Source organism: Coenobita brevimanus, chromosome 25, assembly GCF_032717465.1.
Source record: "Coenobita brevimanus isolate Jiangsu-jjx chromosome 25, ASM3271746v2, whole genome shotgun sequence".
NCBI lineage: Eukaryota > Metazoa > Arthropoda > Malacostraca > Decapoda > Coenobitidae > Coenobita > Coenobita brevimanus.
The window spans coordinates 5024978-5169156 of record NC_136978.1 but is presented as its reverse complement, the minus strand read 5'-3'; the positions used below and the strand labels follow the sequence as shown (position 1 = coordinate 5169156).

General features: G+C 41.0%; 3 protein-coding genes across 9 annotated transcripts; 1 reads left to right on the top strand and 2 right to left on the bottom strand.

The window, feature by feature from the left end:
- Nucleotides 1-21182: 21182 nt before the first annotated feature.
- LOC145393756 (uncharacterized) lies at nt 21183-34911 on the bottom strand. 2 transcript variants are annotated; one of them, XM_080267802.1, is made up of 6 exons: nt 34708-34911; nt 32803-32932; nt 29821-29915; nt 27955-28191; nt 24221-24359; nt 21907-21939 (listed from the first exon to the last, which is right to left on the bottom strand). In XM_080267802.1, exons 1-5 carry the CDS (start codon nt 34909-34911, stop codon nt 24267-24269), a joined length of 759 nt encoding a protein of 252 aa, XP_080123928.1. In that variant the 3' UTR covers nt 21907-21939; nt 24221-24266. The 2 variants fall into 2 exon arrangements, with proteins under 2 accessions (XP_080123929.1, XP_080123928.1); XM_080267803.1 differs by lacking the exon at nt 24221-24359 and having other exon boundaries at nt 21183-21939; nt 34708-34909.
- A 13944-nt stretch (nt 34912-48855) lies between these two features.
- Nucleotides 48856-53818, top strand: LOC145393686 (uncharacterized). The gene is made up of 5 exons (XM_080267734.1): nt 48856-48928; nt 51056-51270; nt 51666-51801; nt 52046-52188; nt 53606-53818. The coding sequence occupies exons 1-5, from the start codon at nt 48856-48858 to the stop codon at nt 53816-53818; spliced, it is 780 nt and encodes a 259-aa protein (XP_080123860.1).
- Nucleotides 53819-73906: 20088 nt separating this feature from the next.
- Scamp (secretory carrier membrane protein) lies at nt 73907-130381 on the bottom strand. Of its 6 annotated transcripts, XR_013896258.1 has the most exons (11): nt 130259-130381; nt 127138-127236; nt 123141-123302; nt 109000-109081; nt 104602-104730; nt 103962-104118; nt 101867-101968; nt 100379-100511; nt 78859-79035; nt 78074-78154; nt 73907-75402 (listed from the first exon to the last, which is right to left on the bottom strand). XR_013896258.1 is itself a non-coding variant. In XM_080267892.1 (10 exons), exons 1-9 carry the CDS (start codon nt 130298-130300, stop codon nt 78868-78870), a joined length of 1074 nt encoding a protein of 357 aa, XP_080124018.1. In that variant the 5' UTR covers nt 130301-130381; the 3' UTR covers nt 73907-78154; nt 78859-78867. The 6 variants fall into 6 exon arrangements, 5 of the variants coding, with proteins under 5 accessions (XP_080124018.1, XP_080124019.1, XP_080124020.1 ...); XM_080267892.1 differs by having other exon boundaries at nt 73907-78154; XM_080267893.1 differs by lacking the exon at nt 78074-78154.
- Between the last annotated feature and the right edge of the window lie 13798 nt (nt 130382-144179).

Sequence of the window (144179 nt, the reverse complement as noted above, 5' to 3'; positions counted from 1 at the left end):
AGTACATAATCAATGACAGTCGTCTAAAACGGCCAAAACATACAAAATTTGCACTCAAAACACTAACATCGCCACGGCTTCTAGGGACGCGGCGTAACACCAATCCTCGCCTGGCTACGTCAACACGAACTCCAAATCTCTATACCTCATACTTCTCTTGGTTCCAAGTACTTCATCTCAATATGATCACCACATTTCACTAAATACTCATGTTTCACAACTGCCTAAGTACAAAAAAAAAAAAAAAAAAAAAAAAAAAAAAAAAAATTAAATACCGAAGGATCTACTTTCACTGGCGGATGAACAAAGGTAATCCTGAGGCGGCGTTATCCCGGTGTCGTATGCACGGAGTGACTTATCCTGGGAGTTATCTGCATGTTATCTCATGCATTGTGCCATTTATCAACAACATTTTATGAAATATATGTGTCAGGGAAATAGCTGGATGTCTTATCGACCTAAAGGCAACTATTGGTCGATATATATATATATATATATATATATATATATATATATATATATATATATATATATATATATATATATATATATATATGCTTATGTTTGTTGCAGGCAGATTGTGAAATCAGTCATTTCGTAAATTAAGGTTAGTTTAGTAGGTTTAATTAGGTTAGGCTGATCTAAGATAAGGTTAGGTTAGGTTTGATTAATTTAGGCTAAACAGAGTAGGGAACGGTAACTTCCTGCATAAAGTCACTCCGTATGCACGACACCGGTAACAAAATTTTAGGACTTTAATAGCTAAACCAATTTTCTGCATGACGAAAAAGTGGAAATTAACTAATATCAACAATACATTTTAAGCGTAACATTTCTCGGCATTACACCACAAGGAGTAAATGTGGACTCAGCTGGATTGGTTATTCTTCACTATTACATTACCTAAGTGTTCCCCCTGAGTGTTTTTCATTGTTTATTGTTTTATAACCTACATTTCTCTAATATAGTTTACACTGGCTGTATGTGGTGTTGCAGGTGGCTATAAACAAAATTTAAGGCTGGTTTTTACCTTGGGTAAGGTAAAAGAATGGGAATATTTTGTCCTTTCACACAACCATCAAGTCTGGGTATTTCATTTTGCCTGCTGATATATCTCACAGTGCACATTTACTCTCTATGAAATACGGTTACAAAATAATATTAATTTCCAATAAAATATTACCTGCAGAAGTAGGCCATAGACATAGTTTTGGTTCAGGTGATGCATAATGATGACACCATGTTCTAACACACGGAGAAGAGTTGTGGTGTGATTTCTAATATCCAATTATGTAACTGGCTGATAAACATACAGGCCAAACTACTTCATGTAAATGAATATGGCATCCTGCATATCCAAAACGAAACACCATCTTGGGTGATGTTTTAAAAATATCAATGTTGTTAATACTCACTCACACAAGGCTGGACACAAGCTCTGATGAAACCACACACCACCTATTTCACACCATCCCGTCCTCTGCGTTGACACTAGTCAGCCTCACAGGGCGCCTGGGGCTGGAGACTGCAGTGGACGGTTAGAATTCACAACCTCTGATGCAGATCGCCCTCATAGTTCTGTTATTATAATAAGGTACATTAGATACTATAATTTACAAAAACTTGTGCTATTATATCCTATTACAGCCTACTCTCAAGTTCCAGAGAAAAAGGCACCGACGTTCATCCAACACTTATTGTTGGAGTATTAATATTGATCAGAAATTTTGCAAAATCACACTTTAGTGATTTTTGAAGCAATAAGCTATTGCATTCTTTTTTACTAAATATAATCTACATTAATGTTGGGCCCCAGTGCTGTAAAAAGGCATAGGAATGTTATTTTACAGGATGTCGTCGGCAGGTAAAATTTTACGTTGCTGTGTCGTTTCATTTATTAATTTTTGCACAAGATCCCAGTACGTGCACAGAGTAAATCATATTAAATCTGCACCATGAATGTTATCAATGAAAACATGCTGGATAAATAGATATTTTATTACGAATTTAGATTTTGTTCTTTTACTTGACACCACAGTTATGTACAAATAATTTACACTGTTCAGCAGAAAAGCTACCGGTACAGGTATTTTAATATTCTCGATGCAAACTATAGGCTACCGATAATGCAACGTGCAAGTGAATGTCAAGAACAATTCGTAAAGTATCACGAATACGGGCCTCTTCCGTCGAAAGAACACTCGAGCTGAATTTAATAGTGGTATTATACCCTATTTGACTGATCTGTGCAGCTTAGATGTATAGGGCGAGTAGGGTGTGTGTGACTCGCAGCTGCTAATTGGCCGCCGATGATGTAAATTTACAGTTCTTCTTATTTTAGCACATATTTATATTTGTCAATTGCCTGCAATAGAATCAGCCAGTTTAAAATAAGGAATAATTTCCGAAGCTAAAGAGGTCAAAATTAGCTTTAAAAGTTTAGTTATAAAAAAAATGAAGTTGATTATAAAGTTTTATAAAACAATGAGTAACGTTTGAAGTAAATAATCTATCCACAGTGTACTGTACTGTACACCTACGTCCGCATGTTGCACTGCATCCACCCATGGTGTACACCTACGTCCGTATGTTGCACTACAATACATGCCTGCAATTACTTCAATGACATCATCGGCGGCCAATCAGCAGCCACGAATCAAACACACCCTACTTGCCCCATACATCTCAGATGCACAGGTCAAACAAACGATAGTAACAGATTGGCTGCAATTTATGTCCTGGACTGACCCATACTGAAGAGCTTCACCCCCTTTAATCCAGTGACGTAATTTTTCAGTTAATACTTAATAAAGTTGGTTTGTTTTCACCGGACATAAACTGTGCCACTCCATAAGTAACTGCATGAAATTCGATACCAGTAAGTCTTGGTTATGAGCTTGGAAATAATTCCCCTTGGTTACTAGACAAACTAGAAAGCACTCAGAGCGCATACCTCTACCAATGCTATTGCAGGATCCGGATCCGCCCCAAATTTTAATAAATTTTTTCATGGCCCATGGCCCACTCTTCAACAAAAGTTCATTGAAATTCATTAGAACTTTTGGAGATACCGTGTGGACAAACTAACAAACTGGTTAATACATATCCTCCTCCAACTTCGTTGGCGGAGGTAAAAATCAATCCTTTTGTCTGACCGCACTTGGTCATCAAACTGGATACTTCCATTTCTTTACGAAAGTGTTTCGTCACCACATTTTTAAGCCGTTTCGTAACCCTGATCTCACCAATTTCGTCACCAAGTTCTGCCTGTTTCGTCACAAAGACCCTCCCGTTTCGTCTCTCTCTCTCTCTCTCTCTCTCTCTCGAAACACACACACACACACACACACACACACACACACACACACACACACACGTGTTAAATAAGTAACCCAAGACAGTGGTCAGGATGTCCTACTGAAGAAGGGGTTGAACTACTACTGAGCAATCAAGATGGTGGAAGTTATCATGTCACACTTTACTAAGCAACGACGATTTTTAAATGAACCGTATTAATATTAGTGATAAACTCCAGCCACATACATTACAACACAAATACTGAGTTGGTGTTAACTTGAAAAAAAAAAAAAAAAAAAAATCATACTTACCTCGCCTCCATCGTCCGCAAGCACATCCTCCCCCTCTCAAGTCTAGCTGGTAACTGAGATGACCGTTGCGGGATTCAGGGATTCAAATGATTCGAAGAGGGTGAACTTGGCTGTGGAGATTTCGAATGGCTCCATACGAAGGCCCGTACTGATCCTTTGGCTGAAGTTAGGTTCTGTAAGGTAACGAAAATAATATTAATAGTCCGTTGTAGTTTAAGCTGCGATATAATAAAAAAAATTCTGTATTCTAGGCCAGAAATTTAATCATGACAGCCTTTAGAACATTTTTGGCGGTCTAGGCTTCTCCCGAGCGTGTACAAGTGTCTAAACAAGGGAAGTGGATATGTCGGAGTTGGAGGGCGAATTTAGCTGTGTGGCTTTTCGAATGGCGGGGGGGGGGGGGGAGGGAGGGAGGGAGGGAGGGAGGGAGGGAGAGAGAGAGAGAGAGAGAGAGAGAGAGAGAGAGAGAGAGAGAGATCCTTCCCGTGTCTCTCGCTCACCAAAAACACATCTTAGTTATGCGTATGAAAAAGCATCATGACTTTTGTTTCCTAAATTTGAGTAGGCTGGCCAAGGACAGGGAATTGCAGAAACTTCCCATGTGACTAGATCTTTCTCCACACGAAAATATAAGTAACAGAGAGGAAACACACACACACACACACACACACACACCGCTCGCTGGTGCAGTGGTAACGTTCTCGCTTGCCAACTGGTAGACGGGAGTTCGCGCCTCGCTCAGGCTGCGACAAATTTCACTGACGAAGTGGGTGGTTACTGTCCTCCTAGAGCAAGGGGACGGGTGTGTGCGTGTGTGAAGGTCACAGCCTTGCCCTTAGATCGGACTATATGAGCTCTCAGCTCCCTTCCGGGAGGGTAAAAGCTATCACGACCATCAAGTGATCCTGACCGACCCGGTGAATTACACACACACACACACACACACGGCCTTCCTGAGTACAGAACCCGCCTATTTGAAAACCACGCACTCCGATAACACAAGTCCCCTTTTACGTCCATTCCCGTCTCTATTACACACCCTGCAGGCACCAGGCCCTTGGGAAGCGGCAGGGAGAAATGGGAACGAGATAGGGAGAGGAAAAGTGTGCTGGGAAGGTGGTAGGGAGAGGCAGGGGAGGGGCTGGGTGAACTGGAAAGGTGGTAGAGAGGGGCAGGGATGGGGCAGGGTGAACTGGGAAGCAGACAGGGAGATTCAGGGAAGGGGCTGGGTGAGCTGAGAAGGTGGTAGAGAGAGGCAGGGGAGGGGCTGGGTGAACTGGGAAGGTGGTAGAGAGAGGCAGGAATGGGACAGGGTGAACTGGGACGGTGGGAGGGAGAAGCGGGGAAGGAGTAGAATGTGCTGGGAAGAGGATATGAAGCGCTAGGATGTGGCGGTGTGAAAGGGAAGAGGATAGGAAGGGATAAGGTGCGTTTGGAAGAACATTAAAATATGCAGGTTAAGTTAGAAAAGCGTCAGAGGAGTTGGGATGGGAAGAGAAAGGGGTTGGACGGGTTATAATGTAACAGGAAGCGGCAAGGAAGGCTGGAGAGAGGCAGTTGGACTAGGAAGGGGATGGAAAGGAATAGGGTTGGTTTTGATGGAGGCGTAAAGGGGTCTGGAGGGCTGGGATAGGCTAGAATCGGCAGGGAAGAGGAGGAATGGAGTGGGAAACGATAGGGTGGACATGGATGAAAACTGAATGGGACAGGGTGGGTCAAGAAGGAATAAGGAACGATTGGGCGACCTAGGAAGGGTCTGTAAGGGGCAGAATGGATCTGAGAAGAATACGGTACGCTTGGACGGAGACTGAAAGGGTTAGGATGGGTTATGAACAGTTTATCTGAGTGGAAAGAAGAGTAAAGGAGGGGAAAAAAGCTTCTGAAAGAAGAAGAGAGAGCTGGGATGGTGATAGGAGGACAGAAGAGAGAGGGTAAGCTAGAAATGGGCATGGTTGGTTTGAGCATTTATGTGGATAGGCAGTATAAGGTTAAGTGGTGTACAACAGGAAAGAGGTAATATTTTGACTGGGGAGGAAATGTTTGGGACCATGTACTTTTATCTTAATATATAAAAGCAAAATATGAAATGAAACAAAAATAAAATTAAAAGGGAGTAATACACTGGAGACATCCAGTCCAAGACAACAAGTCTTCTAAAGGAGATAAAGAAGGAAGACTTCCTGCAGTGTTTCAGGCAGCGGTAGGAACAGTGGAACAAGTGTGTGTGTGTGAGCAGGAGGGAAGTACTTTGAAGGGAATGTCTAATGTATGCACCTGTTCAATAAAATACTGTTATTCAAACATTCACCAAACTTCTTGATCTCTCCTCTTGTATATGTATACTGTATATACATGTACAGTAAAAGCTCATATATACTGTACATGTATACACAGTAAAAGCTCGATTAACCGTTATGCATGGGGATTCTTCCATTCCGGATATGGAATTTTCCGGATAACCGAATGTTTCATTTCATAACGACTCCCTTTCATCGTGCAACTCAGTTTCAGGAACAACCAGGAGTCACAAGGTGCCAAGTCAGGTGAAAAAGGTGGATGCAGCACGGGCAGAATGTTTTTCCCACCACAAATGTCTGGATACTGCAGCTGCTCAAACAGCAACATTTCCTCAAATGCACCAGATGCGGCAGACATGATTTAACTCTACGTCTTGCCGCAGCACAATGGCCTGTGCCGTTGTGGTGTCCAGTGGCCGGTGGCGACTAGGAAGGTGGACAACATAACAACCACGAACAACCCTCACATACTTTAAAGTATGTCTGTTTAGCTGTACCATTCACCAAACTTTTTGATCAAACCTCATGTGTATGGTTGTTGACTTTATACACGGGCTTTAGTCGCCCATGTAGAGTACAAGTCTCACGTGTGGGGATGCTCCCCACATACAGCTCTTCCCAACAAGGTGGAGCCAAAGGCTTTTCATCATAGCAACTCCCCCCATCTTACTGGCTCCCTTCAACCCTTGTCTCTTCGCTGCACTGTTGCATCTTTATCTCTTTTCTATCCCTACTTCAATGGTCATTGATCCTCTGAACTGTCTCTGTGTATCCCTCCACCACTATGGCAGGAGCGTCGCACCCGTTTAGCAACAAACTCTCATCCCTTTTCTGTCCAACTCTCTAATGTAAAAGTTCACCGTTACTCACAGTCCTTCACGTATGCAACAGGTCAAATCTGGAGCTGCCTCCCTCTGTGTGTATTCCGTACTGCCTATGATCTCCAGTCTTTCAAATGCAGTGTGTCCTGGCATCTCGAAATTAAATGAACGGATCTTGAATTTGGCTCTGTTGTCTTGTTATTTTTTTTTTTTCTAGGAGGGACCAATATGTGGCTCCTGGACTTTGGTTTCTTCTTTCTTGCATTTATTAAAAAAAAAAAAAATCAGCTGAGGGTAAATGTGAAGTGGGAAATAAATGGGCCAAATGGTTGAGTGATTTGCTGATCTATTAAAATAAATTTTATATTATCGGTATTCTTGCTGCTACCTGATGATTTTTTTTTCCCAGTTTAAGGCAGTAACAATGAGTGGTTAATCTTCTGAATATGGTGATTCATTTTACACTTGCTGCTAGGGTTATTTATTTATTCTTACAGCCTGAGTACCCCAATAATGCAGGATTAATGAAAGGATATATGTTACCCTCCAGTTAGTCTCCTATCTATCTATCTATCTATTACCAGATACCTCAATCCCATATGGGGTGGCCACAAACAAATTGCCTCCACGTCACCCTGTCCCCCGCCATTTCACTGCCTTGCTCCCAATTCACACACCCCTCTCTCATATACCTCTCCCCTCCATCCCATCCTTGGCCTTCCCCTCCCTCTCTCCCCCTCCCCCTCTCTCACATAGCCTACACTCTCCTTGTCAGTCTCTCACGCTCCATCCTCTCCACATGGCCAAACCACCTAAATGTGTTTCTCATAACACTTCCTGTCACATCCACATCCACACCAAAACACTCCTTCACTTCCTCATTTGTCAGTCTGTCTCTCCATGTGCCTCCACAGGCTCCTCTCAAATAACTCATTTCCACTGCTCTCACTCATGACTTGTGTCCCTACAACAACGTCCAAGCTTCAGAGTTGGTATCACAATACCATCATGTAATAACTTTTTCACTTCCACGCTCACTTCCCTGCCTCTTATCACTGCCTTCAAGGAACCAGCAACCTTTCTTCCTTGTTGTACCCTTTCAAGCACTTCACCTTCCAAACTTCCATCCTTACTCATCATCACACTACCCAAGTACTTAAACGTACTCACATTTTCCATTTCCTCATCATCCAGCCTCACTGTATATTCACTGACTTCACTTCTCTCGAAGACCAAAACTTACTCTTCCCTACATTCACCTTTAGATTCCGTTTCTTACACGCTCTCCCAAACTCGTCCACCAAGCCTTGCAGCTCCCCTTCGTCTTCACTTAACAACACAGTATCATCTGCAAACAGCAGTGCAGAGAGTTTCTAAACACTGCCCTCTCTCATTAGGGCCACTCCAACATCCACTGCCCTACCTTGTATATATCTCTTTTATAACCCCATCCATATACAGACTGAACAACCATGGAGACATGACACATCCCTGTTTCAACCCAACCTTCAAATAGAAAAACTCACTCAGTTCACTATCCACATGCACTGCAGCCTTAGCACCCTCATACATACTCTTCACAGCATTCAACAACTTCCCATCTACTCCATATATTCTTAATACTTTCCACAATCCTTGTCTACCCACCCTGTCATATGCTTTCTCCAAATCCATGTAGGCCGCACACAACTTCTTTCCCTTCTCTAGAAACTTTTCCACTGAAGATCTAAGAATGAATATCTGATCTACACAACCTCTTCCCTTCCTAAAGCCTCCCTGTTCTTCTCCAACTAATTCCTCCGTTATTTCCCAAACTCTGTCAATAAGTATCCTACCGTATACTAGAGTCAAATGCCCCTATGATTACCACACATTTCTTTTTCCCCTTTCTCTTTGTACAGGGGAATAATTATTTCTGATTTCCAATCCTCTGGGACTCTGCCTACCTCCCAGGCCAATCTACACATTTTTCACATCCATTCTACTACTATCTCTCCCCCATGCTTCAGCATTTCACCACACACTCCATCAATTCCTGGGGCTTTCCCCATTTTGACTTTCTTCATTGCTTCCACAACTTCCATCCTGCTGATTTCTTCCTGTCTTCTCACCTCCCTCCTTCTCCCAGCCACTTATACTCGCGTTACTTTCAGTCTCTATGTTCAACAATTCATTAAAGTGTTCTCTTCATCTGCTCATTTTTTCTCCCTTCTCAACTAGTAATCTACCATTTTTATCTTTTACTCCCCTACTAACTTCATTGCCACCCTGTCTGACTCCCTTTACCTCTCTCCAGAACATTTTCTTATATTCCCTCCACTTGACACTCAATTTCCTTCCAAATTCCTCATCCACTCTCTTCTTACTCTCTCTTTCTAATCTTTTCACCTCTCTCTTCCTTTTTACATATAACTCTCTCTTCTGTCTCTCAACTTCCACGCCCTATTATATGCTCTTTTCTTTTGTGCCACAGCCTGTCTCACCTCTTCATTCCATCATTTTTTTTTTTTTTTTTTTTTTTTTTATGCGAGGAAGAAGGAACCAAAGGCCATGAGCCCGCAGTAACAGTTCCCTCCAAGAGAAAAACAAAATACAATAGAGAGCCAAATTCAAGATCCGATCATTTTGAGATGCCTGGACACACTACGTTTGAAAGACTGGAGATCATAGGCAGGAGGAAATACAGACAGAGGGAGACAGTTCCAGAGCTGACCTGTTGCATAAATGAAAGACTGGGAGTAACGGTTAACTCTTGCATTAGAGAGTTGGACAGAAAAGGGATGAGAGTTTGCTGCCAGACGGGTGCTACGCGCCCGTCGTAGAGGTGGAGGAATGCAAGCAGACAGTTCAGAGGAGCAGTGACCATTAAAGTAGCGATAGAAAAGAGATAAAGATGCAACAGTGCGGCGAAGAGACAGAGGTTGAAGGGAGTCAGTAAGAGGAGGAGAGTTAATGAGACGAAAAGCCTTTGACTCCACCCTATTGAGAAGAGCTGTATGTGGGGAGCCTCCCCACACATGAGAGTTGTACTCCACACAGGGGCGGATCAAACCCTGTATAGAGTCAACAATTGTGCAGGGGTAAAGAAAGAGCGGAGTCGGCTTAGCACACCCAATCTCTTGGAAGCAGATTTTACAAGAGATGTAATATGATCTTTCCAAGATAAGTCCCGAGTAAATGAAACCCCAAGCATGTTCAAGGATGATGCAGGATTAATCTGAATATTATTAAACATTAGTGGGTATACCTGTGGAAGATTTTGTCGGGTTGATAGGTGTAAGAACTGAGTCTTAGATGCATTAAAGACAACCATATTATTTTTACCCCAGTCAGAGATATGAGCCAAGTCAGACATTAGGTGTGCCACAGCCTCATCCCTTGTTTCTTGAAGTAACTGTTGAGATGGGCGTTGCGGGAACCGAATGGAAAGATGAAGGGTGGAGTCATCAGCGTATGAGTGGATAGGGTTAGATGTACAGCTTAGAAGATCATTGATGAATAAAAGGAAGAGAGTTGGTGATAGGACAGAGCCCTGAGGAACACCACTGTTGATAGATCTAGGAGAAGAACGAAGGCCGTCTACGACAGCGGCTATAGAACGACCAGAAAGGAAGCTAGCGATGAAGGCACAGATAGAAGGATAGAAACCGTAGGAGGGCAGTTTGGAAATTAAAGATTTATGCCAGACTCGATCGAAAGCCTTTGAGATGTCAAGTGCAATGGCAAAGCTTTCGCCAAAGTCCCGAAAGGAGGATGACCAGGAGTCTGAAAGGTAGGTGAGAAGATCGGCCAGTGGAGCGTCCCTGACGGAACCCATACTGACGATCGGAAAGAAGGTTGTGATAGGAAAGATGCCTTAAAATTTTTTTATTAAGAATTGACTCGAAAACTTTTGAAATACAGGACGTTAAAGCAATTGGACGATAGTTGGAGGGTTGGGAGTGGTCACCCTTCTTTGGGACTGGCTGAATGAGAGCAAACTTCCAGCAAGAAGGAAAGGTACAAGTTGACAGACAAAGGCGAAATAGTTTGCCTAGGCAGGGTGTAAGCACAGAAGCACAGTTTTTGAGAACAACAGGAGGGACTCCATCAGGCCCATATGCCTTGTTAGTACTGAGGCCAGTAATGGCAGAAAATACATCAACTGAAGAAATTTTAATGTCAGCCATGAGGAAGTCAGAGGGGGGAAGTGATGGAGGAACAGCAACGGAATCGTCTAAGGTGGAATTGGAGGAGAAAGTCTGTGCGAAGAGATCTGCTTTATCAGTAGAAGAAATAGCTACAGAACCATCAGAGTAGAAAAGAGGAGGGAAGGATGATGAGGTAAAGTTGTTAGAAAGATTTTTGGCAAGGTGCCAGAAGGAGCGAGAAGAATTCGAGTTGGAGAGTTGAGAGCATTTAGTATGGATGAAATTATTTTTAGTAGAGCGAAGAACAGACTTAGCACGATTCCGGGCAGAAACGTAAAGATTATGTGATTCAGGGGTGGGTTGGCTCCGGTACCTTTTGTAGGCCTTCTCCTTGTTGCGGACAGCATTAGAACAAGCGTGATTAAACCAAGGCTTTCTTGCGTTAGTCAAAGGATATGAGAAAGGAATGTATGCTTCCATGCCCGAGAGAATAACCTCCGTAATGCGCAAGGCACACTCAGATGGCTCCACGGCCATGGAAGCAATAATCATTCCAGGGAAAATCAAAGAAGTACTGCCTGAGGGCCTCCCCAGTCCGCAGCTCCAAAATGCCAGAGACGACGTTTCCCTGGAGGGTCCGCAGGCCGTACTGGAGCGATAGGACAGGTTAAGGTAATAAGGTTGTGATCGGAGGAGCCCAACGGAGAGAAAAGATTAACAGAGTAAGCAGAAGGATTAGTTGTGAGGAAGAGGTCAAGTATGTTGGAGCTCTCTCCAAGGCGGTCAGGGATACGGGTAGGGTGCTGTACAAGCTGCTCTAGGTCATTAAGGATAGAAAAGATGTAGGCTTGTTCACCAGGTGGATCCGTGAAAGGAGAGGAGAGCCAAAGGTGGTGGTGAACATTGAAATCTCCAAGAATGGAGATTTCAGAGAAAGGAGAAATGGACAGAATGTGTTCCATCGTAGAAGTAAGATAGTCGAAGAATTTTTGATAGTCATGCTGTTCCTTGCTGATATAAAATTATCGTGATCATATTTTTTAAAATGTCACCGCATTGAAGGGTAGTAATTAATCCTGGCAGCATTACACCCAAAGCCATTACCATCAAAGAGCAAAAACAAAGATCTAAACTTCTGAAGCACATTACAACATTTACTTCCTGTATCTATTTTTTTTTTTCTTCTGCCACCAAGGAATTTCCACTCAGACTCAGGGCAGTTCTAGTTAGTTGTAATGAGGTTATGGTTACATCTAACACCAGTAAGGAAAAAAAAAAATAAATAAAGCTGTTTGGAAAAAAAAAAAAAAAAAAAAAAAAGCCATCAGGGTGAAGAAATATTTTAAGTCTACCAAATGGGAGCGACCTTTCCACATTGTCTAAGGAAATTAATCTTTTACAGGTTTCTTATACAGCTACTAAGCCTATTTATAACCTTACCTCTGAAAGCTATACATGAGGATTTAGAACGTGTAAATATTTTGCCAACGTCAACCAATAGCTGGCCATATTTAACGATCCTAACACGCACTTTTTCATCTGAGAGCTGGCTGTGAAATGCAAGTGAGGTTAGGTTTGGTTAAATCATTAAATTTCCCATAGCTTTGGCATGGGATACACTGATGCATCCAGTTGGAGCGATGGTTGGCAAACAACATGGCCAGATGGAGAGACTGTCGGTACACACTGTTGTGGACGACCTAGCTTCTTCCTTCAATACCCCAAAACAGGTATATACATATATTTTTTTTTCCAATCACTATTGAACAGTTAACTGTTACAAATGTACCAAAATTAACCCTTTCGTTTCTGAACAGCGCAGACTGCGTCCAACCGCAGCCAAGTACTCACGGCTGGCTCGGCCTTAGCCGAGTGCTGGGAGAATCCCCCACTGTTCCCGCGCTCACGGTACTTCTTGAACATTTTAACCTCACACCCTTAGTTTTACTTCTATCTCCGTGATTTTTTTTCCTCGTAATCACAAATAGTTATACTGTACTTGCTTATGGTGTTGATGGAAATGTTTGGCGAATATAAATTATGTGCTAACTTACGATGTTTTCTCTTTCCTTCATGTTTTCTCATAGAAATATATGTTTTACGTAATTGTTACTAAGAAAGAGGTTTAGGAAATTTCATTAGCTACATTTTGGTATATAAACATTTACTGTAGGACAATTTAGGTCAGTTTTATGTACCGCAAAAGGAAATTAATTTACGATCGCGCTGCAGTGTAGGAACGGTTTCGCTGTTATTTTTTCCCCTGCCTTTATTTATGCCTCCATCTGCCTGATTTTTTATTCACATAATCTCAAATAGTTATACTTGCTTATGGTGTTGATAAAAACATTCAGTGATAATACAAATTATGCGCTAATTTATGATGTTTTTTTCTTTCCTTCTTGTTTCCTCAAAGAAATATGTATTTTATTGTAACTGTTACTGAGAAAGAGTTTTAGGAAATTTCAGTGGCTATATTCTGATACATAAACATTTACTGTAGGACAATTCGGGTCAGTTTTACGTACCGCAAAAGGTAATTATCTTATGATCACGCTGCAGTGCGGAAGCGGTGATTCACACAGCCAAAGTTGTTGCTACATTATTTCTTTCCCTGCCTTTATTTATGCCTCTATCTGCCTGATTTTTTATTCATGTAATCTCGAATAGTTGTACTTGCTCATGGTGTTGATAAAAACGTTCGGTGAATATAAATTATGCGCTAATTTAAAATGTTTTTTTCTTTCCATCAAGGGGCGATTTTGTTGGACGCAGCTTGCATCGGCCAGTAACAAGCAGGTGTGATTAGGTTCGATGCAGCTTGTGTCGTCCAGTAATAAGCGGGTGACTTTTGCACCGCTACCCTAAGTATCAAAAGGGTTAACTACCATCAGATCGTGAGTATGATAAAATATAGTTAGAATCGTTGAGCCCGTTTGGTAAAGAATTACCTGAAGTTGTAATTACTGACAGTTGATCAGGTTCCTAATTTTACAATACAGTACTGTATACAGCCAACCCCTAATAACTTAAGAGGTAATGACTACCAGTACATTTACGAGTATATGACCTGCCTACTTTCCTTGACAGCTATATGAAACCTTTTGGGAATCAAATCTAATTTACAATGTGCATGGCCATCACTTTTTTTCAGGTCAGAGGTAATGAACATATAACAAACAATACCGAAACTGAATAAAACTGCCTGCTAGTATCCTGAGAAATTACCGGACGGAAAATTCAATACAAAAATCGTTCAACTACGAGAAAATTTAACCCACTCCGTCCCCCCTACCTTCATCCCAATCCCTCTCTCTTCTCCTTTCCCTCATTTTCCCCTTCATATCTCCACACATCCCTCAAATCTTCATAATCCCCTACATTTAAGCAAAACATCTAACACGCACTTACCATTGTGAATATCTGTGATTTCCTCCGCCACTTCTTTGAAAACCCCCTTTGTTATGGACTAGAGACGACATAATGGCGTCGTAGGTACGAGTTCTGTAATAGGATTGATATTATTAATTGTTGAAAACTTTGTTTTATTTCTCTAAGTTATAGTATCCGTTAAATTATCTGGTCAACCCGTAAGAATTTTGCGGCAAAAAGTATACCTCCGTCAAAAAGTATTGATATTATAACATAACTAAAGCTACAACACGAACCGGACTTGAGGTCCACACAAACGTTTCCCTAAACCCTCGAAAATTTCTTTGAATGACATTCAGATGAGGCATTTGCCTATCTTTTGCCAGACGCCTTAATCCTGAAAAGGGTGGCCACAAACAAATCGCATCCATGAAGCATTTGACGTTTTATGTAAAGTGTTACTTTGATATGCCGCCATATTAGAGAAAAATACTCCGCATATGTAAGGAGCAACTTAACGCAGTTCTCTTTCTCTCCCTCTCGCCTCAAATTTAATATAGGGACTGAATACTGCCTAGTGGTGTAACCCGGCATAAATCACTCCCTGCATACGACACCGATAACTAACGTCAAAGGTTTCGGCCCTCCCAGGGTAGGGACAAGTTTACGGGGATTAAAGACTAAACCCCTTAATACTAACTTTTTTTTTTTTTTCTATTCCTGCCTCTACTATTCCGATTACTTTTCATGTTGGCAGGGTTAATACTAACTCCCACTCTGCTGCAGGACTGCAGGCTGAAGGCCCCTTTATTCATTCTCCCAATGAGAAAATGGGAATTAAATGGACGTGTCAGTGTCATTGCATGCCGTCCCTGTAACATTTTTCCAGCAACTCAATTACCAAAACTGCATTAAATGGTCTAAATGGTAGTGTAACGTCTGTGGGGAAAAATATGCCAATCGGGCGAGGAAACCATTATACTCTAGTATGAGGCCGTATTCATAATGGACTCGAAATCGAGGTCGAGATCATAAATTTTTGCTTTGTCATATTTTTCACTTAATACTCGGGTCCCCCGGATTCATCAAGTTGTGATAAAGGTCATATTTCTGAAGGAAAAAAAAGGTCCATATTATCGGTTGTTAAGGCTTCCTAACATCTTAACGGGATAGTCTTGTTCAGGAATGTGTGGAGTGCGGAAGGTGGTCTTGTGAAAGATGTGGGGTAAAGGTGCACAATTTGCTCTTAGATGGTATGGGCATTTGCAGAGAATGGGTGAATAGATTGAACAGGGTATATCCGAGCGATTTTGAAAGCGGGAGGCGGGGCGGTAGCCCGGGAGAGGGTAAATGTGTAACAGCTATACGAGCTAGAGGATGAGGAACTGACAAGCCCGTGCGGAGAGCGAGACGAGGGTCTGGCACTATTTTCCGAGTCGTCAGACTGACTGCCAAATGTGATTCCCCCCCACCCCTTCCCAGGTGGAGCCAGGATTCCTGGAACCGAATCCAGATCTACCTCGATTGCTAATTAACACTTCCTTGACTCGCTGCCCACCTATGCACCAAATTTCAATGAAATCAGATAACTTTTTGAGTTCTTGTACAAACACAGACGAATTAATACATACCGTAACCTACCAACTCCGTTGGTGGAAGTAAGAGACGTGCTAGGAAGCCTCCTTAACAAAAGTGAATATGGGAAGATTATGGAACACTCTTCCTGCAAAGTAGAGCTTGGTTACGCTGAAAATTATCGCGCAACTGATTTGTTTTTGCAGGAGAGAAATCTCTAGCTCATCTTGTAAAAACAAATTGTTACGACAGAGAACTGATGGCTATGTTCTAACCGAAACTAACCAGTTTAGCCTGCGAGACGTTTGGTAGCTTTAAGTGAAGATATCCATAGCCTATAGTTTATGAATGCGGTCCCACGAATCTACCCTACCTCCATGTGAATCATAATACGTCCTTGGTCAGAAGCCTCAGGTGAATTTGGAGATTACATAACACCATGTCCTTAGTGATTTATTTGGTACAGTACTGTACCTCAATATCCATTACAAAGCTCTGCATCATTTGTCATTTACATTTTTGAAGGCTTTTCGGTTTTTTGACATACTGATGACAGCTGCAATATTGACTGCCGGCCGTGCCGATGTGTCACCAAGTAGTGGCTATGCATTTTAAGGTTGTATGCCATTGAATAAAGTAAATGAGGTGCCCACCATCCACTAAATGTACTGCTACCTTCAGGTGACTAGACCAAGTCACATACAAACTGGTTTCCTGTAACCTAGGAAGCCATTTACTAATCTGGTGCCCATACAACCATATGAATGTCTGGTAGTCAGTGGAGCAAGAACACTAACTGGATCAAATGGATGTGCTGTGCATTCTTTAGCAAGCCTCGAAGGGGGGGAGAGTTGGATTGCAAATGAAGAGCTGAGAGGAAGGATGGAACTTGAATGTATTAGTGATGTGATGAGACAGGGTACATTGAGATGGCCTGGGCATATGGAGACAGAGAATGGCAACTGGGTGTGGAAAGTGAGAGGTATGAACACTGAGGGAAGACTTGCTAAGAAAAAAGAAAAAAAGGGGGGCGGGAAACCATAGTGTGACCTCCAGGATATGGAACTGAACAGGGACTGGTAGAGATCAAGCAGCATGGACAGCCATCATGAGGTGGTCAAGACTGATGCATACATGCTAGCAAGCTGTCACACATACATATGCAAACGAAATTATGAAATTATTTCCTAATCAGGCAACAATAAGGCACAGACAGCCCTAGTCAGTATGTTTTTGCCTGAGGGAACTAGGCTAATCTCCATCCATCCATCATCCAATCCTACATTGCCCCACGAGGAGTGTAGGAGCCCGGGGCTAGGGTCCCGACATTTAAGATGAGAGTGACCAGTCTCACTCATCCCTGAGTGGCATTACATGAGCAATCAACCCCAACCACCCCTTGGATATAAACCTTCACCGGCTCAATCTGACTGGAGCGCAATAATTACCCACTAAACCACCAGGTGCCAAAATTTGGTTATATGGTTACCACCCAGCATAGTAAATGGTTTCCTGGTGCACAGGAAACCATTTGGTTTGTCACTCAGTGCAGAGCCACCCACAGGCTAAAGGAAGTGGAAAGAATGAAGGAAAGAAAGACAGAAGAGGGAGTGTAAATCACCCATAGGCAGCCACAACTTGAATACTAAGCCATGGCAGCATAAAATTCAATATGCCTACTGTACTTATGATACATGAATGAGTCTCCTTGGTTACTTGTCAAACTGTACACTTATCAACTGAACTATATATAAAAAAAAAAGGGGGGGGTGCAGGGTTAACACAATGCAAAAGTATGTTTCGATTTACTCATATTATACAAAACAATTAACATTAAACATCAAATTTTATATCCTTATCAAAATGCAAGAAAATATATAATCTAACACTACATACGGTATGTATACTAATCCAAGACTGAAATGGGCATATGTTTCCCAGTCTGTCATAAATTTCAATGGAAGATGGTCTCAGAATGTACTCTGTATATAGCATTTGTGCATCAATATACAGTATTACCCTACAATATGGTATGCATTCTTAAGGCTGCTGGAGAGGGACACTTTCAAGAGGCGCCTCAGATAAACTGAGCAACATAGCTGCCCGGGTATACAAACCTTCCTCAATTCCTGCCTTATCTCCCATACAGCGAACGGATGACTGCAGGAGAGGAGAAGCTTCAGCTTGCCTCCACCATGTTTATGGCTGGCCGAGCCTTGGATCAAAACAACAAGTAGGTACTGTTCACACTGTATACGAATACAGCACTGTTCCAGTCTAAACACCATTACTATGCTGGTACTATACACAACTATTAATTAACAGAAACAGCATGAAAGCTCGCTAAAATATGCATCACCATCTAACCCATTTAAGACTGTTTTGAATACTTTCATGAAGGAAATTCATGCTGGCATGAAAATAAGACTCCAACAAATGTACAGTACTCCAAAAACCTTGTACTTTACATGCACTGAAATTATAGCTACTGTTGTAAAATACTGGCATATGGACATATAAGTTTACCAGACTTGTGATATTCTGTGTTGTAAAAACATACAGAACTTACCTGAAGTCTATACACTAAATGTATCAAACCATAATGTTAAATATCTTGTACTCTAAACTGAATTTACTTTTGTGGTGACACAGCAAATTGCACATAAATATTCTCTATATCACATTTCTATGATATTAACTGCAAAATTATCATGTATTTCCAAGTGTAATATTAAAGCAATGACACTTACAAAAAAAAATTAAAAAAAAAAAAAAATCATGATAATTGAAATCTGTTATTTCAAAGACAATGCAATAGTACTCTGAAATCAACTACAAAAACCTTGAACTCTAAATATACACACAAAACTATACACATTCATTAATGTCCTGTGCTATTACTTTTGCTGTCAGGAAAAAATAAATAAATAAAATGAAGTACATTAAGGAATGCTGAAAGGAAGACACAAATGTACAAAAATAAAGAATAAAGCATTAAGTACTGAATAAAACAGAGCAATAAAGAACTGGATGATGAATGGATTAAAACATAGACCTCTGCATGTACAGGTTTGAACAGAGATTTTTTTTTTTTCCACACTATCATATTTAATCACCCTTGCTTTCAGCACTACCAGGAAAAATACACTGTATGTGAGCTTAATATAATTCACATAATGCACTGCCATTGCCAGCAAGGGGAAGTTTCCTGTGCTACATTACCCCCACTCACCGAAAAAAAGTAAAAAATACCTACCCTTCAGTTTTATTATGTATATTTTTTATTTTGTTCCTATCTCATTTTTTTCAGCTTAGACTTTTTGAACTGGAGAGGTTATAGCCTTTGCTTATCAATCTCCAGCTTAGGTGCTCTCCTTAGCTCATTTAATTAATTCAATAGCAGCAAGAACAAAAACAAGGTATAAAATGTACAGTATCATACTGAAAGGGTCAATCTACTTCTGCAAATGCTCATACACCTGCAAGGAATGAAAGTTTGGCTGAAGAAGAAATGCACTGGAAGATAGTGATGCAACAACAGGTAGCAGTCTGAACAGGGAGTGGTTAATTCTGACTATCACTCTTCCTCTGAGGAGGTCTGGTCCTGCAGTGGACCATATATGGACAGACTGAGATACAGGCAGCTCATGAAAAAATGTGATTTGTACATTTTGAAATAAACTTTACTGCAATTACTAACAGTTTCTTCAATCATCATTGCATATACATACTGCAGTTGTTATGTATATCCTTAATTTAAACTTGGGTTATCATTGACAGCAAAGATGATGTCATATTCTAATCCCCTTACCATTTACTCAACGGGTCATTTTGCTGATATACCACTATCAAGAGTTCCTGTAGTTAGTGTACAATAATATTGGTATGGTACTTAATACTCTCACTGCAGTTGGTGAACCTGGATATTTTAATCAGCCTGACTAAAGCTGATTTGGTCAACTAAGAGCTTGCAATAAAAATCTTAATAAATTATCCTTCATGATTTTTCTCTGCTGTTGCTAATGGCGGGCACAGGTAGAGATGTACCAATACCAAAATTTTGACCGATACTGATAAACGACACCACAAAATTGGACTGATACCGATACCAGGTAGGGAGGGTGGTGCCTGCCGTCTGAGGGCTGTGGTAGGGCCCTCGGCCGCTGATGCGAGGCTACCAACCTGTCTCGCACAAGTCCATGGTGGCAGATCTGACTCATTACCAAAGAATGTACTGTACACTGTATTACTACACACCATGTACTCAAAATAATATGATACTAAATAATTGGATATTACCAATAATTTATTTTTCATCCCTATAAAACATCCACATTCTGTTTAACAAAATAACTTCCAGCGAGTGATATGCTACGCACTAAATTCCTTTTAAGTATTGGTAGTATCAGCAGAAAATCAGCCGATACCGATAATCTAAAAATGGGCCAATACTTATACATCGGTACATCTCTAGGCACAGGAGTTTTATTTTGGCTGCCACAAGATAATTAAGTTTCATCACGAGAAGTCCTAAGCCAAAGTGATAATACTGTTGTTAGTGGGGCAGAAATGGGTCAAGAGGGGAGAGGGGGGGGGGTTACCAGGTAAATCTTGTTGACCAGATCCACTAGCAAGTTTACCGGTAAGGGTCAACTCTTCAATCTGTAACTATTCACTCACAGTGTTCTTGTGAATACAGAGGATCTACTGTAAATTAGGCATAAGAAACATACCAGAAATCTATCTACTGTACAGTATATATCTATTTACAGCCAGATGCCACACTTCCGTAAGGGGTGGCTGTTTGGTTCAAGAGTTAGTTGTTTGGGGGGAAGGGGCACTAACCCTTTGCTAACTCACTTGCTGACATGTAGGGAACACATATGGGTTGGTTACCCGGTTACCACCTGGCATTGTACATGGTTTCCTGGCATACAGGAACCCATTAGACTTGTCACTCAATGTAAAGCCACCTGGAAAAAAAAAAAAAAAAAGGAAAATGGGAGAGGAAAGATAGGAGAAATAGGAGGAGAGGAGGGTAGATACACAAAAAGAATGACAAAGGTGAAGGAATAAGTTGGCAGCATTACATCAAGTGAGTGGATGATGGTTGCCACCACCAACCACTAATACCACCTACCACACTTGGTTATAAGAAAAAATTATAACTTCCCAAAAATTCACTACACTGTTCATAAGCTTCTGATCACCGAAATCATGATCAAACTGATTAACAGTTATCACATGCATTAGTGGACGGAACACACATCACAGACGAAGGAATGTTTGGCATAAAGTTGGCCACCATCAACTAACTTAGAAAGAGAATGTACATATTCCTAGAGCCATTTTCTTCTAAGAGATTAATTTATTCAGCCAAGATTCAAACACTAAAAGAGTTAAAAACTACCTTGAATAAACTATTAACTGCAACAGTTTAACTTAGTTATTTTATCTTTGTTAACATCATATAGTTCTGTGTGACTGAGAGAGAGTCTAGCAATCCAAGGAATAATCCAAGATGCAACAGCACAACCTCTACATGAGATACCGTAAAATGGACGGAAGTTCACCTGGTAATGTTAAATCTACTTTCCCTATTTTTCACTATTTTCCCTTGTCTACAATATCTTACTGAGAACTCAGGTTTTAAAAGTATCATAAACAGTTCAACAGAAAAAAAAAAAAAAAAATCATACAATGTACATTAGAGTTTCCCTATTAACCTTCACTCCAGCGATGTACTCTTTAGTTTATTCTTGCCATCTTCAGATGATTATAATCAACTCAGGGGAGATCTGAAATGGATGGATTAGCTATAGCCTTCATTAATCCATTCACTACTGCAAATGCTCTCCAAAGCTACATACAATCATCTGGAGGAAGAAAGAACATACACTAGGCTAAAAAGAAGTCACCAGATTCAAAGGGATAAACTGAAAACTGCAACCTTTCACAACAGAGAAGTCATCAAAACCCAGTAATTAATAATACTGTGAAATAAATGGTAATTATAAGATCTATGAATCCAAATGACGGGACCAAATGCAGCTCAAGGGATCATTCTGGTAGAAAAGTCTGAGCGGGCACCAGGAGTAGTAGGGCGGGAGGCCGTGAAGGAGCTCATTGTTTCCATCTGGAAATATAAACAAGCAAATGAACAAAACATATCACAGAAATGGAACCTGCTCCCCCCCCCCCTTACTTTCTTGCCAGTACTGTACTGTATATCTATTTTATTTACAAAAAATCTGCCTATTAAAGACTACTACCTACAAAGTTGATTTGCCAGTTTCCTCTTAGCTACAATACCAAGTGTATGGACAAATTTGTGAAACACATTCCGAACGAATAATAACTAACTGTCTCAGCTAAAACTTTTATATATATATATATATACAGTATATATATATATATATATATATATATATATATATATATATATATATATACAGTATATATATATATATATATACTGTATAAACTGTAGTCATGTGATTAACTGGATTTTGCTGGAAAAGAAAATGCAGTAGTGGCAGAGCAACCCCTACTCTGTCTGGCCATACAGACCCATCAATCACAGGCAAGCAGCTGCCCCTGCAGGGCCATCCCATGCAATGAACCAATGTTCCTTGCAGTAGATGGTGCCTCAAGGTGCAAGTGAAGTGTAGAGGTTGATTCCTGGATGGATGCTACATTTGTCTCAACTACCAGTCAACGGGTCACCAAAGTTGGCTCAACATCACCCTGCTATTTGGTTATATGAGTACCACCAAGTGATGTAAACATCTTCCAGGGTTACAGGAAACCACTGCGCTTGTCATCCAGTCTGGAACCTCCTAAAGCGGAAATCCATCCATCCATCATCCAATCTTATGTTGCCCCATGAGAAGCGTTGGGGCCCGGGGCTAGGCAAGTTGGACCTGACATTTAAGAGTGACCAGCCTCACTCATCCCTGAGTGGCATCACATGAGCAATAAACCCTAACCACCCCTTGGATATAAACCTTCACCGGCGCAATCCGCTTGGAGCGCAGTAATTACCCACTAAACCACCAGGCGCCAAAATTTGGTTATGTGGTTACCACCCAGCATAGTAAATTAATAATAATAATAAATGACAGGAAGGACAGGAGAAACAGGAAAATGGGGCACAATTAGAAAAAGAACAGTAAAAGTGAAGGATGATGTGGGCAGTACTACATCATGTGAGCATATGAGAATTGCAGTCTCTTCAAAACTGGATACAACTGTCTGTATGGCATGGACAAAAGATCCAAGAGTTTAGAGATCTATGCACTGGAGCTTCGCACCTTATGTAAAGCTGCTGACAAAGCACTTACATAAGGTGATGCATCCAAGGTGGAGCAGGTCTGGTGTCCACCTGGGAGACAAATGTCCTCATTTTTCCTTGCCACTCCAAGGGAAGGACCTGGGTCCAACCCTGGCAAGATGCTTTCTACCACAAGGAAGCACAGACTCTCTACACAGTATATGTGCTGTACAGCAGCATACATGTGGGATGGCCTCACAGCAGTTGCTCCCTTGTGGTCAACAGGTCTGCTTGACTAGACAAACCAGGGTTAAGCAACATCAACAACAACCCAATGCAAATGAGGAAACCGAGAATAATGATGATACAGCACATCTTAGATAAAAAAATACTACATATACAGCATATAAAATGGAATTCATTCAGCAGCACATTAATCCAACAGCAAACACATACTCACTAGATTATACAATAGTGAAACTGCTGCCTCGTATATATCTTGGTATAAAATCTGAACTTATAACTGAAAAGTATTTTAATGTAGTTTACATATGTAAATTAACAAGAAAAATATTAGACACTATTCTGAGTTTAAATAGCTTTTCTTCTTTTTTTTTAACCACATATTATGTTACTAATCAACAATGTTACTTCATCAATTTCATTATCCCAAGATACAGTCCTTTAAAATTTGTGTACTACTAACCGGTTTATTCATTATGCTATTATGTCCGTGAAGCTGTATGAAGACAGATTACCTTACCCTGTCATGAAAGTTAACCATTCCTGACCTTTAATTATTAGTTGTAACATAAAACTAGATACCTATTCTCAATGAAATATGTAGAAAACTATGCTGTAACCAAACAAATTACTTACTGTGATAATTTCATTTGGTCTACTGGTATTTCCTTATACAAAGCATCTAAGTGTTCATTTTAAAAATGTTAAAAATATAGGTACTATACTACTACTTATAATATAGCATCAATGCCCCTTAAGGCTAAACTGGAAATTGCATTATAAAGAAGACTACCTTGAACTATTTACGGTTATTCAAGTGGGAATACAAATACACTGTCTGACTTACCAGGTTTCACAAACCAAAATCCATAACTTTAACATTATATTATTCTGCTATAACCTTTGGCACCTATACCTATTCAAGGAGAACCGATGATCTGCAGATTCTACACTTTATAATCCATCTGAGTAGATATTGTGGACTGTGCACCAGGAGTGGTAGGGCAAGAACTGAAACCCATCGTGCTCATAGTCTCAATCTGCAACAAACACAAGTGCATAGGAGAGTTTACACCCAGGCCATTTAAGTAAACACGGCTGGGTCAAAACATCTGTCCAACTGAGATGGCATAAAGCAAAATTTTTAAACACCCTGAGTACAAGCATCCGCTATGCTAAATAAAAGTGTTGTGGTTGCCAGAATATAATTAAGATATCTCATGCTCAAGGGTTCATTACAGTATAAAGGAAAACAATAGCATACTGATCCATCAACTTCAACGGCAAAATACTCATACTAATTCCAAAGGATAACTTAAAAGTACACACACACACACATATATATATCATCTAATCCTATGTTGCCTCATGAGAAGCATAGGAGCCCAGGGCTAGGCAAGTTGGTCCTGACATTTGAGAAGAGAGTGACCAGCCTCACTCATCCCTACATCGCATTATATGAGCAATAAACCCAAACTCTGGAACTGTCTCCCTCTGTCTGTATTTCCTGCTTCCTATGATCTCCAGTCTTTCAAACACAGTGTGTCCAGGCATCTCAAAATGATCAGATCTTGAATTTGGCTCCCTTTGTATTGTTTTTTAAGGAATAGTTTGCAAGCACCTGGCCTTTAGTTCCTTCATCCTTGCATTAAAAAAAAAAAATAAATAAAAATAATGGATATAAACCTACACAGACTCAATCCAGCTGGAGCGACTTCTTTACCCACTAAACCACCAGGTGCCATAGTTTGGTTATATGGTTACCACCCAGCGTAGTAAATGGTCTCCTCGTGTACAGGAAACCATTTGGCTTGTCACTCAGTGTAGAGTCACCCACAGGTGGAAAGAAAAGGAAAGAATGAAGGCAGGAAAGACTGAAGAAGGAGTGTAAAGTCACACGTAGGCAGAAGGATGAAGAACAGTGAAGAAAAGAAAGAGAGGAAGATGGAAGGAAAGAAGGATGGAGGAGAGGAAAGGGCAGACACCCGAGAGCAGCACTTCATCAAGTGGATGGTGAGTGCCCCCACGATAGTGGTAGGTGGGAGTGCTCACCATCCACTCACTCGATGTACTGCTGCTCTCGGGTGATTGCCCTTTCCTCTCTTCCTTCCTTCTAACTTTCCTTCCTCTGCTGTCTTTCTTTCCTTCATTCTTTCCTCTTCCTTCTGTCTATGGGCAACTACACTGAGTGACAAGCCAAATGGTTTCCTGTACACCAGGAAACCATTTACTATGCTGGGTGGTAACCATATAACCAAACTATGGTGCCTGGTGGTTTAGTAGGTAATTAAGGCACTCTAGCCGGATTAAGTCTACAGTATGTAGGTTTATATCCAAGGGGGGGGGGTATTGCTCACGTAACGTCACTCTGGGATGAGTGAGGCTGGTTGCTCTCATCTAAAATGTCAGGACTAATTCGCCCAGCCTTGGGCTCCTACGCTCCTCATGGGGCAACACTGGGTTGGATATACAGATGATGATGATATATATATATATATATATATATATATATATATATATGATGTGGCCCCAGAATCATTTGAACATGAACCCAGTAGACTGGAGGCTGAAACTGTCCTCCTGCAATTTACTATCCTCCTTCTTGGGGATACAACGATAACTGAGGGATGTCTGTATATTAGCACCACCATGTCAAGGCACCCTTCTCCAAAATTATGTATAAGATACTGGTTAGAAACAATCTTCTTAGAAGAGCTATGTCATACTATTAATCTGAGCTCTTAAATGTGATACTATAGATACAATACAGTAGTCTGTAACTTTTCACAAACTGCGTTTAAGAGCATGAGTACTTTATGAGCCATATAAAAGCAAGAGAATAATACACATAATCTCAGTTGGACAATAATGAGAAAGGAGAGACATCAGAACTAATACAATAGGGTGACTACATGGCTTCAAGGTGCTGTAAAGAACCCTCAAATACTTGAGAAAATATTCATACAAGATAAACAATTAACATTCACAACAGTGAGACCAACATGCTCAAAGCTGGGGAATATATGCCGGTGACATTCCACAAGAACATGCAAGAAAATAAGAGATGAAGACTGATCATTACATACCAGTGATGGTGTATAACATAAGATAAATGTATGGTCATGCTATATATGACAGTATTGTACTTTATCCCTTCACTCCTTTCTTTCACACAAACAGCTTCATAACTATAAGCAGAAGTTGGTAATTTAAGTCCCTTAGTGGATTCTACACTTTCTAACTAAACAACTCCTATTCCAGAATATTATTTACCTCTCAAAGCCATCTGTCAACTGTCACCATTGGTCTTAATTCCCAAACTTCCACAGGCTAACTGTATAGTACAGCTCCTACTATATGCCTTTAAAAGTCATTAAATTTCCTCAAATACTTCATTCACCACTCTACTTCTGTACTTCACATTATTCTCTCTGAGTACTTTACAATGCGCCTTTTAAACCAGTGACTTCATGTTCACTCCCTTTAACCACTATGAGCCGGGAAGTGCCATATGCCACAGCAAAATGGGTAGACAGGGAATACCGGGTGTCGGGAGGAGCCGATAGTGTATTTCCACCATTGTTTGAACTGGCTGCCATTGGTCTCAGCACCAAAGGGTAGGGAGAGACTCCCACCACCTCACACAAGCATACCTCAGTCTTCTCTATGACCTTGCCAGGTGAAGAATGATGATTTCTGAAACTTCTTGTCCGATTCTGTTCCCACCTCACACAGACCCCTTATTCATCCACTCTTGCCAAGTCTCTTTCCAAGGATACTAGGAAAGGGATCAGTGATAGTGCCATAGGGTGTTCCTTGGACACCACTGTGTCTAGTTTATCTAGTAGTGGAGAAGTTACCATGTTGAGAGCAAACCCAAAGTTGGAGCCGCACGCACATGCACCAATATCACCCTGCTTCGAGCGCCAAAAGTTACTCATCTTCTTCACGTCCTTACTCATTGACGCAACCACCTGCAGACCTGGGGATGCTTACACTCGCAGGAAGAAGATTTGGTGAGTAATACAGTCTTTCACTAGTTTCCCTAACTGCTATACTTTCACAGATATGAAGGTTTGAAAACAGGCTATTTTTGGAAATACCCCCAAAGTGAGATGGCAGCCGCACCAAAACAATGCCGGTGCGTATAGGTCAAACAGCATAAGATTAATTTCACCAGCATTTACCTTCAACTTTTCCTTCTGAACACATCACCAATCTTATCTACCACATTTAAACATATTTCTCACATCCCAGCAATAACAGAGCATCAGCCTCATACAGGAAGTCCTCTCACAAATGAAGTTCATCTATTACAGCTGAAGTTATACAAAGGAGTGAAGGGACAGATGATTCGATCAAAACATTCTGACTGCCCCTGAGATAAGCATTACGTAGGCTACACAAGCATTTTCTTTGCTGAAGGAATGCTACATACATTTACAACAGTTCTCTCTACTCTATCATAGCTCAATACTCTGATACATTCTATTTCAGCACCACTACTGTATTTCTGAATAGCTAATAGTGACCTTAATATCATCTACAGTGCACAGAATAACAAAGAGGGTCTAAGCTCATCACAAACAAAAGGCAGTTTCTCCATATGCAAACATCCAATGACCTTTAACCCACCTTGACTCTGGCAACATCTTCTAGTCTGGTAACCTCACACAGCTCATGGTAAAAAGAGTGGACAACCAACCAAGCATACACATTGCCCAAAATGAAGAGAATCCATAGGAGACACATGACGATGTGGTACGCAAAGACCATGTCATTAACCACAGACGCATATATGATGATCAAGGCACGGTATGCAGTGAAGAGAGCCATCACCCAGATCCATGGCTCCAGGCGCATCTCAATCTCCTGCAATTAAAAGAAGAGGAAAATGACATGACATACAAGCTGGCATCAGTGGTTCCTTCTTCCTTGCATCTTACATTTATATATATATATATATATATATATATATATAAACTACTTATATAGGAAAAAAAAAAAAAAGACTATCAGTATACAACATACTGAGAAAATCTGTTCTGTACTACTGTAAACTGTGAACTAGACAGCAAAAACAAAATTTGAATTATGTGAGTTATAAGTAGGAATTGCAGCAAAGTGCACATCACCAATACAAGGTCTATTTACTTACATACCAGTGCTCATTCACTTTTCCTTATTGTACAGGTACATTATAAGTATTTGCTCATAAAATTATAAAACTTTACCTTTTGGTCAGTGACAGTATTGTTGGACATTAAACATAAAGAGAAACTGCTAATATTTCAACAAACAAATCCCAAGAAAGATCCCTCCACCACAGATTTGTAATATGTGAATGCCAGTAAGAAAATTTAAATTCTACAAATGAACAAAGTACGGTAAAAATGTTACCTGGTAATATAAAGTAGCTGTTTCCATCACTCACAGCCATAAGTGATACTAACAGGTCACCCAATAACCTGCCAGTTTGTCTTTCTTCCAAGTGCACATCAATGGCTCATTTGTTTTTACCACTACTGTTTGGCTGTTACTTTTCTTTTCAATTATTAACATTTTATACTAATAAAGCCAGAGTAGGTACACCCAGGGGCAGTGAATTCCAATAACAGGTCAATGGAGTCAGAGCAGGAAAAAAACAACCTATTTATGATGAATGAATAATAATTCTGCCTTCGCTTATTTTGTCAATATTGTTAGATGGAATTTCTCTATAACCAATGAAGGTTAGTCAGAGTGTCAGTAACTAAAACTCTTTTTCAAATATAAATCTATTCATTGAAATACAATGAAAATGGTTTGCGAACACTGAATCAGTATCTCTGAATGCAGAATTATACATGACATGTTTTAGAACTGATGGAGTAGTGAAGTTATTTCAGTAAGTCAAGAGGATGATGATAAGTTTTGAAAACTGCTGACCTAATGGTGAAACTGACAGCTGTGACAACAGCATTTAGAAGGACTCTGTTCAATTCTATTATCATCACAATTCCTTGCTCCACACTGCATTATCAATCTGTTTTATATCCTTACTCCACACTGTAAAATCACTCTGTTTATATCCTATTATTCGCTCTATGCAAAACATCTTGTTAAATGAAGATCGCGGGGAGGAAGGCAGCCTCATTTCAACAAGAGGGAATGTGGCTAACATCTCTATTTCTTGCTCATTTTCTATGGCCTTCAGAGTGAGGTGAATCATACTGATATCAACTGATCTCAGACTGCCTAATCTTGGAAAAAATGTAGCTCCAAATGTAACATTTCCAATGTTGATGAATCTGAGATAATGATGTGGCACACTGTACTTGAATCATGATGAGCCATTTCCAATCCATCACCTACTCCACTCACCATTAGAAACACTAAACTGTGGTTATTAACAATACTGTACCACAGTCCATCTCCTCAACATGGGTATACATATATTGTCATTTCTCTTTTCCTTTCAAATGCAAATAAAATACAGCATATCAAGAATGTCTTATCCACCTTCCTCAGTCCTTGAAGCAGCACCACACTGGTTATGATGAGACCAAGTCCTCCCAGGGCTGTGATGGCCGCAAACAGCATAAGAGAGTTACGGACTGAAATACAAACACCAGGACTCAGTTTCAAATACAGATGTGAAGCCTGCATACAATTCTGAGTCTGTAGTGTTAATATTTATTGAAAAAACAGTTCTATGGACATCTAATTCATCAAGAGAGCAACAGACTGAATAAACAAATAAATCTCTTCTATCAGATAGTGAAAGGCACCAGAGTTGTAAAATGGACTTTGAATATATGCTTCACTGTTTCCACATCTACAGGTATTTAGCTTCCTTTATGTACTGCATCAGGACAGCATGAAGATATGGGACTGTATTTAATGCTGCCTATCCAAAACCAACATGCCTCATTTACACAGGAAACATAAATCAGATGAAAGTAAAGCCTTGTGTATGATTTCCCCTTTCATGCTGTACAAGGTGTACAAACCTGCATGCAGTAGTAATGCTAGACTGTAAGGTCTCTAAATCTTTACACCAACACAAAGAGAGATGTTTTTTGTCTTCCACACCTTGCTCCCTTTACAACAAACCGATACAGTAATATGAGAGTACAATTCTTCTTATGCAGGTGCAGTGCACAACAATAAACTTCATTAAATGCTTTTTGTCCAACAAGAATATCTGTTTTATTAGCAGAATCAAAGTATAGATGGGTTACTGTTCTCATTTTAAGGAATCCCTGATAATGAGAACAGGTTTCATCTGACAACTGACAAAGTTACATTTTCCCTTTTATAAAGTGCACCTCAACTGAAGTTTTTGTCCATTAAGGTGGGAGAAACACATGAAAGATATGTATGATTTTACATAAAATGGCACCAGGGTATTCTTGAATACCTGAAACACTTAACCCCTAAAGGTCGATCCCTGTTCTGGAACATGTCATAGGGACGTTGGTCCCCGTTCCAGAACATTTTGGCACACTTACCTTCTCAGCCACTGCCCTATAATAAACAATTATAGGATATTGGAACACCACTCATTTTAAAGCTAAAGAGTTGTACTATGCTCAGTACAGATATTTTCATGAAAGGTTTAATAGTTTTCATTGGAGCAATTTTTGAAAAATCACCTTTTTTTTTGGGGGGGGGGGAAAAAAAAAAAAAAAAAAAAAAAAAAAAGCCTGCTCCAGACGGTTGATTTCATAAACAATGCCTGACCCAGAGGGTTTAATGACTGTGCATTAGTTATCTTTGCAAAATGGAAAAATTTTGATATTTGGCACCTGTAACCAAGTGACATAGATGTGTGTGTATGTACATATATATATATATATATATACATATATATATGAAGAGGGAGGGGGAGGCCGAGGATGAGATGGAGGGATGGGGTGGAGAGGTACCGTATATGAGAGAGGGGGGTGTGAGTTGGGAGCAGGGCAGTGAAATGGCGGGGGACGGGGCAACATGGAGGCGATTTGTTTGTGGCCACCCTGAACGGGATTGAGGCGTCTGGCAATAGATAGATAGAATGATATAAAGTTGTGGTTGGTGGGGGCACTCACCATCCACTCACTTGATGCAGTGCTGCTCTTGGGTGTCTGCCTTTTCCTCTCCTTCATCTTTCTTTCCTTCCATCCTCTTCTGTCTTTCTTTCCTTCATTCTTTCCTCGTATTTCTGCCTACGAGTGACTTTACACTCCCTCTTCTATCTTTCTTTCTTTCATTCTTTCCTTATCCTTCTGCCTGTGAGTGACTGTACACTGAGTGACAAGCCAAATGGTTTCCTGTACACCAGGAAACCATTTACTATGCTGGGTGGTAACCATACAACCAAATTTTGGCACCTGGTGGTTTAGTGGGTAATTACAGCACTCCAATCAGATTGAGCCTGTGAAAGTTTATATCCAAGGGGTGGTTGGGATTTATTGCTCAAGTAATGCCACTCAGGGATGAGTGAGGCTGGTCACTCTCACCTTAAATGTCAAGACCAACTTGCCTAGTGTTCCTATGCTCCTCATGGGGCAACAGAGGATTGGATGATGGATGGATGGATATATATATGTAATTATATATATATCCATCCATCCATCATCCAATCCTACGTTGCCCTATGAGGAGCGTAGGAGCCCAGGGCTAGGCAGTTGGTCCCGACATTTAAGATGAGAGTGACCAACCTCACTCATCCCTGAGTGGCATTACATGAGCAATAAACCTCAACCATCCCTTGGATATAAACATTCACAGGCTCAATCCGATTGGAGCACAATAATTACCCACTAAACCACCAGGCACCAAAATTTGGTTATATGGTTACCACCCAGCATAGTAAATAGTTTCCTGGTGTACAGGAAACCATTTGGCTAGTCACTCAGTGTAGAGTCACCCATAGGCAGAAGGAAGAGGAAAGAATGAAGGAATGAAAGACAGAAGAGGGAGTGTAAAGTCACCCGTAGGTAGAAGAACAAGGAAAGAATGAATGAAAGAAAGATAGAAGAAGATGGAAGGAAAGAAGGATGGAGGAGAGGACAGGGTAGACACCCGAGAGCAGCACTACACTGAGTGAGTGGATGGTGAGCGCCCCCACCTACCACAAACCCACCTATATATATATATACTGTATTTCACTCTCATCTAAAATATCGGGACCAACTGCCCAGCCCTGGGCTCCTACGCTCCTCATGGGGCAATGTAGGATTGGATGATGGATGGATGGATGGATGGATATATATATATATATATATATAAAGGGGGAGGGGAATTTGTTAATTTGTTCATCCAGTAAGATTATCTATCTATATATCAATTACCAGATGCCTTAATCCTGTAAGGGGTAGCTACAATGAAACTGCCTTCACATTGTTCTGTGAGAATCAGAATAAGAATTTACTTCACTAAATTTGGCATACAGAAGTATAACAATAACAACATTAAACAACCAAAAGCTAATGACAACATAAACATTTGTGATCCTACCATGAGGGTTTCCAGCATAAACAAAATCATAGGAGAAGAGGTAGAACCCATAGTGGCTGGAGCCAGGAGCAGCCAGGACCAGTGAGTAAATGTCAAACAGGCCTGTCACAATGGCAAACAACCCCTGGATCTGAAATGACAACAAGCATGAATAACAGTTGGTTGTCTAACTACTGTACACTCAAACCTCGATTTAAGGGACCTCCATTTAAGGGATTTCGGATTTAAGGGACTCCATATTCTACCTGACAAATGGACAAGACCATTCAAAAATGATACATAATGTCTAGGTTATACACATTAATACGTTTCTCTATACAGTACCCATAAAATAATATTCATAATCATATAAATAAGTGAAACAATTGTTGCATTTCATAATAATACTGTCTATATGTGGGAAACCAATGGACATTTTCAAGTAAGGGACACGTTGATTCCCCATTTAGTCCCTTAAATCGAGGTTTGAGTGTAATTTACAACTCTTTCAACAGCTGCTGGGGTTGTTGAACACTAATTACAAGGTAAGTATGACCTGGGACAAATATTAGCCTACTGATCCACTGAATTACATTACTGAAAAAGAATAGAGAGATGGTTACAAACTGTTGACCCAAATTTGTTAGGAATGCATGGGAGAAGATACCTTACTAGTTTAACCTGAATTTGTTAGGAATGCATGGGAGAAGATACCTTACTAGACTCAGGGAAAAATTTACCTGTGTTTTAACTTGTATGTGTAAAGTTTTCTCAGTTCTTGACACCAGTTCTCATGGTAAGTTTTTCAACCCGAGGACTCTAATTTACTGTATTCCAGCAACATCACACAGATTTACTCAACTTTGGAAAAAAAAAAATCTAGTCTTGAAGGCGTAAATATCTGTTTTCTCTATCCCCTTAAAAAAAAAGTGATAAGAATACAGTATTATCAAGCATCATCATACTGAAAAGGGTAATGACTCCAAATGATTCAGACACCCTATAAACTTTCTTCTGCTTAATCTTCAAATGGCAGGTAGATAATTAACATATGGCGGAAATATGAGTCAGGAGCTGCACATGCCTTTTACTTATCAGAAACTTTCAACATACTGCCAGGAAATTTAAGAATTTGAACCGATAATATCCAGCATCTCATAAACTCAACTTATGAGGGCTGATAAACAATGGTGAATCTATTTAATCTGTTTCACACACCATTGTTTATCATACATCATTATTCATTTCCTTTCTGTAATACCCTACATTTATCATAACTTGAAAATTCTGGACTGAAACTCGTAAAATATAGCAAAAGATGATTATGTTAAACTCAAACACCCTAACTAACATGACCTGATCTACAGTGGGCCATTATGGACAATCATAACTATAATGTACTGCAATGTAACCCCTTCAATCCAAAGATGTATCCTTTTGCCATATTTCTGCAACCTTCTGATGATTCTGTTTAGTTCAGCATAGACTTCCTGGACTGGAGAGGTTACATACAGCTTTCAATAACCACTGTAGTAAGCTGGTGCTCTCCTAACCTGATTGCAACTGGCTAGAGGGAAAAAATTCAAGGGATTAAGTTGCTGCTTGTATATTCAGACACAAGTATCATATAATTTACATATTAAATCAATAGACAAAATTAGCAATTAATATTCATTTAAAGGGAATAAAAAGGATATCACTAAGGTACAATCGTGGACAAAAACCTTGCGTAATATTTCACCTCTTACTTGCTGCTTTCCTCTGCTGACTAAAACAAGCTGAAAGCCTTGGTATGCTTCTCTGCCCACAGATTATGATGTGATGCATCAGAGAGGAAAGCGACAGACATTACCTAAGTGTGAAGATGCTGTATTGTAGGTAAACTCTTGTTTAAAAAAAAATAAATAAATAAATAAATAAACTTACAATAGAGTAAGTTGCTGCAATAACGCTGCCTCGCTGAACATTGGTGATTAAGGCGTCTGGGAGAATTGGTACCTTCAAGCCAGTTTTGGATTCAAGGGACTGTGTGAGGGAGGCCACTGAGCGTATTGTTGATGCCCGTGACGTCCTCGACATACGCGAGGTGGTTGAGAGAGCTGACACGCTCCCAGCGATTGACCGTGGCATCCTGGGAAGTTTGAGGTAAATATGGGTATTTCGAGGTAAGTTGGATGCATTCTTCTTTTCATCAAGAGGCAAAAAATTACTGTACATTTAAGGATCATGCAACAAGATTTTCAGTGGTAAGTAATTTATTTTAAGGCCTTATTTATTAACAGAATGAAAAATGTATCTTATATGAGTTAAAAAGAATGTTGTGAGTAAGAGGAATTACATAGAACTTGTATAATGTTTTAGGAGTTCATTTACCCTAAGGCACTAAAGAAAAGACTGCATAGGTATTCTGTTTCAATTCCATGATGTTACTGCATCAGTACCTCCCTCACCCTGCAAAGAGCTCTGTTACTTTATTCTGATTACTACCAAACAATATTCAGTCAGACTAGGAATAACGCCTACAACTGAAGGAGTTTAGTACAATCTCCATTAACCCCTTCAACCAAGGATATCTCTTTTATCTTGGTCACTGCCAAATGATTCAATTCAGTTTAGGAAAGGTTCCCCAAATGATGAAAGGGTTAAATATGATGTGGCACAACTGTTAATGATGTCTAATAATATGTTCAACTTAAACAATCACTTTATGATCCGTAATGTAAGGATTATCACTCTAGCAGATATCTTCTATCTATTTTACCTACAGGCAGGCACCACAATCCCATAAGGGGTGGCTGTTTGTCTTTGAGCTAGTGGCTTTACAGGGAAGGGCAGTAACCCTCCACCAACCCACTTCTTGACACGTGGGGAACACGTATGGGTTGGTTATGTGGTTACCACCCAGCAATGTTAATGGTTTCCTGGCTTACAGGAAACCATCAGGCTTGTTACTTAATGTAAAGCCACCTGAAAAAGAAAGATGAGTAATAAAAAGTGACAGGAATGATGGATGAAATTGGAAAAGATGAGGGCAGACTAAAAAAGAATGATAAAGGTGAAGGAATAAGTAGGCAGCACTACATCAAGTGAGCGGATGATGGTCACCACCACCTACCACAAAGCAGACACGGTATCTTGCTGATCTATCTATCTACCTATTGCCAGTCGCCTTAATCCCGCAAGAGGTGGCCACAAACAAATCGCCTCCATGTCACACTGTCTCCCTCCATTTCACTGCCCTGCTCCCAGCTCACACCCCCCTCTCTCATATACCTCTTCACTCCATCCCTCCATCTCATCCTTGGCCCCCTCCTCCTCCACCTCACTCACATACACCCTCCTTGTCGTCTCTCACTTTCCATCCTCTCCACATGGGCAACCCACCTTAATGTATTTCTTCTAATGCTTCCTATCACATCCACCACATCCACACCACAACATTCCTTCACTTCCTCATTTGTCAGCCTGTCTCTCCATATGACTCCACATGCTCCTCTCAAATAACTAATTTCCACTGCTCTCACTCTTGACTTGTGTCCCTCCAACAAGGTCCAAGCTTCACTTCCGTATGTTAGAGTTGGTATCACAATACTGTCATGTAGTAGCTTTTTCACTTCCATGCTCACTTCCCTGTTTCCTATCACTGTTTTCAAGGAACCAGCAACCTTTTTTCCTTGTTGCACCCTTTCAAGCATTTCACCTCCAAACTTCCATCCTTACTCATCACACTTCCCAAGTACTTAAAAGCACTCACATTCTCCATTTCCTCCCCATCCAATCTCACTGTATATTCACTGACTTCACTTTTCTCGAAGACTATAACTATACACTTCCCTACATTCACCTTTAGATTCCGTTTCTTACACACTCTCCCAAACTCATCCACTAAGCCTTGCAGCTCCCCTTCGTCTTCACTTAACAACATGTTATCGTCTGCAAACAACAGTACAGGGAGTTTCCAAACACTACCCTATCTCACTAGGGCCACTCCAACATCCACTGCTCTACCTTGTATCTCTTTTATAACCCCATCCATATACAGACTGATAAACTATGGAGACATGACACATCCTTTGTTCAATCCAACCTTCAAATAGAAAAATTCACTTAGTTCACTATCCACATGCACTGCAGCCTTATCACCATCATACATACTCTTCACCGCCTTCAACAACTTCCCATCTACTCCATATATTCTTAATACTTTCCACAATCCTTGTCTATCCACCTTGTCATATGCTTTCTCCAAATCCATGAAGGCCGCATACAACTTCTTTCCCTTCTCTAGAAACTATTCCACTAAAGATCTAAGAATGAATATCTGATCTACACAACCTCTTCCCTTCCTAAAGCCTCCCAGTTTTTCTCCCACTAATTCCTCTGTTATTTCCCTAACTCTGTCAATAAGTATCCTACCATATACTTTTCCTATTACACTAAGAAGACAAATACCCCTATGATTACCACACACATCTTTTTGCCCTTTTCCTTTGTACAGGGGAACAACTATACCTGACTTCCAATCCTATGGGACTCTACCTTCCTCCCAGGCCAATCTGCACATCTTCCACATCCATTCTATTACTATCTCTCCCCCACGCTTCAGCATTTCAACACACACTCCATCAATTCCTAGAGCTTTCCCCATTTTAATTTCCTTCATTGCTTCCACAACTTCCATCCTACTGATTTCTTCCTCTCTTCTCACATCCCTCCTTCTCCCAGCCATTCCCCAGCCACTTATACTTTCATTCTCGATGTTCAACAATTCATTAAAATGTTCTCTCTATCTGCTCACATTTTCTCCCTTCTCCACTAGTAATCTACCATTTTTATCTTTCACTCCCCAACTAACTTCTTTGGCACCCTGTCTAACTCTCTGTACCTCTTTCCAGAACATATTCTTACATTCCCTCCACTTTACACTCAAATTCCTTCCAAATTCCTCATCCACTCTCTTCTTACTCTCTCTTACTAATCTTTTCACCTCTCTCTTCCTCTCTACATATAACTCTCTCTTCTGTCTCTCAATTTCTTCAACGCCCATTTCTCATCCACTCACTATATGCTTTCTTCTTTTGTGCCACAGCCTCTCTCACCTCTTCAGTCCACCATGCCGTTCCCTGCATTGCCTTTCGTCTTCTCTTCACCCCACACACCACCTCACATGCTGCACAGATTTCTTCTGTGAATATCTTGAAAACACCTTCCACGTCCCCCATCTGCTCCAATCTATATTTACCCAATCACTCCTCCACTTCCCTCTTGTATTCTGCCTTTTTTCCATCCTCTTGTAACTTATCTACCCTCCTTGTAAGTACTACTTCCTCCTGTCCTTCCCTTCTTCTATTTCTCCATTTTGTGTGGATTTTGATCCTGACCACCACCAAGTGGCGATCCAACAGTCCACACCCCCAACCTTTATATACTCTTGCATCCACCGCACATCTTCTCATCCTTTCATCCATGCACACATAATCAATCATTGCCTTCCATTCATTCAGCTCACCATCCACCCTTCTCATCACTCGCCACTTATATCTGTGGATCATTTTGTGCCTGAAGAGGGTATTAGCTATCATCAACCCCCTCCTGGCACAAATGACCACTAAAGCATTGCCGTTCTCATCCATCTCTGCAGGCACACCCCACTCACCAACTACTCCATCCACCTTCACATTCCCTGCTTTTCCATTCATATCTCCAATCAAAAACACTCTCTCATTCCTTTCAAACTTTTCCATGCAAGCTTCCACATTAGTCCAGAACTCTTCTCTCACTCTGCTTGCACAATCTTCCGTCGGGGCATAAACGCACACAATTGCCCACATTCGTAGTCCAAATTTTACTCTTACCCACACAATCCTTGAGCCAACTGATCCATACTCTCTTATATTCTCCTTCCATTTGTTACTCACAACAATACACACTCCTTCTTTTGCCCTCTCATTCTCACCTACTCCCGTGCATGTACCCCAACCATACTCCCTTTTTCTCACACTCTCACCTCTCCATTTAGTTTCAGTTAATCCACATACATCCACTTTCGCACACTCAAGCACCTGGACAATCTCTCTTACTTTCACCTCATTATTTGCACCCCTTACATCCCATGTAGCTATCCGTAAGTCCTTTGTTTGGTCCTTAGTCGTCGCCCTTTGGTCAGTCCTGGTCTGAGGCCTCTTGTTCATAATTTTAGTTAGTTGTTTTCCGGGGAGGGCACTAACCCTCCACAACCTACTTGTGTTCACGTAGGGAACACGTGTTGGTTGGTTATAAGGTTACCACCCAGCATTGTAAATGCTTTCCTGGTTCACAAGAATGCTGATACTATTTTAAATTTACTACTGCAGAGTTACCAAATGTGCTTTACTGCATTTAGCTTTCATATGACCTCTGAACTGATGTTACATGTGTAGTGAGAGAATGTCATACCTGTATGTGTATCCAAAGTCCAAAAAAGTTCTCGATGCTTATACAGTGGAAGTGGTTGGTTAACCCTTTGACTGCTACGATTCCACTCAGCTGGACAAAATTATCTGGCATTAGCCTGAGTGCACCATTAAATGCATTCAGATCACTGAATGGCTTAACCACAATACTGTAATTTTTGCTAACCACTTAACTATCAAGATTTCACTCAGCTGATTAAAAACATGTAATGTTAGCTTGTATGAAATTACAAAGAATATTAAAAAAAAAAAAAGGGGGGGGGGATTAAAATGGATTATTTGTGATTCATGTCTGTCACGACTGAAAAGTGATGGTTGATTAGTAGGTCCAATAATTATTTCGTCAGAGCCAGTACGCTAAATCTATCTATCTATCTATCTATTGCCAGACGCCTCAATCCCGTTTGGGGTGGCCACAAACAAATCGCCTCCAAGTCGCCCTGTCCCCCGCCATTACACTACCCTACTCCCAACTGCCTGGTAAAATTTTGACTTGCTGTGGTGCAACTATTTTGTTTTCAGTGCAGGATAAGACTATGATGGCGGGGATAGAAAAAATGGCAAATCATATAAACAGACTGAAGAGCGAGAGTGGGATGAATTTTGTATCTGCATACTCTCCTACAGACTATCAACCCAATGACTCCCCCCCCCTCCCTATGCCCTACATTTAGATGATGTGATGCAGGTCTGGACAGGAAAACAAGCCATGAAAGAGTTAATGGAAATTGTGTGGTAGGTGGGGGCGCTCACCATCCACTCAATCGATGTAGTAATGCTCTCGGGTGTCTGCCCTTTCCTCTCCTCCATCCTCCTTTCTTTCCATCCTCTTCTGTCTTTCTTTCCTTCATTTTTTCCTCATCCTTCTGCCTACGGGTGACTTTACACTTCCTCTTCTGTCTTTCTATCCTTCATTCTTTCCTCTTTCTTCTGCCTATGGGTGACTTTACACTGAGTGACAAGCCAAATGGTTTCCTGTACACCAAGAAATCATTTACCACACTGGGTGGTAGCCATATAACCAAATTTCGGCACCTGGTGGTTTAGTGGATAATTATGATGCTCAAATCGGATTGAGCCAGTGAATGTTTATATCCAAGAGGTGGTTGGGGTTTATTGCCCTCGTAATGCCAGTCAGGGATGAGTGAGGCTAGTCACTCTCATCTTAAATGTCAGGACCAACTTGCCTAGCCCCGGGCTCCGATGCTTCTCATGGGGCAACATAGGATTGGATGATGAAGGTGAAGAAGAAGTCTATAACCCTCTCACAACTGATTTCTACTAAGTTAACAAGTCATCTGGAAACTGAAAAAAAAATAAATAAATAAATAAATAATAATAATAATTCATCCATCCATCCATCATCTAATCCTGTGCCACCCCATGAGGAGTGTAGGAGCTCTGGGCAAGGCAAGCTGGTCCTGACGTTTGAGACGAGAGTGACCAGCCTCACTCATCCCTGAGTGGCATTACGTGAGCAATAAAACCCACCACCCCTTGGATATAGACCTGCAAAGGCTAAATCCGGCTGGAGAGCCTTAATTACCCACTAAACCACCAGATGCCATAATTTGGTTTTATGGTTACCACCCAGCATAGTAAATGGTTTCCGGAGTTGCAGGAAACCATTTGGCTTGGCACTCAGTGTAGAGACCATAAGGCAGCACTACACTGAGCAAGTGAATGATGGGTGCCCCCTACCTACCACAAAAATAATAATAATAATAATAATAATAATAAGTAATAACAACAATAATAGTAATAATAATAATACTACCTGTAATAATAATAAATGATAAAAATAACAAAAATACTAATACTAATAGTAATAACAACAATAAAGCTACTGGACTGAGGGGGTTTAGAATTTGAACTTAAATGCCTGAAAGAAATTTAAGTACAGTACAGTAATTATATACGGTATACTATTACCTGAAATGGAAACTTCAACCTTATCCAATTAATACAAATTCTGAGTAAATGCTGCTTCCAAATTAAAATCAGTCTGTTTACAGGTTTGTTGAATATATTTTAGAATACTTTTTAGCAGGCTTCTCTAAAAAAAAAAAAAAAAAAAAAAAAAAAAAAAAAAAAAAAAATCTGATCAGGCACTGTGCCTAGGATAACGGATTATTTCTTAAATGGGTAAGGTACTGGGCTGTCAAAATCTGGTTAATCAGCTTTCACTTGTAAATAATCCTGTGTCCTAACCTGTAATGTTATTCAAAATATGCCACCCAGATATAATGCAAAGATGATCAGGAAACCCATCACCAATTCCCTGCTACAGTGCATACCCTACCCAAACTAATCATGCATTAAATATACAGTCTACAATCCAGAAGACAGTATATCTGCACCTACAGAAGATAAACTCATTTGACAAAGAAGGAAGGTATTCTGGAAGTTTCACAGGGCACATATATACGGTACTTAGCTCCAGGGAGGCACACACAAAGCCAGGCATTCTGGACTACAGGCATTTCACACTTGAGGTAATGGTATTCTTACTGTAGTTCTTACCATATGTGTACACTATCAACAGCCATGCAACAGTTCACAATAATAACTTGTGGGAAGGATGTGGTATCCTTAGACTGATAGCAGGATTCTTACAAATGACAATGCTAGTGTTATCCCCCACTATCTAACAGTGTACTTGTGGGCAATGTGTGGATTAACCTGCATGAAACATCACAATGCATATTCAGGAGCAGAGTAATGAAACTAAATACACCGTACTCTCATTAAGCGTTTCACAATTAACTGTCAGAAACTGGGGGCTCTCCTTTACCCTTGCAATCTCTATTTTACGATGCTACTGTGCACCGATGACCTCCAAAATGGTAAACTATTACAAGTGCTCCAGATAAAGCTTAAACTTACAGTATATGACATCAATAACATTAATGGCATTATCAATACTTCTGAACTACATTACACTTGTGTCATGAATGCTGTGGTCATGCATGCATGTGTATGCCTTTCCTTACTACCTGTCATCAGTACAGTGGCATAAGGTGTCATGTATTTCCATAACTACCAATGAGCCACCAGTGTAGTATTGTACAAGAAACAAATGTAGCAGCTCTGGACTCCAACTTCATTTTTAAGTTATAAATTAGATGTCTACTGTGAATTTTCAGCAAACCATGCATGTTACATTCCATGCAACAGTGTTCAACTTACAAATTTTTCTCTGTCTCAATCTGAGTTGTTGTGCAAAGTAGGTAATAACAAATCACTGATGCAAAGAGCAGATATTCAGTTTAAACTATCCCTAGCATCATCATACCATAAATAAAAAAATAAAAAAATAAACCAAACATTCCATCTTCTCCTTCTCTGTAAATAAAAACATCACAATCTGTTGCCTGCAGTGTTGAACATTAAAGCTGAATATCAGAACAGGAGCATTACTTGAGTTATATAAGCAGCAATGATTACTGATTATAACGCCTAGAACAATGAGTCACAAAAATTGATAAGACTGCTACAGTATTCTTAGCTGCCTCCTGTATTTCTGTATTTAGAGCATAGCTTAAAATTCTTACCCAGCCCATAATCGGGCCTGCAACATGGTAGGGTGATGCCCATACACAAGATAAAAAAATAATTACAGTTTGACCTGTGCTGCTGGCAGTCCCAGGTACTGCATCTCCAGGTGTTGCTGAGACATTGGGACAGAGTAACGATGGTGCTGCAGCCAACACACTACAACACTGTCACCGTGCCAAGAAGGAAACAATACCATGCATGATTACTGTGAACAAAGCTGAAAGCTAATATTAAGTAGCTGCTGCATAAGCTATGTTGAATTCAAGTAAATTAACCTCTTTAATTCAATGACATTTTTTTTTCCATTTTTCATGCTAGGTTACCTTCATGTGAATACTCTAATTGGGAGACTTTTCAAAGATATATGGCTACTCACCTTACTCAATATGGTAACAAAATTTAATTAGTCAGTTGTATAAAACTGTCAAGTGGTAAAGCGAGTAAAATGAAAAATACATCATTGGACTGACGAGGTTAATTTCTAAAATCAAACCTGTCAATCTCTCATAGTGCTGCAAGCAAGAATACACAACAGAAAATACCGTACTGTAAAACTTAAGCAGTCTACAGCTACAGTACTCGGCCAATTCTTAAACATACAATATTCTGGAACATTCACTTTACATGCTGGATTATTTCCAAAAGCTTACAGTATTAAAATGTGCAATTAATGTGCTGCAATAAGAGTTCATGCATAAAGTCAAACACCATTATTAACTGAAAAGCAAATTTACATCAAACTACTGTACTGCTTACAGAATTATGAAGAACACTGTATAACATGCTTTCATTCAATGAAAACGGTAATATATTCTGCAGAGACAGTAGTCGTATACTGAAAAACTAACCCACCTCACTAACGTAACCTATGCAAACCAAATCAAATCCAATGATAAGGGAGCCAGATGACTAAGAAAAGGAGAAATATGGTCAATAGTTGGGGAAAAAAAAATACAAACTCTCAGAAGCACATTTAATTCCAGTAAACTTTTAATTTTGGGCAAACATGAGCTTTGTGGTTACAAAAAAGTCTTTCTGATGCTTTTTTATGAGAAAAATTTGATTCAACCTCAAATCTTGCAGAAGTGCCTCGTTTCCCTGTTTTCCTCCTCGCCCCCCCCCCCCCACAGATAATGGGGATCCATGGGAATTCAGGGTTTGGAGTGGGGGAAATGCATGGAAAAGAAGCATTTCCAATACCAAATGACAGATACAATAAAACAAATCATATAAAACATCAGAAAACTCCAGTTTTACCCACACCTAACCATATCTATCCTAGTGTGCAGCTTTGTCCCCCAGACCTCCCAAAACATTAATCTAACCACAAACCCACATATGAAGAAAACAAAACAACTAAAGTGGCAATTCTAAGCTTCAATCTAATCTTATCTAACCAAACCAGATGAAACCGAATCTATCCTCATAAAAATTCATCTTCATTAATTACTAATTCCTGAAGGAAATGGGAGAGGAAAAAGATATTTACCGGTACTACTGCATTTCAAAATTGCATGGAACTAATGGATACTGAAATAAAATTTGTTCACTCTTTAGTTTATGCAATTTTAAACACTATCTCTTCCATGCACATCCACTGAAAATGCACTTTTTATGAAGTGGGGGGATTATCCAGTCCTTAGCTCTGTTCATTACTGCACTTTCATTAAAATTAGGTCAGGCTGGGTTAGTTTAGGCAAGGCTAGGTTTGGTTTGTTCATTTAAATGTGGATGCAATAAGTGGAGATATGAGCTGGAGAATCTCCCACACCTCCTTATTTACTAAGTACATAAAAAGTATTGAACCATTTCCACATACTACTAAAATAAACCTATTCACAAATCTATTGTCCTACCAAGTCAAGTATCCCGAGAAGTTCGGAAATAAATGTCATGCCCATAATGCTGACTTATGGGAGTCCGTACATAAAAAGTACTGAGCCATTTCCACTGACTACTAAAATAACTCTACTCACAAGTCTATTGTCCTACAAAGTCAAGTACCCCGAGAAGTTCGGAAATGTCATGCTCGTAATGCTGACTTATGGGAGTCGGAAAAGCTAGAAAACCAGTACCAATCAAACTGACACTGCAAAACTAGAAATACATCACTCAAGCACCTCATAAACGAACAAACAGTGAAATGTTGGTTGAGTCTCTACAACCTGACAATGTTAGGAAATGGCTGAAGTGGAAAAATGGATGAGAAATTATGCATCCATTGTAACTGCCAGTAGGTTTCTAGTTAAAAAAAAAAAAAAAAAAAAAGTTACAACAATGTGCCACTCCCTATTCTGTTTCAAATGCCAAAAGTCTGGTATGACCATACTAACTATAGCAGTACTGAAATTACTATTTAGTTGCGTGTACGGTTGACACGGTTTCCTTTGAAAGAAGTTTGGCGATTTGAATGCCAAGTTAAAATTTTAAATATAACTAACAGGATTACGCATCCATTAACATGTTTTACTTACATACCTGTGGATATCTGCTGTCTAGATAAGGGGATGAGACCTCAAATTGTGTTAGAAAGTGTGGAAGATGACAAAGAAAGCGTCCAAACACAAAGGCGTGGCCAACCAAAACACTGTCGCTGACTGAAACCTTGGCAGGTATGACGTACCTGTGTTGAAAAGAAAGTAAACAAACCATAACAATTTTTTATAATAAACATTTTATAAAATATTTCGTGATTAAATGGAAAAGAACCACTGAATGAAATATAAAAATCAGTGTCTTCAATTAACTACGATGATCTCTTTCCCACTCTCATAAAAAAAAAAAAAAAAAAAAATCACTGAACACAGGTCCCTTACTCCTAGCTGTGTCCACATTTTTTTTTCTCTCTCTCTCTCTCCCACGTTAATATAGGATATCAGAAAATGTCGAAGGTATACTAGTAGTGGCAGAGAAACCAGTGGTAACCCTAGTCTGACCGAGCAAACCCATCAACCGTAGGTGAGCAATCGTCCCTGCAGGACAATCCCGTGCAGTGGGCCAATGTTCCCTTATGGTGGACAGCACCTCGCCACAGCGAGATGTGGGCTGGGGAATAGTGTGAATGTTTGGTTCCAAGAAGGATGCCGCATTTGCGTCTGTTATGCTAGGTGTTTTAAGGGCGACTTCTCGTCCTAGAAACACCTGCGATATTGCCGGGTTCACCTTTCGAGACCGGAGCTAGAATACGCAACGAGAATAGCAGGACATAGAAACTCTAGCCAACAACCTTACACGTATATTATCCACATTACAACCTCCGTACAGTATGGATGTGAGTTACACACGACACACTATTTACTATCAACTGTGCTGGATAAACTGGAGGGTCCCGACCGGTTGGTGGGTATCCTGTAGGATACTAGCCAGTCAGAGGACGCTGCACGGACACTGCACGATGAAGGATACTGATTCTTACACAGTTTGCTACTTGGGCTCCGACATCAATCTGAACATAAGTGTCTCACCGTATATCATAAAGTGGTAAAAGCACTAGTACAACACAGTATGCACACATAGGCACGTAGGCATACTACCTAGTCACCAGGGCACTAGTTCGGCACTGTACATATAGGTATCACGAGCACTACAGTCACTATAGGTTTGGGGCAATCACTATTACACTGGGCAGGGCCGGGGAACTCCGGCCAGGCCGCAGGGGCCGGGTGATCTCCAGGTGTTAGAGGGGTCCCGTCTGGTGTCCTTTCAAGGGCCACGGGACAATCCTCAAGGGTGACGTCGTCTGCTGGGAGCTGTGGTCGGGCGTGGTGGGAATCCCTCTACTCGTGGGGCCTGGCGGGGTAGTCTGGTCCTTAGGGCTTGGACCAAACAGCACTAGCAGGCACGCTTGTCTGCGCCTACTCTGGGGAGAAGGTCGTCGTTGCCTGGGGCTGGACAGGGTACACCCTGGGGTTGTAGGGGCGCCTTGGGGAGTCCGGCGTCTGTGGTCTCCCGTCGGGCCGCTGTCAGGGTCGAACTGCGGCATTGCCTCCGGCAGGAGTCCATCAGGTGGTTGTCTCCCATGGGCGACGGCTGGATGGCACGCACTCCCGGGGACAGTACAGGACCTCGCCAAACTTCCTCCAGGCAGGGAGGTTCCTCCTGGGGTCTGCCTAGGTGGGGAGGGGCAGAGGAATGTCCCGCTCGGCTACAGGAGGGGCGAGCCGAGCGAGGGCCGTCCTTCGCTGGGGAAGTCACAGGGGGTGAGAGGCTTTGGTGGTGATGCCTCTCCCTGGAGTGGCTGGAGGCCGTTGCCAAGGTCCCGTAGGCAAAAGGGGGGGGGGTGGCTAGAGGCCGTCCCTTCCCTGTTGGTGCAGCTGAGGGCGTCACCGAGGCCCGGCTTCCAAGCAGGACTGTGGGCGAGGTGCGGGCAGAGGCCATCACCTGCACACGGGTGCGGCTGGAGGCCGTCACCTGTGTCCTGTAGGGGGAGTGATGTGCAGTCGAGGTGCAGGCGGAGGCCGTCACCTGCCTGCTGGTGCGGCTGGAGGCCGTCATCTGTGTCGTACTCCCATGGGCAGCTGCAGAAGGAGAGGAGGCATACCTGTCTTTCCCCAGATGTGGCTGGAGGCCGTCACTGGTCTCTGCAGGAGAGGGAAGGTCGAGCAGCACCTGTGCTGCTGGAGACCATCTCTATGGTTAAGCAGCTGAGGCCGTCACGTTTTGGTGTGCGGCTGGAGGCCATCATGTTTGGTGTTCAGCTAGAGGCTGTCACATTTGGTGTACAACTAGAGGCTGTCACATTTGGTGTGCGGTTGAGGCTGTCACTTTTATGGGAGCAGCTAAAGGCCGTCTCCTGGTTTGTGCAGCTGGAGGCCATCACAGGGGTGCTGCTTGGGACTGTGTTTTCAGACCCACCCTGAACCTGTCGAGGGCTAGTCCTGTCGGAAGGTAGTGCGTGCGGACTGCGGCACTCCTGCTGGGTCTGTTCCGGGGAATTGGGGCTCAAGGTAGTTGGGGAAATACGTCCGTATAGCCTTGACCTCGCACGTGCCTTCGGAGCCCCTCCATGGTCACCTCTTGGGGGGTGTCACTGTCCCGGTGGTGTTCCGTCGCCACAGTCGATATTTCAGTGTCTTTCTGCATATTATGCTCCACATCATCTCGTTACTCTCTCCGACAAGGACAGTTTCACTCCTGTTTGTTTGTCTGTCTGTTAACAGAATTACTTAAAAACTAAAAGAGAGATCTGGACAAAATTTGGAGGGTAGATAGCCCATGTCCCAGGGAACAATCTAGTAACTTTTGGGACAGATCCGGAACGTATGACAGATTCTGGATCCGGAAAACATTTTTTGTGAAACCCTATTCAATGGTGAGAAAACCTAACCCATTACGAAAAGTGGTTTGGAAATTACGTTCCCCTGTCAGAGAGATGCGCTCCACTGAATGCCCTCTAGTTTGGTCTTGGGTTACAGGAAAACAGTGGTGTTGCCACTCACTGTAGAACTACCTTAGGAAGATGCAGGCAATTCTATATCAAGTGAGTAGAAGATGGTCGCCACCACCTACCACTAATGTCGACGGTAAAACTGCGATACAAAATCGTAATTTTGTTGTAGAAATGAGGGAGTCTCCCCATTTTTTTCTTTTTTTCCGGGAAATCAACAAGTACAGTAGAGGAGGATAAGGAAGGAGTGAGGGAATGAGTGAGAAAGAGAAGAGAGGTGAGGAGTGAGGTTGGGGTAAGGGAAGTGAGGGGTGAGGTACAAATCAAACGTGAAGCAGAAACTAGGGGTGAGGTGTGAAGCAAGGGTAATGGAGGTCAGGGGTTAGACAGGGTACGGGAGGTGAGGGACGAGACAGAAATCAGGGCTGCATAAGAGGGTGAGGCAAGAATTAGGAGTGAGGAAGGTGAGGGGTGTGGTAGGAGTGATGGGGATAGGGAGGCAGAGGTAAGGGGGGTGAGGAGTGAGGAAAGAGTGAGGGCTGTGGCAGAAGTGAGAGGAGTGAGGAGTGAGATAGTAATTGGGAAAGTTAGGGGTGAGGCATGATAAGAAAGAGAGAAGGCACGAAGGAGATTGGATATTAGGGCTGCAAATGACGAGGAGTTAAGGAAATAGAATCAATGGGGCAAGATGGACCTCTGGCACTGCGTGCGGGGCCCGGGGAGGGCCGAGGAAGTGGAGTCAGTAAGAGTGGTCAGTATGCCTCAAGCCGTGGCAAGGGAAGGGTGGGTCTAGTCTCCTCTCCTCGATTCATCAACTCTCCCTCCTAGATTATGTGTACTTAACAGTTCATTTATAATTTTTTTACAAGAAGCCTAAAGTCAAATAAAACCTCCTGGTAGTGGCAAGAATCGAATCAGAAACACGTCAAGCATCATACTAGAGATGTTAATCCCTTCATTGCGAGGGATCTCTTTGAAACTTAATCCATTAGTGACCAAGGTTCCTGTTCGCCGGATGGGTACTTAACGTACCGCCCTCCGCCTATTGGCTCTTGTCGCGAAGCTCACTAGGTCCCTACACGGGGGTTCTCGCCTCAAATAATTTTTTGTCCTTCTTAAAGGACTATGGGCACCAGTGACTTAATAAAACTGTTGCCTTTTTGAAAATTCACTAAAACTGTCAAGGTGGAGCAAGAATAAGATAAACAACACGAAATACTTCTACAGTGATTACTTCAGAACGAAAGGTACCCCCAAAGTCGAAGAAACTCAACGGCAGTTGAAAAAAAAAAAAAAAATCCAGCGTGTTAAAATGTTGAGCAAGATAATATTCCTAGCCAGTCTTTAGTGGTCATGGAACTACCTAACTTCAGGCCAAGTATGCTTTAAAAAACACTATTTATGGCCACATTAGGAGAAAGTGAGTTAAGAGTAGAAATATAATCTGGTGCCAAGACACACCCACCCTTACCTGAGACATCGTTCCCCGTGACGGCCCCCGCATCAATGGGACACTACAAGCTGGTCACGTGCCTCTTCATTATGTCCATGTGTATTATTCTTGGTAAGCTGTCTGCCTTTGAACTATAAAATGTCAACTCCGAACATTAAACCTCCTTATTGCCTCAAAAATCCCAGTCTCTGGCAACTATTTCCTTAATAAATAGCCATGCCAAGTACCTTTCTCGCTCTCAATTAAAAAAAAAAAAAAAAAATCCAGGAGTGTATTTACGAGGAGGGGGGGGGGGATATAATGAGGATGACACCTCCTCGAAACTTAAGGGACGCAATTCAGACGAGAAATCATAATAATTCCTTAACAAGATTCTCCTCCTTAAACTGTAGCACAGAAGCATGTAGTATAAACGTACCTTCGGAGATGACTATGCCATCACACACACACACACACACACACACACACACACACACACACACACACGCACGCACGCACGCGCGCGCGCGTAGGGCATAGAGGGGTGGGTCTGGCGTGGAGTGGAGGGGGGATTTCTCTTCCATCCGATGACGTATAATTTGTTACTGTAGCCACCTCCAGACGATCCCCCCCCCCTTACAAGACTTTTCAAACTGAAGGCGTTAGACAACCCTTAATTCACCCCTTCAGCTAATTAGACATCCCTCCTTGGCTGAATAAAATCACCTAGAAATAAGAAGAACGAAACCGGAAAGAAGACAATGATTCCAAAGGGTTAACTAATTTCCGTGTCACTCCTCTTACCCCTCCCCCATTTCCGGTCCTTTTACTTCAACTTGGCCTAAATTTTCCTCCTTCTACAACTTATTTCATGTAGCTCAATGGCTCAGAAAGAAAATGCTGAAAATAATACAGCTCTACATTCTACAAACAGTACTTCTTCATGATTTGCACCATATTGTAATGTTAATCTAGTTATAAATCGGCATTCAAGATTCTGAGATTAAAATTTTAGGTCAAGTTAGAATAAGAAGCGTATAATAATTTTGCATGAACATAAATCCTGCATACCGATTCAGTTTTGCTATAATTAATATTTCTGGGATCGTCCACACCTTCTTCTCTTGCTTATATTGCTCTTTAAACCAAGTCATTTTACTGAACCAACTACACAGTAACGATATTCTAATTCCTTGTTCATGCTTTAACTTGAACTTGGAATCGTTCGCTTCTTCCTATGGTGGTCTATCCTGCGTAGGGAGGGCAACTCCTTACAGTGTCCTCATGTTAACTTACTCAGGGTATCATCAGACCATTCTATTCGTTAGAAAGAGCCTCTAATAGCGAGAGTCAATTAAGGGTGTATCTAACTCCTCCAGTTCAAAGAGTCTGTCTCTGACGGTACAGCATGATCACCCAGACTTTTTTTTTTTTTTTACTGTACAGGGAAGCCGGTACACATTACGGAGCTTGACGTACCGGCCGTAGCGTTAGAGGGAGACGACGTGCGTCTTCGTTGCCGGTACCGCGTTGATGACGGTACGGGTCTGTACACACTTAAGTGGTACAAGGACAGGAGGGAATTCTACAGCCACCAGCCCGGCCTCACCACAGGACCCCCCACCTGCCTCACACACCACGTACCGGGGGTCAATGTGGACGTGAGTAGGGTGCCTTGACCTAATATGACTCAAAAATGTGTATGACCTTCACCACTCCGCCAAAACATACACTTTCATATTAACTACTCTCTCTCTCTCTCTCTTTCTCTCTCATTAAACCGGCTTTGATCTGTAGCACATGACCTCCAGAGACCTTTCCTGACCTCATATGACAACCCTTGGTATCCTGTGACCTTAAATGATCGCCTGTGATCTCTAATGACCTCTAGCGACATCTAATACCGTTAGGTTGGCATTAAATAATCCAGGGAAGAAATACCTACGGTGCTGAAATACCTAAGAAAACGTGTTCACGGGGCAGGACATAAATGCGTGGAAGGACCATCATTAAGTTTCAAAAAATCTCTTCTCTACCCATGTATTTTCTCTCTCAGTGCTGGAGTTCGAGCGAGCGTGAGGTGGTTGTGGTGGGTGTGACTGAGGCCAGCTCGGGGCAGTACCAGTGTGAGGTCATCGGAGAGCACCCCACCTTCAGGAAGCAGACACGCACCGCCACGCTCACTGTTTTCTGTTAGTATACTTTCTAGGCATCACAGGGATCGCTTTCTCTCTCTATTAAAAAAGACGTTCTCGGGTAAAAGCGTTAACGTTCTCAGCTATAGTACTCTTTAAGTCTCCTTAATGTTGTACCAAATACAGATACACATATAAACTGGTAACACAAGAACTCGCCCCACTTCCCTCCATCACTAATATTTCTCTCCACGTCTAACCCCGTCTCTACACCATTGATCATATGTTCACCTGCCCCCAGCCGAGGCCGTGCAGCCGCCTGTGGTATCCGGAAGCCGAGGAGTGTACGAGGAACGTGACCTGGTGGCCCTCACGTGCACCTCCCGCAACACCCAGTACCTGCCCACACTGTCATGGCGCATTAACGACCTGCCCGCGCCTAAAGTAAGTTATTCCGGCATAAATATAATCCACAACACATGAAAGCCCTTCTAATATATCGGTAGGTTATCCCGTAAAACTCTGTACGTGCCTGTCTCTGCCACGTCTGCACTTTGCCATGGCGCATCAACGATCTCCCCACACCACAAGTAAGTCATGCAGCAACGCAATACAACCCAATACCTCGATCGAGCGTTAGATGGCCTAGGTGACTTCGTTGCACCTTTTCCTCAGTGATTTATTTTCATCATCATCAGCATCACCCAGACCTATTTTCGTAAGTAAAGATGGGGTGAGGTACGAATTTATTTCAAACCTTGATATTGTCCTCAATGTTATCTTTTTTTTTTTTTTTTTTTTTTACATCAACATACTTTGCATCAGTAACATTCAGGACGACATCAGAATTTACTGTGGAGAAGAAATCACTACAGAAAAGGCGTTACGAAAGTTAAGGCCTTCCACTCGTATTCTTTTACGTTCCCCCTCTTCTCGCTACATCCTTTGTCCATTACACTTTCCTTCGCAGTTCTCTCTCTCTCTCCTCGCACCTCACTCATTGTTCTCCTAGTTGTCTCTCCCTTCTGTCTCTCTTTCCCCCCCTCTCATTCCTCTAATCTCTTTCTCACCGCACCCCTCTCTTCTTCACTCTCCTCTCTCTCACCCTTTTCATCTCTCCCTACCTGTCTGTCTACCTGCCTATCTATCTACTTTATCTAATGTACTGTTTACATTAACTTGGCTTAGATTTTCGTCTTTTTGCAGCATATTTCACATAGTTCAGTAGAAGTAAGAGAGAGTGCCATGGCTGTACATCCTTTCCATAGCACTTCTTCGTGACTAGAATCATATCCTAGCCTACTCCTACAAATCACCGTTTCAATTAGAAAGATGACAAGTTTAAAGAAAGCTGAAGTGAAATGATGATAACCAACCCCTGACCAAGAACTGTAACCCTTTTCAGTGTGGGTGATAACCAACTGGAGTCATTCTGGAGAGCTGATTTCACTAGTAACCAAGGAGACTAATTCCCACCTCGCAAGAAACTCATCAAATTTTATACAACCGCAATGTGGCATTTAGGTTGTAACTGATTCAGGCTCTGCTGATGAATGACCAAGAGCAGTCAGATTTTACTAGTAACCAAGGAGACTCACTCCTACTTGGTAAGAAAGACTCACCAAATTTTATACAACCTAGGCTCGGAATTCAAGCTGAGTGACCCAGTCTCTTGTGATTAAGGACCACGTGTAGTCGAACTGGTGAGCTGATTTCACTTATAACCAAGGAGACTCATTTCTACCTCGTCCGAAAGACTCATCGATTTTATGCAACCATGATTTGGAATTCAGACTGTAATTGACCCAGTTCTCTCGGATGAAAACAAAGTGGCTATATCTCCCCCCCTTCCCTTCGTCAGAGTTACGTCGTGGGGGGCACAGGCAGAGACACCCTCGGGCTTCGCTTCCCTGCCGTGGCGGGTGAGCGAGGTGGAGGCGTGACCAGCGTGACCTGCCTAGCTTCACTGGGGGAAGGTCATGTCAGGGCAACCAGGGTCACGCTCACCGTCAGGAGTGGTGGAAGGAGATACGTGGAGAGCAGAGGTGAGTGCCAGGGAGAGATGGCAGAGTAACTGAGAGAGAGAGAGAGAGAGCGTTCTTGATTTCGGCTATTTGGAAAATTTTATAGCATTTCAGTCCCCTTTTCCTCCACACACACACACACACACACACACACACACACACACACACACACACACACACACACGCAACATCAACCGACACATTTTTTTAAAACACTGTATACTACCCGGTATGGTTAAAGCTTATTATTTAATGGTTATGTTCGCCCATATAGACTAATTGCATCGTTTCTTTGCAGGGAGGCGAGATGGGGGAGGATGTGTGGCGGTCATGGTGGTGGTGGTTGTGGTGGTGAGTGTGTGGTAGTGGTGGTGACTGTGGTAGTGGTGGTGGTGACTGTGTGGTAGTGGTGGTGACTGTGTGGTAGTTGTGGTGAGTGTGGTAGTGGTGGTGAGTGTGTGGTAGTGGTGGTGGCTGTATGGTAGTGGTGGTGGTAACTGTGTGGTAGTGGTGGTGACTGTGTGGTAGTGGTGGTGGTGACTGTGGTTGTGGTGGTGACTGTGTGGTAGTGGTGACTGTGTGATAGTGGTGGTGACTGTGGTAGTGGTGGTGACTGTGTGGTAGTGGTGACTATGTGGTAGTGGCGGTGACTGCTGTAGCGGCAGTGGTGACTGCGTGGTAGTGGTGGTGACCGTGTGGTAGTAGTGGTGACTGTGTGGTACTGGTGGTGACTGTGTGGTAGTGGTGGTCGCTGTGGTAATGGTGGTGACTGTGTGGCAGAGGTGACTGTGGTAGTGGTGGTGCCTGTCTGGTAATGGTGACTGTGTGGTAGTGGTGATGGCTGCGATAGTGGTGGTGATAGTGTTGATAACTGTGGTAGTGGTGATGACTGTCGTAGTGGTGGTGACTGTGGTAGTGATGGTGAGTCGCATTGGTGGTGACTGTGGTAGTGGTGGTGACTGTGTGGTAGTGGTGATTGGTGTAATAATAAGCAAATATTAAACTGCTGTGAAGGAGATGACGATTCGCCTCTCAAGTCTGCTAAATTAAAGAAAAAAAATATCATGTATGTTTATGAGAAATTTAATAAAAAATATATATTAGTGTTGTTTTATTTGATGCCTGAGAGAGAGAGAGAGAGAGAGAGAGAGAGAGAGAGAGAGAGAGAGGAGGGGACAACGAAACACGATACAAAAGAAAATTAATGGACAGAAAGAGTAAGATAGATATAGACAGAAAAACAGATCCACAAAAAGAGTCAGCATGAACAGAACGAAGGAAAAAGGAAGGAAGGGAAGAGGGAAGACGCGAGAGGAGGAAGAGAGCAAAGAAGGGAGAACTGAAGGGAAATCAGGAATGATGAAAGGGTAGAGGAAGAAGAATGACGAGAAGGAATGATCAGAGAAATGGAGGAGGAAAAATATGAGAAGGAAAACAAATATATGTACGAGAAGACAGAGAAGAAGATGAAAGGCCATGAAAAATAAATTAGCACAGAGAAAAGGAATAATAGTAAAAAAAAAAAAAAGAAGAAGACGGAGAAGGAGGAAAAAAGAGGAAGATGAGGAAATAAAGAAGAGGAAGACTGAGGAAAATAAAATGACAAAGGGATGAAATAAAAAAAAACAGGAAGAATGAATCGGGCAAAACGAGACTTAAATCAGTAAAAAGGAATGAAGAAAAATAAAGTAAAAATAAAGGGTAGGATAAAAAGAGGAAGAAAGGAGAAAGAAGGATAAAGAGGAAGAATGAAGAATAAAGAAGAACGAAGGATAAAAGGAGGAAGAAAAAAGAATGAAAGATAAAAAGGAAGAAAAGAGAGGGTAAAGAGGAAAAAGAAAAAAGGACTAAAACGGAGGGAAATGAAAGGGCAGGATTAAAAAAAAGAGAAAAGAAGACAAGGGAGGATAAGAAAAAGAGGAGAAAGAACCAGGAAGAACAAAAAAAGAGAGGGGAAGAACAAAAATGAGGATAAAGAGTGGGAACCAAAGGAAAAAAAAAAACAGCAAGGGAAAACATGACAAAAAGAGATGGAAAAAAACATGACAGAGGAAAAAAAAAAAAACGAAATGGGAAGGAAAAAAAAAAGAGGTACAGAGAAGCTACCAAGACATGCAAAAGAGAAGGTTTAGAAAGCGAGAGAACAGAAGAAATAAAATAAAAAGAGAAGGAAAGAGAAGAGAGAATAAAAGAAAGGAAAGTAGAAGGGAGATAGAGTCAACGAGAGACCTATTAACTTGTAATGAGGTTATCAGTTTGGCTGAGGTAGTTAGGAAGTTACATGAAAAAAAAGTAGAAGAAAAAAGAAAAGGTAGGGTAGGCTGGGCTATGGGATGACTGGAGGATGGAGGAACATGGAATAATAAGAGATAGAAAGGGATACTGATGGTAAGAGAGACAGGCTGAGACAGATACCGTATATTGTAGATGGACTGATTGACAGGTAGATAGATAGACAGACATGGAGAGAGAGAGAGAGAGAGAGAGAGAGAGAGAGAGAGAGAGAGCAGATGGGCTGGCTATCCTCCCCTCCACCTTAATTCTCTCTCTAATGACTAAAGTTTATATTCTAATTACTCACCAGGTAACGTAACATGTGGGGGGAGGGGAGGGGAGGGCAGGTGGAGGTAAGGATGTAAGGGAAGAAAGGGGAGGAAGAGATGGGAGGGTAAGGAGAGGGAAGAGGAATAAGGACAGGAGGGGAAGGGGAGGGGAGGAGGGAGGGGGAGGGGTGGGGAGAGGGGAGAGAAGCCAACAATGATTTACTAATGATGTAGGAGTGAAATGGGAGGGGCGAGCCGTGGGTTGGTTAAAACATAATGAGGGAGAATTAATGTGTGTGTGTGTGTGTGTGTGTGTGTGTGTGTGTGTGTGTGTGTGTGTGTGTGTGTGTGTGTGTGTGTGTGTGTGTGTGTGTGTGTGTGTGTGTGTGTGTATCCTCTTGTAATAACGCAAACTATATCAATGATAGAACAATTTAAGAAATATACCACAGAATGTTAAGGTGGAATAGGGAAATAAATCGCTAAAGAAAAGATGTAAGGAAGGCTCTCGAGGCATCTAGCATTTTGCCCTAACTTCATCACCAAACTTAGAAATTATATACAGTTCTCTCACTTTAACTTGGCCAAAAATTTCGTTCTTTTAGAGTATATTTCACGTGGCTCAGTGGACAGTGCTGCAGCTTCACGTCCTTTCCACAGCACTTCTTCGTGACTGGCATCATATTCGAGTGTAAATCTATTGGCACTTAAGATGGAGAGACGGCGGTTTTGGGGCAAGTTGGAGTGAAAGGAGTATAGTGTAAATCCTAGTATGGAAGAGGGAGTACTGGACCTGTTGCTGGCTGATTTTACACACACACACACACACACACTCTCTCTCTCTCTCTCTCTCTCTCTCTCATTTCTATTAGCCTGCCACCACCTTCTCTTTCCCTCCTCCCCCTCCCCCTCCCCTCTGCAGCTGACGGGAAACCATCTGTCTTGAGAGAAAATATACAAGACCAAATTTTCTCACAAGTTAGAGAGAGAGAGAGAGAGAGAGAGAGAGAGAGAGAGAGGTGATGGGAAGGATATGGAGGGAAGGGGTCTGAACGGGAGATGGTGAGGAGGGGGAGGAAGGAGTGGGGGAGGGGGAGGAGGAAGGGGTGGGGGAGGGGGAGAATGAATGGGTGGGGATGGGGGAAGGGGAGGAGGAAGGGGGAGGGGGAGGGGAAGGGATGGAGGGATGAAGGAAAGTTAAGAGCGATGGATTGATTAATGAGAGGAGGGAGGCCTTATGTGTCGGAGGGAGGGAGGGGAGAGAAGGAGGGTGAGAAGAGAGGGAGAGAAGGGAGGAAAGGAGAGAGGAGTGAGAAGGAGGAAGAGAGGGGAGAGAAGGAGAGAAGGGAGAAAAGGAGGGAGGAGAAAGAAGGAGGAAGAGAAGAAAGGAAGAGAATGTAAAGAAAGAAGAGAGATGGAATATGAACGAGGAGGGAATGGAGAGAGGGAAGGAGAGAGAAAACTGAAAGGAAGATGAGGAAGAAGAGGAGAGTGAAGGAGAGAATTGGAGGTGGGAAAGATGAAGAGAAAAAGGAGACGGAAACTGGAGGAAAAGTGGAGGGAAAACAAAAACATGGAGGAGGAAGAATGGTGGATGCCTGATAAATAAGTGGGAAAGACAGAATAAGAAAAAATAAAGAGGATGAGAAGAATCAGAACAGAATTGAAGGGGGGGGGAGGGAGGGAGAGAGAGAGAGAGAGAGAGAGAGAGAGAGAGAGAGAGAGAGAGAGGGGGGGGGAATGAAAAGAGGAAGGAAGAATATACAGAAAGAGAAAATAATGGAAGGTAGTGAGACAAAGAATGGCGAATAAGACACTTTAGCAGCAGGGGAAGGAGGAAAGGAGGAGAGAAGAAAGGGAGGGAAGAGAGAAGAAGAGAAGAGGAAAAAGGGAGGGGATAAAGGAGGAGAGAAGAAAGGGGGGGAACAGTGGAAAGAAAGGGAGAAAATAAAGGAGGAGAGGAGAAAGGAAGAAAAGAGAGATGGAAGTAGCAGGGAAGAAAGGAGAGAAGTGAGGAGGAGAGAAGAATGAAGAAAGGAGGGAAGGAAGAAGAAAAGTGAGGAGAGAAGAAAGGAGGGAGAATGGAGGGAAAAAGAAAGAGAGTGGCTGGAGCAGACGGGGGAAGAAAAGTGACGAGTGATGGATAGATTAATGGTAGGGCTCAGAATTGGGGGAGAGAGAGAGAGAGAGAGAGAGAGAGAGAGAGAGAGAGGAACTAAAGAAAAAGGTATATGATGCAGAAGGAAGAATAATGTATTGTGAAAGATAAAGTTTTCTTTCTAGTTCTCCGTTATCCAGTTGGGCTTAGGAGGCGGAGGAGGAACAACAACAACAACAACAATAATAGTAATAATAAAAATAATAACAATAATAAATGATAATAATAATAATAATAATAATAATAATAATAATAATAATAATAAACAGCAAAACTAAGCACGCTTCACTCTCATAGGCCCCGCATAAAAAAAAAGTACCTGTAACAATTAAACACAAAATGACGAGTGAAATACCATGCATTTTCGAGGCCCCCCAAGCGCTCTTTAATGGCGGGAAAATTAAAACGACAATATATTTAAACTATTTGATCGACAGTATTTTTTTTCCCTTTTTTCCGACACAGTACTGATCCTGCCACTGCAATTAGAATATAAATACGGCGTACTTATTGCGTGGACTTTCCTCTCTCCCTCCCCTCCCTTCTCTCACCTCCCTCACTCCTCCTCTCCCCTTCCTCCAGCCTCTCACCTCCCTCATCTTCCCCTCTCCCTTTCCTCCCTTCCCCCTCTCTCCCTCCTTCACAACCTCTCATCTCCTACTTTCCCCTCTTCTCTCCACCTCACTGCCTTTCCCTTCCGTTTCATTTCTTCCTTCCTTTTCTACGCTGCCGGATTTCAATTTCACACTTTTTGTTCTTGAGAGAGAGAGAGAGAGAGAGAGAGAGAGAGAGAGAGAGAGAGAGAGAGAGAGACTTAGATTACTGCCTACACGAGGGTCATCAAGGTACTCATTTAATATTCTAAGTTCCAGTCTTCCCTTAGAATACGACCTGCAGCAGTCAATGTTCTACCCAGATCCCCAGTTGTGCTGCTGGGTGGAAGGGGAACAAGGGGGAAACACATTTTGTCCCAGAGTCCGACCGGCCCAAGAACTGAACGCGGGTTTTTCAAGATGCAAGCTAAACACGCTAACCAATGCACCACCGGGAAGGCGAAAGGAAAGGAGGGAAGGAGGGAGGGAGGGAAGGGGGAAGGATGGTGGGTATGTGGAGGGAGGGAAGGAGAAAAAAAGGAGAGAGGGAGGGAAGATTGGACTGAGAGAGGAGGAGAGGGGAAGGAGGGGAAAAGGAGGGGAAAGGGGGGGGCAAGGAGGGGAAGGGAAGGGAAAAATGGAGAGGGAGAGAGAGAAGGAGAGAAGAAGGATGGGTTGAGGGAGAAGGGGAAGGAGGGGTAGGGGGAAGGAGAGAGAAAAGAAGGACAGGGGGAAGGAGGGAGGGAAGGAACGACGGGGAGTGAAGTAGGGAGGAGGAGGAGGGAAGGAGGGAAGAGGGGAAGTAAGGAGGATGGGAGTGAGTGCAATCCATCATGGAGGAGATTGTGTCCTTCCCTGGCCATCTGAGTCCCTTCCATCCATCCTTCTCTTCCTCTTTCTCTCTCCTTTAGTTCTTCCCTCGTTCTCTTTCATTTCCTTCTTCATCCTCTCACTCATTCTCTGACCCATTCCCTTCATTCTTCTAACGTCCCTTCCTCTTTATCTTCCCCTTCCATATCACTTTCTTTCCGCCCTCCTCCCCTGTCTCCTATGCCCCCTCCTTCCCTCCCTCCATCTCACATCACCATGGTCAGTGATATGTCTTTTAAAATACTCAGGTTCCAATAACGCTCTCTCACGTAGATAAAACTGTCTACATTTATAGAAAACAAAAATAGACCAACCGAGTGTAAACAAAATGGGACAGAACAATGGAAAAATAAATATGAAAATATAAATAAACAGAACGCTGATAAATTTAAAATAATGCAATGTAGTGATGAATCATAAAACTGCTCAACACAAAGAGAAAATATTTAAATATTGACGACTTGGTGGGAAAAAAAAACTCTCTCCATGATTTCTGTTAACTTGCTCCCTCTCTAATTCTCCTTCCATCCTCTTTCCATAATTTTGTCTCCCTACCTCCTCCTTTCTCTTCCTCTCTGCCTTCTCTTTCTCCTCTCCTTCCATTGTCGACCTTTCCTTTCTCCTCTCCTTCCTCCATATTCCTCACTCTTTGTACATTCTCCCCTCACTTCTCTTTTCCTTTCGCTTCCCTTCTCTCCTCCACCCTTTCCCCTCCATTTTCCCTGTACGTGAGACCTCCACCTCCAATATTCTTAACAGTAATTATTTCCTCTTTTTTCCTCTCCCATTTTCTCCCTCCGCCTGCACCTCTCTAAATTTCTCTCCCTTACCCCCCGTTCCTCTCTCCTACAGCCCCTCACCTCCCTCCCCTTCACTCCACCTATTTCCTCTCCCTTACTCTTCTTTCTTTCTTTTCATATTATTTTCTCACTTTCTTCCCATCTCCCACTTTCGCATCTTTTCTCTCGCGTCTTTCCCTTTCATCCTCTTCTCCCTTACTGTAATTACTTCTTCCCTCCCTTCCATTCTCCTCCCCCCCTCCTTCCCTCTTCTCTCCTCTTTCCACCCCCCCCCCTCCAACACAGCAATATCACTGATCACCCTTTCATGAAATCCTAAAAGCATGGAATGTTATCAGAAACAACAAAGCACGTTACACACACACACACACACACACACACACACACACACACACACACACACACACACACTCTCTCTCTCTCTCTCTCTCGACCATTAACCTGGGTGGTAATGCGCTCCTGATCACTCTAATTTAGCAACTAATACCCGATGTGTGTTTGTGCCTACATTCCCCTCTTTCCCTCCATCTCTACCTACGTTCTTCCTCTCATTTTCCCTCCCCCTCCTCCCTCAAGCCTCATTTCCCTCCTTCCCTCCCTCCCCTCCAGGCCTCATTTCCTCCACCCCTCCTCCACATAAGGTGAAGGAGTTGTCGCAGCCAAAGTTTTAATGCAGTTGTTTCTTACTTCCCTTCCTTCCCCGTCACCTCCTCTCCCTCATCTCCTTCCTATTAGATCACAAATGGCTAATCATCACCTGTTGTATCATTAATTTACCTTCTACCGTCAACTCTTTTTTGTCAACTTCTGCCGTCAATTCTTTCTCCCCGTAACCTCTTTCATTTACTTCCTCCTTTCACTTCCGTCCGTCACATATCTTCCCTCAACTCATTTCGTCGGCTCTTTCATTTTTTTTTTTTTACGTCCTTCAAGGCTATCTTTCCCTATTACCTTCCCCCCCCCCCCAACAACTCACTCCTGTCAACTCTCGACTCTCTCTTCCTTTAACTTGCCCCCTGTCAACTCATTCCTTCAGCTCAACCTTATAATATCCTATGTCTATGTCCTTGTCAACTCCTTCCATTAACTCGACCTTGTAACCTCCTTCCACTCTCTCCCTCTCAGTTCATTCCGTCAACTCGTTCTTGTTATACCCTCCAAATCATTCCTTGCACCTCTTTCTCCCGACTCATTCCATCACCTTGAACCTGTAACCTTCTCTCACTCCTACCAACACCTAGCTCCTTCCTTCGCCTCTCCGTCAACTTTTCATCCCTTGTCAAGTTGTTCTGTCCACTCGTTCGTGTTTACCTACTACTCTCTCTCTCTCTCTCTCTCTCTCTCACCGTTCTCCACACCATACTCCTCTACCTCTTCCTCCTGTTCCTATTCTCCACCACTCGCTTCCTCCTCCTCCTCCTCCTCCCCACAAAGCCCCGGCTCTCTCGATCTCTGGGTCATCAATCGTCAGGGAATTCACCGTGCTTCCAAAGACCAACAATTTTACACACAGTTCCAAAAAAAACAGGAAAAAAAGGAGAAAAAAAGAGAAAAAAGAAAATCTGTCCTACGCCCAAACTAAAAAAATTCGCCAAGAGGGGGAAATTTAATACTATTTCACGCCCAAATACAAAAAAACGCAAATTGTTATTATTTTACGCCCAATAAAAAGACCAAAAACAGGAGTACTTATTACAATTTTACCCCAATTAAAGAATCTTAAAAAATATATACTGCTTTACGCTCAACACGACAAAACTCGAGGAGAAAAAAATATCACTAAGCCCGATTCCACAAAACTCGCAGGAAAAGAAAAAAAAAAAGCCAAATACCAAAATATTCGACACAATGTAAATTTATTTTTTTTTACACTCATTAGAAAAATCGTAAACATAGGAAATTTTTATCTTCCGCTCACTCTCTAACATTAGTCGCAAATGTTATCCGTGTTTCTGAAATGTGATGAAATGCTAAAACTAACATCGACACACACAACTCGAAATCTCTCCTGCAAACTCATTCTCGCTGACTTCTAATTTTCTGATAACACTCAAAACTGTTCTAGTGTTCCGTGTTGCATCACATCTTAGCCGAGTGAGTAGCCACCAAGGTATCACTGCAAATCTCTCTCTCTCTCTCTCTCTCTCAGCCAATCAACCATAAACCGTGCCCAGCATCCAAGCCTCGCCCGCCCCCGCCCACGCACATTACCCTCCGCCTCCAACCTTTTAATGTCAAAACTTGCTCGGCTGGCGATCTGGCCGTTCTCTGGGGGGCCACCCTTACTCCCTCACCCTATTTTCCACCCTCAGCCTCCCACTCTCACTTCCTTATCCCTTCCCACTCCTACCCCCTCATTCCCTCCCAGTCTTACCCCCTCCACTACTCCCTCACCCCCTCCCACTCACACCCTCACCTCCACTCACCCTCACCTCCTCCCACTCTCTCGCCCACACCTCATCCCAGTCTCACTTCCTTCCACTCTCCCTTACCCCAACCCAATCTCACACCGCCACCCCTCTCACTCTCACGCCCACACCCCCTTTCACTCTACCTTAACCCCTCCCTATTTCACACCGTCACCCCCTCCCCGTCTCTCCCCCTTTCATCTCCTCCCACACACTCCTCGCCAATGGAATATACTGATGCTGGTGGTGGTTTTAAATACGCTATCAGTATTCTTCGGGTCGCTATTAATGGATGACTGGGAATGTTTTGGGGGGGATTCTCACCATAGAGGGTAATGTAAAAATGTTAACACCAAGTTTGTGCGCACTAATATTTCTAGCTGACCTACCATTCTGACAGTTTGTGTGCCAAGATGATTCCATTCGAGCGAAGTCCAGGCAGTTCGGAAAAGTTGGGCGATATCAAATACTTATTCTGTCTAGACCCGTTGACGTGAAAAGTGGCATCAGTTTACCCATGACTTTCAAAACTGTTTGCAAGCATCGCCGAATCCGATGTTTCTAACTTCAGACGAACGAGTTTACCTCAATCCTACAGAATATGTGCTCATTTACTTAGGCCCTTGTAAACACCTACCGGGGATCGTAACGTTAAACACTCTCTTTCGAATATACAGCCGTCTCCCCCCTCCCATCCACCGTGGTCGGGGGCGTAACGTATTGGTTTGTCAGTCCTTTTGCGTTTAAGCCAAGCTTGGGAAGGGGGCGGGGGGAATTTACGTGGGTGAAGTGCATTAATATTCTCACATACTTACACCCTGTTCAGGCTTCTTCGGTGGCAAACACATACTTTCCACCTCACACTCAATATCACTCCAACACAGCCCGTTTCCAACATACGCCTCTCATCTTACACCCCAACAGACACCTGACCCCCATCCGGCCGCAACACCCTTCTTGATAGCTTGGGCAGATTACTTCTCTAGTCACACACACACACACACACACACACACACACACACTAGGACAACTGATCAGTGGAATGCACTCCCGAATGAAGTAGTATGTGCCAAAACAATTCATAAATTTAAAGATATGTATGATAAAAGTGATTTAATGCACGGGGCAGTACGAGCTAGACTCATCCCTGTTAAGATACAATTAGGTAAGCGCACACACGCACGCACGCACGCACACACACACACACACACACACACACACACACACATTTTGTGTGAAGGTCACAGCCTTGCCCTTAGATCGGACTATATGAGCTCTCAGCTCCCTTCCGGAAGGGTAAAAGCTGACGATCACAACCATCAAGTGATCCTGACCGACCCGGTGAATTACACACACACACACACACACACACACACACACACACACACACACACATCACAGAAACACGCCACATCCATCCACACCTACCACACCCATTCACACCAACCACAACCATCCACACCTACCACGCCCATCCATACCTACCTCACCCCTCCACACCTACCACACTCATCCACACCTATCACACCCATTCTCACCTACCACAACCATGCACACCTGCACACACCACTCTTTACAACCACACCCTCTCCCTCACAACCACACATTCAAAGCCAGCCTCGCAAGCAAAGGCCAGGCCGGGAAAATAATACCCCAATATATATTCAAATGGCAAACAGCAAATTAGGGGTGGGGAAAAAGAGCAATTAAAAGGATGCCAGCCGCAGTGCCCGCGCCAGATTAAACAAATGTGATGAGAGACACATTTGGCGGATGGGAACGAGCGGCTGAATTTGGTTCCGGATTCACAGACAGACTTATGATATTCCTTCTCGTATCTCGGATTTGTTTCTTGCAAGAAGAACCGAGAATAAGGGACGATTTTTAAACACTTCTTTCCTTTGTGCAAGATAAAATGACTGTTTTTCTCACGTAACTAACATTTCTTCTCCTCTTCCTCTGCCTCCGCCTCCTCCTCTTCTTCAAGCAGTACAAAACACTGGAAGCATCTGCTCGCTCCTTGTTCATCCTGGGAGAACAAATCACAGTTGCAACAGAGAACTGGGCCTAAGTCCGTTTGTGAATGCTTCCCATGTTAACCTGCAGCACTTTCGGTCGTTTAATAACATCCAGCGCAGAGTTATCATGCCTTTATGGGTTTTAATATGCCGACTGTCAAGGAGCGACGTCGTTATCGTTAAATTTTCTGATACACTGTCATCTTTTCATTATTTCTATACACTGTTCTTATCGATATTTTTATACATTGCCGTTATCGCTACTTTTTTATACACTGTCTTTATCACATCTATACACTGTTGATATCGTTAATATTTTTTATATATTTTCGTTATTGCCATCTTTTTTTTATTTTACTCCATCGTCATCGCCACTTTTATACAATGTCGTTGTTATTTTATATATAGTCGTTGTTATTTGGTGTGGTTATGTTTTTTATACACAGCTCTTGTTATTTTTATACGCTGTCGTCACCATTAATTTTATCACAGTTTAAACATACACAAAATGTTCAAGAGGGAACATCCGAATTTTTACCTTAACCCGTGACCCTGACCTCTGATCGATCTGCACTAAAATCGAATTATTTCTTCCGACTCACACTTAAAGCATTCTACCGTCAATTTACCGTACAGGTCCCCTTTTTAGCTATACATGCGACCACGCTGGGGTACGGAAAACCATGTTAAAAAAAAATCTCATGACCTGCAAGGGATTCATTTCACGTCTGTTCTATAAAGATGAAGGAATTTGTATTGATTCACCAATTTTTTTATGTTCCCGATTCACCAAAACACACACACACACACACACACACACACACACACACACACACACACACACACACACACATTATTTAAAATTTAAGGATATGTATGATAAAAATGGTTTAATACACGGGAGAGTACGAGCTTGACTCGTTCCTGTTAAGATACAATTAGGTAAGAACAATTAGGTAAGCACACACACACACACACAATTATTCCATTTTGCACAACAGCTGCTGCAGTACGCAAAACACGATTATCATTTACCCACTATGCACTCACCATTAGCAACGGGTAGTGGGGGGATTTGGTATGGAAGGAAAATCACCTCCCCCCCACCCCCACCCCACACACGACACAGACATGGGACTAACATCGGTAGTTTTCGTAGTTCCATGCACCAATATATATTTTTTATCTTATCCCAACTTTCACATGCCAATGTTTTTTTTTCTTTTCTTTTCTTCCGGTGAGTGTTTTACGTAATTAATTATCGTCTAAATCCGAAGCAAAGCTACGCGAAACTGACTGCAGAAGGACGCAACTCTCCGCTAAGTAGAAGTGAAGGAACTGAAGCTGAAGTAGTGCCAAGGAATGTCTCTACTTCCATGTTATCATAATTCGTACGAACAGTAGAGGATTTCCAGCTCCCCCTTCCCTTAAGTCCCCTCTTGCGACACGCAGGGAATACGTGGGAGGTACTTTCTCCCCTCTCCCCGGGATATGGCTGCCGTTAATCCAGGAGAACGCCCACACACTCTCACTCAGCAGTCTCGGCGGGATATGATCTTATGACCGCGCGATTTTCAGTCACCCACTCTACCGACCACGCCATTGGGTCTTCCATCACTTCTTTCATACATTAACACTTGCCGATATGGTAGTAGTAGTAGTAGTAGTTGTAGCAGTAGTAGTCGTAGTAGTAGTTGTAGTAGTGGTGGTGGTGGTGATTCTCTCTCTCTCTCTCTCTCACACACACACACACACACACACACACACACACACACACACACACACACACACACACACACACACACACACACACACACACACACACACACACGTCCTTCCAGCATCTATATAACAACCAGACAAGATTCAGTCAAGTAAAAAGGATAGTGAGGACGACTTGGGTTGGGGATGAGAGGGATAAGTACGCGGGGAGAGAGGATAGGGGAGAAGGAGAAAGAAAAGTGATGAGAATAAGTTAGATGAAAGGGAGAATGGCACTTGGGGAGCATGCTGTGTGATAGATTGATAGATAGATGGATAGATATACTGAGACAGATACAAAGACACACGGCTGGTGTAGATATCGACATACATTGATAATGAGTCATTAATAGAGAGAGAGAGAGAGAGAGAGAGAGAGAGAGAGAGAGAGGTTTGTCTCAGTTACATTTTCATCAACGCAAAATGTCGGAACTTGGGCAATGCTTTAGTCCCACTTTTCCGGATATCAGATAAAGGGACAATCTCGCTTCGCGAACCATTGATAAGGCTGGCAGAGAGAGAGAGAGAGAGAGAGAGAGAGGGAGAGAGAGAGAGGGGGGGGGGGGGATCAGGGAGCCTCTTGATTCGACGCACAGCGCAAAAAGTTGACGGGAGATTTGATGGAGTTACATTTGGGCACGTATTCTCGTCGGGTAAGGAGGCTCCCTCACATTTCTTCCTTACCGATTTGTTTTTGGATATGGTTAATACTTCTGAATGTTAAATTGTAAAGTCTGGCGATGTTTGAAGGATTTATATAACACGGAAGAGGGATGTAAGGTGAAACGGGCAAAATACCGTACATCGCGTGGGGAAAAGGTTTGGCAGAGCTTCCTTACCCGACAAAAATACCATCCCTTCTGCAACCAAACTTCAAAAACTGACAAAAATATATACATCTCAACACCTCACGATTGCACATCTGGCATATTTAATTTTGAAGCGGTATTACAAGACAACTTGGGAAGAACTCAGTAAACAAGGTCAGGAATGAATATGTCATAGATTGCAGATGAATGAGGTTATAATACCACAGATATAACGCAAACTTAGTCCATATAATCTTGCTATTAATTTATGGCATCACCTGCAACACTCAAGGTCGGGTGGTTACTTTACACCTCTACCTGTCTTTGTATCCACTAGACTACTGAAGATTATGAAAATTGGTGGAAGTTTCTTCTTACTGACCTAAGGATCAGGATGAAATTTTGGCTAAAGACCATCAAAGGAGAACATCATGTTTCACCTACCTATCTGATTTTGTACCTTTGTAGAAAATAAAATGCCCACAAAACCACATTCTGAGACGACGAGCTAATGGCGAAATTATTGAAATATGCTATAAACTTTTTCACCTGGAGACACTCCCAGTTATGGCTCGGCATTCTGGTTGGAGGTGTGGTTCAGTTTTGCCAGGTTAAATTAAGCTCACTATAGTATGTGTTGAGTCATGCACACTTTGTAACATTCTCTGATGTGGCACTGTTTTTCCTATTGTCATTGCTGTTATTTAGCCGTTTACAGTCGTGTTCTCCTGTACTTTATTACGAATTAAGGGCCTGAGTACTCTCAAGTGTGGTGTTGTCCTAATGCTATTTGTGATGCTACGTGCTTGGCTAGCAAATAGCAGTAGTATTTGCTTGTTCAACACCCGGTGGGAAAAATTACAAAAATAACGTAATGTTGAGCATGTGTATTTGAGGTCACCTGTTGCCCAGTGGACTAGTGGCAACTGCGAGACGTTAGGGATTAAACCCAGTTAAGGACTGACTAAAAAATTTCCCTAAAAAAATTAACCCCATACGAGTATAATAGGGATACGTTTATGTGAATGTGGTGAAAGTTTTTGGCGTATCAGATAAGAGTCAGGATTCCGGGGGCTTGAATGATGAGTGAATGGAAGTGTGGCCCATTAGTGTGGGCAAACTTGGGCTGTCTGGACACTGCTACTCCTCACCCTGCCCTACAGTAGGAAAGGAGGTCCGGATGATGATGATGATGATGACGATGATGAAAAATAACTAATGCAGAATGGAAAGGAGAATGTACTGGCAAGAGAGAATGCAAGTGCGAAAAAATCAATAGTAGCATGAAAGAATGCATGCAGGGAGAATGGAAGAAAGGGGTCGGAGGAAGGACACTGATCAGAAATAGCCCGTTGCGGTATTGGTTTTAGATAAGCCATGCACCGCTCTTCCACATCATTACCTGCAGGAACCAAAGATAAAGCTGGGTGGCAGGGTTGGGGAGTGGCTGCCGGGGTTGGCAACTGAGTATTGGTGAGTGTTTAACTGGGGAGTGAACGAGGACTGAGGTGACTGCTGAGGTTGCAAAATAAGGGTTGGAGAGTACCTTTTTAGCTCCAAGAATGGAAGTTAGGGAAGAGGTCTCCAGAAATTTGGGATTTGAATGGGAAATCATGGTAGTGGTTTGGGGGTGACTTAGAGGTGAGGAATGAAGTTTTGGAGTGCCTCTTGAGGATGGGGAGTGAGGACTGGGAGTAACTACTGAGGTTGGGGAGTGATTACTGGAGCTGGGAAAGGGCTGGGGAGTGACTGCAGGGCCGGGGGACTGAGGATTGTGATTAGAAAGATACTGCTCGGACTGGTAACGATGGCAGTGGTTTGGTGATGATTTTAAACAAACAGGAAAATAATTATGGGTGTTAGGCAGTGGTAGCTGGTTATGGAGCAAGGCTGTTTTTGGCTGTGAAGTAGGTTTTGGAAATGTAATTTGTTTCACTAGGTTAACTTCTTATGACTAAAAGTTAATTTCAATTCTAAGGACTGTGGAATTATTCGAACCTGTCCAAGTGGTCTCAAAAGCGATATCTAAAGTAACGGCATAATCTTTGTGGTTAGTAATTTGCAACTGGTGTGATTTTTGCAGCTGCAGAGATGTCTCTGCATTTTTCTTGTAATAAAGTAGCAATAGCCAATCCTGTACTGCCCCTCTAGGAACCCCAGTGCCCACTGTATGGGTAGGTGGGTTTTTCAAGAATACTCCCCCAGTATCCCTGCTTGTCGTAAAAGGCGACTAAAAGGGTTGGCGTGCCCCTCCCCGGAAAACAACTAACTAAAAAGATAAACAATAAGCCTCGGACAAGGACTGACCAAAAGATGACGACCAAGGACCGGACAAAGGACATGGTTATCGGAACTTGGAATGTAAGGGGAGCGAATGATGAGGTGAAAGAGATTGTCCAGGTGCTTGAGGGTGTGAAAGTTGATGTATGTGGAATAACTGAAACGAAATGGAGGGGTGAGAGTGTGAGAGAATGGGAGTATGGATGGGGTATATGTGCAGGAGTAAGTGAAAATGAGAGGGCAAAAGAGGGAGTATGCATAGTTGCGAGTAAAAGATGGAAGAAGAGCATAAGAGAGTATGGATCAGGTGGGTCAAGGATTGTGTGGGTAAGATTGAAAGTTGAAATACAAATGTGGGCGATTGTGTGTGTGTATGCGGCAACGCAAGATCGTGCAAGCAGAGGGAGAGAAGAGTTCTGGACAAATGTGGAAGTGTGCATGGAAAAGTTTGGAAGGAATGAGAGAGTGTTTTTGATCGGTGATATGAATGATAAAGTAGGGAATGTGAAGGTGGATGGAACAGTTGGTGAGTGGGGTGTGCCTGCTGAGATAGATGAGAATGGGAGTGCGTTAGTGGACATTTGTGCTGGGAGGGGGTTGGTGATAGCCAATACCCTATTCAGGCACAAGATGATCCATAGGTATACTGTACATGGCGAGTGATGAGAAGGGTGGGTGGTGAACTGAATGAAAGGAAGGCAATGATTGATTATGTGTGTGGATGAAAGGATGCGAAAATGTGTAATGGATGCAAGAGCTTTTAGAGGTTGGGGGAGTGGACTTTCTGACCACTACTTGGTGGTGGCCAGAATCAAGGTCCAATTAGGATGGAGAAATAGAAGAAGGGAGGGACGGGAAGGAGTATTTGTAAGGATGGTGGAAAGGGTACAAGAGGATGAGAAAAAGGCAGAGTATAAGAGAGAAGTGGAGGAACGATTGGGCAAATATGAATTGGAGCAGATGGGGGACGTGGAAGGTGTGTGCAGGATATTTACAGAAGAAATATGTGCAGCATGTGATGTGGTGTGTGGGATGAAGAGAAGACGGAGGGGTGTGCAAGGAACAGCATGGTGGAATGAAGAAGTAAGACAGGCTGTGGCACAAAAGAAGAAGCATACAATGAATGGATGAGAAATAGGGGCGTGGAAGAAGTTGAGAGGCGGAAGAGAGAGTTATATGTAGAAAGAAAGAGAGAGGTCAAAAGATTAGTAAGAGAGAGGAAGAAGAGAGTGGATGAGGAATTTGGAAGGAACTTGAGTGTAAAGTGGAGGAACTGGAAGAAAATGTTCTGGAAAGAGGTGAAAAGAGTAAGACAGGGTGGAAGTGAAGTTAGCAGGGTAGTGAAAGATAAAAATGGTAGATTACTAGTGGAGAATGGAGAAAAAGTGAGCAGAAAGAGAGAACACTTTAAGGAATTGTTGAACATAGAGGATGGAAGTAATGCGAGTATAAGTGGCTGGGGAATGGCTGGGAGAAGGAGGGAGGTGAGAAGACAGGAAGAAATCAGTAGGATAGAAGTTGTGGAAGCAATGAAGCAAGTTAAATTGGGGAAAGGCCCTGGAATTGATGGAGTGTGTGGTGAAATGCTGAAGTATGGGGGAGAAATAGTAGTAGAATGGATGTGGAAAATGTGCAGATTGGCCTGGGAGGAAGGTAGAGTCCCGGAGGATTGGAAGTCAGGTATAATTATTCCCTTGTACAAAGGAAAAGGGGAAAAAGAAGTGTGTGGTAATCATAGGGGCATCTGTCTTCTTAGTATAATACGAAAAGTGTATGGTAGGAGACTTATTGACAGAGTTAGAGAAAGAACAGAGGAATTAATTGGAGAAGAACAGGGAGGCTTTAGGAAGGGAAGAGGTTGTGTAGATCAGATATTCATTCTTAGATCTTTAGTGGAAAAGTTTCTAGAGAAGGGAAAGAAGTTGTATGCAGCTTTCATGGATCTGGAGAAAGCATATGACAGAGTGGATAGACAAGGATTGTGGAAAGTATTAAGAATATATGGAGTAGATGGGACGTTGTTGAATGCTATGAAGAGTATGTATGATGGTGCTAAGGCTGCAGTGCGTGTGGATGGTGAACTAAGTGAATTTTTCTCTTTGAAGGTTGGGTTGAAACAGGGATGTGTCATGTCTCCATGGTTATTCAATCTGTACATGGATGGGGTAATATAAGAGGTACAAGGTAGGGTAGTGGATGTTGGAGTGGCCCAGGTGAGAGAGGGTAGTGTTTGGAAACTCTCTATACTGTTGTTTGCAGATGATACTGTGTTGTTGAGTGAAGACGAAGGAGAGCTGCAAAGCTTGGTGGATGAGCTTGGGAGTGTGTGTGTAAGAAACGGAATCTAAAGGAGAATGTAGGGAAGAGTAAAGTGATGGTCTTTGAGAAAGGTGAAGTCAGTGAATGTACAGCGAGGTTGGATGGTGAGGAATTGGAAAATGTGAGTACGTTTAAGTACTTGGGTAGTGTGATGAGTAAGGATGGAGGTTTGGAGGGTGAAGTGCTTGAAAGGGTACACCAGGGAAGAAAGGTTGCTGGTTCCTTGAAAGCAGTGATAAGAAACAGGGAAGTGAGCATGGAAGTGAAAAAGTTACTACATGACAGTATTGTGATACCAACTCTAATGTATGGAAGTGAAGCTTGGACGTTGCTGGAAGGACACAAGTCAAAAGTGGGAGCAGTGAAAATGAGTTATTTAAGAGGAGCCTGTGGGGTCACATGGAGAGACAGGCTGACAAATGAGAATATAAAGGAGCGTTGTGGTACGGCTGTGGATGTGATAGGAAACGTTAGGAGGAATACACTGAGGTGGTTTGGCCATGTGGAGAGGATGGAGGGTGAAAGACTGACGAAGAGAGTGTATGTGAGTGAGGTGGAGGGGGAGGCCGAGGATGAGATGGAGGGATGGGGTGGAGAGGTATATGAGAGAGGTGGGTGTGAGCTGGGAGCGGGGCAGTAAAATGGCGGGGGACGGCGACGTGGAGGCGATTTGTTTGTGGCCACCCCGAACGGGACTGAGGCGTCTGGTAATAGATAGATAGAAGAAAGGCAAAACTGGTACAATGTAACTGATAAAGTGGAGGTGACAAATCTCAGGGGCCTGGCACAAGAAAAGCATGTCACATGCAAAAATCAGCATAAGTCATGATCTGTGCATCACACACCAGCTTTAATGCCCACAGTGAATAATGATGCAATGAAAGATTGTGCTGGCACCAATGCCTGGACAGGCCAACTTACCCTTTGCCCCCGTTATGAAGGCTCTCCTGCAATCACAGATATATAGGGCAAAGACACACTGCACATTGTTCAGCCCCTTTACATTACCCTCCAACCTTCTTACACATTCACAGCACTAGTACCCCATTACGTAATAGCCCTCTGGTGTTCCACCATCACCATCTCAACTGATGGTTCACACTGGCACATAATGTGCCTCATCGCAATCACTATACTACAGATGATGCAGCACAGCAAACATTAGGTCCCAATATCAATATGGTGGAAATTTAACAACATGCCCATGCTACTGAAGACAAACATCAAGCTTCTGTTCACAGCATCAATCCTTGAACAGAGTACTCGAGTCCCCATTTTCAAATCCAAAGAAAAACAAAAGCATAAGAACCTCCTCTCCCTGTTGTATTACAGGAAGCATAAAGCTGCAAGCACTCTATGTACTGGATGGTTGGAGAACCATATCCTTATGCCAGTACAATGATGAGAAGTTGCCAGTCCCTATATTTGTTTTTAGAAAAAGTTTTAATCTCTTCAAGTTGAAGACAATGGAGAAACACTGTATTATCTTGTAATATAGCTGTTTCTATGTTGTCCATGTAACAATCAGAGTTATAAACTCTCAAAGACATACCAATTAGGCACAAGAGACACCAAATAATAACGACTGTGACTATGTATTTGCTTCATTCATGTACACAGCTTCTGCAGTGAGCCACGCAGCCTGGCTAGTGTGCCAACTGTACATACTAGTGCCACTCCCTTGCTTAAGAATCAGGAGAAAGTAATCATTTGCGGATTATGATAGTTACTGTATTTATAGCTAACAGTAACTACTAGTATGTGAAGATACACCCACAGTACAAGTGTCTGAGGGTACATCATGAAGAAGTCATTACCTTATGTAAAGTACATTAATAAATAAGCATCACTTTCACATAGTAGTTACTGATCATGCTTCAGGAATCAAAACTACCATTTACCTTCTTATGTCCCACACAACTAATGGTTACAATGACCATGGTCAAAACCCTTGAGACAAAACAGTAAATACTGTACATTTGGTAAACCCTTGAGTATAATGCATAAAATAATTCATAGCTAAATAGTAATGTTGTACAGTAAATATCTAAACTCCTGAAGAAGTGGAAATGTAGTACAGTACCAGGTATACTGAATGAGCAAGAGGCCACAGCAGTAATGGAAACAATAACAACAGAATGCCCCAAACCAGGCAATTCCTACTAAAGTTATCACATTATTTAATATTATCAAATGTTCAAATCACCATTTAAAAATACTATGTGAAACGATAATATTCAGAAATACACCACCTATGAAAGCATAGCATAAAAAACTAACAAACCATTAGTGAGCAAGAAAGTAATCTCATTCATCTGTGGCCAGAAGCTCACTTGAAAGAAAGCAAAAACTGGAAAGTTCCAGCAACAGCACCAAGGACTGGCTGGAACCTGTTGTGAACCTGTCCCCAGATAAACCATATGGTTCCTCAACTTCCACTCTAAGCACTTAATGAAAAACCAATTACAGTATCTCTGTTCCTAATAATAAATTTCCAATAATTTCAAAGTATTTACGTTTCAATGCAAAAAATGATGAATAGGCAATGGACATACAGTATACTACTAGTATAATATAAATACAAATTACCAATCAATCTGAACTAGTTGCTAGCAATTTTCCATCCTATATTACACAGCACATTACGATACCCTTGTACTATGCGAACCTTCATTTAACAAGCACACAAGCAAACAGACTATCCAATACCTACCTATATCTCTAGGCATAAAAAGAAAATTAGTGAACTAACACTGAAAGCTTTCAAAGAAAATCCACAATCATACTTACTGTACTAGATGTGTTATTTCTGTGAATCCTTCTCTAAGTTGTTATATTAATTACTGGTACCCTGATCACTCTTTGGTATACCTTATTATACTCAACTCTTGAACAGTTACTGGGTATCTTATGCAACCAATACAGATTTTTTTTTTCCCCAGTGGAGGAGATAAACATGTCTACTCATAATGCTACAATAAAAAATACACATCACTGTACCGACGTTTTTAGGAAAGTCTCCTGAAGTCAGTTTCCCTAAGTTCCCCTGGATCACGAGAGATCTTATGCATAAATCTGTAATGAAAAGATTTTTCAATATCAGCTAGTAGTAAATTCTAACTAATACTAAAAATAAAGCGCAGTTCTAAATAACATTTCAGAATATTAAACGTAAGAAGTCTGCCCAACCACCCAGTAATGTACATTACAGCATCCAACTACAGTATTTGGATAACTCCAATCTCGACAGTCTTGAAATGGAGTGTCTGGGGACAGATTCCAGCTCTTGATTTCAATTAACCTTTTCAAACCATTGATGTTTTTTTATATACTGTTTTTCCTGACACCATACAATGTTGTTCAGTGAAGGAAAGACCTCTTGTGCTGAAGGGATTTATAAACTCTGTATCTAATTACTCCAGTTCAAAAATTCTCTCCTATGGTGAACAAAACCATCTGTAGGTGGGTAGAATAAAATACAAAAGATATCACTGGACTCAATGGGTTGGTCTTCCACTTCCCTGGGAGGGGGGGGGGGGGATACCAAAATAATCCCAGGACCCAAGATGGTGTGCTGTTTATTGGTTTAGCTTAACTGTACTGAAATTCACATCCTGGTTCAAATGAAGTTCATACTTAAGTGACCAGAATAAATGAAGATATAAGTAAGAAAGATTATTAACTTAAAAAGCAACTCAAGAATGGTACACTGCTAAATATGAGACTGTAGAGCATGAATAATTTAAGCACAGAAGTCAGTTCTTGAACTCACAGTATCATACTGTAAACCAGAGCTGCAAAGGTAGAAACTGCTTACACTCTGGGGTCCTGTTAGTATGATGCTCTTACAAACACTTGGGTGTGGGCGGAATGTTTTAATTCTGGCTACAAATGAATTCACATGCATAGCCTAAGTTCAGAAGCTGTACCCAGTCAGGAAAGATACACTGTACTTTCAACAAGAAAAGAATTGGAGCTTAGGATAAAAAAGTCAAGGACAGGGAAAGGAACTATACAACAACAGTAATAACAGTAGAGACAAGACTAGGAGCTACAAGTATCAACCAGGATTAGTGGTATGGTTGGGATATACTTGGCCATAAATGGGTATTGGAAGGTACAGTTTCTAACTCATGCTTTTGCTCCATCTTTAGTAGATGGATGGGGGGAAATGGAACTACATGGAGAATATATAAAGCACTTTGGCTTCTGGGATTATTATCAAATGGCACACACAACTCTTACAGCAAGAAGTTCATGCAACGGCTCAGCTTCTATGCATTATTTCACTCAAGCAAGACTTCATTCTCATGCTCCTCATTACTTGCATGTCACTAAGAAATAACTGAACTTTATAAGACACGCGGCTGCATAAACGACAACCTTTCTTTACTTATCTGCTCTACAAAAGATTCTGTTACTTCATTTAACCCCTTCACACCAAGGATGTTTTTCATTTTACTCTTGCTACTACCTGATGGTTTCCTTTAGCTCTGAGGAGACCTTCCATGGTAAAAGTGTATAAGGTTGTCTCTAACCTTTTCATCATGACAGGTTTCTCCAGAGTTAATAAAATCAACTGGAGGCTGGAAAAATAAAACAGATATCCAAGTAGTGAAGGGGTTACTAACAGATCCCAGGGTACTATTTTGAGAACATTTCAATAGCCCCACTGAAAATCTGGCTTGCACCTCCACTATCTATCACACATTCTCTCACAGCCATAAACAAGTACATACTGTATTACTCAGTCAGCCAACACTTCGTCCATCTATATATAAATGGACCTAGGTTTATTTGTCAGTTTTGGAGCTACTTCAAACATGAGCCAACTTATTACTACAAATAAAGTCACTGGAAATGCTAGTAAATCTGTGGTAATTCTATTAGCCAATCCTGTACCAAATGAGTAAAAAAATAAAGAAGCAAACCAAGTTTGGCCTCCAACAAATTAAAGTAAAGCTAAAATATATCCTGCTAAGTATACAAACTCCATTCAAAGTAATCAAGCTTGGGAATATTGTGAACACAGCCTCTGAATAACATTTTCTAAATTAAAGTACTGTATCATCAAATATCTGCTCCAAATTAACAACACGTATCTGAATTATTAGCTTTCTGGCGTGTCCTTCTACCTTTGCAAAAAGCAGCTGAAATTCAACATTAACATTTTTCATATTACTGAGCACTCAAGTTACAGGTTACAGTAACATTTCCATTTAAATAAGGAATCACTTATCATACTGGCTAATTAACTCCCCCGAAAGTTATCAGGGGTGTGCAGTTTCTAACACAAATATACATTACACAAAAGATGCCTCAAACTGAACATCAGCTAAGAAATTATTTTATGTAATCATCAAAGCTTACATAAAAAAAAAAAAAAAAAAAAAATTATACCTGACTTCAAATGTTCCTAACTACCAAGACTACAGGCAAAGTCAGTTATCAAGAATTCATCCTTTGTAGTTGTTGATTTTTAAAAATCTGACTGAAACTACTTAATATCAGCTACAGGACAGGATGCATACTGTCTGCATTATCAAGTGCCAAGTATTATTACTTGTACATGGTGTATCAGGAAGTATGAGTACTTCAAATGCCCCATAAGAAATGGCTGTTGTGTGGGAGGAGAGAATCCCTTGTGGGTACACAAACTACAAACTGAATTTCCATGAAATTCATAATGGGCATATACGGTAAACCAAATGCGAAATAATTTATGTTCCTCCTATGAACATATTACTTTATCTGGATTCTGCAGTGAGTAAGGTATGATGATATCTCTCACTCTTCCGGCAGGCCCTCATCAGCTCTCATCCATGAACTGAAAAATTCACATTTGGTTAATGCAAGCTTTGAGTATGTGCTCCAAAATATCCATAAATCCTTAGAAAATTCATGAGGGAGTGAAACCACCTCTCTCCTCTGCCTGCCAGAACACTCCACTATGAATCTGGCACGAAAGGCAACTATCATATCCCAAATTTTGCATTTACCTCTGTAACTTCTGCGGGAAGAAAAACAAACTGCTGGTTAAGTAGCATCCCCTTTCTTTTGGAGGAGAATAAATGAGACAGTACAACCACAAATAATGTTTCAGGTGAGGACCTGAAAAGTAACAGCATGGTTTGACATAACCATGAAAGGTGGATGTGAAAGCAAAGAACAGTTCAATAATATACATCTTTACAAGGTGCCATCTACAGCTGGACAAGAAATTCAACACTAAAGTCACTGATACAAGTCAGACATTTATTCCAAAATATCCTAACTTCTTCTACACACATAACAGGGCCAGATCCAGCAGTGCAAATGATACAGAACTATAAAATAGAGGAAACTGGGAAATCAACTTTACAGGTAGCAATGGATGTTTGATGGACAATTCTTATTAATTTACTTTGGACATGACAGAAATACCAGGAAAACAGCTAATAAAAAAGTCTACATATAACAAGGATTTCCTGTGCTGGTATCAAGAGAAAAGTAAGTTGAAATGAAGGACATGAGAACTGCACATAAACATACCTCTGTAGGTTAGAAACGAGGGGCACCTGGGGTATTCTGGTTGAGCTGGGTGCGGACGGCAGCAGAGGCAGCATTTGCAGCTACATTCTGCACGTGTTCGTTCCTCATCACACCCTGTGAGAATTCAGCCTGGGCTTTGGCAAAACTAGCCCCAGTGCTACGGTAGATCCGGTGAACCTAAGATACAAAGGGAGATTGAAATAATGAACATTATGGAGAAAAAGAAAAAAAAAAAAAAAAAAGGGGAAAACTGCTATCAAGAACACTACGGGGGAGGTAAATACTTCTCTCGATAATGTTTTCCTGATTTATCCCCATTACCTCCAAACAATTTTATCAGCTTGGAAGGGAGGTTTTGAACTGGAGGGGTTAGATACAGCCTTCATTAACCACTTCACTACAAAAGGTCTCCCCCCAAAGACAAATGCAATTTTCTGCGGACAGCAAGAATAAACCAACGTGTCATCAATCAAAAGGGGTTGAAAGTATGGGAAATGTGAAATAGTATGCAATGACGGGAAAACCCTCTGAAAACGAGGATGTATGGGTGCTGGAAAAGGAAAAGTATGGTACAGATGTTTGCAAAGAAGCTGAGGATATGAAATAAAAAAAGGAAAGCTTACAATGAAAAGAATTGGATTGAACACAGATGTCAATGTGGATATATAACCATATGGGTTTCTACTCTTGCAGTTGGTAGGCAGTCATTATGAGGAGAACCTGGGTAACAGAAAGCTCATTCAGATGAAGCCACCATACCCAATCATTAAGGTATTACTGTATTAGGTATGTGCAGTTCAGAACTAGTAGTTAAACAGGTGATGTTCTATTCCTGTTCCGTTACCTCTTATGCTGCCATGGATGCACTTGTGTGAATTCATTAAGATAATAGGATAAATCTGAATTGTTTATGCAAGTATAAAAAATAAGAGCATTACAAATGACTTTGGCAATTTTCACCCACTTGATATACAGAATTTCTCACCAGCACAAAACTCTCTTAAGGTAGCCTGGGTAAAATAAAGATGTGACCGTACACACTAAATGTGTTAAGGCCCTGCCAACTAACTTGTGTTACCCAGTAAGGTTCAAAATGTCACGTGCAATGATTTTAATTGGAAAAATAACAATGTTATGACTGTTGGCACATTACTGCAACAATGATAATAAGTTTCATGGGCATATTCTCATTTTTCTAAACTGAAAAACATGTGACAATATGGGCAATTTACAGTATAATGGAACAAGAATAGTGAATGAAGAATACACCTATATTAAATATTAAAAACTGAGACAGTGCACTGTATTGTTAATATCAGTAATACACCATATATGCCAACTAGGAAAAGCTTTGGCTGATTTAATATCATGATATCCACACCACTGCTTGCTGATATATCTTACGTATTATGTGCACTATCACCGAAGCTCTTAAAATGCTTTCATTTAAGCACTTAGAAAGTCAAATGGCATAACATCTCAGCATCTTATGCAAACTTCTTGTACCATTATTCCCTATTACCTGCTACTACATATATGTAAAGTGGTATCTGTGTAAATACATGCACTGCGCAGTTATAGCAGTTAGTCAGAATTTGCCTGTACTGTACAGTATTAATAAAAGTTTATAACTATATATATACAGTAGGTTCTCAACATTTTTGCCAATCTGAAACAGATTTGTGCACAAGACTAATTCATACAGACAACAGGCAATTCAGTTTCCGGCCTCTCAGCTACAGCCAATATTTTTACCCCAGTAGTCCCAATAATTTTCTCTGATATAAAAGACATATCGTTTTCGTTTTTGAAGACTCCAACATGCTTGCATGCGTCGGCTTTGGTCACCTAATGGCAGCTCTCCATGCTGCTTGATCTCTGGCAGCTTTCCTATTTAGCCCCTTAACCTTGAGGTCACGCTCAATGACCTTGTCCCAGATCTTTTTCAGTCTACCTCTCATTACCCTAACCCCAACATTAACACTTCTCACATTCAGCACACAATTTTCATCCCCTATCCTCTCCACATGCCCGAACCATCTCAATCTACCTCTCCTCATCACAACACCAATACGCTCCAGTCCCATCCTACCTCTCAGCTCTTCCATCATAAACCTAGCCCCTGCAGGCCCTGCACTCAAGGATGCACTGCACATCCACCTAATCAATGCCATTTCTGTATGTCTGAGCCCGAGAATATCCTCTTCCTTTACTGCCCAGGTCTCGCTATCACTCACAACACATGCCGCATACAAAGATCCCTTAGCACGGAGCAAGAGCCCTCTCAATGTCAGGAGAGGCAACAGCTTCCTAAAATTCTTCCAACCACTCCTAACTCTAGCCACAGACCTGGCTCCTGCTCCACCTCCAGCACATACAGTGTCTCCCAAATAACAAAACTTCCATACACTCAAGAGACTCACCAGAAAGTTCAATCCTTTCACACCTGGAAATATCCACATGCTCTCTCTGACACACTGCACACATGAAATCAGCATTATCTTGCAGTCTACCTTTAATACCACTACATCTCTTATGCACCCACTTATCACAAACACTGCACAAGATGGAATTACCTCCCATGCCCTTGTGACAAATCACACATGGCCACTCTCCCTCTTCTTTGACAGTACCACCCCCAGCCGTAGATATCATTACTTTTGTTTTATCTGCATTTACCCTTAAGCCCTTGTGCTCCATACCATCTCTCCACTTCCTATATCTTTCCTCTGCCTCCCTTTCATTGTCTGCAACCAACACCCAATCATCAGCATACAACATCTCCCACTGGAGTCCACTTCTGAAGTCATGTGAGAGGGCTTCAAGTACCATGATAAACAACAAGGGGCTCAAGACTGACCCCTGATGCATACCAACAATCATGGAAAACTCATCACTCAAATCTCCATTCACCCTTATCTGGTTGTGAGCACCCACTTACATGGCCACAACAACCCTAACCAGCCACTCCTCGATCCCATATAAGACATATAACTGAAAAATCATACTGTATACTCCTCAAACACTATCTACAAGTGATGCATGCACACTTCAGCATGAATACACACAAATCTATGCTGCACTCACTCTCTACATGCACCCTGTGTTCTCGAAATTATGCACACTAAAGCACAAAACTACAAACACAACTCATGCTATACTTTATCTATCTATCTATCTATTGCCAGACGCCTCAATCCCGTTCGGGGTGGCCACAAACAAATCACCTCCACGTCGCCCTGTCCCTCGCCATTTCACTGCCCTGCTCCCAACTCACACACCCCTCTCTCATATACCTCTCCACCCCATCCCTCCATCTCACCCTCGGCCTTCCCCACCCTCTCCTCCCCTCCACCTCACTCGCATACACTCTCTTCGTCAGTCTTTCACCCTCCATCCTCTCCACATGGCCAAACCACCTCAGTGTATTCCTCCTAACACTTTCTATCACATCCACATCCACAACACAACGCTCCTTTATATCCTCATTTGTCAGCCTGTCTCTCCATGTGACTCCACAGGTTCCTCTTAAATAACTCATTTCCATTGCTCTCACTCTTGCCTTGTGTCCTTCCAACAAAATCCAAGCTTCACTTCCATACGTTAGAGTTGGTATCACAATACTGTCATGTAGTAACTTTTTCACTTCCATGCTCACTTCCCTGTTTCTTATCACTGCTTTCAAGGAACCAGCAAACCTTTCTTGCCCACTGTACCCTTTCAAGCACTTCTCCCTCCAAACCTCCATCCTCACTCATCACACTACCCAAGTACTTAAACATACTCACATTTTCCAATTCCTCACCATCCAACCTCGCTGTATATTCACTGAATTCACCTCTCTCAAAGACCATCACTTTACTCTTCCCTACATTCACCTTTAGATTCCGTTTCTTACATACTCTCCCAAACTCATCCACCAAGCTTTGCAGCTCCCCTTCGTCTTCACTCAACAGTACAGGATCATCTGCAAACAACAGTACAGGGAGTTTCCAAACACTACCCTCTCTCATCAGGGCCACTCCAACATCCACTACCCTACCTTGTACCTCTTTTATTACCCCATCTATATACAGATTGAACAACCATGGAGACATGACACATCCCTGTTTCAACCCAACCTTCAAAGAGAAAAATTCACTCAGTTCACCACCCACACGCACTGCAGCCTTAGCATCAACATACATACTCTTCACAGCATTCAACAACTTCCCATCTACTCCATATATTCTTAATACTTTCCACAATCCTTGTCTATCCACCCTGTCATATGCTTTCTCCAAATCCATGACAGCTGCATACAACTTCTTTCCCTTCTCTAGAAACTTTTCCACTAAAGATCTAAGAATGAATATCTGATCTACACAACCTCTTCCCTTCCTAAAGCCTCCCTGTTCTTCTCCAACTAATTCCTCTGTTCTTTCTCTAACTCTGTCAATAAGTCTCCTACCATACACTTTTCCTCTTATACTAAGAAGTCAAATGCCCCTACGATTACCATACACTTCTTTTTCCCCTTTTCCTTTGTACAAGGGAATAATTATACCTGACTTCCAATCCTCCGGGACTCTACCTTCCTCCCAGGCCAATCTGCACATCTTCCACATCCATTCAACTACTATCTCTCCCCCATGCTTCAGCATTTCACCACACACTCCATCAATTCCAGGGCCTTTCCCCAATTTAACTTTCTTCATTGCTTCCACAAATCCTATCCTACTGATTTCATCCTGTCTTCTCACCTCCCTCCTTCTCCCAGCCATTCCCCAGCCACTTATACTTACTTCCATCCTCTATGTTCAACAATTTCTTACAGTGTTCTCTTCATCTGCTCACTTTTTCTTCCTTCTCCACTAGTAATCTACCATTTTTATCTTTCACTACCCTGCTAACTTCACTTCCACCCTGTCTTACTCTTTTCACCTCTTTCCAGAACATTTTCTTACAGTCCCTCCACTTTACACTCAAAATCCTTCCAAATTCCTCATCCACTCTCTTCTTCCTCTCTCTTACTAATCTTCTCACCTCTCTCTTCCTTTCTACATATAACTCTCTCTTCCACCTCTCAACTTCTTCCATGCCCCTATTTCTCATCCATTCATTGTATGCTTTCTTCTTTTGTGCCACAGCCTGTCTCACCTCTTCATTCCACCACACTGTTCCTTGCACCCCCTCCCCACCGTCTTCTCTCACACTCCTCAAAAACTGTATGCAAATTTCAGCACACAAATGCATGTGCATTAACACACACACACACACACACACACACACACACACACACACACACAACCTCTCCTCTCCTCAGACACTATGAACACTTTATATACTACTAGAGAAATGACTAACGCCCACATAACCCACCCATACACAATGATATTCATCATACATTCTCTGCTAAGCACTTTGTATTCTACAAATCACTCACAAATGAGGTTATCATACAAATGTTTAATGATAATATGCACAAATCTTTTATCATGTCTGTGAGTGAACACTTTCTCACCCACTCCACCATTAATTTTCTTCTGCTAGTATTCATAATAATGTTCACAGTGGAACTTCTGATAGTACCATCAGTCATGTTATCTCTAAATGCAGCATTAACATATGTTGAGACCAAACTGTACATATGAATATATTACCAAGGAAACAATTAATGGTTTTCAGTTTCTATTAAACACATACCTGCACACAACATGGTATGATTGTTTTTTTCCATAATACTTACAAAATTGTGTTCCTCAAAATTTAAGCAAGAAAGCAGAGAAGCACACACAAAGAAATAATAAATGCATTAAAAGCCTACAGTACTCAAAACACACACACGCACAGCATTTGCAGTACATTGAGGCAGGCAGTAAATGTGTGGTAAACACTCCCAACACTAGGCAGCAGTCGTATCACAGCACAGCTTGTCCACCTTAACTTGGCAGAGATTTGGGGCTTATTAAATCTTACCTTTTGTACATTTATGACATAACTGGTGATACTACAGCTTTACATCTTTTCCATAACTATTTTCATGTCTAATGATATACTCTTCAGCCACAGTTCTTCGCTCAAGATGAGATGGCAATCGTAGGCCAAGTTAAAGTGGATGCAGTACTGTGCAGTAAAGCAACAGTGAAACGGTGCATGTTTCAGAGGTGACAAAATGATGAGATTTACCATGGAACAGGTTGCGCAAGGCTAGGAGTTTTGAGGTAAAAGCAGGTAAATGAAGGCGAAGTCGAGTGAGGGAACTTTGCTAAGATGAATGAAGACTGGTACAATGTGAATAAGTAATTTACAATAATCCCTCTGTGGCAGTCAATAAAACTCCTACCATTACCAATGCCTACACATCATGATATAACCAGACACAACCAATACCAACCTATTATGGCCTCAAACATTTCAGCTAACTTCAGCATGTCATTCTTACTGCCACTGGACACCTTTATTCAGCTTAAGGAAAACTCTGCCCTAATCTACTTGTATTAGACTGCATAGATGTACTGAAATATCTCTGGATGTATGATGAGGTACACTTCAATTTATCAACACTTTTTTTTTTTAAGTATGCCCGAGTAAGTTATTGCTGTGACTGTTCATTGCGTATCATGACTACTTGGTAATGAACATCTGCAATGTCCATAAATTCATTAAAGCAAATATATTGTGAAAAATGTGTTAAGCAAATACATGGTGCCTGCTGAATTGCTGTACAATCTCTCTACCAGTGTTGGTAATTCCACAATTCTCTCTCAATCTACTTAAATATGCACACACATGAAAAACCATAATTTATATAATTCTAATATATAACCGTACAAATAGTGCTTTTCACTCATAACTTAAATCTCACAACATTTTTACTTAACTCTGAATGTTACGCAAATACCAGTAATATGTAGGTACTGTTATAATTATTCATTTTCCCTGTACATATCCTATCTATGTAGAGTACTTGTAGAGTTATCCTCAATTATCCGGACGGCCACTATCCAGACCATCTATTATCCAGATGCTGTGACCTGGCTGTTCAAAACCATTATTCATACATTTTTCCATTTTATCCAGACAAAATGCTTGCATCAGGGTGGAAATTATAGCCGTGCGAGCATTTTTCTTTTTTCGTTTTTAGGGCTGTAGTGATTGCCTGCCTGTGGTTGATGGGTCTGGTTGACCATAATTATTGCTTGGATGTGGTTTATAGTCTACTTGACCAGACAGAATAGTGTAAACCACCAGGAATAAGTGTTGTACAATGTACTGTGGTGGCCTCTTACAACGGCTTTCAAAGTTAGGGATGTACAAAGGGGGGCAGGGGAGAAGTCCACTATCTGGATGTGCCTTTGGCTCTATTATATTGGATAATCAAGGGATTACTGTATACATTAAAAAGGGGGGAGGGGAAGGGGGAAAATAACGAACTTTTCTAAATGGCAGTAACACTCTCTCATCACTTCAGTGTGATGATGTCTTATACATTTTTCCTTCCACTGGTAGATTGTTTTATTCAACTCTGGTAGCAACTTCCACACATATAGTATTAACAACTTCATTATGATGAGGTATTTTTAAATATGATTCTTGCCACTTTCAGATGATTGTATCCATCTTGGGAGAGAGTTTTCAAACCAGAAAATTAGATACAGCCTTCACTACCTCATAAAGTCTGAGAAATAGTCACTCCATCCAGTGTAAAGAATATAAGGGAGTGGGGCCTTTATGGGTGAGATGTGATGCTGACACTTGCCATACAGTGGGTAAGAGACTGAGTTTCCTGTTCAAATAATACTTGCTGTTTTGCTTGCCCCATGTTTGGGTGGGGGGGTGGGAGGGAGGTGAAGAGAAAGAGAGAGAGAGAGGATGAGGAGGAGACTTCAACTCTAACCACCTGTACTTCCTTAAATATATCAACGCTGTTCTATTACTTGTCAGTTCCTTTGCTTCTTCCACACCCACACCTTGTTTTCTCACACATTCACTTATTATATCAAGCCATTCTTCCTCTTGACCTTCCATGTCTCCTGGACCAGCAGGTTTACAGACATTCACACTTTACTCAGTGCTAATTAATCTTGCTCAATCTAATGTAAAGCTGTCCACATGTCTCTATACAGATCCATTTCCAATGTTCTCACATCTGAATTTTCATTCATATTGTAAAAAGTATCCCAAATATATAATATTTATTGCTTAGCCATGGATTACCTAAATTTGAACGTTACTGAAAAATATGTGTTTATTGTACCATCTCCAAATGAAATGGATGTACAATAATGAACATGATTACTAAAAAAGGGGAATGCCAAATATACCTGCAACACATTGTATTTACAGGTGAAACAAACATAAAAAACAATAATTAAAGAAACTAAGAAAAAAGTCCAATGTAAGGTAACTAAATTACAGAGATGTTGAGATCATTCTACCTCCAACAAAGCATGCTTCAACTGGATTTGATACATACTGCAACTAATAATGATTAATATACCTATCCTGATAATACACAAAAGCAGCAAAGAATACAGTATCCTCTGTACCATCACCTTCCTAACCCAAGTTCATGTAGGGTAAGTTCTACAATAAGGCTCTCTGATATGATGGGACCACATATTCAGATGTGGAAAAATCCAAGAACTTTGAACATTAAGTCAGGGTTGCACAAAATTCAATGAGCCTTGGTTAGGACGTAAGAATGGTCCTCCTTGGGCAATGGTCAAATCAACCCTTCAGTCTGCCTACTCTTAGCTACTAACTGAGCTGAAAGAGGCTAGGAACTTTTATCAGATTAAACACACTACACCTCTTTCTTTCTCTCACCCCATTGATGTATGTTATCCTTACTGACCTTTCTTCTTCCTCTTTAGCACTTCCTCTCCCTCCACTCCAATCCTTTTTGTTCCACCCTGCAACATGCAGGTGCTGATGAGGAGCCTGCACACATGGTGGTACTGTGGACTCTTTAAGAGGAGCACCTGCAGTGTCCAACTAGCAGCCAAACCTCCACATATTTCTTTGCATCTCGCCATAGGAAGGATCCCTAATCTGACCCCGGTGAGGTGCTGTCTGCCATATGAGGGCACCAGATCCTTGCACAGCGATGTGCTGTACTACACCAGTAGGGGAGTCCCACAGAAGCAGTTGCTTACCTGTGGTTGACAGATCTGCTCTGCCAGACAGACCAGGGTAAAGCAACAACAACAACATGGTGGAAATATGTAGCTATATTTCCTTCTTCCTTGCTGCTCAGGGTATAGTTCTGGAAACCATAATCTTGAAACACTGAACTACAGGAAACTGCCTATTCAGTTTACAGAGACAAGTGCCCTACATAGCATGAGTGTGTATGTACATGGGTGATTCAATAATACCATCCATCCATCATCTAAACCTGTGTTGCCCCATGAGGATCGTGGGAGCCCGGGGGTAGGCAAGTTGGTCCTGACACTTTAGTTGAGAGTGACCAGCCTCACTCATCCCTGAGTGGCATTACATGAGCAATGAACTCCAACCACCCCTTGGATATGAACCGACACATGCTCAATCCAGTTGGAGCGCCTTAATTACCCACTAAACTACCAGGCACCATAGTCTGGTTATATGGTTACCACCCATTGTAGTACGTGTAAATGGTTTCTTGATGTACAGGAAACCATTTGGCTTGTCACTCAGTGCAGAGTCACCCACAGACAGAAGAATGAGGAAAGAATGAAGGACAGAACAACATTAGAAGAAAGATGGAAAGAACGAAGGAAGAGAGGAAAGGGTAGCCACCTGAGGGCAGCACTACATCAAGTGAGTGGATGGCGAGCGCCCCCACCTACCACCGATTCACTAATACTCTAATTTTAAAAAAAATAATAACTAAATAAAATAAAAAACAAAATTAATATTATGAGCAAGAGAAATATACACAGGTATTCAAATGACTTTGTTTAATAATGCAAAATAGAACTTGTTCCAGTTCTACAGTACAGTTTGTATTTAAAAATGCCAGTCCTCTGAAACTTGAGTACTGAAAATTCAAATATGGTGAGATAAATTTAAAACATACCAGTACATACATATTCTGACTAATAATAAAATAAATGAAGCCTATGAGAGTGTATGATGGGAGTGAGGTGACCTTACCTAAACATGTCAAAAAAAAAACAAAAAAAAAAAAAAAAAAAAAAGGGAAATATATATACTGTATATATATATATATATATATATATACATACATAAAATAAGCCAGCTATGATACTCCTATGACAGCAAGCTAAGGGTGTACGGGGTGGAGCTTACCCAGATAAGAGCGTAGGCCATTGCCAGAGCAATGGCAGTGGCACAGCAGGCTAAGAGCGCCAAGAACACACCCAGCCCGATCTCTCCCTTGTTGAACGCTTTACCCATCATCACCCAGCCACTGACAGCAACAACAGGGATGTTTAGTGCAAATGTGGAAGAAGAAAAGAAGGAAAAATGGTGACAATAACAAAGGATGAACAAGAAGGCAAGACACTGGACAATACTGGATAAAGAGACTAAAACGATTAGAAAAGAAAAAGAAAGTACCATAATGTGAGCAATGGAGGAGTACATGAATAAGGTGGGGTGTGTTAGCAAACAAAGAATGGAAAGTACAGTAATACCTCAATTTAACATACCCTGATACCGGATTTAACAGACACTACGAAGCCACTGAACTTGCATCGGCTATAACGAATAATGTCCATTAAATGGGTTACAATGGGTTGCAATACAAGTGTTTCATGAAAAAATGCAATGATAAAGATGTGAAATAAACTGCAAAGGGTCAAAATCATGGACCAAGTTAGTGTAAAATGGGTATAGTTTTCATTTTTAGTACTAGAATATGCTATTGTACTCATTCAAATGTGCTGGAAATCCCACCTGAGGGGAAGACTATCGGATATAACAGATTTTCAGCTATATTGGATCAGGATTCCCCCCAATAAATCTCTTGATGAGGTTTTACTACAGAGGGAGAGGAAGGCAAGAACCTGACAATACAGGCAAGAGGGAAAGATGGCTTCAAGTGGGAATGATGACTCTTAAGAAATGAGAAAGAAGGTAATAAATGGAAGTGAAAAAAGAGAAACAACTGAATATAGGAGGAAACGGTAAGGTAAAAGAAAACATCAGGCAACAATCACAGGACTAAAAATAATAAGAGGAAAAGTATGTTACATGACTGGAGAACTGAACAGTGTTGGTTAGGAAGTTTGACTGGCTTTAAAGCAGTCACTAAAAGATAGTGCTTCTGCACTATGGATATGATATCTGAACAATGAGTAAAACTTTCAAAGATCTGATCAAATGAAATGAGCAGGTACAGTATGTAACAGGGTGCACTGTGGTGGACAAAGGAAGAAAAAAGTGATACAGATGAGTGAACATAATTATGCAAGAGAAAAAAGTGATACAGATGAGTGAACATAATTATGCAAGAGAAATTAATGTGTTTGTAAATGAGATGGGACTGTTATACTTTGGTCCCTAGATCAAGTCAATATGAACCTGACAAACTAAAGAAATCGAACTACAGTACTTCAACCACACATTACCGAAGATTTTCTGTCAAGAGATTTTCACTGCTGCGTGAGTGGAGTTCATAAGCTGAATGCATATGTTGCATTAATGGTAGCACTGCAATGAGGGGAAAACTGATCTGTTGTCAAACTGTACCTGGTGTTATTAACAAAGTACAGCGAGCCCTCACATAAAACACAAATGTTGTCCCCAGAAGGTCCCGCTTTATGAGATTTTCGCGTTATGGAGCCATATGTTTACATGTTAAAAGATTTCATGGTACGCAAGCCAGCCCCAAGTTCACCCTTTGGGGCAATTTTCAGGAATTTTTCCCAAGAAATTTACCTACCTAATAATGACTTCACTACATACAAATACTGGAGGATTCCTCAAGTTGAACTGAAGAGGTTGTGGGCTTCCTGAGGGGAGGGGGAGTGGGATTCCGAGGCAGGGCAGGACTCTTACTAGTCCCCAGGTGGCAAAAACAATATAAATAAAAAAAAGAGCAAAGGCAACACACAGCAAGTGTGGGGAGAGGGTAGGTTTAAGTGGGGGGGGAATGCTCAGTGGACTGTGACGACACCCAGCACAGATACGTGACAGCCATACGTCACTGGCTGATGAAACCCGTGCTATAACTATCGCTGCCCATGTTATGTCTATTCCCACCATGTTAAGACCAATTTTTTCACACAATGACTACTTAAACCATAATTTGTGGCCTCAGGCCATGTAATCCCTATCGTCGCACCATAGTACGGTTTTTGAAAAAATGGGCAGTTGTTTTAAGCCACATTATATGTCATTTTCACATTTTGACCATTTCCTGGCCTCAAAAATTGTCTTCCATGTTATAAGAGGTTCGCGCACTCAAATCGTGCATTAAATGAGAGCTGACTGTACTTAAAATGATCTCATATCTCTTAAGAATGGGCATGTTCTGGGGGAACATTCTTGAAGGGTTCTGTTGGAAAAAATATTTTGGAAAGGAAAATAAAAAATCTATACAGCCGTTTATCATACCTTTGTTGTGAGAGACAATGTAGCATACACAGGTAGTTGTATTGACAGGATGTTGTACTGAGTAAGCAATGAACTGCGTGCCTAGCACGCTTATGAGCTCCTTCATTTTAAGGACTCTTTCTTCTTGGTGAAGGTAATCTTTATTCGCAGTCTCGTACATCATTTATTATTCTCAACGTCTCCTCTTGTGTTTTTTAAAGTTTTCATATAAGTGGCTAATGTGGCAGTGTTTATTTTGTGTAGATGAACTATTCCTATGCAATTTTCTGTGATTATTGTGGTGTTGTAGAAATTTTCAATGCTAACCTTACAAGTGGCCACTGCATTATTGTTGTGTGTGCTGAGAAAGCCACTGGGGTATCTGAGTCAAGGAATTCTGGGATAGTTATCCAAGTGAAATGGTTGATTAATGGACTGACAGTGGGTGCAAGATGTACATCTGTTTGGGGTGAAGTGTGTGGTTTGGCTAACGCAGCTAGTGAATCAATCATTGTATTCTGCATGTCACTGCTCAATTAAGAAAGATAATACGCGATGCTAGATGAGAGAGACCTCCAGTTAAGTAGTGGAGAGTATAAAGTTGTGAAATTCACAGGTGAACAAGTAGGTAAAGAAGTATAGTACAGTGACTGAAAGTGATGTCAAATTAAAGATCACCTATGGATTATGTAATGGCCATCCTCCTGTGAGAGTTCAATCAAGGTACATGGTACCAGTGAGATACACAGATTGACAGATAGCCATTTAATCAAAGTATGAAAGGATAAGAGATGTGAAGTTTGCGAAGAAGAGAAGTACAAATGGATGAAGAGACAAATTGGTTGACTGAACAAGGAAAATGGTCTTGGCAATGAAACGGTGTAATTGCCACTGGAAACATGGAGGGAAGAGTAATGAACCTAATATCCATCATTTTTCAACAGCTGATGTAATGGAAATTTGTGCTGATGTGTGCATGAGAGGGAGATACAAGAATAACAAAAGAGCTGCATGAAAAAAAAAAAGGGGGGGAGAGGGGGGGAGGAAAGGACAAGGAATGGAAATAATCTGGGGGAGTGAAAAGCTTAAAAAAAAAAAAAAAAAAAAAGTAAACTTTGTAATAAATGAAAACAGAAGGTATGGAGAATCCTACTAACACCATAACTCACAGAAGACACAGGGGAGGGAAAAAAGGCAAGCAAAATACAAGGAAAGAATAGTATAACGTACATGTAAAAAAAAGTAAAATACAAAAAAATAAAAATACAGATGTAAGACATATAAAACAAAAGGGTAAGAAAAAAATAAGAAAGCATAACAAGAACATGGGCAAAAACATACAAAAAAGGAACAGTAAAATGAGAGAGAGAGAGAGAGAGAGAGTGTGTGTGTGTGTGTGTGTGTGTGTGTAAGGGGAGAAAATATAAAGAAATACAAAATATGAAAGGTACACTACACAAGGTTGAGGAGGATGAGACAAAAATGACAAAACAAAAAATAAAGATGCATAAGAAACGCATGATACAGTAGGCAACATAGGACTCTCCACTTGAGGCTAACCGGCAACGGCCATTTCAAAACTCCTCACACACTGTGCTCTGGGTTGTACGAGCATTAGTGTAAAATGCTTGTCTTGTACGAGCAACAAGTCTCTAATTTTTTAAATACCTGCCAATATTCTGCTCCGGGAATCATGCGCTGTATCTCCTTTTATGATCAAGTGGTGACTAAAAACAAAATCACACACGCACACACAAGAAAAATACTAACTTACAAAAAGCAATGCAAACAAGCAACTAAAATATTAGAAATAATTGCATAAAATAACCTACGATCAATGTGCACTGCTCAACAAACTGCTGGACTGAAATCACCAATGAATTACACCACTAAAAAAGAACAAGCTTACCCAATACTACCATCACCAATACTACTGCAGTATTACCCACCACCACCAATTTCCCCAAATTATTACCACCATCAGTGAAAAATAGCTGTGGATAACACTCTTCCTGCAATAAATCTTCAGAGCTATGCACTGTCAAGCACCATCCAGTAACACTGTTGTTCACTGCAGAAACCTGGGATTTTTTACTACACTGCAGGCATTCATAAAAAGATTCATTTTCTTTTAAATGATGAAGTGAGGTACAAAAAAAAAAAAAAAATTGATACTATTAATGTGGTAAAAACTTCAGTGTTTGAAATTTCACTATAAAAGAAAAGGGTCATATAATTTTCACTGTGCTTTCATTCAAATTCCATTCATTATACTTGTCTCAAATAATACATAAAGTTTAGAAACAAGAAGTGTATAAGCTGATTTGATCAATCACAAGTAGCATTTAAAATAAGACCCTGGTTCCTGACTGAGCACTGGTGTTGCTGATGTGGTTGCATCACTTTGTTGTGGTACTCAGCCTACCTTGCCAAGAGCAACTGCATCAGCAATAGCCAGAGCTACAAATCCGGCTGCCAACAAGAGTAGAGCAGCTCCCAGTAGCTTGGCTGTCAGTCCAGCACGGTTCACCACTGTCAGGCCCGTCAGCACCCCACTGTGGGCACCAAACTCACCACTCACAACTTCGCAACTATTCATTCATACTTCCCTCAACACTTTTAACAACCACATACTGTCTGTTTACCTACACGTACTGTACTTATGCCAATGAGTCTGGGGATTTTCTATTTTATTCCTGCTATCTTGTAACAATTTCATTCAATTGATATACTTTTTAAACTGCAAGGGTTAGATACAGCCTTAATAAGGCCTTCAAAATATAACAGGCCTTTTCTAAGTTAAAAATTGCTAGGTAGCAACGAGAAGTTCGGAGAAAGGGCATCACCCAGAGTCAAAGGATTAAAAATCACCTCTCACACTTTCCTTGAAATACTGCTTCATGGCTTTGGTAATGGATTAGTATCTAATACTTGCCCCTGTTAGTTACCTGGTAAGAACAAGCTTGGATTAAAACACAATGCATAGTTTTTACTGTTATTAGAGAGGTTAGTAAATCCATTTTTTTCTCTCTCTCTTTTTCTGTGAGATGCTCTAGATAGGCTATACACTACTGTACAGTACTGTACAATGGACCTTCTTGACAGTGCCTTGTTTCGACATACAGAGCTATATGGTTGGATTTATAAAATATGATTAATAACCAGTATCTGTGTCAAAGCAACTGTCTTATAGCATACCCTTATCTTTATATGCATGAACCTCATACACAGAAATAAAAAACAAAGATCTACAAAAAGAACCAGCACAGTGATGTTGACAACAAGTAGTGACAGGATATCAATGATTTTTTTTTTTCTTTTTTTTTAAAGAATACCTCAGAACACACTAAGATAAGTAAAATGGTATGACCTACTAATAGCATAACATTTCACTGCTAGTACAGGGGTATCCTCCAGAAGGATGAACAAAACAAATCCATTTAGCTATTCCTCATGTACCATGAAGAAATTAAATACTGGAGGCGAAATATATTTTTTCTTACCGCAGCACTGGCAAAAACGACTTAGAGTACATACTGCAGAGATGACTACCACATATTGGTTAGAATATTCACCTACTTCAGCCCACCTTGCCAAAAAAAAAAAAAAAAAAAAAAAAAAAAAAAAAAAAGGGAATCAATGAACAATGCTTTAACCCCTCCAGCCACTTAAATATCTTCTAGCAGTATGCAAAATGAAAATAAAAATATATGTCATCTTACTGAAGAAGTTAATGATTATTTTTAACAGCAGTTCCTTCTAGCTCCCTCAAGCAAAGATGTCTCTCCTAAGTTCAACATAATCATCTGGCAATAATCCAAGTAAAACAAAACGTATGTTAAGTGACTGAAGGAGTCAAGGAGACGGATTCATTAATCAATGTCTATACTGAAAGGAAAAAGGACAACGGAAAAGCAAAAAGGTCCATAGTGAGCACTCTGGCAAAGCAAAGGGGGGGGGGGACTACATGAATAAGTTAAAGGGCAAATGCAACCACAAGATTAACCACATGGTGACACACAATTTCAAGTCATGTAATGTGAAGAAAACTTGACAAACAAATGAGTCCAAAATAAGATGGCCTTAGATAATTGACGCTGAAGATCCATCCATCCATCCATCATCCAATCCTATATTGTCCCATGAGCAGCGAAGAAGCCCGGGGCTAGGCAGTTGGTCCCAACATTTAAGATGAGAGTGACCAGCCTCAATCATCCCTGAGTGGCATTACATGACCAATCAACCCCAACCACCCCTTGGATATAAACCTTCATCGTTTCAATCCGACTGGAGCGCAATAATAACCACCGGGTGCCAAATTTGGTTATATGGTTACCATCCAGCATAGTAAATGGTTTCCTGGTGTAAACGAAACCATTTGACTTGTCACTCAGTGTAGAGTCACCCAAAGGCAGAAGGAAAGGGAAAGAATGAAGGAAAGACAGAAGAGGATAGAAGGAAAGAAGGATGAAGGAGAGGAAAAGGCAAACACCCGAGAGCAGCACTACATCGAGTGAGTGGATGGCGAGTGCCCCCACCTACCACAGACTGCTGAAGATATTCTGGGGATAATATGGGACACAAATGAAGTTTTGTGGTAGCAACAGATCTGGGACTGATCCATCAGGAATTTAAAGCAAAATTTGGATGATCCATTTCTGAAAACTGATCTATCTATCGATCTATCTATTGCCAGACGCCTCAATCCCGTTTGGGGTGGCCACAAACAAATCGCCTCCAAGTCGCCCTGTCCCCCGCCATTTCACTCCCCTGCTCCCAACTCACACCCCCCTCTCTCATATACCTCTCCACCCCATCTCTCCATCTCATCCTCGGCCTCCTCCTCCCTCTTTCCCCCTCCACCTCACTCACATACACTCTCTTCGTCAGTCTTTCACCCTCCATCCTCTACACATGGCCAAACCACCTCAGTGTGTTCCTCATAACGCTTCCTATCACATCCACATCAACACCACAACGCTCCTTCATATCCTCATTCGTCAGCCTGTCTCTCCATGTGACTCCACAGGCTCCTCTTAAATAACTCATTTCCACGGCTCTCACTCTTGACCTGTGTCCTTCCAACAACGTCCACGCTTCACTTCTGTACGTTAGAGTTGGTATCACAATACTGTCATGTAGTAACTTTTTCACTTCCATGCTCACTTCCCTGTTTCTTATCACTGCTTTCAAAGAACCAACAACCTTTCTTCCCTGCTGTACCCTTTCAAGCACTTCACCCTCCAAACCTCCATCCTTACTCATCCCACTACCCAAGTACTTAAACGTACTCACATTTTCCAATTCCTCACCATCCAACCTCGCTGTACATTCACTGACTTCACCTCTCTCAAAGACCATCACTTTACTCTTCCCTACATTCACCTTTAGATTCCGTTTCCTACACACTCTCTCAAACTCATCCACCAAGCCTTGCAGCTCTCCTTCGTCTTCACTCAACAACACGGTAACATCTGCAAACAACAGTACAGGGAGTTTCCAAACACTATCCTCTCTCACCAGGGCCACTCCAACATCCACTACCCTACCTTGTACCTCTTTTATTACCCCATCCATGTACAGATTGAACAACCATGGAGACATGACACATCCCTGTTTCAACCCAACTTTCAAAGAGAAAAATTCACTTAGTTCACCATCCACACGCACTGCAGCCTTCGCACCATCGTACATACTCTTCACAGCATTCAACAACTTCCCATCTATTCCATATATTCTTAACACTTTCCACAATCCTAGTCTATCCACCCTGTCATATGCTTTCTCCAAATCCATGAAAGCCGCATACAACTTCTTTCCCTTCTCTAGAAACTTTTCCACTAAAGATCTGAGAATGAATATCTGATCTACACAACCTCTTCCCTTCCTAAAGCCTCCTTGTTCTTCTCCAACTAATTTCTCTGTTCTTTCTCTAACTCTGTCAATAAGTATCCTACCATACACTTTTCCTATTATACTAAGAAGACAAATGCCCCTATGATTACCACACACTTCTTTTTCCCCTTTTCCTTTGTACAAGGGAATAATTATACCTGACTTCCAATCCTCCGGGACTCTACCTTCCTCCCAGGCCAATCTGCACATCTTCCACATCCATTCTACTACTATCTCTCCCCCATGCTTCAACATTTCACCACACACTCCATCAATTCCTGGGGCTTTCCCTGATTTAACGTTCTTCATTGCTTCCACAACTTCTATCCTACTGATTTCTTCCTGTCTTCTCACCTCCCTCCTTCTCCCAGCCATTCCCCAGCCACTTATACTTGCAATACTTCCATCCTCCACGTTCAACAATTCCTTAAAGTGTTCTCTCCATCTGCTCACTTTTTCTCCCTTCTCCACTAGTAATCTACCATTTTTATCTTTCACTACCCTGCTAACTTCACTTCCACCCTGTCTTACTCTTTTCACCTCTTTCCAGAACATTTTCTTACAGTCCCTCCACTTTACACTCAAATTCCTTCCAAATTCCTCATCCACTCTCTTCTTACTCTCTCTTACTAATCTTTTCACCTCTCTCTTCCTTTCTACATATAACTCTCTCTTCCGCCTCTCAACTTCTTCCACGTCCCTATTTCTCATCCATTCATTGTATGCTTTCTTCTTTTGTGCCACAGCCCGTTTCACCTCTTCAGTCCACCACGCTGTTCCTTGCACCCCCCTCCGTCTTCTCTTCCTTCCACACACCACATCACATGCTGCACATATTTCTTCTGTAAATATTCTACACACACCTTCCACGTCCCCCATCTGCTCCAACTCATATTTGCCCAATCGTTCCTCCACTTCTCTCTTATACTCTGCCTTTTTCTCATCCTCTTGTAACCTTTCCACTCTCCTTGCAACTACTCCTTCCTCTCGTCTTTCCCTTCTTCTATTCCTCCATCTTACTTGAACTTTAACTCTGGCCACCACCAAGTAGTGGTCAGAAAGTCCACTCCCCCAACCTCTATAAACACTTGCATCCAATATACATCTTCGCATCCTTTCATCCACACACACATAATCAATCATTGCCTTCCTTTCACTCAATTCACCACCCACCCTTCTCATCACTCGCCATGTATACCTGTGGATCATTTTATGCCTGAAGAGGGTATTGGCTATCACCAACCCCCTCCCAGCACAAATGTCCACTAACGTACTCCCATTCTCATCTATCTCAGCAGGCACACCCCACTCACCAACTGTTCCATCCACCTTCACATTCCCAACTTTACCATTCATATCACCAATCAAAAACACTCTATCATTCCTTCCAAACTTTTCCATGCATACTTCTACATTTGTCCAGAACTCTTCTCTCACTCTTCTAGCACGATCTTGCGTTGGCGCATACACACACACAATCGCCCACATTTGTATTCCAACTTTCAACTTTACCCACACAATCCTTGATCCAACTGATCCATACTGTCTTATGCTCCTCTTCCATCTTTTACTCACAACTATCATTCACTTAATTTCTCTACCAACAGAAACATGGTAGAAATATCCTACTTACTGCCTAAAGAAAAGCAGTTACTAAAATTAACAAAGAAAATACTGATACCAAAGAAGATTGGTCTCACCAAACCATGAAAAAAAAGTACCTAAGACACAGGAGCAGCAGCAGCAAAACTTTTGATGCGAAAGACAAATGGCAGATTGGAGTGATGGTCATTGAGTTAAGGGTACTGTATCTGGCTTGCAAAACTGCAGATTGATTATACTTATAGGAAAGACCAATGTTCAAATGGGATAGCCAAAGTGGGTAAAAGTGTCTTGACTGCATGTGCCCATACAGAGTACTGTATTATTTATTGCATGTCCTCCTTACTAGCAGCATTATATTGGAAGGCTAATTATTTAATTCTCTTGTCCTACAGACCTAAGGAATATGAACTAAATTATTCATGTTCTGTTACGGTTTAGAGACGGAAAACACTCCTGTTCTTTGTTTGAACCTCGCCAGCTGATGATATTTTTTATTTGTCTTAGTACATATGACAATTTTACTCAACTTGGGAAAGACCTCTCTCACTGAACAGGTTAATGAAGGCTGTATCTAACCCACCCAGTTTGAAAAGTCTCTCCTACGCTAAATATTATCAACTAGAGGTAGCAAGAATTAAAAAGGAATATGTCACCAGACTTTAGAGGTATTTTCAGGCAACACACTATTGATATAAAAAGTATGAGCAACATCAGCGCTGAGTTTTTAATCTCTAACTGTGAGCACTACAATAACATATTTTTACATTATTCTTGCCAACATCAAATGATGTGTTCACCTATAGTGAATCCTCTTGTAGTGAGTTATGAGATTGTTTCTTTCCCAAACATTCTGAGTGGTCAAGATTATTCTTAAATCCATCACTACAAGGGGTCTTTCTTATGAAAGACAACATCATTTGGGGCAACAAGAATAAAAATAATCGTGCCATCATAGTGGAAAGGCCAATATAGTTCCTATGCACCTATCACACATGACCCATGAAAACTGTCACCTGTATAACTTAGCAGGTTAAAATTTTAACAGTGAATCTTCCAGTTTTGTAAATCCTATTAGTAAGCAATATGTCCACCAACCCACTACTGCTTCATAATGGATTAGAAATTTGGGTGCTACTGCATGCATGCAAAATGTTTCTACCTTTATGGCAAGATGAAGCTCCTCCATGCTAAAGCTTTAGATGGTCCTGCTAAATACTGTATTGTATCAGGCATTAGAAAAACTAACAGAAAAAAAAAAAAAAAAATGTGTATGCTTGGGCTATGTAAAGAAAGACTGCCACATTATTAGGGGTATAGATACTGCTAAGACAACACTAAAACAAACAGTACAACTAATCTACAACACTTCCATTACTGCCAAGAGGAAGCTAATGTAAGGATGGATAATCATGCATACAAATGTATTACCAAACAGATAACTGAGCATGATTCTGGACCAGGCAGCAAGTGTGGCAACATCCCCAGTAGCTACCTTAATGAGGAGAATGGTATCAACAGCTGCCACCACACTGAACCCTAGTGCCACCATGAACACTATGATGATCGCTATGATACTGGCCGGGCCAGCACGGTTGTTCAAAGTGTAGAGTCCCAGGAGGAAGCCACTGGTAACACAGGCATGGTCAACAACACTGCTACATCTATATTGTATATTCCTATTATTCCCTGACTCTTATTATTCACATCTACTTCCTAGCAGAGGTTTGCCAATATGAGCCCCTGACTGCATGGCATCCCACAGAATCACTATGAACTCCTTTAATGTTACACTGCTGGGAAAGGACCTCAAGTTTAGGAGTCTTGAAAAGCATGAAATGAGAGGACATTAGGTGAACAAGGCTAAGCATGCAAGTATAGAACACTGATTTTCAAAAGTCACTGGGAAAAAAAAAAAAAAAAAAAAAAAAAAAAAAAAAATTCTCTGAATCAACAGCTTACAATAACTCTCAGCTGATAAGCACCATACTTCCTCTTGTCTTCACAACACTGTAAAAAAAAAAAAAAAAAAAAAAAAAAAAAAAAAAAATGTCCAGATGACCTGTGAAACAAATCTCCAATATACACCATACGAATAAAATAAATTCAACTCTACTATACCAAACATCACAGAATAACAATCTGCACTTTCTCTCTTCCATTTCATCAATGCATGAACCTTAAAACTAATTCCTTAACTGGAAGACTTATCGTAACAGTTAAAGTGAGGTCTCCCTAAAAGTGCTCAATGGCCTTCTGGAGGAAAAATAAATAAATAAAAAATAATAATAATAACACTTATATATAATGTAAATACTGTACTATATATATAAATATTAAATCCTGGGTCTAAAGCAACTACACATTTGACCTCTTAGAGAAATAATAAATCCATCCATCCATCATCCAATCCTACATTGCCTCATGGGGAGCATAGGAGCCCGGGGATGGGCAGTTGGTTCTGACATTTAAGATGAGAGTGACCAGCCTCACTCACCCCTGAGTGAAATTACATGAGCAATGAACCCCAACCACCCCTTGGATATAAACCTTCACCGGCTCAATCTGATTGGTGCGCAATAATTACCCACTAAACCACCAGGTGCCACAATTTGGTTATATGGTTACCACTCAACGTAGTAAATGGTTTCCTGGTGTACAGGAAACCATTTGGCTTGTCACTCAGCGTAGAGTCACTCACAGGCAAAAGGAAGAGGAAAGACCTAAGGAAAGAAAGACAGAAGAGGGAGTGTAAAGTTAACCGTAGGCAGAAGGACAAGGAAAAAATGAAGGAAAGGAAGACAGAAGAGGATGGAAGGAAAGAAGGATGGAGGAGAGGAAAGGGCAGACACCCAACAGCAGCACTACATCGAGTGGGTGGATGGTGAGTGCCCCCACCTATCACAAAGAAATAAATAATAATAATAATAAAATAACAAAAGTTTAGATATTAAATCCTGGGACTAATACACCCATTACTTACCAACTCCCCATGGAGGGGATGCCAATAGCACTGATAATGCTGACGACAAGTTGGCAAGAGAAGATGAAGAAGAACACCATGAAGTTGAAGGAACTGTCACTTCTGAAATATTAAGTCGCACCAAAACCATAAACATTTTAATACAAAGAAGAATACCTGTCCTTAAAAATTTTAAATATCATAAAACCACAGGAATCTAAACACGGAAAAAGAAAATCTACCATCATTCCAGTTTCTGTATAACGTAAATCTAATTCTATTAAATGTCACTATGGAAAAACTTAATTCACACATGAGGTACTGTAATTCTGAGCAGTGCCAATAAATAATTTACAGCAGGGGCTATTTAAAAGAGGCATCTAGTTACTGTAGGTATAGACTGAGTACTGTACTGGCAAAGGGGATACTTTGGATACACGGGGCAAAAGGTACTGGTGTTCAGGCACTCCTATCACTTCCTTTCTGCACATGTCTGTTAGAACTTCCTATAAACATTATAAGTGAAGAACAATGGATATCAGATGATTTAAATATAATACTCTCTATCTATTGTTAGACGCCTTAATCCCTGGGAGTAAGGGGTAGTCACAAACAAAATCACCTCCATGTCGCCGCGTCCCCCGCCATTTCACTGCAATCCCACCATCTCACAGCCCTCTCTCTCATATACCTCTCACACTTCATCCCTCCATCTCATACTTGGTATCCTCCTCGCTCTCCCCCCTTCCACCCCACTCACAAAACTCCTCGTTAAACTCTTACCCTCCATCCTCTCCATGAGGCCAAACCACCTCAATGTATTTCTCCTAACACTTACCATCACATCCACATCTACACCAGAATGCTCCTCCACTTCCTCATTTGTCTGTCTGTGGCTCCATGTAACTCTACACGCTCCTCTCAAATAACTAATTTCCACTGGTCTCACTCTTGACCTGTATCCTTCCAACAAGGTTCATTCTTCAATTCCATACATTAGTGCTGGTATCACAATACAGTACTATCACGTAGTGACTTTTTTACTTCCATGCTCACTTCTCTATTTCTTATCACTGCTTTCAAAGAACCAGCAATGTTTCTTCCATGTTGTACCATTTCAAGCAATTCCTCCAAACTTCCAAGCCTACTCACATCACACAACCCACGTACAGGTCCTCCTCCACTTACAAACAGCCTACTTATACATTTTCACACTTGTGAATTTGTACTTACAGTAAAATATTCAATAAATTACATGGAATTACATGCGATATTCGATACTTTATTATAAAATAGGCTTTAAGTTATTTTGCCCAACTGCAGGCTAATGTTAGTATTGTAAGCATATTCAAAAGGCATGGTAGGCTAGACTAGGCTAGGCTATGATGTTTGGTCAGTTAGGTGTATTAAATGCATTTTTTAATTATGAAAAAATAAACTAATGAGAAGTTTCTCCGAACGTAACCAATTCGTAAGTGAGGGAAGACCTGTACTTAAATGCACGCACACTATGGAAAAACTTAATAGAGGTATTGTAATTCTGGGCATATAATGATGAGCAATAATTCATAATTTTTGTTGCTGCTGAGTAACAAGTATCACAATATCACAAATGTTAACCAGTTCACTACATACCTGTAGTGAGAAAAAATTATGTACAGTACAGAATACATGTTCACCATTAGATACAGTACACAAACTCAAACTTACTTTTCGTACTGATACATGTCCCCAGAGAGACCAGAGATTTCATCTAGATCTCTCCATCACATGTGAATAGGTAATTCTAACTATCCCAAGAATGATGATAATGATCTATATAAAATGATAAATACTATGTAATATTCTCTCGTTTACACCCCACGAGATGCACAATATAAAAACATGCATAACAGCCTGACAGCTAGAGGATCAGTTTATGTATCAGATGTTGCTGCTTAACAACTAGTCTTGGAGGTGTAACACTAGACAAGATTACACAACAATACTCAGAGAAGAAAAAAACTCACCTACACAATGTCTGAAATGCTGCTTTCTTTACCAAACTGATTTTTACTTTCCCTTCCTCGTCAACCACCCCATTTTGTATTTTTGCTGTCCTAGCTTCATGACTGACCTGAAGGCCTTGTAGACAGGTCTGAACCAGCAGATGTATGAGAAGGGTGTGAAGATGAAAAAGTAGAGGATGGCCAGGCCGAACGTGGTGCCGTTGTCGAATGCGATGAAGACACCAAGGCCTCCGAGAATGTTCAGCAACAGCATCAGTGCGTGGACTGATGGAATGAGCAGGTGAGTATTTAAGCAAGTGAGGGTAGAGGAGGAATTATAATAGATGGTGTATCATACCTACACTAAAGATCTGGCACAAACTACACTGGAAGGTAGTGTCCTGCACTAATGTACGGTACACAGACTTGTTGTGTTACTTTACTGTACGGTATATCGGTACTGAACCTTGCTTTCTGCGTTTTTGGTAACGAGGAACTATGAGGGTTTACACAGGTGCATAGCATTCAAACAATGCTTTTCTGTTATATTAATTTAAGATTCTTCTTCTCTTCCTTTTTCTATCAGAGTGCTGAATACTGCATGGTTATTTATATTTAATGACTTGAGGTGAACAAAGATATAAATAAATACCTTCAATGAACTGTATCAACAGCACAAAAAAATCATAATAATAATAATGATAATAATATGCAAGAAGCTCTTGCTCAGTAAATGTTATGGCTACAACAAAATAACTATACACCTACACATCCAGAGGTAGTACAACATTCGAACAATTTTCTGGAACTCAAGAGGGATGTCCACATTTATGTCCTGGTAGAAGCAGGGGCCAACAGGACAAGCAGATGGCAGAGGAGGCCAATTGTCTTGTCGAGCTGAAGGAAAGAAGATATTACCATCATCAGCCTGACCCCTTCCACCTAAAGATGAGGTTAAGTAGGATCCAAAAGGCTAAGGGAAGAATGTTAAGAGGAAAAAACACTGAAACATGTTTTTTGACAAGAAACATCCAATACTTTTCAGTAATTATTCTTGCTACTGTCAATTTCATTCCACTAATGGAGCACTTTTCACTGGGACTAGGTCAGAGAATAACCCGGTATCTTTCTTAACAGATGTCTCTAATCATCTGGCAATCACGAATGAAAGAGAAAAAGACATCATCAGAGTGAAGAAGTTAAGTTCGCACAGTGTACCACCCATGAACGTTACAAAGCATTTCCGTGACACTTCCAAGCATTTAAATGAGTAAAATGAAGGTTTCTTGATAATTCCTGTATTTACCTGCTGCTATGAGAAGTAGGATCTTCCATATTTCTTTCAATATGCCACAAATTAAAATTTTGGAATAAAATCCTTGTGCTTTAAGAACCACAACATTTCCATTAAACTACAACTCAATACAATGTTCAATTATTCAATACAAACACCTTACAGTGTATTAAAGAATTTCCCTTGCCTGGATATCCTCAACTGGAAAAAACTATTAAAACATTCGTGCATCTTTAATATACAGTACGGTACTTGTTTACTTTAATTCTTCTCGTAATCTAGTTTAAGTTGAAGTATACAGTGCTCGTCAGAAGTATTCAGCGTTGTCCGCCGGGCGCGCAATACTTATGGCCCAAAAAGAATCACCCATTTTTGGGGGTAAGAATTGAGCCACAAGTTTGAGCTCCGAGCATGACGTCACGGTAGCCTGGGGCCTTCTGACGCGCTGGTTGGTTCCCGCCTCAGTCGCCCACGGGCTGCCTGAGAGAGAGGAACTCCGCCGAGTGTCCCTCTCAAATTGCGCCATTTTTTACCGAGTGTCCCGCAGTGTTTTGGCCTTCAAAACTTTGTTATGGCACCTACCCGTGAACTATCGAGTGAAATCATATCCCAGATCATTGCTCTAAAGGAGGCAGGCCACCAGACAAAGGAAATTAGTGAATTGGTTGGTGTGGCACGATCGACAGTGCGTCGTTGGTGTGTGCGGTTTCGGGAGGAAAACAGTGGTGAAGTTCCCACAAAGAAACCGAGGTCTGGTAGGCCTAGGAAAACTTCCCCAAGGTCTGTTAATGTTTTAAAACGTGCAGTGGAGTTTAATCCTCGTGTGAGTGCAAGGAAAATTAAGGAGAGCAACCCAGAAGTGTTTGGTGAGGTGTCAGTGAGAACAGTGTCTCGTAGGGTGCATGAGCTTGGTTACACAAGTCACAGGCCTGTGAAAAAGCCTCTTCTCTCTAGCAGCCAGAGAATTCGTAGGCTTGCCTTTGCTAATAAATATCTAAATTGGGGTGAGGAGCAATGGTTGTCAGTGTTGTGGTCTGATGAGGCAACGTTTAGTGTTACCTGTAACAGAGGAGCATGCAAAGGTAGTGACCCACTTGACCCACGGTATGTAGAAAGCACAGTTAAACATCCTGATTCACTCATAGTATGGGGTTGTTTTTCAGGGAAGGGTTTGGGGAAGCTTGTTGTACTTCCCAAGAACCTCAGAGTGAATCAGGATGTTTACCTGGAGCTTCTGTGTGATCATTTACCAGACTCCTTCGAGCTAACAGGTGCACGAGTGTTTCAGCAGGACGGTGCACCTCCTCACAAGGCCAAATCGGTCACCAATTGGCTTCGTGACTGCGAGGTATCATTCATGACAGACTGGCCAGGAAATAGCCCAGACCTCAACCCGATTGAAAACCTCTGGTACCTCGTAAAGAAGAGTCTCCAAGGCAAGGACGTGAGCTCTCTGCCTAAGCTGGAAGCCGCCATTCGTGACTCCTGGGACAAAATACCACTCCAGCACCTCAGGAGCCTCGCCCTTTCACTTCCAAGACGTCTCAGGTCCGTGAAGAAACGTAAAGGCTACCCTACGAAGCACTAAAGGTAAATAAAATGCATTATTTATATGTTTTTTCAATGTTGAAAGGTTTGTTTCTCAGGAGGGACGCAGGGCGCTCCATACTTCTGACGAGCACTGTACAATACATGACAAAATACAAAATTACTTTCATTACAAAATCATCCAATCCTACACTGCCCCATGAGGAGCGTAGGAGCCTGGGGCTAGGCAGTTGGTCCCAACATTTAAGATGAGAGTGACCAGCCTCACTCACCCCTGAGTGGCATTACATGAGTAATCAACCCCAACCACCCCTTGGATATAAACCTTCACCGGCTCAATCCGATTGGAGCACAATATTTACTCACTAAACCACCAGGCGCCAAAATTTGGTTATATGGTTACCACCCAGCGTAGTAAATGGTTTCCTGGTGCACAGGAAACAATGTGTATGAAAACTTTTAGTGCTAAGACTACTGGTAATTTACTGTTAAAACACAAAATTAACAAGAACACACTTATACTGTCAACAGTGACTGCAAGAGGTGCTGATAAATCCTTCCTGTTAAAGTGTATTCTGACCCGTTTTAATCGGCTTGGGGGCTTTGGCACTTTTGAGTTGGCATTTGGTGTCTCAATCAAATGCCATGCCCTCTTGTCTTCCCGATAAATGTACTGTCCATCCTTCACCACTCTGGTTGCCTTGTATATATGCATGTGACTGCTGCCATCAATGTGGTAGTACTGCTGCTTGTGTTGTACCATGCTCATCGACTCCAACATACCACGCCCCTCTACTGAATTTTTTCCACCCATTTTACCGTTAACTGTTCAATTTTGTAGCCACACCATCAATTCCAGAACAACGTTTGTATCATAGATCTCCAAGAGCACAATAATAAATATATTTACAACCAATATATCTATCTGTACTTGCAATAGGCTTTCATGACTGATGCACTACCAAAACCATCCAGAGATATACCAAGTTTTTCAAATGTCCTATGAAACATCATATTCTGTCTACTCAGTAAGTCCTTCATTTAAAATTTCAGTCAACTGTCTTTTCAAAGTCATGGTATCCAATAATATCACACAACTGGCAAAATAGAGAAGGCAGAGAAAAGTCAGAGTATCTAGCCATCCCTGGTCCAACTGAGCAGAAAGCCATTCTCTTCTCCCTACTGAATACTGGAGTTGTCAGGTATTGCTGGACCACATACAGAACCATAAACTTCATCATTACATCTCTTCGTATTTCAATGCACTGAGAAACTTGCACTCCATTATGAGGATAACTGTGGACAGACTTGTACAATAACTTCATGCTATGCCAACTCACACTGCAGATTTTAACTGATGCACTGGTATCCATGCTGGATACACCTGTGATGCACATCTGCCATCAGTACACCTGTTACAACACCTCACATGTGTTATCACCAGTTTCCAAACCAACACTTTATATCCATTTAAATTTGTGATCCTTCTGGTCTAAGAAGCAAGTGAGGTTTTGCACTACAAATTTCAAGAGAAATAAGAATTAGCAAAAACAACACATGCATCCTGTGCTCTAACAAAACCTGTTATCAAATGCTCCTTTCAAGGTTATTTCTATACCTTAATGTTCTAAACATACCTAATTTATTGTATTTTTTGTGCTTAAAACTACAGTATCTACATATCATATACTGTACCCATGTACAACTTATGGGATCCAAAACTCCCAAAAGGATGTGAAATTCAGCTTTGATATGCAAATACACTCTCCACTTTTTGCATTTACTATGGCTGACAAAGGAATGGCAATGCACTTTTCAATTTATTACCACTGAATAAGAATGGTATTGATACCAAAGTCCATTTATTCCAGGACATATGGTAGACAGGGATGGCTTCTCATAGTGAAGAGGTTTGAGATGATCAACTCTTGCCCCCCTTCACGAGAGAGATCTCCCCTTATCTTTAAAAAAAAAAAAAAGTTAAAAAGAATTTTCTATAACGAGTGCCAGTGAGGCTGACAGCTAACCCAATTCTCTCTGCCATCATCCTGGAAGCAGGAACATTTTATTATATCTTCCTTTATTTTCAATAATATATTCTGAGTATGAATAAACAAAAACATACTTTGAGACACACACTACTGCCCTAGAAAATGAAGTGAAATCATATTAGTCAATCAGAAGCATAAGTTAGGAAAGAGCATGGCTTATCTATCAAACTCACTGATGCAAAGTATACTGCTGTAATTCTTCCCATAAACACTGTACTGGCACTGTGTATATCATAAACATTCAGAATACAAGGTTATCAGACTGAAACATACCTCCTGGTGTACTGGCATTCCTGAGTTGTTCCTCCTTTCGAGCCAACTCTTCAGCTTTTTTCTCCAGCTCCTCCTGCCGTCTCTGTCAAACAATCCCTAAATACTGTTAGTCTGAGAACAAACTCTACGAGATCAAGCTTCATATGTCAAAGCTTTATGGACTGATCAATTTTAGTAACCACATTTCAGATTTTAAAGACTACCATAGGTTCTTTGACAATCCTCATCAAGCTCAATCACCATGAGGAACTAATAATGGCAAAACAGCAAAGCAGTTAAACTATAGAGAATAAAACAGACTGCACTCTTAAAACAGCTACCTGCAAAAATGCACTGTCCCCTAAACTTCTTCAGTTTGAGGTAATTTTCAACTACTGCTATGTTGTGTAATTTATTTCAAGACAGACTTCACTGGCTGATGGGGTTACCAACAATCTCCAAAAATGTTTTCAACCTAAAGCTACATTTACCTTTACTTTAGTTACCACCACATGATTGTATTTGGTTTCCAATAAAACCTGGAGCTGAAAGCAATTTTAATGTAATGAACCTTAGCATCATAAGACAGAGCTCTCAATATCCAGAAACAAAGATATGCTGACACAAAAAATTTGTCTCTTTTCCTGCGTACTCAAAGCGCAACTGCTGTTTGTAAATGTCCAGCAACATTTCTTGGCATAAGATGGAAATCATTAGACAAGCAGACAGTACTTTCTCCTGTATCATACAAAGACAGGTTGTTATGGCTTGAAAATAATGTTCAAAATTATGAATAAAAGTGTGCAAAAGCAATCATTCAAATTGTACTCTTTCCATTGTTAAAGTGAAAGTATTTTTTAATTTTAAGAAGTTTTGCCAAGTACAGTACATACATTTAAGATTTGTATTTGTACTGTAAGACGAGTTTTTCCACAGCTTATATCCATTTTCCTCCACTAAAGTATCATGAGGACATCTTCAAGAAGGAGGCTCCAGCCTTTGCAATATCACAGCAAATTTGTTCACTGGAAGTGCACTACCAATGTGAAGAGGTGGTACAGTAGTATGCTTGACCCTTTGATTTCATGCGACTTTTCCATGCTTAATACAATAGTCTGTAGTAAGTGAAAATATAATATCTAATTCTAAATATGAAAGTAGAGGGAGTAAGGCATGTCACCAGATCCTTAATGTCTACAATCTATCTACTGCCAGACACCATAATCCCGTAAGGGGTGGCCATTTGACTCTGAGTTATTTGTTTTACGGGGAGGGGCACTAACCCTCCACCAACCCACTTGTTGACACGTAGGGAGAACGTATGGTTTGGTTATATGGTTACCACCCAGCGTTGTAAATGTAATTCTAGATAATGACAACACAGGTCATGGACCACTAGGGGTAATAAGGGAATGTCTGACAAATCTGCAAGCACTTCTAATATAATACCTGTATTACCATACCTTCAGCACCCCTACTATTCTGCATAAAACCTCAGTTCCTGTCATCATCATCATAGTCATCATTTTGACCTTTTTTCCCATCTAAGGATGGGGTGAGGATTGTGGGAGATCCTCATTTATAGCAGCACTGAGCTATTACATACTGTACATATGTCTTGTCCCCAGCATCCCACCCCTAATCTGCATGTACAAACAAAAGGAAATAATACTGTATATACACACAATAATACACTGCACACAACTGTCTGCACCAACAACACAAATACACTCCTTGAGAGCTCTGTGGGAAAGCCCAGTCTCGGCTGTGGCCTTCCTCAGGGAAAAGGGGCTGTTTGGCCAGACTGCCTAGGGAACAACTACTACTACAATAATTCAGGATGTATTTGAACTAAAGCATGCATCTTAATCCTTGACCTACACCCCACTACTAAACTGGGTGGGTTAGAGGATGCAACATAAGTACCTGTACTTGTGTTGTGATACCCGTTTCAAGAACTTGTTTATAATCCAGCTATTTTCCAATTGTCAACTTTTTAGAATAAGAACTGTACTGATGTTTCCCTGAATGAATACCTTACATAAATAAATAAATGTATATATATATATATATATATATATATATATATATATATATATATATATATATATCTATATACATATATCTATATCTATCTATCTATCTATATATATATATATATATATATATAATTATCCATCCATCCATCATCTAATCCAGTGATGCCCCATAAGGAGTGTAGAAGCCCAGGGCTAGGCAAGATGGTCCTGACATCTACGATGAGAGTGAGCAGCCTTACTCATCCCTGAGTGGCTTTATGCGAGCAATAAACCCCAGCCACCTCTTGGATGTAAAGCTGCACCAGCTCAATCTGATTGAAGTGCCTTCATTACCCACTAAACTGCTATGTGCCACAACTTGGTTATATGGTCACCACCCAGCATATTAAATGGTTTCCTGGAGTACAGGAAACCATTTGGTATTTCACTCAGTGTGGTGTCACCCGTAAACATAAGAGGAAAGAATGAAGGGAAGAAAGACAGAACAGGAAGGAAGGAAAGAAGAAAGGAAGATGAAAGGGCAGGCACCCGAGAGCAGCAGTACATCAAGTGAGTGGATGGTGAATGCCCCTACCTACCACCATATACAACTATATATATAAAATATACAGTATATATATATATATATATATATATATATTATATATTACAAATACACTCAACCCTCGATTTCCCAGACTAAAGGGGGAGAGACCAGTCCGGGAACCCCAAAAGTCCAGGAATCGCAAAAGTCCAGCCCCACATACCATTCCCCAGACTGTTACCATACTTTGTCTGAATTCTCCGATATTGTCCAGCAATTATTCCGATATTCAGAGCATTCTGGAATGTAGGTTACCTATACCTCCATAACTAACGTACTCAGTACATAAAATAATAACACTAACACAATAACAATACAGTAATCCCTCTAATATCCGAACGCCCAATATCCGAACATCCCCACTAACCGGACATAATCCTCCTGGGATCCAATATTCCCAAAATGGGCCAAAAACTGCAAAAAATTCGAAAAAAATCTGACTTTTTTCCCTCCCATAATTTGAAATTCCCGCCTGGCGCCAAACAGCTGTTACACCATGGTCCCTTCACCCCTTCCTTCCTCCCCCTCCCCCCTCCCCTGTCAGGTTGCCATTTGGTATTTTTCATTACCAAGTGTGAGCCAATTTGGTAATGAAAAATTCGTTTGGTAATGCATTAGAATAATGCATTACCAAATGGATTTTTCACATGTATGAGGATACACAGGATGGAGATGGTGGATTGTTTGCTCTCTCTGATTAATCTGCTACCCTACATAGTGTGAAAATAATCAACATGTTGTTAGTTATAAGGAGAGTGATTACATGTATTTCCACTTGTATATATAATTAGTGAAGAATATATGCTAGCTTTACGAATTTGGTAATGAAAAGTTATATTTGACAATGAAAGTTGAGGAGATTGGTAATGTGGCTGTTGCGATCTGGCAACTCTGTTACCCCACCAACATCAACAGTCACAGCTTAACTCCGATGGAGAGCAGATACTCATAACAGTGCAAGCCACAGGTGCTTGTTTTTTGTGAATAAACAGTGAATAAACTGCAATACCTTGCCACTAGAACACACAGGAATTTACAGTGTTGTGCAGTGTTAAGAAATTACAATTTAGAGTGCAGAGGATTAACTGTGGACTGCAAACTGGCGGTTCAAACCAGTCCAAGACCAAGGGACTTGTAAGTACCCAGAATGTTTAATATTGTATAAACTCACCTCTAAAACCTCATTTTATGGTTCTTTTGCTTTTATTTCAGTCTTTTATGTACCTTATTGGTGTGATTTGGGTCTTAAATAGGTGCTATGCATGTCCAGAGGGAGTTGTATAGGTGTTTTTCAGAGTTAGGGTCCGTAAGTACTAGTCCATAAGCTGGGGCCCAATATCCGGACAGGACCACTATCCGGACCTGCCTATGGCTCTATTGATCCGGATATTGGAGGGGTTACTGTAATAATAACTGATACAATAGCATTAATTAGCTAGTTACGACCCTAAGAATGGTTGGTTAGACAGTTGTTGATGAGAATGTGGAGGGTATGATAGAAGATTAGAAAGCTGAGGAAAATGAACAAGGAATGGAACACCATAAGGTGAACGAACCACTCATCAGCTGACCGAGATACAAACATGCAATCATCGAATGTGATCTCGATCTTGGACTGAATCAGCAATTGTAAATGGAAAATATTTTAATCTTTATCCCCATATAGGTTTGCTCAGCTAATTATTTGAAATTCAGTCAAAAATTTGTGCTTAATGTAATTATTAACAGAAATTCAGGATTCAGGACGAAAAATTCTTAAAGTTAGCAGAAGTATTTTGCCTCTAACCTAACAACTCGCTTTGGTGAACTTTAGTTTTGTATAAATATCTATTTACAATGCAGATACATTTTTTGTACTCAAAATATTTATGCAAAATAGAAGTCTGTCAAGGCATGCTGACGATCTGAAGGGGAAATATCGGCTAACACTGGTGCATTTTAGCTCTGACACCTAATTTCTAAATTAAGTTAAGTACAATTTTCTTTAACGGATACCAGATACGCAGGTGTGTATAAGCCAATGTGGCAAAAAAAAAATAAAAATAAAATATTTTCCAGTGAAAAGTGCCGATTCGGTATTTAGTCACACTGAGTCGGGTGAGCTAAGTGAGTAGGAATGGATCCCACTGACTTTGTCCGTACGAAAATACAGTATATATTTTTTTTTACTACTTATGAATTTTACTGTGTCCAAGCCTTCCTTAAATTTTAGTGTTATGCAATAAACTATTTATAGTGGCATTTAAGAAAGGTAAGAGGCAAATGGGATATTGCCACGAGCTAGAACTGGTGGAGTGAAGCAGGTTGGTGGCCCAGATGCGTTTCATGTATGAAAATATCTTGTGTGTGTTACAAATGGCCTTTATCGAGTCAAAAACCTTGCTAAAATTATACTGTGCTGTGTAATAGACTGCTTAGCCCATAGTTTTATATGAGAATAATGGCCAGACTTTTGTGAGAATCCCGGACTTATATGGGCATTTGTCCAGCGTTTGATAATATTGTCCGGCCGCAGCCCGTGTCCGGGAAATCCAAAAAGCCGGGAAATAGGGGTATGGGAAAACGAGGGTCAAGTGCATATCATTTATCATCTAATCCGGTGTTGCCCCATGAGGATCATATGATCCTGGGGCTATGCAAGTTAGTCCTGACATTTACGATGAGAGTGACAAATAAAAATTTAAAAAATATACTGGTATATATATATATATAAGTGGGGTTGGTGGAGGATTAGTGCCCCTCCCTGTAAAACAATTAACTCAAGCCCTTGGCCACCTCATTTGGGATACATGGCATCTGGCAATGAATGAAATGAATATATCTATATCTACTGTATATATATATGTACTGTATATATAATATACAGGCATACCCAGGTTTAACAATCTAATTGGTTAGGTAAAACCCTTTAGGCGGGGTATCATATATCGGGGTACTTTTAACATGTATTTCAATGTGGACCATTTACCAGAGTTGGGTTTCCCCCCAAACCAAGTCCAAAACCCACACAGATGAGCCCAAAAACAGGTTTAAAGGCAATCAAAATGGCCTAACAGCTGTCAAGGAAGCTAACCTAAGCCTAACACCTGTAAATAACTCACCTAAACCAACAAATATAAGCCTGGAAAAAAATCAAGCTTAGTAAACTGTATCTCAAAATGACAATGTTCACCCAACCTGTGGCTAAAACACGTTAACTGAAGTCTAAAAGCAGTTTATCAATCAACCTAAACACACAATTTTAGTCTAAAATATCATCAAAATCGGTAGGAAAAATCAAAACCCATTGATAAACCGGGGTTTGGCCATTGTTAGGAGGGGTATGATGCAATTTCAACCCCCATCGTTAAGCCGGGGATTCGCATCTAGGGGTATCGTATATCAAGGTATTACTGTGTGTATATATATATATATATATATATATATATATATATATATATATAATGCAAAAGTTCTTTATATATCAACTCTTTCAACCCAAGGATGTCATTTCTGTTTCATGCTTGCTATCACCTGATGGTTTTATTCAACATCAGGAAGAATCTTTTAATGGTGAAGGGGTCAATGAAGGCCATATCTAACCACTCCAATTCAAAGAGTCTTCCCTACACTGAATAAGATTGTCTGGTAGAAGCATATACAAAATACATGATTGGGCTGAAAAAGGGTGAAAAATATGGCATAACTTTGGAGAGAGTCACACTGCATTTTATTCATACTACAATGAGGAGAGAATAAGCAAGCTAGTGCACATTAATATCACACTTCAGCATGTGTCAGTATCTCAAGTGTGTGCACTGTCAGTCAAACAAAGCTGCAGCATTCACAAGCCAAAAACAAAAGCTGTTCCTGGAAAGGTCATGCAATAAATACCTACACCAAAATAGGTTGCCACATTCTTTTAGGCTAAACACATAAAATACTGAATATTCTTTGAAGCATAACATTACTGTACAAGGTCTGGGTAGGACTGAAGTTGCCTGCCATGGCCTCACCTTCAATTCCTGGGCAACAACCAGAAATAAAAATAAAAAGTCAGTGACTAAGTCATAACTGGGATTATTATTAATAACATTCTAACCTTCAGACCACCGATAATACTACTATAATATGAAAGCTGATGTGTCATTTGAAAAAAAATAAATAAATAAAAGATTTTCCATACACATACCAGGGTTGGCATTGATTAAATCAAATTGATTTAATCATGTGATTAAATCATTGATTTTTTTTGCTTAAAAAAAAAAAAAAAATTATCTAACAATCTGAAGGTTTATAAGAGTTATGTATACCTTTGTGTTGGCATTCAATTATTCAGATACTTAAGCACTAAGTTAGCAGTTTTTGGAGAATGGTGCCATTAGAAATTGCTACCCTGTGACAGAAAAAAAAAAAAAAATTACATTTGTGTAACTAAGTACAGTGGTCCCTCGCATTTGGCGATTTAATCAGTCTGGTGAAACCATCGTTAAATATGAAGTGTAACTGATATGGGAAAAATATCAATTAGTCTGCGCTCAGCCTCCAAGTCACCCTTTAGACCCACGATTTCCTACATTAAGTGCTGAAAATGAAACAGTGTATTAGCAATACATTATACTGATACAGTACTGTATTGTTATACATCTACTCACCAGCAAAAAACCCCGAATGCTCGGAACAAGAGAGAAAAAAAAGCATCCAAGGTCGCCAGACGCTCACAACAATTATAACAATGACGGTCTGGTGGCAGACAGGCAAGGCATTTCACGCCCCACATCTCTGAACGCATAAGACAATCATTAAATGCACAGGACTGGTACCTTTTTTAACCTATCATTAAATGCAAAAATTGCTAACTTGAGACACACTAAATGCAAGGGACCACTGTAATGAAATTATTTGTACATCTGAAATAATGAGCCATAAATAAAAATCCAAAGCCATAAGACTAGGCAGGCTATGCTTGGTCACTTAAGGACATATCATAATAATATAAGCTTATAATAATATAAGCTTAAAATTTTTCTGCGTGGTAATATAATCAGCTTTGGAATAAGCTGTCTTGATTACCACTGGCAACTCAGCCTTAACCAGTAGTGTATAGACAGGACTTGAACAGATATGTATCTGGCTTCTGGGCAGTGGCTATCAGACTGAACCATCAGCGGACAGACAGGACATGAAGTTAACAGTATTCAGTACACTGCTTTTGAAATATTAGCTATATAATAAACAGAAAAATCAAATAAATGAAAAAAATCAAATAAACCAAATAAAAAAAATCATTTTTTTATTTAAAAAAATCACCAACCCTGCACTACACTATAGTGAAAGCTAATATATATATATATATATGTATGGAGCCTCTGTGATACAGTGGTAGAGTGTGTGTTTCGTACACGGGTGGACCAGGGTTCGTGCCCCGCCAGGGTAATAAACTTTGGGAGTGTTCACCCGCCCACGCACTGCATTGGCGGACACAAGGGGTGCTGTGGTTGAACCAGTGTCACTTACCATAAAGTATGCTTGCACACACTCGGCTTGCGCGGGCCGATTACACTTGGTTCACAGACTACACACACATCCAAAGACACTCCAACACTACAATTACACTTACAAGCACTTCTCACCCTACATACAATCTCTAATAGACAGCCTAAGCCACTTTGTAGAGATACATCGGCTGTATCGTCCCGACTTCGGTTGGGATAGACCGGTCCTGCAGTGGATACTGAAATGGCTGATGATGATGATGATTTATATATATATATATATCCTGCTTCACTCCACCAGTTCCTTGTAACTAGTGGCAATATCCCTTTTGCTTCTTAGTTTTTCTAAAATGTCACTAAAAATAATTTGTTGCCTAACACAGTAAATTTTATCAAGGTTTCAACTCGATAATAGCCATATGTAACACACAAAATACGATATTTTCATTCATGACAAGCATCATGGCCACCATCTTCACCCTAACCAGTTCCTTCTGACTCGTGGCAGTATCTCATTTGCCTCTTATTTTTTCTCAAATGCCATCCATCCATTATCCAATGCTATACTGCCCCATGAGAAGCGTAGGAGCCCAGGGCTAGGCAAGTTGGTCCTGACATTTAAGATGAGAGTGCCCAGCCTCACTCATCCCTGAGTGGCATTACGTGAGCAATAAACCCCAACCACCCCTTGGATATAATCCTTCACCGGCTCAATCCGACTGGAGCGCCGTAATTACCCATTAAACCACAAGGTGCCAAAATTTGGTTATATGGTTACCACCCAGCATAGTATATAGTTTTCTGGTGTACAGGAAACCATTTGGCTTGTCACTCAGTGTACAGTCACCCACAGGCAGAAGTAAGAGGAAGGAATGAAGGAAAGAAAGACAGAAGAGGGAGTGTAAAATTACCCGCAGGGAGAAGGACAAGGAAAGAATGAAGGATAGAGAGACAGAAGAGGATGGAATGAAAGAAGGATGGAGGAGAGGAAAGGGCAGACACCCGAGAGCAGCACTACATCGAGCGAGTGGATGGCAAGCGTTTATTGCATAACACAGTACAATTTAAGTAAGGCTTGGACACAATAAAACTCATAAGTAATAAATAAAAAAAAAATTCTTACATAACCACTCCGACTCACTTGGCTCACCCTACTCTACCCCCCCCCCACCTTGCCGGACATTTATCATCATTCAATACCTGGTGAAGGATCCTTCAGAGCAAATCCTGCAAAATCATTACCCAATATCTTCAGGGTCATCGTCAAGGAACAATGAATCATCCTCCTGATTGTCTTCACTGGCAGGAGTTGAATCATGGACAGGAATTGGAGGTGTGGCTTCTACCTTGCGTGTCATGTGGTGTACTTAATTTTAAGCATTTTTCAAATACTGTAATGTAAACTTTATACACCTTAATTTGTACACTCTTACAAAGAAATATGTTCACACACTTTATCCACCTTATTATTTACGATTCTATAAACTAAAGATGTTCTCTTTGTATATTTCACTTACCACTCGTCACCTCGAGCAGTATATCAGGGATTTCCAGGGGAAATGACGTGGGTCAGACTGAAACCAGAGTATGGGGGAACAATAGTGATGCTGCCAGCCCACCACAAACCAATGCACGAATAAACAAACCACGTGGACAACGTGGCAACCCCGCCCAAAGGTCAGGCAGTCCGAACCATTTCTAGCTTTTTTGGAATTTTCCTGATATATAAGAAATAATTTTGGTCGGCTCCTTGATTCTGAAAAAAGCGAATTCCAGTCTACTGAAGTCCATTGTAGTGAGGTCATGCTGTATAGATGTGCGTTTTTGAGCCTTTGGTTTCCCCCCCAACCAAATCCTAAACCCACCCAAATGAGTCCAAAAACAAGTTTCTAGCTAACCTAAACCCCCAAACAGCTTTACAACAAGTCAGACTAAGCCTAAAAGCAGTTTATAACTAACTGAAACCCAAAAATCTGAAAATCATCAAATGTACGTCTGGAAAAAATCAAACTAAGTAAGCTGTACCCCCAAAATGACAATGTTCACCCCACCTATGATTATAACACATTACCGTAATCTGAAACTAAAAACAGTTTATAAATCAATCTAAACACAAAATTTCTATCTATCTATCTATCTATAGCCCGACGCCCTAATCCCGCAAAGGGTGGCCGCAGACAAAACGCCTCCAAGTCACTCTGTCACCCACCATTTGACTACCCTCCCCCCAACTCACCCCCCCCTCCCTCATATACCTCTCAACTCCATCCCTCCACCTCATCCTCGGTCTACCCCTCCCTCTCCCTCCCTCCACCTCACCTACATACACCCTCTTAGTCAGTCTTTCATTCTCCATTCTCTCCACATGTCCAAACCACCTCAGTGTATTTCTCCTAATCTTTTCAACCACATCCACATCTACCCCACAACGTTCCTTCACTTCTTCATTCGTCAACCTGTCCCTCCACGTCACTCCACATGCTCCTCTCAAGTAACTCATTTCCACTGCTCTCACTCTTGACTTGTTCCCCTCTTGCAATGTCCATGCCTCGCTTCCATACGTCAGGGTAGGGATCACAATACCATCATGCAGTGACTTCTTAACTTCCATACTCACCTCCCTATTTCTCATCACTGCTTTCAGTGTACCAACAACCTTTCTTCCCTGCTGTACCCTTTCACATACTTCATCCCCCAAAGTTCCATCCTTACTCATCACACTACCCAAGTACTTGAATGCACTCACAAAATTTAAGTCTAAAATATCATCAAAATTGATTAAAAAATAAAAAATAAATAAAATAAAATCGTTAAATCAGGGTTTGGCCATTGTTAAGCGGGGTATGGTGGTTTTTCTACCCCTATCACGAAGCCGGAGTATCGTATCTCAAGGTATACCTATAACTTCCCAAAGTCAGACGAATATATAGCGGAAAAATCAAACCACTTGAAATACGCACTAGTAGAGAAAGGGTTTTCATTGTATTTTGCAAGGTGAAAATTTTTTGTTAGAAGGAACTGGGAAGATAGCTGTGTCTTAGACTGTGCAGTAGTACTGTACACCGGGATCTGAAAGTTACTTTAGTGTTTAGTGATAAATATAAGTCTTCAACAAGCAAATGTCCAATAAGTACAACACACTGATGATTTCCACATGCAGTTTTCAAAGTGAACAAAAACTATTCTATGCTGTCCTTACCATTAAAATGGCAAGCAATTAAAACAAATACATATATGTACACTTAGTACCTCATACTCATTCATAACTGAAGCATGAATCTAAAGTCCAAACAGCACAGCACAGAACAAAGATACGGCAGGTGATTAATCACTGAAAGGTGCTATGATGTATAAAAAGTAGGATGAAAATATTTACAGAACGCCCTAACATAAAGCTATACTCATATATTGTACTGGAATTTTAAACTATGTACAAGGAAAAAGGATAGCCATATAATGCAGCAAACAAGTCAGTACGATATATCTGAAATTTGCCTGAACACTCTACACATAAAACTTAATTCCTAGGCCTGAACCTACATCATCAACCTCAAGTCTTTGTAGGATAAAGGCCTCTTCCATCTTTTTTCACTCTGACGTATTGGTTGTTCGCTTGCAATGCCAATGAATCTCTGAATTTCATCTTTCTGTCTTGTTCTCTGTCTGCCTCTTTCTCTCACCCCATCTCTGGTATGTTAACTCCCTAAACCTTAAACACCTGCTGAGTTTTGGGGCTGAATTCTTGTGAGCTGGGGTTTCCTGACACCTCTTCCTTACTGTTTGAATTTCCATCTATCTACCTATAGCCAGGTGCTTTAATCCTGTAAGGAGTGGCCAAAAACAAATCACCTCCAAGTTGCCTTGTCCTCTGCCATTTCACTGCCTCCCACCAACTTACACCCTTCTCTCTCATATACCTCTCTGTATTTGCATATGGCATATTGATAACCTTTTGAGATTTGTTAATATTAGAAGGACAAAAATAATACATAACTCAAAAGTAAGAGACAATATGAAAAATGTCATTAACAACAAGGTGCCGCAAAGCCTTCCAACCCAATGTGATTATGGGTCTTGGTGTGCAGCCGGGGTACTAAGCCATCTGGTACCCAATCAGTTTTATTTTATATTCATACAAGTTTACAATAATGGATGATGTACTGTAGGAATAACTGAATCTGGTAAATATACAATACTGCAACTTGAACATTTCGTGGCAAAATCTGTACAGTACTTCCTTCTCTCTACTGTACAGTACTTCCTTCTCTCTAGGAATGAATTATTTGGCAGGTGTCAGTGGCAACAGCAAATTTAAGATGAAGATCTATCAGTCCTTGCTTTATACCTACAACCATAAAGCACCGGTTGGTGTAATGTCCAGTAAAAATCATCAAAAGCTAAATACTCCATCAATTCTTGCTTTAAACCTAAAGAAGTAATATCTTACTTAAAATCATAAATGCAAAGTGCTATTAAGTAAATAACATTGGCAAGCTGGACCTCACTGGTGATGGGTGAGAATGGTGACTAAACCATGATATCTAAATTGCACAGGACAAGTATCTAGCACATGCAAAATAATAAAAATAGTAATAATATCATACAGCACAATTATATTATGGCCTTTTGCTTTATCACGTGTGTTATTCAGGAAGAAACTATAATATAGCTGCTGCAAGGAATGAATGCAATACAGTGGTTAACAACAGTAAAGTGTTGGAGGCAAGCCGTCAACTGACCATGTAACTTGTCTGATAAGAACATCTAACCCCTTTAGTCCGAGAGAGAATTTGTAAGCTGAATTAAACTGTTTGCTGTCTATCAGATGGAGAATAAAATAACAGACATCTCAAACAGGAACATTTAACCCTTTCCATTTTTTTTTTTTTTTTTTTTTTTTTTTTTTTGCAAAATTATATTGAAAAGAGTAAAATATGAAATCCTTAAGCAACAAGGGTTAGCAGTGAATGCCTGTTCTTGTGACACACACACACACACACACACACACACACACACACACAAAAAAAAAAAGTTATTAACTATACTCAATTTTTTTTCACTGAGGCGAAGATGCACTTGACAGGTTGATGACTGGCTGAATGGAATATGTCCATAAATTTTTTACTAACCCAAATTTCCCCCTCAGATATTTGTTGTCAGTTAATAATGCTAGATTATGAAGTAATGTTGCATTCAGCCAATAATCACCATTCTGTCAAGTTCATCTTCACCTCGATAAAAATAATGGAGTACAGTCTCCGCATGAAGGAATAATTACAGTGCTTGATATATGGTACTCTGAGCACTGGCCAATTCCAGTATGGGAAGATTATATTAACCCATTCACCCAGATGCAGTAAGAATATGAAAAAGACGTAATCATACTGAAGGGAATAATTAAACTAACAGGGTGATGAAAAAATGGAGAAGCCAGATTACGACCAATGATTTAAGATGTGACAGTATGCTAGTTATCACAAAATACAAGTACTGCCTTAGCTAAATTATCTTTTCATTAACCCTCCTTATGTTATCTCAACACACAATTCTTTATTACAGCCCAACATATATATATATAAGCTACAATATCTACAACCAGACCACCCTAAAATATGTCTCGGGTACCGGTACCAGTATACTATCTATCAATCTATTTATTGCAAGACGCCTCAATCCCGTACGGGGTGGCCACAAACAAATCGCCTCCATGTCTCCCTGTCCCTCGTCATTTCACTGCCCCGCTCCCAACTCACACCCCCCTCTCTCATATACCTCTCCACTCCATCCCTCCATCTCATCACAATTTCATGAAACCTAATTAAAAAACAAAATCAACAAAAGTCAGAAGTGACAGACAAGCAAACTTCATGGAATGAAATGTATTAATTAGAACACATATTTAAAGTCCAATTCAGTTACAGGAAAAATGAAAAATAAAATAAGTGAAGGAAAAATGGAGTAAAATTTTTAGTACACAAATATGCTTACTGACTGGAATAATTGTTTTTAAGCATCAGGGTTAGAGGGTTCTTTAAATCTGGCACTGTTACTTGTCAAAATGCCCACCTGAAACTCAGCAGAGGAAACTTGCTGCTGAGCACTTGGTGTATATGCTGGAGGTTGATTTGTGGGAGTTGGGGTCACCACCGCTGGCTGCCCACCAGTACTGGCCCCTGTCCCACCTACATTAGGTTGTACATAAGTAGGTGGGTTGGCTGTACCACCTGCCTGTAGAGGGAGGGAAGAAAATACAATAAGTATTAAGCTCTTGGCTCCTATCACTGACCTTGCTATTGACATTTCTCCCTCTATTGCACTTTATCTTTGCTTTCTGGACCTTCTGTATCACTACCCCTAGGGAGGAAAAATAGTCTGAACAGCCTACTCTTTGTACAAAACAATGTGCAGTAAACAAAATAAACTCTAATAATTGATAATTCTCCCTCTATTGCACTTTATCTTTGCTTTCTGGACCTTCTCTCTCACTACCCCTAGGAAGGAAAAAAAGAGTCTGAACAGCTTACTCTTTGTACAAAACAAAATGCAATAAACAAAATAAACTCTAATATATTAAAAAGTTCGAGTAGAATTACTGGTAACTTTTATCTATCTATCTATTGCCAGACGCCTTAATCTCTTATACGGGGTGGCCACAAACGAATCTCCTCCTCACCACCCTGTTCCCTGCCATTACACTGCCCTGCTCCCAATACACCCCCCCCCCTCTCTCATATACCTCTCCACTCCATCCCTCCATCTCATCCTTGGCCTTCCCCTCCCTCTCACTCACATACACTCTCCTCATCAGTCTCTCACTCTCCATCCTCTCCACATGGCCAAACCACCTCAGTGTGTTTCTCCTAATGCTTCCTATCACATCCACATCCACATCCACATCACAATGCTCCTTCACCTCCTCATTTGTCAGTCTGTCTCTCCATGTAACTCCACAGGCTCCTCTCAAATAACTCATTTCCACTGCTCTCACTCTTGACTTGTGTCCTTCCAACAACATCCAAGCTTCATTTCCACAAGTCAGAGTTGGTATCACAATACTGTACTGTCATGTAATAACTTTGTCACTTCCGTGCTCACTTCCTTGTTTCTTATCACTGCTTTCAAGGAACCAGCAACCTTTCTTCCTTGTTGCACCCTTTCAAGCAATTCACCCTCCAAACTTCCATCCTTACTCACCACACTACCCAAGTACTTAAACGTACTAACATTTTCCATTTCCTCATCATCTAGTCTCACTGTATATTCAGTGACCTCACCTCTCTTGAAGAAAATAACTTTACTCTTTCCTACATTCACCTTTACGTTCCGTTTCCTACACACACTCCCAAATTCATCCACCAAGCATTGCAGCTCCCCTTCGTCTTCACTTAACAACACGGTATCATCTGCAAACAACAGTACAGGAAGTTTCCAAACACTGCCCTCTCTCATTAGGGCCACTCCAACATCCACTGCCCTACCTTGTATCTCTTCTATACCCGGTAACTTAACAGAAATTTTAATGGTAGCTGGTAACAGTAATACCATCCTCCAACAGTGAGAGGCAGATGGATACAAGGACATTTGCCTCCATATGAAATTAAAGCTATACTCAACATTTCCACATGCAAGGTTAAAATGTGGAATATGACCTTTCGATAATGATGGTATGTTTAGTATGATGTAATGTGTACAATACTAGATACTGTAACTGAATAATGCAAAGCTAGAACACATAGGGCCTAGTCATTAACCCAATAGCTGCTACGTACATTATATTAGTAATTTTGTTTTGAAATGGGTGCATTTCTAATGCAATTTGGCATCTCAACTGAGCTATTTCTGTCACCATCCGCATGTTCCGCCACCACCCATGCATCCTCAGCATTTCTCTATTACTAGAACAGAGATCCACAACTTCATTACTTCACCACTGCTGAACTAAGGTAACTACAAGTATACCCTGGTTTAACGATGCAATTGGTTAAGTAAAAACCCATCGTTAGGCACGGTATTGTATCTTGGGGTAGATTTAATATGTAAAGTATAGGGATGTATTTTTGAGCCTTGGGTTATCCCTCCATTAACGAAGGCCTAAAACCCAAATGAGTCCAAAAACAAGTTTAAAGCCAATCTAAATGGCCTAACACCTGTAAAAGAAGCTAACCTAAGTCTAACACTTGTAAATAACTCATTAAAATCAACAAATTCTGAAAATTGACAAATATGTCTGGAAAAAAAATCAAGCTTAGTAAATTGTACCCCAAAATGACATTGTTCACCCCACCTACGGCTAAAACACATTAAACTAAGTCTAAAAACAATTTATAAATCAACCTAAACACACAATTTGTCAAAAATATCATCAAATTCAGTGGGGAAAAATCAACACCGATCTTTAAACCGGGGTTTGGCCATCATTAGATGGGGTATGGTGATATTTCTACCCCCATCGTTAAGCCAGGGTGTCGCATCTAGGGGTATCATATATCGAGGTATACCTGTAATGAACTCACATATGTTTTCCCTATACTTTTCCATGCACTCTTTCATTTCATGTTAGCAAAAATTACTTTTGAGAAAAAACTTTTCCTAGTTCTTTATCTCATTTTCAAAATCATATATCGAGGTATACCTGTAAGGAACTCACATATGTTTTCCCTATACTTTTCCACGCACTCTTTCATGTAAGCAAAAATTATTTTTAAGAAAAAACTTTTCCTTTTTCTTTCTCTATCTCATTTTTTCCTTTTTTTTTTTTTTTCTTTTTTCCTCATATGGGGTGGTAGACCAGGAAACCTAATGCAGTAGTTATCAGGTTAAGACCTTCAAATGTATAAAGCAACAATATGAATACTGCCAGAAAGCCCTAAATAAGGGGGGGAAAAAAAAAAAATGGAAAAAAGAAAAAGCAAGTACTGTAAAGAAGTACGGATTTGACGGCAGAGGAAATACTGACAACTATCTTAAATCAGGTGGGAACTGTTACACATGACAAAGATAAGATTACCTGCTTTATCAGGACACGGTAAGTATCGTATCAACAACAGGAAGCGTTTATGCAACTAGATGAAACAAAAGTCAAAACTGTCATGCCAAAAAAACACAACATAAACAAAAAAAATGTCGACGCATAGGCCTGTCCACGTTCAGCTAGTTCTTCAAACCGTTGCAATTTCAGTAGGCTATATTCAATCATAATCCTACTCCTAATTCCTCACTAATATATCATAAGAGTATGCTGAACACTAAAACTTTTCCCTAAGGCTACATTTCCTAAAACTGAGATGTGCATTACCCTGGGAGTACCAAGTATTAAATCAGTATAATCTGACAGAACTGTATACATTCATTAACCTATACATCAGACCCTCCAGATACACATGAACACCATGCACAAATGTCCTTACATGGTTGAAAAAGGTGCTATCAAGGATATCTCATACAGAAACAGCATCCGGGTGGCACAGAAGTGTTCAGGAGAGGGTACCATAATGACTGAAACTGCTGGTGTGATTGATTTTTCCAGTCTTGTTATTCTATACAACTCCTTTATGTCACTGTCTTATTTTTGCTTTCCCTCCATACAGAAGGCTATGCCCTTAGGTGGCATACACAGCATGAGGTCTAGTTGGTCTCAGAGAGGGACTTTTAGCTGTCAAGTTGGGGTCAGGCCATATGGTTGGTAACACACCAGATTTTCATAGTGATAAAGGTCTCCACATGAGCAGGCTCTGGCTGCATGGTACCCATGGTTAACACTTCACTCACACATCATGAAGGTCTGCTGTATACACATTTAGTCTCCTCCACTGCTCCTATTCTTCAATGACTCACGCCTGTAGTCTTGTTGGCTAGGGAGCCTCTCTCTAACAACTATTCCTTACCAGTTTAATTTTGTATCCAGAACATAAATATACCCTTGTAAGCTCTTCATGTAATCTTCATTCATAAAACAACGTAAATAGTACACAAGAGAATGATATGGTGTACTAAAAAAATACAATACACTCCTAGGTAAAGGTGCATGCAAGTCAATGAGAATAAGAATCCTTGAAACACTTACTGGGGCAGTGTTTGTGGTGGTGGGTTTTGCACTGAAAGGGTCATACTCCTCCAAGCCATTCTGAGCAGAGCCTCGTGTGGCCTGCTGAATGGAGGGTTCCTGAAAAATGAATCACCATAAAAAAAAATTCATGCAAGCCATACAATATTCTTAAACTTCACAAATACTGTAGATAAGAACAGTATTACACAAACTATATAGATATTACAACATACAATTCGGGTACAAAATAGTACAGTACAGTACTTGCATAATACAATAACCTGGTACAGTACTGTGCAGCTGTGGCACAAAGTTCCAGGAGAGCACAAGTGTCAGATTATAAAAATGACGTACTGTATGGTAAATTGTAATTGAATCAAATCTACAAAACACCAAAACTCTGGCATCAATGAAGATACAGAACTAAAGTGAATCAAGAGACCAAAAGTAATCTCATAGTAGGAACTTATACAGTAATAATTACAAACAATTTATTGGTTGCAGCCATAATCAACTTCTCCAGGAGACAATTTGTTCTTTACATATAAACAAAGAATGCCATTCCACAGGAGATGATGGTGTGAAGTTAATGGCTGTTTACAGTGAAGCAATCAAAGCTGCATATTCTGCGGGTACACAACAGGAGAGCAATTGTTTACCATTTCCACTGCCTTTGTTACTGGTGTACTGTACGTACAGTACTATACTGTATAGGCTAGACAGTGAGGTCAGGTTATGTACACAGCAGCCCACACACATTATAACATCAGAAATGCTTAGGAAATAACACAATCAACCTTCTTATCAGTCTCCCATCAGGCTAGACAATATATTTTGGGTCTGAGATGTTTTTTTCTCTGCATTTGCACGAAAACCTAAATTTCAGCCAGGACAACACTTGTGCACCTTTAGTATTATTTTCCTTTGATCTAAAGATACATTTATATTCATGCAATCCCCAAATATTATTCACTCCAGAACAGACATTCTGTACTGTACTGTAATGAACTGGAGATGTTTGATACAGCAGTTATTTCTCAAAAATGTAAAAATGCAACACATTTTTCTAACCAGATTCCTCAAAAGTAAACAAAGAAAAGCGGGAAATTTCCATTTACATAATAAATATCCTTCCACTTAACATGCTTTTCATGGCTGATGATTAACAATGAAGCACATTTTATTTTTTCATTTTTATTTATTTATTTATTTTTTTTATGCGTCCGACTCTGGGCAATGGCTTCAGGGCCTATTCCCAAGTCCCAGTAGTTCTCCTTGGGGCCCAGTAGTCCTCCTACATCTCCACGTGTCACCACTTCAGTGCTAACACCCACCATCCATATTGAATACATGCTAGGGCTGTCTCATACAGGACTGGTGTACCGGTATTTGAGGGGGTACTTTTATGACACGTCGGCAGGTTATCTGGTAGATCAGAAAAGTCTGCTTATTAAGAAATTCAAATCCTTAAACTGTTCCCTGCCCCAACAGGGATTCAAACCTGGGTCCATTAGGACTGCAGGCCGCCTCTCTATCGATTCTGCCACTGCCTCCCTTACTGTAGTAATCTGCTATCACCGAACTGTATTCAATATCAAGCATTCAGGATATGTGGTAAAGAGCCAAGGTTGATACAACCTGCACCAGTACAGATCTCAATAAATTATTAGTTTTCTAATTTGCTTATGAATTTTAACATTTAGCACACACCAGTACACCTCGGCACAACATGGCTAAAGTCCATTTTGATATGAATGCAATATTCTTTTATCTAAGTATATAATCTTGTGTGCTGGAAGACTGTACAAGCCTCACTTAACACGTCTACAGTAAAGTGTTAACCCCTGCTGGGCTGATTCTTAGTATGGTTGTTTACCTCCCCTAAGTAATTGTTTTAAAGCCCATAGCACTTGTATCTCATGAGGCTAGCACTGTGGCCCATGCAGACCTTCACTGTGCCTCATATGAGGTCTACAACACAGCAAGGGTTAAGTGACGAATTAATGTACTGTATGGTACATTTCATTTTGGCTAATGATATTTTACTCTCCACATGGTCTCCTCTGGCTGAGGGCCTAACTCAACTGTGGAAGCAACATTTTTCAATCCTAACCTGAATCTCATTCAGTTCCAATCTTCATATCCTTCAGTCCTAACCTTGGCAGCCAGGCTGCATATACAAATGGAAAGTCAGTCATGATTGCCATTACTCACTACCGTCAGCACGTGGTAGAATTAGAGCAATTGGAATGGCAGCTATATAACTTCCATATATTATAACTTTTACACTCTCAAATGAGTCTGCAAGTACAGCAATTACAGTATCATACATCTTACCAATCATAAACATAATTTTTGTGCATAATGATATTCACATATTAAAAATATATACAGTATACATTTATGTTAAATGTTTCATGTTTGTGGAAGAACTGTCCGTGTTCAGGCTTTTTAGCTTTATGGTACATAAATTTGCTGTCTATGTCGGCCTACCACGTTCAATTATTTCCACAATTAAAATTTCAGGAAAGTACTGCATCTGTTTATTTCAATAACTTCCCAAACTATAAGTTTTCCTAAATTTGTCAAATATACACAATACCACCACAGAAAGTATTTATACAGCTTCCCATGCACATTTGTATTATACTGTACTGATCATCTACTGGGAAATTATATGCAATTACTGTACAGGTATTTCATTATACAGCCAACAACTTTCTGAGTGGTCCGTCACTTTTACAAACTTTGGACAAATTTTTCTACCAATATATCACTAGACAGCCAAACCAAAAAATATATATACTGTATGTTTTCTAACCAACATCACACCAAGCATTATACATCGGTACTTTAGTGAACGCAATTGGCTAATAGTTAAATGATAACTAGACCAACGTTGATGGCTGGAAATGATAAGGGACGTAAACTGAAATTACGTTCCTTTTAATAAAGGTTGGTCACTGCTCAACACTGTGATTTATACCTGTGCATTATGATGAAAAGCCGATGCTTCACTGTCATATGACAACTTGCTACAGCTGCTGGCCCGTATGGGAAATTTACCCTACAAAGAATACCCGAGTATTTACAAAATGTGATGTCACTATTTTACGCACAAATACTCCTGAATACTTACGGCAAATGGGTCTGCAAAAGGGTTGTCGTCGAAACCGGACATTATGCCAATATTAATGTCATAAGCTAGACATCCACCAGCGATTCTTTCGATCTGTTGTCGTCAAACAGAACACTCCAGCGTTGCCAGCACCGTATGGCACCAGACCCTACGTCGCCAGGTGCGCACTTCAAATACCACTACTTGCTGTACCACTATTAACATGGACTAATATAAAGCATTTGTCAGTATGATACTCTTGTTCTGCCTATACTTGGTCTAATCAGTTAACAGCTTATCAGTAACAGTAGTTTAGTGTATAGCGTACCGGTGAAGGCGACTTATAATGAAATTTACTCCTCTGAACAGAAACCTGTATCCATATTGGTTAATGCACCTACTTCTTTACATACTGCTTTTTAATAACTTCTTATCACATGACTCATCGAACACTATACTATTCTTCCCGACTTGGCCATAACAAAATGCCAGCATTAATCTATTCTATCTCCGGTAAGACAGAAGAGCATCGCAACTCCGTCTCAGTAGTTTTCCTCTACATACGTACTAAGTCTCTTATCAGCACACCGAAGGAGTGACTGAACTAAATAGAAAATCGGACTAACTAAATTAAATTAAAGATTCTCGTACATTTACTGAGATGATTGGCCTCGTGGTCATTGTAATGTCATTTCTGTATTGGAGGATATTGTTCTGCTGTGTCAACTACGCGTTTTTCATTGTGTGTTCCATTATATGATGCTGCTTTATTGCATTTACTCCTGCTTGCCTTTCAGCGACAAAGCTCTCCTCAGTTAGGACTTAATGGTAAAAACAGACGAACTAGATAAATAAAAAAATTTCTATTGTACACTTTGCTCTAACGCCTTTCCATGCCAACCTCTGTATATTGCAATGAAAACTCTACTACTGTATGTTTCTGCAGCTGTGCATCAAGGAGCATAATATACTCTAGGGTACACAACATATTTTTAAAGGATGAAGTCTACTGAAAGAAGCACAGAAGACATCCTACCACCTCTTAAAATAGTGACATTCTTTTCTATGCTATTTATGCAGTGACAACATAGTTTGCATCAATGACGTATACGATGTGGCTGAGATGTAACGTGTAGAATATATAGCTGAAGAAGAGGTGTTTGGAAATATCTAGTCAATTTGAGTACGACGCAATAAATAAATACTGGGGTGCAAGGAGGGGTGACGGGCATGAACGAAAGTATTAGTTGCTATTCTTATATCTCTCTTACATCGGCAATCTGGATGTTGTTATGATTAAAAATGATATAATTACTGTCCTTATATTAACACCCTCGCACATTTCCCACATATCATTCCATTCTTTCCACATTTTATTCAGTATACCACATCAACACCTACTGCCTCCCCACTCATCAACCTCTTCAGGGCATTTTTCACATATGCAGCTGTCACATCAACACTTACTGCCTTCCCATTCCTTAACATCTTCAATGCATTCTTCACTTTCAATGTCACATCTTTCCAAATACCTCGCCAACACCTATTGTACTACCTTTTCATTCATTACCTTCTCCTGGCAGCCTTTTTCACTTACATTTTCGCATCTCTGCCTACATCCCATCAACATCTGCTTTCCCATTCCTTATCCTCTTTCTAGCATTTTTCATTTATGCCAGTGTCATATTAGGCCTCATGTTTCTTTTTTGTCAACCATTATCTCCAATGATTACCACCACTCTGCTCTTGACAGATCCGTTTATTAATATATTCTCTCTCTCTCTCTCTCTCTCTCTCTCTCTCTCTCTCTCTCTCTCTCACACACACACACACACACACACACACACTTGCCAGCACTATCCTATTCACAGCGAAAGACTGTGTGGAGGCGTTTAGAAAAACACCACAGGCAGGTAAATATTGGACAGAGAGAGAGAGAGAGAGAGAGAGAGAGAGAGAGAGAGAGAGAGACAGAAAGGAATTAGGGTCAATGAACTGAGAAATTCATTTGGAAAATTTGTGAACACACCCAGAAGACTTTGGTTATGAGTACTATGTCGATGTGAGGCGATGCAAGGGTAACTAGGCTACTAATAACATTGAAACTTTGTGAGATGTGAAAGTTAAGAGCATAGTGGACGCAAAAAAGAAAAAAAAAAGGCGGTTGGGATACGTGGAAAGGAGTTGTAATGAAAAAACTGAACATGTGAAATGTGTGAAGTGTTAAACCGGTGGAGAGAGAGAGAGAGAGCGAGAGAATTACCACACACACACACACACACACACACGGAGGAGGGAAAGAACATAGAACGAGATGGGAAATGAAGTTTTAGTGGGATATACACGAAGATGAAAAACAAAACCAAGATATTTTCTGAGCGAGGGAAAGAAATAAGAGGAGGAGCGTATAAAGAGAAAAGAGGGAATTCAAAAAACGAGGAAACGAAAAAGACAAAAAACACAAGAGAATCCATCCATCCATCATCCAATCCTACTTTGCCCCATGAGAAGCGTAGGAGCCCGGGGCTAGGCAAGATGGTCCTGACATCTAAGAGACCCGTTGGCAGAAGGATGAGGAAAGACTGAAGGAAAGAAAGACAGAAAAGGATGGATGGAAAGAAGGACGGAGGAGAGGAAAGGGCAGACACCTGAGAACAGCATTACATCAAGTGAGTGGATGGTGAGCGCCGCCACCTACCACAAAACACAAGAGAAAGAGGATGGAAATGATGAGCAAGGGAGACTGACTCAGAGAAAGATGAAGATGAAGATGAAGATGACGAGGAGGAGGAGGAGAAAAGAACAGAACCGAGAGTGAGATGAAAGGTTGCGGCGGGAAACAAGCAAGGTCGGTCCAGTCTTGCGGCTCGTACAGTAACCTTTGCAAAACATCGCCATATGGCACCCTGGCCGGGGAAGGGGGGGGAGGTAACTGGGCCAACCACACCCCTGCCTCCCTCACTCGCTTTGGTAATGCTGGCGACTGCGGTTGTGGCGATTGTGGTGGATGTGGGCTGATTGTGGTAGCTGGTGGTTGTGGGGAGATTCGGGAAGGGAAAGGAGGGGGATGGTGGTTGCGGTGGTTTGTGGACATGGTGTGGTGTTGGTTGTGGTAACGCTGGCGATGGTGGTTGTGGCGACTGTGGAGGTTGTTAGCTGACTATGGTAGCTGATGGTTGTGAGCAGATTTTTGGAAGGGAAAGTAGGGGAAAGGTGGTTGTGGTGGAAATGATGGTATTGATAATGCATTTTTTTTTTTTTTGGAGGGAGAGGGGGTTGTGGGGGTACTGTAGCGGTAGTATGCGATGGCAGTGAATGTGATCGTGGAATATGAAAACAAAGATGGGTGAGGAAGGACTGATTATGGTAGGTGATGATGGAGTGGCTCTGGTGGCTGGGGATTGTCTAGTTACAGCCTTCACTAACACCTTCACTTTTAGGAATTCCCTGCCTATCTACAAGGGTTCAGAAACAGCCTTCACTAACTTTCACCGTACTAGGAATTCCTCTTCAATATGTAATGGTTAGATACATCCTTCACTAACACCTTAACTAGTAGGGGACGAGAGAGAGAGAGAGAGAGAGAGATTCTTTAATTATCCCCTCAGAGCTATATGCCGGAAAACGAGGCCAGATCCCGTGAAAATGGTTTTTGGGTAGGTGACCTAGTTGCTCACATTCTCGGCGGTTGTAAGAACGGAGAAAAATAAACACAATATTTCAAAGCCATTCAACCTGTACAACTTAAAAATTTTATTCAACCAATTCTGTACGAGCCATTTCTGATCTAAATCGGGTCTAGCAATCATGAGACATACTGCTGATCTAGTTACCTACACAGATACAAACGGTACTCGATCACAGAAGCTACACCTGGACGAAGCCAACAGTTCAGATCATAGCATTTTGCATACGTCTGGGCAGAGAAGACGCCCATTTAGGAACACGAAAGCAAGTAACCCCATTCTCCAGAACATCTGACTTTGATATGTGTCAACTTTGGCTGCAATTACAGTAAATTAATAATATGGAAATTCCATTTTAAAAAATCAAAAGACTTCCTTCACCAGAAGTCAGATATGATAGTAATCTCTCTCTCAATTTCGGTGAAAACTGATGCTATATTTACCAGTGACCAAACTGGTTAAGTCTCCACTGTGGTGTCAGTTGTTCCATTAGTTTGGACCTCAATGATAAATTCTTTTCAGATCAGACGTGGTCGTTGTGGACGCGAAGGAGGCAACAGTTACACATTTTTTAAAGAAGATAAATCTGCACATACAAATTTAGACACAAAACTGCTTATATTCACCTAGAAACCCAGACGTTAGGGTAAGACACACACACACACACACACACACACACACACACACACACACACACACACACACACACACACACACACAAACCATAGCGAGTGTTGTTAAGGGCGGGATTGACTTTGGAAACGTGTAAGTCACGGGTTTCTTAGAGTCTGACGTGGAAAAAAAAAAAAAAAAAAAGACAAGTTTAGAGGAGTGAGGTAGGGCGGGGGATAATACAGCTGAGTGAAATTGGGCGTTGTAGGTTGGCCGCTAAGGTCGTGACGATGAATTTATTTAAAGTTTACTCCAGGCACAACAACAAAAACAACAATCCGCCAAGCAGATAAACAAAAAAAAAAATAAATAAAATAAAATCAACACAAACACCTTTCCTGACAAAACAGCAACAAGAAAAACATAACACTGAAGCAAACACCATCACCACCACCACCACCACCTTAACAAAAATACATAAGCAGAACAACAAAAACAACAACAAAGTAAGCACGTGTCATCCTCATATACCTTACGCCTCACGAGTCACGACACAGGGAATTAAAAAGATGATCGTAGTGAAGGGGTTATAATATCACCAATGTGGGTTGCAATCGTTCGGAGTTCTCTGCAACTGCATGTGCATTAATTACATGCAAGTGTGTGTGTGTGTGTGTGTGTGTGTGTGTGTGTGTGTGTGTGTGTGTGTGTGTGTGTGTGTGTGTGTGTGTGTGTATTTAAGAGGAGTGATTTTGTTGATGTGGTGATGAAAGTTAAGACAGGCATCATCATCATTCTTTTGCCTTGCACGTCTCCCCCCCCCTTCACCCAATTCCCCTACTCACCACACGATCATTTACACACACACACACACACACAACGTCATGTCCACACCTCATAACAATCACCTCTGGCATACATTCTCGCGACTGTCTCATTCTGTCATGACATCTGCTACACTTATTAGGCGATGATGCCAGGTTATATGCAGTTGCGCTTAACAACAACAACAACAACAATAATAATAATAATAATAATAATAATAATAATAATCGTCTGAACGTTCCGTAAATAAAAGTGAACAGAAGATTACCAAACTAAAGAGGTAAATCGGGCCAGTAGAGCATCGGACATGAATAACGATACATTTCTTAACGATAAATTACGCTGCAGTGAACAATGACTTTCGAAACAGTCATGACATCTTCGGAAGCCAATAAACTTTTCAGAATACTGTGTAAGAATTTCAAGACGTCTCGACTAAAAAACTGGATTAATAATTCTGTCCGCGATTGTACATCTGAAATACATAGGCTAAATATGTTAACTGCATCGTAACAGCTTTAAATTTCAGTATATATCTTGTGAAGAATTACAGCGATAAAAGTAATAGTTATTTTCCATTCATCATAATTTTTTACGGCTACAAAAATACCTGTAATGCCGTGCAATCGCATAATTATTAACTTGAACACTCGAAGAAGCTAAAGCACCTCAATTTCTTACACTATTACGAGTATACCCGTGTTACAAAGAAATTTATGATCACTTTCCGTCACTTGCTGCGTCAGGGTCTGAAGTAATTTATTGGTTTATTTTGGTGTGGGTGATGATGTGTAGCGTGCTGATGTGATGATGTGTTTGTGTGGAAGATATGGGTTGGTGCGGGTGATATTTGTACGGATGGTGTGTGTTGGTGTGGGTGATATGTGGGCGGTGTGGGTGAAGGTCGTGAAGTGAGTGAATGAGTGAGCACCGTAATCGCAGCGTGGTCACCACCGTCGCTGCCACCCCACAATCTTCTCTCACACAAGTGCAGGGAGAGGCAGCCTTGCTGGACCAGACATAATGTGCCACCACTTTTGATGGTCCGCCAGTGCGCCACTTCTGCTGGACCAACGCTGATTAATAAGCCTTAATGGTTAAATAATTAGTCAACTAGAAAGAGCTCAGAGAGGCATACCACCGCCAATGCCATTAAAAAGGATCCGTACCCGGATCCGTGGATAGAGGATCCTGATCCGGACCAGCCCCCAAATTTAATCATTTCTTTCTTGATCCATGGCCCAACTTTCCACAAAATCTCATTGAAATTCACTGAGAACTTTTGGAGATATTGTGCGAGATACTCCGGATCCAGATCCGCCCCAAAATTTCATTTCTTCTTTGGCCCATGGACCACCCTCCTACAAAATTTCACCACAATTTGTTCATAACTTTCTGAGTAATCCTATTAACAAACAGACAGACATACCAACAAACACACCAATGCGGGGTAAAACATAACCTCCTTGGCGGAGGTAATCATTCAAGTTTAACGCCATAGCACTGATGGACCTGTCTAAACGACCCAGTCTTGAGCGGTTACCTTGAGTGTGTGGTCTTCTATGGTCAGCCTTGATGTACCAGCAATAAACCAATTCTGTTTCAACATCTGAGAGAAACTTAATCCAGTTTCGACTTAGGAATCATCGTAAGTTCGACGTTGGTAAATCAGCTATGACTGTTATTCTATATGTACTGTAGATCTCTGTACATGAAAGCAGTCACTGTGGCTCGATGGCAGCTTGTCCGTCTTACGATTTGCCCGTATCCCCATATCGGGTTTGCAACCACAACAATGGAGGACTCACAGTGGGTGATGGAAGTGTGATCATTCATATGTATGCACATGTTCACGCCCTGTTGGTTCATAATTCGATCACATACTCAAAAACAAACTCACACACAGATAAACACAGCCACTGTAACACTTCCAATTTTTACACGCATCACTCACTGAGAATATACACATCCCTTCCTCATTCGTTCTTCGTCAGCATGAGGTAGAGTTAACCTTGGTTAAAGCATATCGGTTTATTTTGAAAGGCAATGAACATGATATGAAAATTAAACGCAACTCTTTCAGGAACTAGACACGCGATGCATCACTCATTAACTTTCACTTAAAATGGCAAACACTCCCACCCCACTCATGTACAAAAACATAACAAAATCATTAAATTCTACTTAATCTCAATTACCCGGAGCGACTTAGACCAACAGCAGAGGGTAAAACGCTCACTTGTGACTAAGGCATGCTGATAATTTGACTCTGAGCCTTGAGTCCGCCAATTATTGTGTTACAAGCGACCTGCGGGGACGCGAGGAAGGTGAGGTGAAGTCAAGGAGGTGTTTGTCTGTAATGGGTAATGGAAGTCGGCCGTGGTATGTTTTCTTTGTCTGTGAACCTCTCTCTCTCTCATTATAGTATAAACGTGCCAGCAATAATAGCTGCTGTGTGTGTGTGTGTGTGTGTGTGTGTGTGTGTGTGTGTGTGTGTGTGTGTGTGTGTGTGTGTGTGTGTGTGTGTGAGAGAGAGAGAGAGAGAGAGAGAGAGAGAGAGAGAGAGAGAGAGAGAGAGTCGGTAGTTTGCGTAAGACAGCACATAATCATAATGAGACCCTCTGTCACTGCCGACCAAACATACAGTATATACATTTTTTTTGTGCTTTCATTTACGAAGGATAATTGTGTGTGTGTGTGTGTGTGTGTGTGTGTGTGTGTGTGTGTGTGTGTTTACGTGTGCTAAGCTTTACACCTTTTAAGGTTAACAATGTAAAACAATGTAGTTTTTCGCATCAGCTGTAACTTCAATGAATATTAGTCCTCCCTGCTTGTAAGAAAAGCCAAGCTTTCCTCTGATATAAATGATACGGAATTATGGCAAGGAAAATTCAATACACAATATATCATTGTAAAAGTGACAATTACAATGGTACTTAGAAAATATGTGAGAATGTATGAGAATTTATTATCCTCGGGTAAACAGGGCACGAATCACAGCACCTTCACTCTCCCCTCCTGACCAACGCCTCCCGTCCTCGATGCACCACATCCTGCTTCCCTGCACCATACCCTAAACACCTTCTACTCCCAGCACCATACCCCACACACCGTCTTTTCCTTGCACCACTCCCCAAAAAGCTGCCAGGGACATATTTGGGTCAACCTTATTTACCTCAGTCTGTTCGCTACCCTGAACTGCAATAGGGACCTCAACCTGTCAAGTGATGGTTGCGTGTCGTAGTGAAGGCGAATATTTGTCTTTTTTAATTATTTAGTCAGTTAAGCCAGGAGAAAGACTCACAATAATTTCGTGCGATTTAGACATTATGCAGATTGTCCAGTCCCGCCATTGTGAGGGGGAAGGAGAGAACCGAGAGAGACCCCCACCTGAACGCTGAGCACAAGACCTATTTCACCACCTCTCTATCAAGGCCCGGAAAACCACTCTATGTATTAATGCACTCAATCTAAGGACGTTTTAATTTTTGATAGATTTTTGAAAAAGTGACAGAAGAATTGGAAATGAAAATAAAATCGCTGAATTAAATCGTGTAAAGAAAACACACACACACACACACACACACACACACACACACACACAACACACGACTAAGGGGTCAGGAGAGGAAAGGAAAAAAAAAAATCGTTGAATGAAATCGTGTGTTGGCATTAAAAAATTCACGAAAAAAAAGGAAGTGAAAACACACACACACACACACACACACACACACACACACACACACACACACACACAACTAAAGGAGGAGAGGAAAGGACTAAACCACACGTCTATAAAGCCAACCACAGGACCTTCTTTCCCCACCTCTATATCAAGGCTGAGACAACCACCACACTATGTATTATTCAAAACGTATTAACAGCTAAGAGAAGGCTTGGTTATATATGTACTAAAAGGAACTATGGCATAATGAAGACTAAAATAATAATAATAATGATAATAATATAGTAGTAGTAGTAGTAATGACAACGATGATGCCGATAACGATATAATAATAATAATAATAATAATAAAACCTTTCTCCGATCACCTATGGGCCATCTAATACCCCAGTGAAAATCAGCATGACCAATATAAAAAATGACAATAATACAATGATCAATACGAAGCTCTGACTACCCCCTGGAACAAATTCTCTCTCTCTCTCTCTCTCTCTCAGCAACCTTGACCCACGACCTTATATTCTGAGCATGACCTATAGGTGAGTCCATAATTACTAAGTTCTAATGAGGGTTATAGGCCAACAGATTGATACATACAGACAAATAGATACAACCGAGAGACTGAAGCTAATATTAAGAGTCTGTCGATAATCATTTTTCATTTTTCTATCTTCTCTTGTTCAGAAGGAAGTAACACAACAATGCAGCACACGCTTTTGTAAACCTCGTTAGTGTTCCCATGAGAAATTCTCTTTAACACACCCACTCCCTGTGTTCCATCATCTGAAGGGCCCTGGGCGAGGTATCACCCTGACCACAACACACGCTCACACCTCACTCGTAAATTTGGCCAGGGTATTTTTTTTCTTTTTTGTTATTACTACAACTATTACAAACAAACAAACAAACAAACAAACAAACACACACACACACACACACACACACACAAATCCAACCACCCTGTTTTTTGCTACCCCCTCCCCCGCAAACACACACCTTAACGCACTCTTGACGGTCAGAACTGGTACTCATTTACAGCTCTGTGGTCATATTTCACACCAGTTTATTTTGACCTACTTAAATGCTGGGCAAAAGGTTTCATACAGGTTTCCGTCTGAATGTCTCTCTGTCATCTAACTCCTGTGTAATAGGAGGTACGACGCTGCTTACAACCAAGTATACAGTGGAGGTGGATTGCCATATTCCTCCGTCAGCACAAAGATTTTCCAGCATCTCATTCATTTGTTTAGGATGTTTTGTATGATAGGCAGGGTTTATTTACGAAGACATCAACATCCTGACCCTCCCAGCTAAAATTGGGGTGGGGTACGAGCCAGAAAATGCAACGGGAGAGTATAAAATTTGGGGCTATCAGAAGAGTTCCTAGTGAAGTGGACTGAACCATCATTTACACATCATTTTAGCTCACGGAATCCTGGCATCACTTTACAGGCCTAATCCTCTGATATTATGTGTGTATGTATGTATGTATGGATGGATGGATAGATGAATGTATGTATGTATGTATGATGAAAATTATGCAGGACGCGCACCGGAGTGGAAAGAGGCCAAGGTCAAGTTAGAGGTTTTCCTAAGAAGCTCGAGTACTGCACCAATATCCGTTCCAGTGTTGATAATGCCGCTACTGGGGAACCGTAAGTCTGGTGTGTGTGTGTGTGTGTGTGTGTGTGTGTGTGTGTGTGTGTGTGTGTGTGTGTGTGTGTGTGTGTGTGTGTGTGTGTTACAGTGTGTAGGTGTGACGTAGGGTGGTGTAGTACAGTATGTGTAGGTGTGGTGCAGTGTTGTGTGTAGGTACGTAGTGTGGTGTAGTGTAGGTGTGGTGTAGTGTGTAGGTGTATGTATGGTGTTTAGGTGACGTGAAGGTTGTGTGAGCACCGCATTACACGCCCACCCAGGCTGTCTCGTATGTCTGCTTCCCCACCAACCTTGCAACCCACTCCATTCTCCATAATTACATCCACTACACCTGCCCAGACATACACTTAAGTGGTCTAGGGTCCATACCACCCGTTACCTTCACTTTGTTTCTCAAACTGGTATTAATTAACTTTTACAGTCTGTCTCCAAGAATGAGAAAAATAAAAAAGCCAAATTCAAGATCCCTTACTGTTACCATTAGACCACGATATATTTCACTCCACAGAACTGCGGCGCACGGGCAGGCAGTTACAGTTATCAAAAATGAATATAAGCTATAGAATCATGCCAAGACCTGCACACAGCAAGTTCATCTGTTGGTGTGTGAGGAACACAGAGGTCTTGCTAGCTCAAAAATGACGGTCCCATGACACAAGGGTAAAAAGTCAGTAAGTGAAAAACCATAAAAAATGGTTTAATGCGGTCCTAAAAAATATGGACACAATAATGTTGTCATTATTTCACACACACACACACACACACACAAGAGGTCCTGGGGCTGAAGGTGTTAGTGTGTACTTAAACCCCTATTTCATTTATTTCCACTAGCTTGAAAGCTTTACAGAGGGAGGAACCTCGTAATAAATGGTGTGAGATGATTGACGCGACCAGGAAGAAGAGATGGTGATGCGGAGAGTGGAGAAAATTTTAATGGTGATGCGGAGGAGGAGGAAAGTGGAGAAAAAAAAAATCAATGAGGAAATAATGTACCTGTAACTTACTAAACCTTCTCACGTCATACCCAGCCCCACATACACTACCAATCTTGACAGGGTATACTACTCCTACCCTAACTCGCCTCCCATCACCACCCCAACCCGTCCCGCCCACCAAACCTACCAAACACATTTTCAGAATATATTTACAGAAAAAAAAAAAAAGCCAAGTTACGCCATCAGTGCACGCGACGCAAACCTTTCGCAAAATCGTCACGTCGAGGTGAGGGAGGTGTTGGGAAAGCCACCTACTTTACCAAATATGAAAAATGCAGGTGAAGAGTGAGGGAGGACGAAAGGGTCACGGGGTTATATAGTGATGGAAAACTGGAATGAAACTGATCACAGAGATACATGGATAGATAAAATGGCAGATATATAAAGACAGGTAGATGGACAGGCAGATAAATGAACGAATGAATGGATGCGTGGATACATGGAAGAGGTATGTAATATTCTCTCTCTCTCTCTCTTGGTCAGTTAACAGCTTCGCCTACTCAGCTAGACTCAAAATTTATGAGAACAACAGCTGAGTGCTCCATCACAGACACTTTCTTGTCAGCTTTCATCACCCCCTCCTGTCTGTCTATCTATCTAGCTGTCTATCGATGAATCTGGTTTCTATCTATCTACCTGTCCACCAATCTCTAAATGTCCATCAACCAATTTATTTTTGTACAAAAAGATTATATATATCAATTTATTTATCTACCTACCTATGTACCTATCCACCCACTTACTCACCTACCCACCTACCTCCCAGTCTATCTATCTATCGACTTACCCAACTACCTATCTATTTATCCAACCGACTATCTATCTATCTGTAGCCATGTCTACCTATGAAGAGTCAAACTTCAAAACAATAACCATGGTCTAAATTAGGCTGTTTTATCATCTTTCTTCACAATCCCCCACGTCTAATCCTCTATCTATCTATCTATCTATCCAGGAACGTCCAAATTTTTATTGAGCACAAACGAGTTATTTGTCCAACCACAACAACACTGACTTTGGCTTAGTGCTACATCAATAGCCACTTTTGAGGCTTACTTCACCTCCCTGTTCATTTTTACCAATGTCTATATTTATTTACCTCAATCTATCTATCTATTCTATCTACCAACTTACCAATCTATATATACTCGTAGCTATCCACCTATCTATCGCTGAAAATATCTATCTATCTATCTATCTACCCATCTATATTTGTCTGGCTATATCTGTTTACCTATCTGCCTACCTTACCTGCCTACCAACCTATATATATACCTATTCATCTATCTGTCGCTGAAAATATGTAACTATAAACCCTCCACCCATCTATCTATGTATCTACCTACATATCTATCTATCCACATATCTGAGTGGAATTCTGTCCAGTCCAACCACAACACACTGACGTTAACTTAGTGCTCCATCAAAGCCACTTAACTTGTGCCAGCTTTCTTCGCTCTCCTTTTGTCTATCTACCTACCTACCTACTTATCTATCTACTCATTCATCCATCTATCTGTGTCAGTGTTACGTCTGACGATTCTATTCTCGTCCCCTTCCCCACAAACGGTTCAGGAATACCTCTCCTTGCGAGTGTATCATACCCTTATAGTCCAAGCAAATCAGCAATAAAACCAAAATTATAAAGCTCAAAGAAATGGAGGTGAAATGCCAAGAATAATGACTAGAACCTTAACTACGACATGAGTGAGAAATAGAAAGAATAAGAGCAGTGGAAATGAGGCTGTTGAGGAATGAGTGAAGAATGCGGAGGAGGGATGAGCTTAGAATGAATGTATGGGGTGAAAGGATGATGTTAGGGGAGTGAAAAGGGTATACAGTATATGGCTATGTCTGAATGAGGGCATTATATTTACTGTATAAGGCTAAAACTAATTGTTCACAGTCCACAGCAAGACTATCCCTTAAAAACCCCCCTATCCCTGCTTTTAAATCTGATGAGAGAGAGAGAGAGAGAGAGAGAGAGAAACAAGAAAACTAAGATAGGGAAAGTCGAAGTCGCTTGAAACTCCAATAAGGAAATGCCTCGGGTTGGACAGCAAGGCCGGGGAAAGGCAGTAATTGGGCTCCACTCGCTGCTGACTCACGCACGACGTCATTTTGATTAACGACAAAAACTGCTCAAATTATCTCCTCTTCGAGTGTCAGTGATCATTTCTCCCCATCCCGGTAGTTCGCTCGTTATTGAGAGAATGACATGGATGATTCTGCCCTTCACTAATAAAGAGGGGAGAATTTTTTGCAGAAAGAAAGGAAAAGTTGGGAGAAAACGTCACGTAAAGAAAACGGACCATCTGTCAGGTTTGGAACATGATGGGGCTTTGTATGTTACTCTTCCTAACACACCTAACCAAAACATTTCTAACCTAACCTAACTTGTCAACCTAACACTCTAGCCAAACCTAAACAAATCTACCCTAAACTATCTATCTATCTCTATCTATAGCCCGACGCCCTAATCCC

Excerpts from the sequence above, each read along its gene's own strand:
- LOC145393756 (XM_080267802.1), bottom strand. The coding sequence starts at position 34,911 with ATGCCACGGTCAATCGCTGGGAGCGTGTCAGCTCTCTCAACCACCTCG. Across the intron at positions 29,916-32,802 it reads TTATGCTGGAAACCCTCATG|TCCGTAACTCTCTTATGCTG; the intron begins GTAGGATCACAA and ends TTTGTATTTCAG. Across the intron at positions 28,192-29,820 it reads TGCTTCAAGGACTGAGGAAG|GAGATTGAGATGCGCCTGGA; the intron begins GTGGATAAGACA and ends TTTTAATTGCAG.
- LOC145393686 (XM_080267734.1), top strand. The coding sequence starts at position 48,856 with ATGGGGCAAGATGGACCTCTGGCACTGCGTGCGGGGCCCGGGGAGGGC. Across the intron at positions 51,802-52,045 it reads CGCCACGCTCACTGTTTTCT|CCGAGGCCGTGCAGCCGCCT; the intron begins GTTAGTATACTT and ends ACCTGCCCCCAG. Across the intron at positions 52,189-53,605 it reads ACGACCTGCCCGCGCCTAAA|AGTTACGTCGTGGGGGGCAC; the intron begins GTAAGTTATTCC and ends TCCCTTCGTCAG.
- Scamp (XM_080267892.1), bottom strand. The coding sequence starts at position 130,300 with ATGTCCGGTTTCGACGACAACCCTTTTGCAGACCCATTTGCC. Across the intron at positions 127,237-130,258 it reads CTTTTGCAGACCCATTTGCC|GAACCCTCCATTCAGCAGGC; the intron begins GTAAGTATTCAG and ends TTCATTTTTCAG. Across the intron at positions 109,082-123,140 it reads TTTCCTCTGCTGAGTTTCAG|AGACGGCAGGAGGAGCTGGA; the intron begins GTGGGCATTTTG and ends ATTGTTTGACAG.